General features: G+C 38.5%; 1 protein-coding gene and 1 long non-coding RNA gene across 12 annotated transcripts; one reads left to right on the plus strand and one right to left on the minus strand.

The window, feature by feature from the left end:
- Nucleotides 1-16,217: 16,217 nt before the first annotated feature.
- On the minus strand, nt 16,218-96,321 carry YES1 (YES proto-oncogene 1, Src family tyrosine kinase). Of its 11 annotated transcripts, none has more exons than XM_070629745.1 (13): nt 95,097-95,383; nt 81,905-82,124; nt 46,666-46,938; nt 44,388-44,487; nt 41,646-41,744; nt 40,242-40,345; nt 40,001-40,150; nt 38,449-38,604; nt 38,102-38,281; nt 25,658-25,734; nt 24,446-24,599; nt 20,223-20,354; nt 16,218-19,261 (listed from the first exon to the last, which is right to left on the minus strand). In XM_070629745.1, exons 2-13 carry the CDS (start codon nt 81,948-81,950, stop codon nt 19,053-19,055), a joined length of 1,680 nt encoding a protein of 559 aa, XP_070485846.1. In that variant the 5' UTR covers nt 81,951-82,124; nt 95,097-95,383; the 3' UTR covers nt 16,218-19,052. The 11 variants fall into 11 exon arrangements, with proteins under 11 accessions (XP_070485846.1, XP_070485843.1, XP_070485844.1 ...); XM_070629742.1 differs by having other exon boundaries at nt 81,957-82,124; nt 95,097-95,343; XM_070629743.1 differs by lacking the exon at nt 95,097-95,383 and adding an exon at nt 93,865-95,028 and having other exon boundaries at nt 81,957-82,124.
- A 29,447-nt stretch (nt 96,322-125,768) lies between these two features.
- On the plus strand, nt 125,769-127,595 carry LOC139084828 (uncharacterized). The gene is made up of 2 exons (XR_011542616.1): nt 125,769-125,866; nt 127,367-127,595. It is a non-coding gene; the product is annotated as an uncharacterized lncRNA (long non-coding RNA).
- Nucleotides 127,596-144,179: the final 16,584 nt, after the last annotated feature.

Below are 144,179 nucleotides of genomic sequence, written 5' to 3' on the forward strand. Positions count from 1 at the left end.
TATGTTTAGGATTTTTTTTTTTTTTAAGATTTTATTTTTCCTTTTTCTCCCCAAAGCCTCTCTGGTACATAGCTGTATATTTTTAGTTGTGGGTCCTTCTAATTGTGGCATATGGGATGCTGCCTCAGCATGGCCTGATGACCGTGCCATGTCTGGGCCCAGGATCCAAACCGGGAAGCCCTAGGCCACTGAAGCCTAGTGCGCGAACCTAACCACTGGGCTATGGGGCCGGCCTTAGGATTAATTTTTAAGTTAATCCTATTCTACAGTTGATGGATCCTTTCAACCAATAGCGATATATTTCTCTGGAAAGTTTTCTCCACTGTTTCTTTGATTGGTTCTTCCACTTCGTTCCTTTGTTTTCTTCATCTGGAACCTGTATTGGATTGATATTGAACCACTGAATCCATCATCCATATGGGTTAACTTTTTAAAGAAACTTTCTGACTCCTTGTTCTTTGTGCTAAGTTCTGGGCATATCCTTTGGCTTAATATTCCAGCTCACTGATTTGATTTCCAACTGTCTTCCTTCTTTCCTTCACCCAAATTGTTTAATTGTTCCTTGGTGTTATTTTAAATTTCCAAGCTTTCTTTTCATAGTACCATCACCCCTTTTAAAAAATGGATCCTGGGGCCGGCTGGTGACATAATGGTTAAGTTCACATGCTCCGCTTCCCCCGCCCAGGGTTTGCTGGTTCAGAACCCAGGCATGAGCCTACACACTGCTTATCAAGCTATGCTGTGGCAGCATCTCACATACAAAATAGAGGAAGATGGGCACTGATGTTAGCTCAGCAACAATCTTGTCAAGCAAAAAGAGGAGGATTGGCAGCAGGTGTTAGCTCAGGGCCAATCTTCCTCACCAAAAAATAAAAATAAGAAATTGATGCCATATCTTCTCAAAACAAAGTTTTCATTTGTTTCCTCCATTAGGTTTGGTTCCTTAAGTGTTAGTTCTTGGTTGTTGCTTTTAATTTTTTCCCTTCATAGTGCTGGTTATCTTCACATTAGTGTTCATATGTCTGTTCATATTTCTGCTCCTGTTTATTGTTGAGAATCACATTTTGTCTTTCTGTGAAGTCAGATCTTGAAAACCTGTATCTGGTGATTGTGGAGGAGGGGGTGGGACATGTGGCTGCTCAGGTACTGACGCAGTTTTTCTTCCAGGTGGGTGGCTTGCGTCCCTTCTGAGCTTTCATTTTAGAGTGATGTTCAGAGCGGGATCCTAGGGAGAAACGTCGGAATAAACTGCTCCATTTTCTGTTTTCCTTGTGGTGATCAGGATTCACTTTAGGAGCTGCTGTGCTTTCATCACCAGCCCCCAGATTCCCTCTTGGGATCTCCCAAGGCAAACTGTGAACTTTGTCTGGAAAATTGTTTGTACTGTTATCAGCTTATTATACAGGGACAGGCCGTTCCAAATGCTGCCCCTTAATTAATGACCCTAAAAGAATTGCTGTAATTAATATCCCTGTTACTTCTAGGAAAAATAAAGTAACATGGATGGGATTTATACTCCCATCTTATACAGCTGGAAAACCAGCTAAAACATTTGGAAGAAAGGACTTCAGACTCTGGACCACAGGGAGAGGACAGTGATCTTGGCAAGAAGAGAAACAGACAAAGCGCCCTACAGTTGCTGCAGCTTACCGTCTGGAGGCTGTTTGTAGGCTACAGTGCAAAGGGGGGACCCAAACAGAGACCAGCAGTCTTGCTGAGTTGAGGAGAAAAATATTAGCGTTTGTATTTATATTAGAGGAGGCCAATGTGGCTATAATTTGAGAGGCAGAGAACAGAAGGATCCCTTCTAGTCTTTGGCTGAGTACTGAGATGCATATGAATGCAAGGAAATGACTCAAGTTTGAGAAAAAGCCACCAGAAAGGAATAGGCAAAAAATTATGGGCACTTGCACAGGGTTTGGAACAGTACCTGTTCCTGTCTGCCAGAGAGAAAAGATTTGGTAATATATAGAGCACGGAGTGGAATCCTCAGCAAAGTATTGCCTTATTAGTGGAGATAAATTCTCCTAAGACTAAAGATTGTTTTGGACCTAACAGAGCTTGAATACAGACCTTGGGAGGATTCAACTGATTCCAAGTAAACAATAGACAAAATAATACATGGAGGTTGCATGGGGCTTAGAATAGTTCCTGTCCCCACCAGCCAGAGTAGGAAGTGTGGATGAAATCAAAATTCAACATTATTTAAAAGAATGCAAAAAAAAAAAAATCCCAGCAATTCTAAACTGTAATTTACGGTGTTTAACATCCAATCAAAATTATCAGGCACATATAAAAGCAGAAACATAGCCCACAAACAGGAGAAAGGCCAGTTAATAGAAACAGACCCCACACTGCTAACATCCAGATAAGGACCTTCAAGAGAGTAAAATTTAAGCATAATGAAGAGAGGTATGAAAGATATGAAAGGTATGAAAAAAAGAAAAAATGAAAGCTAGAATTTCTTTTTTTTTTTAGCTTCTGCTTTTTATTTATTCATTTTATTTTTCTTCTTCTTCTGCCCAAAGCTCCCCAGTACATAGTTGTATATTCTAGCTGTAGGTCCTTCTAGTTGTGCCATGTGGGATGCCGCCTCAGCATGGCCTGATGAGCGGTGCCATGTCTGCCCCCAGGATCTGAAGCAGCAAAACCCTGGGCTGCTGAAGTGGAGCGCACAAACTTAACCACTTGGCCATGGGGCCACCACAAAAGCTAGAATTTCTGAGATAAAAAATATATACTCTATGGGATTAAAAGCAGAATAGACACTACAAAGGAAGAGATTAGTGAATATGAAGACAGAGCAAAAGAAACTACCCAAAATGAAGCACAGAGAAGGATTAAACAGAAAAAGAAAAGAACAGAGCATCAGTGACCTGTGAGGCAATATTAATGGCCTAATACACCTGCAGTTGGAGTTCCAGAAGTGAATGGGAAAAACAAGTTGAAAAATAATGGCCCCAAATTTTCCAGCTCTGTTGAAACTATAAACCCATTGAATCCAGAAACTCAAAGAACCCCAAGTAGAATAACCTTTAAGAAAGCCAAACAAAGGCATGTGATAAATTGCTGAAAACCAAGAATAAAGAGACTATTTTAAATGTTCAGGAAAAACGACCCTTTACATATAAAGGAACAAAGTTGAGGACAACAGAAAACTTTTTGTCAGGAATAATGCGAGTTAGAAGAGAGCAAGAGACTTCTGTAAAGTACTGCAGAAAAAAACTTGTCAACCTAGAATTCTTAACTGAGCTAAAACATATTTCAAAAAAGAAGTCAGGTAGATACTTTTTAAATGCAGTGCTATCAGATCTGTGCAACAAGAAATATTAAAGGAAGCTCTTCAAGGAGAAGGAAAATGATACCAGGTGGAAATTTGGATCTACCCAAAGGAATATTACCAAAGATAAAGGGAGACACTTAATAATAATAAAGGGATCAATTTATCATGAGACACAACAATCCTAGATGTATGTGCATCTAATAAGAGCTCCACAATACACAAGACAAAAAAAGATAGAACTAAAAGGAAAAATAGAAAAATCTATGGTTATAGTTGAGGATTCCAACATTCCTCTCTCGGTAATTGATAGAAAAAGTAGACAGAAAAGCAATAAGAATGTAGAAGATTAGGCAATACTATCAATTCACCTGACAGAATTGACGTTTATAGAACACTCCAGCCAACAAAAGCAGGATGCATATTATTTTCGAATAGTCATAGAACATTCATCAAGGTAGAATATTCTGGGCCATAAAACAGAATTTTAATATAGTTAATACATTTATGATTAAAATTACACAAAGTATGTCCACTGACCAAAACAGAAGTAAACTATAATTAGTAAGAGAAGGTTATCTGGAAAATCCACAACTATTTAACAATTAAACAGCACAAAGATAAATAACTTGTGGATCAAAAAAGAACTCAGAAGGGAAATTAGAAAATATTTTGAACTGAATTATGATAAGAAACGACATATCAAAATATGTGGGATACAGTTAAAGGAGTATTTAAAGGGAAATTTATTGCATTAAATGCTCATATTAGTAAAGAAGAAAAGTCACAAATCAATGATCTAAGCTTCTATCTTAAAAAAACTAGAAAAGAAGAGTAAATATACCCCAAAATAACACAGCAAGTAAAATCCAGAAGGATTGAATTAGTACAGATAAGGTAAAAAAAAATCAGGGGCTGGCCCTGTGGCCGAGCGGTTAAAGTTCTGCATGCTCTGCTTTGGCAGCCTGGGTTCACAGGTTCGAATCCTGGGTGCGGATCTGCTTCATTCGTCAGCCATGTGGTGGAGGCATCCCATATACAGAGCAGAGGAAGATTAGCCCCGATTTTGGCTCTATGTTGGCTCGGGGCTAATCTTCCTCAAGCGGAAAACATAAAGAGGAGGATTGGCAATGGATGTTAGCTCAGGGCAAATCCTCCTTGCTCACACAAAAATTAAAAAAAAAAATCAGTGAAATAGAACACATGCATGTGCATGTGTACACACACACACACACACACAAACACAAATAGAGCAAATCAACAAAACCAAAAGCTAGTTCTTTGATAAAATTGCTAAAATTGATAAACCGCTAGCCAGACTAATGAGAAAAAATGAGAGAAGACACAAACACTATGGATGGGAATGTAAATTGGTGCAGCCACTGTGGAAAACAGTATGAGGTTCCCCAAAAAACTAAAAGTAAAACTCCCATATGATCCAGCAATTCCACTTCTGGGTATTTATCTGAAGAAAGTAAAAACACTAACTCAAAAAGATATATGCACTTCTATGTTCATTGCAGCATTATTTACGATAGAAAAGATATGGAAACAACCTAAGTATCCACTGACAGGTGAATGGATAAAGAAAATGTGGCGTGTATATATATTATTCAGCCATAATATTATTACTCAGCCATAATGAAGGAAATCTTGCCATTTGCGACAACATGGATGGACCTTGAGGGCATTATGCTAAGTGAAATAAGTCAGACAGAGAAAGACAATTACTACATGATTTCATTTATATGTGGAATCTAAGAAAATGGAGCTCATTGATAAAGAGAACAGATTGGTGGTTGCCAGGGCCAGGGGGTGGGTGAAACGTGTGGAGGAGGTCAAAAGGTACAAACTTCCTGTTACAAAATAAACAAATCATGAGCATGTAACATACAGCATAGTGACTATAGTTAATAAAACTGTATTGCATATTTGAAAGTTGCTGAGAGAGTAAATCTTAAAAGTTCTCATCACAAGAAAAATTCTGTAACTATGTATGGTGACAGATGTTAACTAGACTAATTGTGGTTATTATTTTGCAGTATATACAAATATCGAATCATTGTATTGTACACCTGAAATATATGTCAATTATATCTCAATAAGGAAAGAATAGAGGGGCTGGCCTGGTGGCGCAGTGGTTAAGTTTGCACGTTCTGCTTCAGCGGCCTGGGGTTTGCCGGTTCGGATCCTGGGTGCAGACATGGCACTGCTTGGCAAGCCATGCTGTGGTAGGCATCCCACATATAAAGTAGAGGAAGATGGGCACAGATGTTAGTTCAGGGCCAGTCTTCCTCAGCAAAAGAGGAGGATTGGCAGCAGATGTTAGCTCAGGGCTAATCTTCCTCAAAAAAACCAAAAACCAAAAAAAGAATGGATAACTTAAATAGTCCTCTATCTATTAAGAAATTTAACAATTTAAAGTGAAAAACCTCCCCTCAAAGAAAATTCCAGGCCATCTCAGCTTCACTGCTTACCAAACATTTAAGAAACCATAGCAATTCTATGTAAATTCCTCCAGGAAATATAAGATGAGGGGCCACTTCTCAGCTTTTTAAAAAAGAGGTTGGCATTACCCTGATACTAAAGCAAAGATATTGAAGAAAACTGCAGACCAATATCCCTCATGAACATAGACAGAAAAATCCTTTTAAAAAGTAGCAAATCTGACACCAGCAGTGTATATGAAGGACAATACATCATGACTGAGTGGAATTTATCCCAATATTTCAAGGTTCGTTTAACATTAAAAAAAAAATCAATCAATGCAATTCTTCCTAATAATGGACTAAAAAAGAGAAAATATATGATCATTTTTATAGAGGCTGAAAAGGCATTTGACAAATTCAACACTGATTCATGATTAAAAAAAAAAACTCTTAGCAAAGTAGCAATAGAAAACATTCCCTCAGGAGAGAGGTGTCAAGATGGCAGCGTAGGCAGACTCTGAACTCACCTCCTCCCATGGACACAACAAATTTTCAACTACTCTGGGAACACTTACCCCTGAGAGAGAACTGAAAACTGGATAAAAAGAATCCCTGGAACAAGGGACAGTCCTGACTGAGGTGGGAGAGGCAGAAATTCCTTTCTGGAGAGAAAAAGTCACCTTACTAAGATGTAGTGCATCACAGCTAGCCAGGAGCAATCCTAAGGTACACAGCCTTCCCTGGAGGAGTGGGGAACCTGAGTTGCGGTGTGTTACTGCTATAAGTATCCTTTGGACTCAGCACAACTGGTTTTGCTGGCTATTAACTACGGGGAATACCCCAGAAAAGACATTGGACATAACGGGGAAAAAAGCCAGCTCTTAAAGGCCCTACCCACAAATTCACCCGTTTTTGGAAAGCAACCTGAAATCACCAGAAATAAAGGTGCACAGTCCTTTGGTGAAAAGAGAATCATCTGATAGGCTCCAGGTGCATCTCAGTGAGAGGTGAGACCTCTCCAGGGACTGAGACATTGACGGTAGCCATTATTGTGACCTAGTACATGCATGCTGACACAGATGCTAGAAGATGCCATTGGAGTTCTTACGCTGGCCTGTTAGCCCAGGGTCTGCCTCACCCCCTAGAGCACCCATTTAATCCAGCTCAGCAAGGGCAGACAGCCCACCCTAGGAACTGGTCCCACCCAAAGCAAGCCCTCAGGCAACTTGTGGGCCTGCATAGGCTGGGTGCCTGGATCCTCTGCAGCCAGGCGAGTGGGCCGCCTTTGTGGGGAAGGGCATGCATAAGGAGCTGGTGGAGTGTGTGGGGCATTGGTGGAATGTGTGGGGCCTCTGCAGTGGAGCAACTCAGTCCACTTCAGGGGGTCAGGGTGCACACATGGGGCAGGACTGTGTTGACAGTGTGTGTGGCCCTGTGGGTGGCAGGGCTCTTCAGCTGCAGAAGACGTATGTTTCTCAAACAGCCACATAGGCCATTGGCCCCACCTTCCAAAGCCTGAAAGAATTGGGTGCTCCTGTGTCTGGGGCCAGCCCCACTCAGCTGCAATCCTGAAGGGAGCTGAAAAGAGCCTTGCAGGCTGGAGCCCTACAGCAATTGTAAGCCCCTGAGCCTGGCAACCAGCCACACTGGAGGCCTACTCACTTGACAGAAAAACTGAAACAGGAATGTGCTATTAGACCTTGCAGCCAACTATGCTGGGGCTTCCCACACCTGATAAAGTGACTGACTGAAGGGTCTATTGCAGACACACACAACTGAGCATTACAACCAGCCAGTCAGTGGGACAGCCTAGCCTCCCTCGCACCAGCAGCAAGAGCAACCCTGCCACAACAGAAGGACACATGTAGCCCATACAAGGGACACTCTTGCAATGTTTGTAACTGGTGACAAGGGAAGCACACTGCTGGGCCTCATAAGGTATCTCTTACATAAGGCCACCTCTCCAAGATCAGGAGACATAGCTGACCCACCTAATACAGAGATTAAGGACAGAGAAAGAGGCAAAATGAGGAGGCAAAAGAATAGGTTCCAAGTAAGGGAATGGGGGGGCCGGCCTGGTGGCGCAGCGGTTAAGTTCGCACGTTCCGCTTCTCGGCGGCCCGGGGTTCGCTGGTTCGGATCCCGGGTGCGGACATGGCACTGCTTGGCAAGCCATGCTGTGGTAGGCGTCCCACGTATAGACTGGAGGAAGATGGGCACAGATGTTAGCTCAGAGCCAGGCTTCCTCGGCAGGAAGAGGAGGACTGGCAGTAGTTAGCTGAGGGCTAATCTTCCTTAAAAAAAAAAAAAAAACAAAAAACAAAACAAAACAAAAAAACCAAGTAAGGGAACGGGGCAAAACCCCAGAAAAAGAAGTAAGTGAAACAGAAGTAAACAATCTACCTGACAAAGAGTTCAAACAAGAAGTCATAAGGATGCTCACTGATATTGGGAGAAGAATGGATGAACTCAGTGAGAACTTCAACAAAGAGTTGGAAAATATAAAAAAGAACCAATTGGAAATGAAGAATACAATACTGAAAATTAAAATTCACTAGAGGGACTCAATAGCAGAGTAGATGATATTGAATAATGGGTCAACGAGTTGGACAAAAGACTCGGGGAAATCACCCAAGCTGAACAGAAAAAAGAAAAAAACATTAAAAAGAATGAGAACAGTCTAAGGGACCTCTGGGACAACAACATCAAGCATACTAACACTTGTATTATAGGTGTCCCAGAAAGAGAAGAGAAAGACAAGGGGGACGAAAATCTATTTGAAGAAATAATAGCTGAAAACTTTCCTAACCTAAGGAAGGAAACAGACATCCAGCTACAGGAAGCACAGAGAGCACCAAACAAGATAAACCCAATGAGGCCTACACCAAGATACATAATAATTAAAATGTCAAGAATTAAAGATAAAGAGAGAATCCTAAAAGCCACAAGAGAAAGGCAACAAGTGACATACATAAGGCTACCATAAGGCTATCAGCTGACTTCTGAGCAGAAACTTTACAGGCTAGAAGGGAGTGGCATGATAAATTTAAAATGCTGAAAGGAAAAAAACCTACAGCCAAGAATATCTACCCAGCATGCGTATCATTCAGAATGGAAGGAGAGGTAAAGAGTTTTTCAGACAAGCAAAAATTAAAGGAGTTTATCACCAAGAAACCAGTTTTACAAGAAATGCTAAAGGGACTTACTTATTAAAAACAATAAAATCACTAGTAAAGGCAAAAATACAGTAAAGGTAGCAGATCAACCACCTATGAAGATAATATGAAGGTCAAAGACAAAAGTACTAAAATTAACTATTTCCATGATAAGAGGGTAACAGATACACTCCACACAAAGAGGTTAGATATGATATCAAAAATATAAAATGTAGGAGGAAGGGAGTGAAACAGTAGAGCTTTTAGAGAGAGGTCAAACTAAAGACACCATTGACTCAATATAGATTTCTATTACATAGGTTTTTATAAATGAACCTCAGGGTAATCACAAACCAGAAACTTACAATAAATACATAAAAAAATTAAGAGAAAGGAAGCCAAACATAATACTAAAGAAAGCCGTCAAATCAAAAAGGAAGAGAGCAAGAGAAGAAGAAAGGAACAGAGGCAAACTACTAAAAGACCCAGAAAAAAAGTAACAAAATGGCGATAATTACATACTTATCAATAGCTACTTTAAATGTCAATGGACTAAATGCTCCAATCAAAAGGCATAGGGTGGCCAACTGGATGAAAAAACAAGACCCATATATATGCTGCATACAAGAGACACACTTCAAACCTAAAGACACTCACAGACTGAAAGTGAAGGGATGGAAAAAGATACTCCATGTAAATCACAATGAAAATAAAGCTGGGTAGGTATACTAATATCAGACAAAACGGACTTTAAAACAAAAACTGTAACAAGAGACAAAGAAGGGCATGACATAATGATAAAGGGAACAGTCCAACATGAAAATATAACACTTGTAAATATCTACGCACCCAATATAGGAGCACCTAAATATATAAAGCAATTATTAACAGACATAAAAGGAGAAATATGCAGTAACACAATAATAGTAGGGGACTTGAACACTCCACTTACACCAATGGATAGATCATCCAAACAGAAGATCAATAAGGAAACACTGGCCTTAAATGACACATTAGATCAGATGGACTTAGTAGATATATGCAGAACATTCCATACAAAAACCGCACATGGAACATTCTCCAGGATCGATCACATATTAGGCCACAAAACAAGTCTCAGTAAATTTACAAAATAATACCAAGCATTTTTTCTGACCACAAATGTATGAAAATAGAAATAACCACAGGAAGAAAATCAGAAAAGCCACAGATGAGGTTAAACAAAATGCTACTGAACAATGATTGGATCAATGGAGAAATCAAAAAATACCTGGAGACAAATGAAAATGAAAATATGACATGCCAAAATTGATGGGATACAGCAAAAGTGGTTCTAAGAGGGAAGTTTATAGCAATACACGCCTACCTCAATAAATAAGAAAAATCTGAAGTAAACAATTGAACAGTGCACCTAAAGGAACTGGAAAAAGACGAACAAATAAAGCCCAAAATCAGTGGAAGGAAGGAAATAATAAAAATTAGAGCAGAAATAAATGAAATAGAGATTCAAAAACAATAGGAAAAAAATCAGTGAAGCCAAGAGCTGGTTCTTTGAAAAGGTAAACAAAATTGACAAACCTTTAGCTAGACTCACCAAGAAAAACAGAGAGAAGGCTCAAATAAATAAAATCACAAATCAAAGAGGAGAAATTACAGTGGATGCCTCAGAAATACAAAAGATTATAAGAGAATACTATGAAAAGCTATATGCCAGAAATTGGATAATCTGGAAGAAATGGATAAATTCTTAGAATCATACAACCTTCCAAAACTGAATCAAGAAGAAATAGAGAATATGAATAGACCAATCACCAGGAAGGAGATGGAAACAGTAGTCAAATACCTCCCCAAAAATAAAAGTCAGGACCCATTGGCTTCCCTGGTAAGTTCTACCAAACATTCAAAGAAGACTTAATATCTGTCCTTCTCAAACTCTTCCAAAAAATTGAAGAGGAGGGGAAGTTTCCTAACTCATTCTACAAAGCCAACATTATCCTGATACCAAAAACAGACAAGGACAACACAAAAAAAGAAAATTACATGCCAATACCACTGATGAACATCGAACCAACAATCCTCAACAAAATACTAGCAAATCAAATACAATACATTAAAAAGATCATACACCATGATTAAGTGGGATTTATTTATTCCAGGGATGCAGGGAGATGGTTCAACATCTGATTTTAAGACTTTCTATAAAACTACACTAATCCAGTCAATGTGATATTGGCATAAAGATAGACATGTAGATCACTGACACAGAAGACTCTTGAAATAGACCCACACATATATAGTCAACTGATTTTTGAAAAAGGTGCCAAGAAAATTCAATGGATAAAAGAAAGTCTTTTCAACAAATGGTGCTGGTACAATTGGATATTCATATGAAGAAACAAGCAAAACCACCACTCTTGGCCCTTACCTTATATCATACACAAAACCCATCTTGAAGTGGAACATAGAACTAAAAGTTAAGAGCTAAAATTCTAAAACTTCTAGAGAAAACATTGAAGAGAATCTTTGTGAACTTGGATAAGGAAAATTTTCTTAGAAACAAAAAGCATGAATCATAAAAGGAAAAAAAATGACAAATTAATCTTCATCAAGATTAGAAATGTTTTCAATAGACACCATTAAGGAAACAAAAAAGCAAGCTACAGGTTGGGAGAAAAATATTTGCAAAACATACATCTGATAAAGTACTTGCATCCAGCATACTGAATTACAATTCAATAAGAAGACAAACAACTTGATACGAAAAAGTGAGTAAAAGATTTTAATAGACAGTCCACCAGAGAAGATATATGAATTTGAAATAAGCTTATGAGAAGACTTTTAACATTAGGGAAATGCACAGTAAAACCTCAGTGAGATACTACCACCACCACCAGAATAGCTACAATTAAAGTAACTGACAATACCAAATCTTGGCAAGGATGTGAAGCAGCTGGAGCTCTCAGATATTGCAGGTGGAAGTATAAAATGGTACAGCTTCTTTGGAAAATAGGTTGACAGTTTCTTAGAAAGTTAAATATACTTGGACCATAGAACTCAGTACTCCTACTCCTAGGTAATCTTCCAAGAGAATTTAAAGCCTGTGTTCACACTAAAAACTTGTACTTGAATGTTCATAGCAGCTTTTTTCTTGATAGCCCCAAACTGGAAACTCAAACGTCCATCAACTGATAAATGGACAAAACCAAATTGTGGTACACCCATACAATAGAATATTTCTGAGCCATAAAAAGACGACTCTCAAAAGCATTGTGCTAAGTGAAGGACACTACACACAAGTGACTACATACTGTATGATTCCGTTTATATGAAATTCTAGAAATGTAAAACTGTAGTGACAGAAAGCACTCAGTGGTTCCCAGAGTCAGGAGTGAATGGAGGGAACTTTTTGGAATGATGGGAAAAGTACCACATCATGATTTTGGTAGTGGTTTCATGACTGCATACATTTGTCAAAACTCATCTAATGGTACCCTTAAAATGGTGAATTTTATGGTATGTAAATTATACCTCAATAAAACAAAAAATGTTGCTTTGAGGCTCCCTTCTCCTCTTTATATTTGTTGATTTTGAGTTTGAATTCTCTGGAATTGCACTTAAAACTCTCAAGAATTGCACTTAAAAGTCTCAAGAATTGCACTTAAAACTCTTCTATTTGCTTTGGACTGGGTTTCTTGTGGTTCCAGGAGTTCCTCAAAATTTCTGCTGGACTTATGCCACCCTTTCTAATTTTCTAGCGGTGGTAAGGATTATAGAAACAAACAACCCAGATCTTTGATCCCTTCAGGGGGCTTGGGATAGGAGACATGGAAGCATGCATTTAGTTTGCTAATTCCAAGGAATATCCTCTCAGTGTTTTAGGGGACCAAAGCTTTCCTTGAATATATTGCAATTATAAGTCAGTAAAAGGAATTTGATAGCCTTTAAAGGACACACCGCAATAATTGAATTTTCTATTAGGATCACTGTCACTCCTTTTGGCCAATTGCAAAGTTTTGCTTTTTGTCTCATCCCTATTTCCACTTAGGCTGGAGGCAATGTTTTTTACTTTGGACTCTCAAAGTCCTCCAGCTTGCTCATGTGAATATGACCTTTAAGATGTAAGTGAAGCTGAAATGAATCTCTGCTCCCACTATGTGGGAAATCTAGCGTTCGTCCCAGTATCTCTGGAAGAACATAGTGGACTTATTTTTCTTCCACTCACCCGATTCAGTTTCTGTGTTTGAATTCTTTTATTTCCTCACTGCATTTAAACTCTTAGGTGGCAAATCCACCCCTCCCCATTTTTGTACCTTGTCAACAACCCTTCTGGACATTATCCTAATCCCTTTACTTCCCTAAATGCCATGAACACAATGCTGTTACCAGATTTGAAGGAAGGTTTGTAGTTAACAGGAGAGCTGAGCAAGCATCTTACAACTGAATATTGACTTTTTGTTTTTGAGGAAGATTAGCCCTGAACTAACTGCTGCCAATCCTCCTCTTTTTGCCGAGGAAGACTGGCCCTGAGCTAACATCCATGCCCATCTTCCTCTACTTTATATGTGGGATGCCTACCACAGCATGGCTTGCCAAGTGGTGCCATGTCCGCACCTGGGATCCAAACCGGTGAACCTTGGGCCACCAAAGCGGAACGTGTAAACTTAACCCCTGTGCCACTGGGCCAACCCCTGACATCTGTTTCTCAAAGGTCTTCGGGCCATTCCTGCTAGGGGAATTTTCACACATTGTTTAACTTAGTTTCCATTGTTTCACAAATTTTCTGGATACCTCCTTTTCCTTCCATTTCCTCTTTTTCTTAGGTCAGCACTCCCACCCCCTCATTCCTATTTTTTAATTCAATTCATGAATTGATGCATGTTTGTGAATTGGGGTGTTACAACTAGTGATTCTGTTTAATGGAGTTTTATCACATGGTTTACTAATTTTTGAAAAATAGAAATTTAATTGAAAAACTCAAGATTCCAGTTTTGAAACTGGAGTTTTGAATATTCTAAGATTTGATATGTTCTGATATGAAAACAACCTAAGTGTCCATCAGCAAACGAATGGATAAAGAAAATGTAGTATATGTGCAGTGGAATATTACTCAACCATAAAAAGCAGCAAACCTTACCATTTGTGACAATATGGATGGCCCTTGAGGGCAGTATGCTGAGTGAAGTAAGGCAGAGAAAGACAAATATAGTATGATCTCACTTATATGTGCAATAAAAAAAGACCACCAACCAAGCTCATAGATACAGAGAAAGAACAGATTGGTGTTTGCCAGAGGTGTGTGTGTATGGGGGCAAATGGGTAGTCAAAAGGTACAAATTTCCAGTTATAAAATAAACAAATCATGGGGATGTAATGTACAGCATAGTGACTATAGTTAATAACACTTTATTGTTTATTTGCAAGTTGCTGAGAGAATAGATCTTAAAAGTTCTCATCACAAGAAAAAAAATTCTGTAACTATGTATGGTGATGGATGTTAACTAGACTTACTGTTGTGGTCATTTTGCAATATATACAAATACCAAATCATTATACTGTACACCTGAAACTAACATAATGTTGTATGTCAATTATACCTCAATTAAAAAGAATTTGGTATCTCTCCACAGTTAATAAGGTCTTACGGTAATTTTACATTTGATACAATATTATATGTTGCTACCATACCAAAAATGTTACTGTTTTTATATAAACTGTCACTCTGATGTAATAATGTAAGAGTTTCCTATTTTCTACTGATACAGCTATCAATAGTATGACGAGTATCGGTGAGGATCCTAACTGGAAACAGATGGCATACTCAAATTAAGATAAATCAAGAATATTTACAAAGGAGCGGGCAGGATAGGGGAACCACAGTAACCAAAGTTATAAGCACCCCCATGACCGAAAAGATAAGGGATGGGAACTGTTATCAATCCCCAAAAGGAGAGAAGAGTCCATATTGAAAGGAGCTTTTGGTTGAAGGACATAGCCAGCCCAACCTCACAGGGAGGGTAGCAGGGAAATAAATACCTTGACCTTTCTTTCAGGTTTCCTCCAGTCTTCTGCTAGAGCTCCTCATTGGCTTAACTCAACAGGAATCCAGAGGGCGAGGGAACACAGTGACGAGTACCGGTTGGCCTTCTAGCAGAGTGTGGATATGGAGGGGCAAAAGGATGATACTGGGCATGTGTTGCTTATTTTAATCAGAAGTATTCCTTTCTGTATCGACAATTTGAATGTTAATTAATTAGGACTCTGGCTGCTGGTGACAAAAACTCAACTTGATGTCATTTAAACAAAAAAAGGAGAAACTGGAAGGGCAGGGATTTTAGGGAAATTTAGCTGATTTTAGGGAAATAAATGCTGTTGGGGCACACACAGTCTTCCTCATCTCTGCATGTTGGTTTCTTTTGTAACAAAGTGGGGACCTGGTCTCCAGGAGCACTGGGGTGGCATCTTTAGCACAGTATAATTAGACAAGAGATGACAGTCATTTTCCAACTCCATAAAGAAAAGTCTTGGAGAAGAACTTTACTAAGAGATGTAAATGAATATTTGCATAAATGGAATGGGAATACTGATTTGAAAGATGTTAATTCTTACCAAATTAACTTATAAGCATAATGTAATCCTAACCAAAATCTCACTTGAACTTTTGGGAATATGAAAAATAAAGTCTAAACTTCATCAAGAATTTGCCAGAATACTAAGATTAAAAAAAAGGGGAGAGGGAATAGCAAAAGCAACTTGCTTCTTAATTATTAAAATGCATCAAGTGATTAATAATTACAAGTTTTATGTTGATAGAAGAATGGCAAGTTAATTGGGACAAAACAGATGTGTGTGGATATGTGCATAATAAAGGAAAGAACCCAAACCAATGGGTGGGAATGGATTAACCAATGAATGGTTCTGGGAAAATTAACTATAGAGGAAAAAAAATCATGCTAGACTCTTAAGTCACATTTTATACCCAAATAACTCCAAATGACTTAAAGAGAAATACAAAAGAGAAAAGCATAAAATATAACAGATGAGATGAATATTTAATCTTGGGATGCAAACGACTTTTTAAGCATAAAAAAGATTGAGAACATACAAATATACAACTTAAATGTCAAAAACTTACAGGCAAAATTAAAAGGCAAACAGCAAACTAGTGAAACATTCTTAAACTGAGGAACTATTACCATATTGTATAGAAATATTTAATAAATGTTTACTAAATAATGTTTGATTAAATGTTACTTTTCTGAAATCATTGGGAAAAACAAAGCTAATAATTTTAGATAATATAATAGTAAAAGGTAATACTATTACCTTATTGAAAATAATGCTTTTGATTGGCCATTCATAATTTAGTATAACTTTATTTTCATTATACTTATAATAGAAGTGTAAAACACACACAGAAATAAAGCTCACATATTTTTCATTTTTAGAAAATTAAATCCCTTATGGACAAAAGTGGTCATTTCATTTGATATCCTCCACACAGATTCTCTGTGAATAGCTTCACTCAAATCACTTAGGTTTCTCTGTACAATACATTAACTTGTAGTTGCTGGTATAATTAAAAAAAACCCAAAACTGTAAAAATGTCACTCACCTGACATGGAAAATTAACCACATAGAATGAGTTCATTAATGTTCTGAATTTAATAAAGAATTGATTTAACTCTGCTCAAGAGGTATAACTGAACACCTTTTTCCAATGGAAGAACAAATTCAGAACTTTGCTTTAAATACCAATTTTTTTAAAACTGATGAGAAAATATGAATAGTAGCTAAAAAGATAAATGGGTGCATTCAATGAGAATTTTTATTTCAATCCACAAAACAATATTATAATACTTTATAAAAATATTAAATTTTAGGCTACCATTATTCATTAAAAAAGTATTTGTGCTAGAAGGTTGTTTTTGCAACTTTCTTTTTTGGTAAGGGTTAAGTTCCACATTACAATATTGAAGATGAAAAGCTGTTGGAAAAAATCTTGAAATGTACAAAGTTGTTTATTTTTCTTGGCAATTTAAAAAACATAACCATTTAATCTGAATACCTATTAAGTTAGTGTTTTACTTCCTTAGTATACCATTGATATTATAAGGAAGTGCTCCATTCAGTTAAAACCTAATGAATAGCATAAACTTTTCCTGGCTTATTTTTCTGAACAGGATTAGTACATGAACATATAATTTTGTTATTCTTTTTTAAATGCTTAGAAAAATTCTAATGTCGCAGTTCACATGAAACCCTTTAACTCTGCTGTCTCAGGCTGTGCGTGAGGGTGAATGGCGACGCGGGCAGAGGCAGGCCCTCTGGAAGAGGGACTCAGCACTGAGCAGGCTACGCCAACACGAGGAGCCACCGCAGCTTTCAGTAACAGAGCTGCTGCCAACTTGCAGGACGTTCATCTGTCACATTTTAAAATGGCTTGAATTTCAACATAGCTACCATGGCATAGAATTTTAAACTTAATGATTAAATTAAGTAAGTGATGGTAGTTAAAAATTATGATTCTAAAATATGGGGACCTGGAATACTGCTTTATTTAAAGTGTGACTATAACGAGAAAATTTTAAAACATAACTACTAGACTTTTATTTTGTCCGATTCAGTTCTTTTGCTAGATACTTACACCAGTAATGTTGTTATTCAAATGCATATTTTGGGATTTCTTTTTGAGTTAGTCATAAAAATTAGTCTTATTTTGTATGTTTCACTTATGTACTTAAAATGGGCAAGAACTGCCCCCCCGCCCTTCACACTGTTGTTATCCTGAATGTTTTCCTCCCCAAATCAGCTAAATTCTAAAAGGGAAAAAATGGTCACCATTAAGTATTATTTAAAAAGTGAATGTAGATTTAAATACAGATTCAAAAACTGGAGTTTTAAAAATGTTTTGCATAAAAGTTGTATCACTGGAATTAGTGGGAAGACTTAACTTAGCTATTTTGAGACTATAACACTCACTTAGTGTTTATGTTAAGAAAGACTAGTTTTATAGTCATACCTTATAACTCTTAAAATCTCAGAAAATAGATAAGTGAGGAGCTTTGAGTGCCAGCAAAGCCATTTTGTCACTCCATAATAGCAACGTTAAACATAACACTCCATCCCTCTATCTGTAAAACTTTCACATTTTTTCTCATATTTCTTTTAAATACATTTTTCTCTCTGTTAGTCTATTTTCAGTAAGCAAAAGTGCATTCAAGTCCCTGATCTAGTGATATTTTATATTTGTGGCACCCATCACCATAAGTACATATTAGCAATATCTCACAGTACCAGTCTATTTTTAAAAAGGACTGTTTAAATGCTGTGTCTTATTTTTTCATGCTGTCTAAACATTAAAAGATTCTCCCTTGGATTGGATAGCACAATTTTAATTATATACTGTGTTTAAAAAAAAAAATCAATGCAACCTTAAAAAAGATTAACTCACTTTCTAGTCACCTTCATTATTCTAAACTGAGCTTTTCAGAAAATGATTAAAGTGAAAAATTTCTTCTTCTACTTTCTAGTTCCATGAGTTTGAGTATTAACACAGAGATTATACTTTCAAATTCCACTGCTATCATCCAACATTTAGTCAAGTTTTACATGCTGTTTATATTCCTTTTCTGCTGCTAAGAACCTGGCCCATTCCCATGCAATAGGAGGCAGACATTAAGATTGCATATTAACTGGGCAACATAGAAAAAACTTGAGAATAATGAATGCAAGAAATTTTTAAAAACTGGAATGGAATTGTTTGGTCCCATGAAGTTCCTTGATTTTAGATTTTATTATGGTATATCTGTTTTTATCTCCCAAGTTTTGTCTTTGATAAAGAATTTTCTCTTAATTCTGAGTTTGGGGAATAAAGGAAAGGAAGTGACTTATAAACAGTAGCCTTGTTGCTCTTCATTGTCATGCTGTCTCTCACACTGTCATCAATATCTTGGCTATACTTTCTTTGGACCCTGAAATAAGCTGGAAAATTCATCATTGGTACATTAGAGTTTAACACTTGGAAAAAAAAAAAGTGGTTTTGTGCAACCATATCTGGAATTCCAGTTTACCATTAAAAAACATGCAGAGTGAAGATTTTCTTCTTTTGATTCCTGGATGTAAATGAGGAAGTCTACACAAGTTCTTTACATTTTGGCAGATTTGTGCATATAAAATAGGCTATTTGGATTATAAATTTTCTCCTGGCTGGTACTGTGGCTCTGTAGCAGTGAAGTAGTCTTCCAAGAAGGACTGGATATATTCAAATGTTGGTCTTTCATCAGGGTCCTTCTTCCAACAAAGATTCATCAAATCATGTAGGGATTCTGGACAGCCCTGAGGGCAAGGCATCCTATACCCTCGTTCCACCTGTTCCAGCACCTCACGGTTTACCATACCTAACACGCAGGATTCAAACAATAAAAAACAATGATGCCAAACACCATGAGCAAAACAGAACAAATCTCCTAGGCACTAACTGATTCAAAGTAGACTAAGTTTATTTAGTGATTCTTTCAACAAAGAAATAAATTTTAAATGTCAAAGTATACCAACAAGAGCTTAGAAAATGCTAGCCTGTTTCAACATGTCTAATTTTTTTCATTCCACCTAAAATCTTGCTTTTAACACTAATACCTTCAAAAGCCAACCTCGTTTGCTTAATGAGAATTTAGGGTGCTACTTTGAGGTACTGATACTTCCGATGTTAACAGTTAATAATGACGAAAGTTGGGCTAATGAGGAATAGTGGGAAGATAGTTTCTGAAAGAACTTTTAAATAGGAATTCAGAAGAAAGAGTCTAGTCCTGATTTTGCCAAATGTACTACGTATGTAAATTTGTATCAAATCACTTCTGTGAAATAGTGACCTTTTCTAATGTCACCTGTTTGACTTTCTTCAAGTTATTACACACTTCCTGTCTTGCATTCCTTTGTAATCCTCCCCGCCCCCATCAGCAGCTCACTTGTGTTATCACAGGGCAGCATACACCCTCAATTACTTGGGGGCAGGAGTGCAGGTAGGAGGGGTGTGGGGAAGATGACCCAGGATATGTAAGTGTGCTTATTCTCTGAGAGAATAATAGAGATAAAAGGCCCCTTTGGAAAATGCCCTAAGGGAGAACAGTGAGGTGAATGTGGGGCACATTTCATGTGCTTGCCTATCCATCCAATGTCAAAATAAAGAGAGGGAGGGAGAGAGAGAAAGAGATAGGGAGGGGGAGAGAGAGAGAGAGAAGGGAGAGAGGGAAGAAAAGAGAGACAAGAAAAAAAGGCCACCTTCCCCTCTTATGTTTTTGCTCCTAATAAACTCTAAAGTCACTGATGGGATAACCAAGAGCTCATGAAATGCAAGCTTACCTGGATATGGCACTCTGCCTTTTGTTACCAATTCTGTCTGAAGAATTCCAAATGACCATACATCAGACTTTATTGTAAATCGACCATATAGTGCAGCCTCAGGGGCTGTCCATTTGATTGGAAATTTTGCACCTAAAACAGTATTGACAATCTTGCTTGAGTAAATTTTTAAAAATCTATTTGTCTACACACGGAAATCAAAATATGATGTACACCTGTAACTTATATAATGTTATAAACCAATGTTACCTCAATTTAAAAAAAAGGTACTTAAATATGCACGAGGCACACTGCAAACAGGACACTAAATCATTAGCTAGTATCATGAGTCACGTCTGCAGAAGGCCAGCCAAATCGACCCCAATAAGCACATTTAATTAGCCAATTCAGAACCTAGCCACAAAAATAAACTATTACAAGCAAATCTAATATTTTTTCTTTAATATTTATGGTATAATTTGCTTGTAATAAAAACTTCCTACATTTTTATTTTCATGAGTTTTGAAATTGTGTATACCTATCTACCACATCCAGAATCAGATATAGAACAGGTCCATCATCATGGAAAGTTCATAAATGTTTCTTTCCAGTTTCCAATCCTTCTCTGCAGCACCACCCCCTGAGGAAACCACTTTCTAATTTATATTACCATGGATTATTCTCCTTATTTTGAGGTTTCATACAAATAAAATGATAGATTATGAGTAACTACAGTTTGAATCTGATTTCTTTTACTCAATCTAATGCCTTTTTATGTGTGTGTGTGAGGAAGACTGTCACTGAGCTAACATCACTGCCAGTGTTTTTCTATTTTATGTGGGATGCCATCACAGCGTGGCTTGACAAGCAGTGCTAGGTCCACACCCAGCATCTGAACCAGTGAACCCAGGCCTGCTGGAGCAGTGTGTGTGAACTTAACCACTATGCCACCAGGCCAGCCCCTCTAATGCTTTTTTATTTGCTGGTATTATGAATTTCTTTTTAAAGATTCCCTTTATCAGACCAAGGAAGTATGCTCTTATTCCTAAATTAATGTTTTTCTTATAAACACATGTTGAATATTATCAAATGTTTTCTTTTTACTGAGATGATCATATACTTTTCTCCTCTATATTGTTAATGCAGCAAATTAATTTTCAAATGTAAAATCAGTTTTTCATTATTGAGAACTCTCATTTGATCATGAGGTATTATATTTTTTGTGTATCACTGGATACAATTTGCTAAAATTTTGTTAAGAAATTTTGCATGTATGGTGATGAGAAATTATTCTGTTATTTTACTTTTTATAATATTCTCATCTGCTTTCCATGTCAGATTATATTGGCCTTATAAAATTAGTTGGAAATTATTCCAATCAGCTGAATTTTCTAAGAGTCTGTATGAAATGTTTATTTTTTTATAAAGGCTTAATAAAATTCACCAGTGAAGCAAAAAATCCCCAAAATCTATTTGTGTAAATACGGCATAAGCAGGGCTAATCTTTTGTCACCATCATCAGTATCAAATTCTTCAAAAGTACAAGATACATGGGAAAATTTTCTTTAAAATTTAAAATCTGTATTAAAACAAATCACATTTCTTCCTGATAACATATTCAATAACATAAGAAAGATAAACGTTGGTGGAGACATAAACCATTCAAGAAAATAGAGGTAGAAACTCTAATAAGAATCAACCAAAAATGTGGATTACAGGACCTATAACTTGTAAGTCAGTCTAGCACCTAGTAGGTATAGCTAACTTGGTTGACGAGGGCATATTCTGTTGGGTTCTAATGTCTACTGGTTTTTGACCATAATCTCTTTGCTATTTTATCATATCTTTCTGGAAAATTTTACTGTACTATCATTTTTAGAAGCCTATATTAATGTACTCAGATATTTAATGTATGCGTTTTATGTACAAGGTATTATGCTAATCGTTATGGGGGACATAAAAACAGCCTTTGTGAAGCTTATATACTTATAGTGGAAATAAGATTATAGGTGTCTTATATACTTGAAGTTATTTATATATGTATGTATATAGTGTCATAAAATAGTTCTTTAGATGTTCAAACAGAAGATCAGTTTTCACTAGCACAATCACAAAAAGTTTCATTAATAAAGTGCCAGCTAAGTTAAGCCTTAAAGAATGGTTAGAATTTTTATAAAGATTATAGAATAGGAAGATATTCTACCTGGAGAGAACTGCACACAGGTATGGAAGTTGAAAAGAAAGCACTGTGTTGAGGGCAGTTTCTCAACCTGGCACTACTGGCATTTTGGGCTGGAGAATTCTTTATTTCGTGCAGGGGCTAGTGTATGTTGTAGGATGTTTAGCAGTATGCCTGGCCTCTACCCACTAGAGGCCAGTAGCAGCCTCCTAGCCGTAACAACCAAAAATGTCTCAAGACATTGCAAATGTCCCCTGGGAGTACGCTATCAGCCCTGGTTGAGAACCTGTGGTTTAAGGCAACAGTTCCCAGTGGTTTGTGTACCAATGTGGTCACTGACAAAAAGAAGTCATACTCTAATGAAAAAAAGATCACATATCAATTCACAAAGCTAAAATTATTAATTTATAGTTATGTCTTCTGAGATTATGTCCTTCCGACTTGTGTAGTGTTTAAATGCTCTTTCTTTTATGAAATGATGGTAATAGTATATAGCTGAAAAAAATTTCTTTTTGGTTATCTACTCAATAAACCTTCACTAACCTTCACATTGGATTTACTAGATTGTATTGAAATACCTTGTCTACAGTTCAGTCTCAGACATTAGTTAGTGAGCTCCTTGACAGCAGAGATCATGCCCTCTTACAGCTGTGCCCTCGCACCTCGCACACAGAGGGACTCAAATGTCTGTTAAAGGTAAGCTGGGGCTAGAGAGTTGTAGAAGACGCTGAATGCCAAGGAATCTATTTTGTAGGTGTGGAGGGTCACTGAAGGTTCCATGCAGGATGGACAACCTATGTGGTGATTTCTATGGGACCTTACTCAATCTGCTTGTCAGAGTTACACTTTTTCTTCAAGGTCCTGTTCACAAGTCATCGCCTCTGTAAAGTCTTTCCTGTTCTTTTTGCTTTCCTATAGTATCTTCCATATATTCTTTTGACATTAATTACACAATAGCTTGCTTTATAGTTGTTTATATGTCATCTACCTTGCCCATTAAAATATAAGCTCTAATATTTACTGAGCATCTACTATGTTAATGTCAGGCACTATACATCTATTACTTCATTAAAGTTTCACAACAATCTTGAAAAGTATATAACACCATCTAGTCTTTTTTTTTTCTTTTAAAGATTTTATTTTTCCTTTTTCTCCCAAAGCCCCCCAGGTACATAGTTGTGTATTTTTAGTTGTGGGTCCTTCTAGTTGTGGCATGTGGGATGCTGCCTCAGCATGGCTTGATGAGTGGTGCCATGTCTGTGCCTAGAATTTGAACAGGCGAAACCCTGGGCTGCTGAAGCAGAGTGCGCAAACTTAACCACTTGGCCACGGGGCTGGCCCACCATCTAGTCTTTATAAGTGAGGAGACTGAGGCTTAGTTAAAAAGGTTAGATAACCTGGTTGAAATTTCTCACCTAATAAGAGATGAAAATGAGATTCAAACACCCATACTCCTTCCACATGCATACATTATATATGTGTTCATGAAGTGTGTATTGAATGAGAGTTTAAAGAGAAAGATGCCAAAGAGAAGAATCAACCTGTTAAGTTCTGCATGCTCCCTTCTCTTACTCTTTATAGTGTCAATCTTCCAAATGTTTTTACCATAATTTTATATATTATAAAGAATTACTGTAAATCTGGTGTAGAAATGATTTCCAAAGCCTTTATAAAATTGTACGCTATTTCTTAATATATTAGCTTCGAATATACCTTTTCTGATCCTTAGTGTAGTTAAAATCTGGATGGTTCTGAAGTTTCTTACAAAAGGAATTTTAAAATGTTTATTTGTTGGCATGCCAAAAGAAGTATAAAGAGGAGCATACTGCTTGCTATATTTATAATGCAAAGAACACCCAGTTAAGTTCTTCCTTGGGAGAAATAATTATCAGAAAGCCATAGTATCATGTAATGTATGTAATTTTATGAATAAAATCAGTGTTTCTATGACTTCTGAGCAAAACCTGGAGGTATTATTATTCTGTAAAACCCTGTATATTCAAAAGAATGGTGAGAAAATCCATTGAACATTAGGTTAAAAGCATTTATTAAAAAGTCATTTTACCTTGTCTTGCCGTATATTCATTGTCTTCAATTAACCTTGCTAAACCAAAATCTGCTATTTTGCACACAAGATTTTCTCCTACAAGAATATTAGCAGCCCGAAGATCTCGGTGAATATAGTTCATCCTTTCAATATATGCCATACCATCAGCAATCTTGGAAAGACAAAGGGAAGGAGGGAGAGGACAATTTTGGTTAATGCTAAGTCAGATGACTGAAAAATCATCTCTCGAAAGGAGATGATGGTAATGGCAAAATCTAGCAGATAATAGGAAAAATAGAAAATAATGTAATGGAGGAGGAGGAGAGGGAGGGAGGGAGAGAGGCAAGGAAGGAGAAAGAGGGGAGGGGGAGGGGATGAGAGGGAGGAGAAGGAAAAGAAGGAGAAAAAACAACAGAGATGTATGTGGTCCATAAAGCCTAAAACATTTATCTGGCTTTTTACAAAAACAGTTTTCTGACCCCTACCATAGAGTATCTAAGAGCCTTGAACTCAAGAGCATGGACTAGGCTTGGCACATGCTAAGAGCATGGACTTGGTTTGGCATATGCTAAAGTCTCACATGTACAGTTTGTTGGTATAAAATTTCTCTAAACTGCCAGATTCCATGGACATCTGGAAGCTCACTGAGAGAGGAGTCTTAAAACCATCATGTCAACCAAAGCCAATTAAAGGCCCCTTGAACACCTACAACATATCTGAATAGAAACTTTTAATAGTTTTCACTTGTACTTAAAAACAAATTTCAGAAGAGCAAAAATGTCCCATTATAAACTATATATTGCCATCTTAATTCTTGTTTTGAACTACATTACACACAAAATTCAGCATATACTTTAGATTTCCAATATTTTCTTTGGAATAGCAATCATTCATTGTCTTAAAATTTATCTGTTGAAATATAAATACATATAGATTGTATATTTGTGGATGCATATGCTTCTGAAAGGCCACATGATACAGGACAGCACTGTAGGGGGCATCGCATGCGTGGTTCTAATACTAATAAGTGATATGAATTTTAGATACCTCTGGTCCTCAGATACTACATTATCTGTAACATAAGATACAGACTGAATTATCACTTATGTTCCTTCCAGCTCTAAAATTCCATGACTTTACCACATAAACAAGAGGATTCTACTAAGATTATTTTACATTTTTAATGTACACTTTCAATTCAAATTGATACATGTATAGATACACAAGTACCTGAGCAGCCATATCAACCAGTTGTGGGAGCTTCAAATACTTTCCATCTCCCTCCTTCAGGAAATCTAATAAGCTCCCTATAAGAGACAGCAAGACATTCATGGAAAGTAAGCACATCTTAAATCAGGACTGAAACAAACATTCCCCCACCTCTAAACAAATCACCACATCACAATACAAAACTTCAGCTTTTCATTCTTTAATATTTTTTGCAGTTTTGGAATTTCTGAATAATTATTTTTAAGATTCTAGAAGAGGGTCCTAAACTGAAATTTTATCAACTTCTCCTAATAACGTATGAAAAAAGACAAAATGCAACATCTCACCAGATTATAGTCATTCCTTCCTTGGTTTGATACAGAGCAGCAGTCTCAATTTTGATTCAAAAAGGAGTACCAGATACTTATATGTATTTTTTTAAGTCAATCAGAATCAAGAGCTCAGACAACTGGGACTATACTGGGGGTACTTAAAACTAAATCTAGGTGGCTGAGTTGACGTGGAAATGTTAGTCCAACCAACTTCTCTCAATTTTAGCAGAAGATGCCATGGAACAGCAAAGTACTATGAAAATAACAGCAGAGAGAAAGGCTAGAAGGAAAAGTCTAGGTGCTATTCTTCTATTACTGGTTATAAGCTTACCATATACCTGAATTTAATCAAGACAAAATATCACACAAACCCAAATTAAGGGATATTTTATAAAACAACTGTACCATTCTCTTCAAAAATAACAATGTCATGAACGAAAAGAAAAGCTGAGGGGCTGCTCCAGATTAAAGGAGACCAAAGAGAAATGCAACTAACAGTTGCATTTTAGATAGTGGATTAGGGGGAAAACTACTATAATTAAGGACACATCATTGGGACAACAGGTGAAATGTGAATATGGACTGATATTAACTAACAGAATTGTATCCATATTACATTTCCTAATTTGATCATTGTAGTGTGGTTATGTAAGACACTGTTCTTGAGACAAACACAAGTATTTAGAAGTAAAAGGAACATATCTGAAATATACTCTCAAATGGTTCAGAGAAAACCCCTTATAGTTTATATATTGATAGCTACATCTAGTTAACAGTTGGCAAATCTGGCTGAAACATATTCAGGAATTCTTTATATTATTTTTGCAACTTTTCTATAAGTTTAAAAATATTTCAAAACAGTGACGTCAGCAACATGGCAGAGTGAGCAGTTTTCTTTGTGTCTCCCTCTTCAAAACTACAATTAATTGGACATTCATCGGTCAACAAAAGATATCCACACAGCATCTCAGGATGTCTGAGAGACCTGTGCTGCTATACATTGAAAGGTGGACGGACTTCTCCCTGGGAGGAGGTGAAGATAGGTGAAAACTCTCTGACCCCCGGAGAGCCTTGTACCTGCAATCAACTTTCTTCCAGTGGACACACTCATAGCATCGCCACACACCAAGGGTGGGCGTGTGTGCACAGTGGCAGAGCGATGGTGGAAACAGGTGACTACAGCCCTACCTAAGCCCAGTGGGAAAATCCAAGGTCCCACAGCAGGCGAAGGGAAAGCCTCTACTTGGCACTAGCATAGAGGCCCCACCAAGCACTCAGAACAGGACAGGAGCATCCCGGGTGGAGTGGCAGCCCGCCAGCTACCTCTGACTCACAGACATTGGCAGTGTCCCAGAGGGGGCAAGGGTCACACAGTGAGTCCGTGTGAGTGTGTGGGGGCAGGGTGGAGCCCCAGTGGCCCTGCTCCATGGTCCAGGGGGAAATCCATGGTCCCACAGCAGCCACAGGGAAAGCGTCTGCACAGCGTTAGTGGAGATGCCCTGCCTGGCAATCACAAGGCTGGAAGGCCCTGAGGCAGAAGTAACGCAGCTGGGTGAGCTAACCCCAGACTGCAGTAGATACCCATAGCTCTGCTGTGGCCCATAGTGGACAAGTGAGATCTTGCAGGCCCTGATGGTGACACAGCTGCAAATCTAGGTGAACCTGCTCCGAGCCGCTGTGAAAGTGCATAACACCACTGCAGACCCTAAGGAGGGAGTGTGTCTAGGTGGTCTGCAACAGTAGGCACCAGCAACCTGAGGCCCCCTTGCAATTGTCCCCACAGCTGGCGAGAGACCCCACAGGGCCACTGTGACTACAAGGAGGGGCCCAGGTCTGGTCAGCAACAGCTGACAGGGATCCTGGTCGGTGCAGTCTAAACAGCTGCTCCCCCCTACAAACACCAGTAGAAACAAGTGGAAGCAGTGACTAAAGTCTATCTCTATGTGGAGGCACAAATCCACGCCATCAAGCAGTATGAAAAAATATATTAAATCTCCAGAACAGAAGGAAAATGACAAGTACCCCTAAACAATCCCAAAGACAATGAAATCTATAACCTAAATGACAATGAATTCAAAACAGCCATCATTAAAAAACTCAATGAGTTAAAAGAGAATACAGATAGACAACTCAACGAGTTCAGGAACTATGTCACAAAAGAGCTTGATACTATAAAGAAGAACCAATCAGAAATATTGGAGATGAAGAACACAATGGAGGAGATTAAGAAAAATCTGGACTCTCTGAAGAGTAGGGTCGATAATATGGAGGACAGAATTAGCAATTTGGAGGACAGGAATATAGAAATGCTGCAGACAGAGGAGGAGAGAGAACTAAGACTAAAAAGAAATGATGAAACTCCGAGAATTATCCGACTCAATTAGGAAATGCAACATAAGGATTATAGGTATCCCAGAGGGAGAAAAGAAGAAGAAGGGGGCAGAAAGCCTGTTCAAAGAAATAATGGCTGAGAACTGCCCAAACCTGGGGAGAGAGATGGAACTCCATGTGACAGAAGCCAATAGATCTCCAAACTTTATCAATGTAAAAACACCAACCCCAAGGCATATAGTAGTGAAGCTTGCAAAAGCCAATGACAAGGAGAAAATACTAAGGGCAGAAAGGCAGAAGGAAATAACCTACAAAGGAACCCCCATAAGGCTGTCAGCAGATTTCTCAGCAGATACCTTACAGGCTAGAAGAGAGTGGAATGATATCTTCAACACTCTGAAGGACAAAAACTTGCAGCCAGGAATACTCTATCCAGCAAAAATGTCCTTCAAATATGATGGAGAAACAAAAACTTTCCCAGATAAACAAAAGTTAAGGGAGTTCATTGCCACAAGAACTGTTCAGGAGGACCCTCATACCTAAAAAACCAAAAAAAGGAAAGGGGTTACAAAACCCAGAGCAAAGGAGATAAATAGAAAGACAAAATCAGAAAGTTGCAGCCCTCCATCATAACAAGCTAGCAAAAGTTAAGTATAACATTAAAGATAAAAGGAAGGAAACACCAAGAATAAATATAAGCTTCACATTTTAACCACAAACTCACAACACAAGAAGGAAGAGAAAAAAAAAAAAATCTGACAATAACAACCTAGAAGGGGAAGAGGAAAGGGATGGAACGTCTTAATCTAAGGAAATAAAAGGCTATCAGAAAATGGACTATCTCATCTATGAGATGTTTCATACAAACCACATGGTAACCACTAAACAAATAACAAAAATAAAGACACAAATTACAAATAAGAAGAAAGCCAATATAGAAATCTATCTACCTGAATTAGTAGTCCAAAAATGACTGGACGAGAAACAAAGGAAATGCAAGAGAACCAGAAAACAAGTGACAAAATGTCAGTGGTGGGCCCCCACATTTCAGTAATCACTCTAAATGTAAATGGATTGAACTCTCCAATCAAAAGACACAGAGTAGCAGGATGGATTAAGAACAAGACCCAACAATATGCTGCCTCCAGGAAACACACTTCAGCCCCAAAGACAAACATAGACTCAGATGAAGGGATGGAAGATGTTACTCTAAACTAATTTTGAACATAAGAAGGCCATACTTATATCAGACAAAGTAGACTTCAAAGCAAAACAGATAAAGAAAGACAAACAGGGGCAGTTTATAATGATAAAAGGGACACTCCACCAAGATGACATAACATAAATATATACACACTCAGCACAGGAGCACCAAATTTGTAAAGCAACTATTAACAAAACTAAAAGGAGACATCAACAACAATACAATAATAGTAGGGGACCTCAACACCCCATTAACACCAATAGATAGATCATCCAGACAGAAAGTCAACAAGGAAATTATAGAATTAAATGAAAAATTAGACCAGATGGACTTAATAGATATATATATATATAGAACACTCCATCCAAAAATAGCAGGTTACACATTCTTCTCAAGTACGCATGGAACATTCTCAAGGATAGACCATATCTTGGGAAACAAAGCAAGCCTCAATAAATTCAAGAGGGTTGAAATAATATCAAGCATCTTTTCTGATCATAATGCTATGAAACTAGAAATCAACTACAAGAATAAAGCTGGGAAAGGGGCAAAAATGTGGAGACTAAACAACATGCTACTGAACAGACAATGGATTATTGAAGAAATTAAAGAGGAAATCAAATATTATCTGGAGACAAATGAAAATGAAAACATGCCATACAAACTCATTTGGGACGCAGCAAAAGCGGTCCTAAGAGGGAAATTCATTGCAATACAGGCTCACCTCAATAAACAAGAAAAATCTCAGATAAGCAATCTCAAATGACACCTAACAGAATTAGAAAAAGAAGAACAAACAAAGCCCAAAGTCAGTAGAAGGAGGGAAATAATAAAAGTTAGAGCAGAAATAAACGCTATTGAAACAAAAATGACAGTAGAAAGGATCAAGGAAACAAAGAGTTGGTTCTTCGAAAAAATAAACAAAATTGACAAACCCTTAGCCAGACTCATTAAGAAAAAAGGGAGAAGACTCAAGTAAATAAAATTAGAAATGACAGAGGAGAAATCACAATGGATACCACAGAAATACAAAGGCTCATAAGAGAATACTATGAAAAACTATATGCCAACAAATTGGACAACCTAGAAGAAATGGACAAATTCTTAGACTCTTACAACCTCCTAAAACTGAAGCAGGAAGAAATAGAGAATCTGAATAGACCAATCACAAGTAAATAAATTGAAACAGTAATCAAAAACCTCCCCAAAAATAAAAGTCCAGGACCAGATGGCTTCTCTGGAGAATTCTACCATACATTCAAAGAAGATTCAATACCTATTCTTCTCAAACTACTCCAGAAAATTGAGGAAGAGGGAGCACTCCCTAAAACATTCTATGAAGCCAACATCACCCTGATCCCAAAACCTGACAAGGACAACACAAAGAAGGAAAACTATAGGCCAATATCACTGATCCTAAAGAAAATTTTGGCAAACCGAATACAGCAATACGTTAAAAAGATTATACACCATGATTAAGTGGGATTTACACCAGGGACACAGGGATGGTTCAACATCTGCAAGTCAATCAACGTGATACAGTACATTAACAAAATGAGAAACAAAAACCACATGATCATCTCAATAGATGCAGAGAAAGCATTTGACAAGATCCAACATCCATTTATGATAAAAACTCTCAATAAAATGGGTATAGAAGGAAAGACCTCAACATAATAAAAGCCATATATGACAAACCCACAGCCAACATCATACACTGAAAGCTATCCCTCTGAGAACAGCAACAACACAAAGGTGCCCACTCTCACCACTCTTATTCAATGTAGTACTGGTGGTTTTGGCCAGAGCAATTTGGCAGGAAAAAGAAATAAAAGGAATCCAAATAGGCAATGAAGAAGTGAAACTCTTGTTGTTTGCAGACGACATGATCTTATATATAGAAAACCCCAAAGAATCCACTGGAAAACTATTAGAAATAATCAACAGCTACAGCAAAGTTGCAGGGTATAAAATCAACATACATAAATCAGTAGCATTTCTATACTCTAACAATGAACTAACAGAAAAAGAACTCAAGAACTCAATCCCATTCACAATCGCAACAAAAAGAATAAAATACCTTGGGGTAAATTTAACCAAGGAAGTGAAAGACCTATACAACGAAAACTACAAGACTTTCCTGAAAGAAATTGATGATGACATAAAGAGATGGAAAGACATTCCATGCACATGGATTGGAAGAATAAACATGGTTAAAATGTCCATACTACCTAAAGCAATCTACGGATTCAATGCTATCCCAATGACATTCTTTACAGAAACAGAACAAAGAATCCTAAAATTCATGTGGGGCAACAAAAGACCCCGAATTGCTAAAGCAATCCTGAGAAAGAAGAACAAAGCTGGAAGGATCACAATCCCTGACTTCAAAGCATACTAGAAAGCTACAGTAATCAAAACAGCATGGTACTGGCACAAAAACAGGTGCACAGATCAATGGAACAGAATTGAAATCCCAGAAATAAAACCACACATCTATGGACAACTAATCTTCAACAAAGGAGCTGAGGGCCTACAATGGAGAAAAGAAAGTCTCTTCAACAAATGGTGCTGGGAAAACTGGAAAGCCACATGTAAAAGAATGAAAATTGACCATTCTTTTTCACCATTCACAAAAATAAACTCAAAATGGATCAAAGACCTAAAGATTAGACTTGAAACAATAAGTCTTCTAGAAGAGAATATAGGCAGCACACTCTTTGACATCACTATCAAAAGGATCTTTTCGGACACCATAACTCCTCAGACAAGGGAAACAACAGAAAGAATAAACAAATTGGACTTCATCAGACTAAAGAGTTTCTTCAAGGCAAGGGAAAACAGGATTGAAACAAAAAAACAACCCACTAGTTGGGAAAAAATATTCACAAGTTATTTATCCGACAAAGGGTTAATCTCCATAATATATAAAGAACTCACACAGCTCAACAACAAAAAATCAAACCACCTGATCAAAAAATGGGCAGGGGACATGAACAGACATTTCTCCAAAGAAGATATACAGATGGCCAATAGACACATGAAAAGACGCTCATCATCACTAATCATCAGGGAAATGCAAATCAAAACTACTCTAAGATATCACCTTACACCTGTTAGAATGGCAAAAATATCCAAAACCAAGAGTGACAAATGTTGGAGAGGCTGTGGAGAAAAGGGAACCCTCTCATACACTGTTGGTGGGAATGCAAACTGGTGCAGCCACTATGGAAAACAGTACGGAGATTCCTCAAAAAGTTAAGAATACAAATACCTTATTGACCCAGCCATCCCACTACTGGGTATCTATCCTAAGAACCTGAAATCAGCAATTCCCAAAGATCCATGCACCCCTATGTTCATCGCAGCATTATTTACAATAGCCAAGATGTGGAAGCAACCTAAGTGCCCATCAACTGATGACTGGTTTAAGAAGATATGGTATATATATACAATGGAATACTACTCAGCCATAAAAAAGGATAAAATCGTCCCATTCACAACAACATGGATGGACCTTGAGAGTATTATGCTAAGTGAAATAAACCAGATAGAGAAAGATGAACTCTGTTATGACTGCACTCATAGGTGGAAGTTAAACATAGAGACAAAGAGAATTGATTGGTGGTTACCAGGGGAAAGGGGATGTGGGGGGAGGGCACAAAGGATGAAGGGGTGCACCTACAACATGACTAACAATAATGTACAACTGAAATTTCACAAGGTTGTAAACTATCATAATCTTAATAAAAAGCTTAAAAATAAATAAATAAATAAAACTTGAGTTCCTCAGTCTCACTAAAAAAAGAAAAAAAGAAGTCATAGCATGTCAGAGAAGGGCCATGAGCAGCACAGGCTGCTCGGGAAGGGCAGCTGTAGCTTGGGGTCCCCTCACCTCACAGCCGGCTCCCCACACCAGACCCTGTCCCTGTGTGAGGAAAGCTTTCCTCCACAGACTGCTCGCCAGAGCGGGCTGGGGCACTGTGACCTTCAGTCCCATGCAGGACAAGCTGTAGTCTCCAAGCCTGAGGGTTTCTTTGTGTTGCCAGACTTCATCTTTGGTGACTGACTTCTTGTTTATATGAAGAAAAACAAGCCTTGGGCCTTCTGGTTAGGCAAATTGTAAAGACATATCCAACGTCAAATAAAAAGGTTTAAAACAGTAAAAAAAAAAAAAAAGAAAAAGAAAAAAAATTCAAAATAAAAGTAAAATCAAAACAAAATAAACAAAGCCCTTTCCATGTTGACAGGATTGTGAAGCAAGGGAGAGCTGCGACTTAGTCTCATTCATAGAGATTCAAAGTCAGAGAACATCTATACTTCTTTTGATCAGTCTATTCCAGGGGGAACATGTTACTGTGTGTGTCCATTTATCTGCCCATTCATTCCTGTATTTGCTGAGCATCTACTACATGTGAAGCATTGTAAAACATATAGAAGATACAAAGATATATAAGTCATGGTCCCTGGCCATGAAAAGATCTTGATCTAGTATAAAAGTATAGTATACAGATCTAGAAATTACAGAAGCAATACTTGCAAACAAATAAATATTGTACAATACATGTTATAAAAGTTATTGTAAAAACTACAGTGGAGGCACAATGGATATGGTTGACTCTATGGAGAAGTCAGAAAAGTCTTCACAGAGGAGATGCATCTTAAAGGAAGAAATGGAGGCAGACAGGGAATTCCAGGAAGATGGAGTAACAAGTACAAAGGCAGGAATGCATGAAACAGCACAGTAAGTTCAGGGAACTGAAAATAGTCCTTCCTCTGCAAGAACACAGGGCTCAAAGATGGGAACTGATGAGTGTTGAGGCTGAAGAAGGAAAGAGTCAGAGCATAGAAGACAATGCATGAACGGACTTCATATGAAGTTTTATGATGAGAAGCAATATGATCAGATTTATGTTGAAAAAGCAATTATTCCAATAGTAGTATGAAGAATAAAACTGGGCCAAAACTATACCAAAGGAATAAGTTTAAATTTCCTGCAACAGTCTAGGAAAGAGAAACTATTACATTAAAATCTAGCAATGACAGTGGGAATGGTGAGAAGGCAAAAATTTCCAGAGGGATTTGGTAAATGGGATCAACAGTACTCAATGGACTATTATTACATAAGGGGGTAGGGAAGTGAAGACTGCTGAGCCCCAACCCCAAGGTTTGCCTTTCTAAGGAGTTTCCAGGTAATGCTAATGCTGCTGCCATCCAAAGCCCTAGAGACTTGCACATGAGCAAAAGAAGGCAGGCACGAGAATATTCTCTGTGGCACGGTCTGTAACAGTGACAAACTAAAAGGTCACTGGGAAAGGAATGAATAAACAATGGTACATTCACATAGAATCTCATTCAACAGTTACAAGCATATGAATTAGATCTTCCCTTATTCCCTTATGAATAAATCTCAAGAACGTAATGCTGAATGAAAATAAAGCTAGTTAGATTTATGTATATTAAAAACATACAAATACTCTTAATAGGTAAATATATTAGCAAAAGTATACCAACATGAAAAACACAGATGGGAAAGTTAAGCACCAACTTCAAAACTGAGGTTACCTCTGAAGGGAAGTGGGCCCAACAGAGCATGAAAGGAGGGCTGAAAGGAGAATGGGCTCAAAGAGGGGTAAAAACAAGAATTCAATTAGATCTTTAACGTTTTGTTTCCTTAGCAGAAAGATCTGAAGCAAATATGGCAAAATGTAAACATGAGTTAAATTCAGATGGCAGAGACGGGTGTTGTGGTACTCTTCGTATGTTTAAAATATTACATAATTTTAAAAATACTCTATGAAAACTGTTGACATTAAATACATTTCAATAGCTTTAAGAAAAGAGCAAATGGCTGGTTAAGGAAGTGGAGACAGGGAGTATTACCTGTTCTTAAAAAATCTTGGCTGTGAAGGTAAGGAAAAAGGTAGAGCAGTAGGTGAAAAGCAGATGATGGGACCAAGGGAGGGTTTTCTTTTTAAATGCAAGGAAGGATCAAGAATGCAGTAAAGGAACTGTCCTTAAACAGAGGAAGGGACACTTCTTTTTCTTAGCCTGCAAGACAGACTGATGTCATATAAATACTCTACATGACAACGCAGCATATACAGAAAGGAGCAGAAGATAGTTCTTTGTTTCAGGATTGAGAAGCTAGATAAGGTGCCATGATCATTACACTAAGTAGAACATCATTCAGGGAAACAACAGATAATTGTTAAAACGGTGCAAAAGCTTCAGAGCATAGAAATCCAGGATTGGAATTTGTGTCATTTTGACAATTCCTTTTCTCTGATCTTTAACCAATCACAACAAATTTCACCCCCCTCTCCCACCAATGTTTCTTATATCCATCTATCACAGAACATTTTGGACCATATCAGCAGTCCTTAACCTTGCCTGGTTCAGGATTGAGAATCTGATAAAAACCATTCACTCTCTTCCTGGAAAAACATGGATAAGTATGCAAAAATTTACACATAACTTCAGAGGAAGTTCATGGACTCTCTGAAGCTCATTATGACCCTGGCAGAGAGTAGGTACTCAATAAATACAGTGAAATCAATTCAAAGGAGTCTTTAGGTTTGTCTCATATACCTCTCTAGCCTTATTTCCAACTATTTACCTTCCATACTTTCTACTACCCATGACTTTGTTCCCCATTTCCTCTACAGAAATACCCATAGACTTCTCTTCACCCATCCATATCCTTCCTAATCTTAAAAGGCAGTTCAAGATTTGCCTTTTCTACTAATTTTTCTCAATTTATTCCAGTCTGTGTGATCTCTTCCTCAATTTCTATTATACTTCCTGAATGTATCAAACACCTAAAAATTCATTACGCTTTGGCCTATAGCTGTTTGTTTCTTTGTTTATAGTGAGCTGTTGTTTAATTTTATACTGAAAATTAACTCTTCAGAAGGTTAGGTCTTTTCTCCCTAAATTCAATCTAAGTTATTTGGGTGGGTTTATTTCTTGATAGATAGATAGATAGACAGATAGATAGATAGATAGAATAACTAGCAGAGTGCTTTGTCTATTAGAAGCATTCAATACATTTTGGTTGTTAATAATTTCTAGAGATGTCTGATTATACACATTTCAGAGAAGATAATGATGACTGACTGGGATATTAATGGAAGGCTTCTAACACTTCACTTAAGTATAATATGAAGGAGGTATAGTTGATGGACTGGTTAAGACATAGGGAAACCAAATTCTAGGTGAAGGAAATAACATGAACAAGATCATAGAAATAAGGGGCAACAAGAAGACCCATCTAGCCAGAAAAGTGTGTTTATGGAGGCACATGAAGCAAGGAGTTTGGACAGATTATAGAGGGCCAACTGCTGAGTAGCCGAATAGCAAGATGGGGGATTAAGAGTTTTAAAACTAGACAGGACTTCTGTGATTTTTTATTCTAAATCTCCCATCTAGAAATAATCCTAATCCAGCAATCTGACATCATCGACTTCTACCACGTTCCCTCAATTAATTCTTGAAATCAACATACAAAGCTAAATGGACAATTAACTTTACCTCCATTATATTCTTATGCTATCAGTATCTTGACTTAAACTTCCTTCCCATTGTCCGTCTTCTCCCTCCCCCTTCTAGTTCATCCAGTGTACTCTGAAATGGGATATCTGGCAGCTGTTTGTAGCAGAGATTCCTTCCAAAAAGTGCCACCTGCTTTGGGGCTTTAGGTATGTTTTAGCTATCAACTAATAGGCTATATAACTTCTTAGCTTTTGTTTTCTCAGTTCCTTTGGTGGGGGGGGGGGGAATTTCTTATAGCAAATGTATAGCTTGTAGTTGGCCCTGTCACCACTAGATGGAACTATATTGTTTGGCCAAGATGGACTACTGAAGAGGGATGACATCATCAGTGGCTTTAACCATGGATTAACGATTAGTGAGAAGTAAAAAAAAAAAAATGTAGGTAAAATTCAAGATGGGTAAACAGCAGGCCTGTCAGCATATTTGGCGACTTACTGGTTCCTCTTCTAAAGCATCGTTAGCAAAGGGAAAGAGTGAAGAGCAACAACCTTCCCTTCTCTTTATCCTGGCCTTAACCAACTGTGCTACTGAAGACTCCACTTGGGGTCTGGGATTTGGGAGAATGGAAAAACTTCAGTTGACAGTAGTAGAAAAAGAAGTTTCTAGAAGTCCTGACTATGGAGATTATGTTTATATTAAAATGAGGTAACATTAATTTCCTTAACTTTACCTGATTTCTTTGCTTTAGTACTAAAGATGTAGCTTTCTGATTGTATCATTTTACTTCAATTTGTATAAATACTTTTTTTCTTTTTCATGTTCCTAGTTATTCTATTTCCTTTAGTCACACCTACTTTCAAAGTAAATTCAGCCTGCCTAATATTTCTTTTAAACTTTGTAATATCCTTTGGAATAACTGCAGCTAATCATATTCCATTAAACACAGTGTCAGATTTTCTCTTTTCAAATGACTACATAAAAATCTTAAATTAGAAAACACTATATAATAAAAATCTATATGCATAAAAACAGATATTGTTAAAACAGAAGACTTGTTTAAATTTATCAACATGAATACCCTAAGAGATATTAATATACACATACCTTTTGACATAAATTCAGTGACAATGTAAATTGGCTCTTCAGAAACAACAGCATATAGTGGAACAAGTTTATCATGTCTCAATTTTTTCATTATCTGAGCCTCTTGAAGAAAAGCTTCTGGCATCATTGTACCTGGTTTTAGTGTTTTGATTGCTACTTTTGTGGTTCCATTCCATGTTCCTAGAGAAACAACACATTTAACTATTTTAATCTATATTTTAAGGGAATTTAGATCAAACTTCAATGAATAGCAATTACTTTAAATATTTAAACATATTTTATCATAAATTGTGGCATTTTAATCTATGGCTGAACAAGGACAAATAACAAAACTTCAGGCTTCTTACCCATCCATACTTCACCAAAACATCCTTGTCCCAGTTTAACCTCTAGTCGCAAAGATTCTCGAGGGATTTCCCAAGCATCTTTTGCTAGACCTTGAGTCTGGGGTTTCACAGTTGGACACACAGTTGTTAACTTATGGCATAAACCATCAGCATGTTCTAGATAAATGAATAAATTATACTGTAAAATTAATTATTTACAAAAATTAAGGTACAAATAGTGTTATCAATGTTTTTAAAAGTTTAAATTGTAGAAAAAAACAAAACAACGTTCTATCTCTGAGCACAAACACAAAAAGAGGGTTGTATATAAGAAGCAAAACATATTAGAAGTGAAACATTTTGTTAAATATATTTTAAAAGTTGTTATTTATTCAATACATATGTCCCAGTTATTGTGCTAGTTCAGCACTTTATAAATATTTCATATAAATGAGGCTTGGAAAACTTAAGCAACTTTCTCAAGGTCACTCAGTAAGTGATGGAGATGGGATTCAAACCCTAGGTCTGGCTGCCTCCACAGTTTTGCTTTTGATCACTGTGCTTTAATTCTTCCCAAACAGAATGCTATCATTGTTAATTCTAATAACCACTAATGTAAGAGGTATACTAAAAATCAAGGAAAAATTTCTACATTTAGGGGATGGATTTTAAATAAGGGGGACACAAAAACAAGGAAACCCAAATTCATAATGGCTTGACTTGTGAATTCTGCTTATCCAATTTTTCCCATTGTAAGTAAGACAAGTTCCCTCCCATCCTCAGTAAGTAACCACACAAACCAACATTCTAACAAGGGCAGTTACAACTGACGCCACTGCTTGGTAAGATGTTTGATCAATGTCAAGATTGGTGGTTGCCTTGAGGAAACTCAGCTAGCTGTCTTTGAAGAAGAAATTGCCAAGGGAACTTGCCCTCTCCTGGTATTAATCATTTAAAGATTTTCAGATGCATTCATGTATCAAATTGGCAATGAAAAATTTTGACACAGAAGACTCTAGTACTGAATACCTTTCAAAGGTCCTTGAAAGACAAGAATACCTATAGCTGCTATAGGTTAATTTTCCAGGAAAAGAAAAACGCATCTTCAGAACAAATTTCATTGATTTATACTTTAAGAAGTCTTATGTGGTCCAGCCCATGCAGAGGAAGGTAATCCAAAAGGACATCTGATACAGCTTTTTATTTTAAGCGTTTAGTTATATCTATCTAATAAGTATCCCTAAATAAAATATTTGCTTTTATGCTTTTTAAAATTTATTTTCACAATCTATCTTGGTATTTGGCTGTTATAAAATGGAACTCTGATATAAACACTATGCCAGTAAGATATAGACTCAAATGATGATAGTCTGATTTTAGCACATTATCCAAGAACCCAATTCAGGTAATAAGTATTACCTGTTCCTCTTTTTAAAACTAGAATTCAACAGACATCTACTGAGCACATACTGTGCTAATGTATTAGTAGCATGCTAATCCTTAAGAGACATAAAGACATGGATTCTTTCCTCATAAAATAGAACATGAGGAAATATGTGAAACATTCACATACCTGTGTAGTGTTTTACCAGTTTCTGCAGAGTATCAAATTGTGCTCTAGTTGTGATATAGTATCCACCGTTGTCAAGTTTCCTAATTTTGTAATGTTTCACATTGTCTCCCCTTACCTCATCCCAATCACGAATAGAGAGGGAGTAAGCACCTGGGGGGAAAACGAATACTTTTACTGTATCTTTCTCAAAATACTGCCCGAGGAAATTTTTATACTTATATTAACATAACAATATTCATACCTTTAGTAGTTTCACTTTCTCTTACTAAGAAAATACCTCGTTGATTCCCAGGATTCAGCAGTAATCTTTCAGCATCTTTTCTCCCCATTTTGCCAAAATACCATCTGGAAAAAAATGAACAGTGTTCTGAGTTAGAAAGGTGTAAGGGTCAGAAAAATTACACATAAGTATTAATAAGAATGGAGTGGGATAGGGAGGATGACAAAGAATAGCTATAGAATATAGCTTAAAAATATAGTAAAACACAATGAAAGATCTTTATTAAATACATATATTACTGTCAGAATATACTGTCATAGTATTTCCATGGAGTGACTACTCCACATGTTTCTTAAACTCCACCCAGCATTCACAGGAACAGTAAATGGAGAAGGAAAGGCAACAATGACAGACAGAGCCTTTCAGTCAGTGACAGATAGGAATATTAAGACTATATAGTAGGAGGAACAAAAGTGGTTCTCCAGCAAATGAAATCATCTGTATTCAGTAACAAGCAAGTAAACCATATGCAAATTATCAGGAACTCTAAATTAGTGTCGGCTTGATTTAATAGAGTTTTGTGAATAAAAATTACAGTTCTACTGTGAAGGAGTTCACAGAATAGTGGAGAAGAAAGACAAAAGAACAAAACAGAAAGTAATGAGGTGCCAAAGCAGAACAGAGCGTTATGGAGACGAATTCATCATTCACAAAAGCAAACAAACATTAACAGAGCACCTACTATGTGCAAGGCACTGTGTTAAGTGTTGTGATAGGAAAATGAAGTAGCACTTACAGATCCCAGATAAACTTGGATTGACCTAAAAATAGTATGTCACTGAAGGTGAATTTTAACTTTTTAAAAGTTGCAAGAATTGTAAGAAGTCCCACAGACCCTCCACCCAGGTTTCCCAACTGCTAACATTTTGCTGTCATATTTGCTCTCTTTCCCTCTCTCTGTGAGTTTTTCTGAATTGATTAAGAGTAAGTTGCAAACATGCTGAATCATTACCCCTAAATACTTCAGGGTGTCTTCCTAAAAGACAAGGATACTCTCCTACGTAAACACAGAGCAAGCACGTAAGTCAAAAAATTAACCCTGATATACTACTACTGACTGAGGGTAAATTTTTGAAGTGAGAGTCTTCAGATTATAAGAGTTAATATAATTTTTTTAAGTGAAAAAATAAAGGATAGAGACTAGATATAATGCAGTATTAACACAGATTCATTTATAATCCTACTCTAAGTGAATACTATGGCATTAATTATTAATTTTTAAGTAACATCTCCTATTAATATGATACATTAGCTGTATTAAGACTGGTATGTAATTGTGTGTGTGTAAAGTTGTGGCTAAACAGAATGTACATTAAAACATTTTTAAAATCAAAATAATTAATAAAATATGAAGTAGTGCCATACTCTTCTGCTTGAATGGAGTCTGCAGGGGCTACATAATTGCTAGGGATATAGCCATTCTTTCCTGTAGCAATTGATCTTGCTTCCCACCAGTCTCCTTCCCTGTAACACAGAAAACAGCAATTATCACAAGGTAGGCCATTGCTCAAGACGCCATCTACTGCAGTGCTGTCTTCTAGCTAAGCAGACAAGAAGTATTACTGCCATTTTTAATTTCTGCATTCATCTGATCAAGAATTAAATTTAAAGAATAATATTAAAAAACAGGTTACATGAATTAAGGGAATAAAGCTAACATAAAAGCACAATTGCCTATTGCTGCTCCAAACCAAAAAAACCAATCACTTTAATTTTAGTTCTAAGATCTCTTTTTTACATAACTCTTTCAACCTAAGACAATAAACTATACTGAATAAAACAATTCAGAGGTAAATCTTTTAATTTACTCAGTTTCAACTGAATGTTTTCTTTTTTAAAAGCTTTACTGAGATATTTGCATGCCATAAAATTCCCCCATTTAAGATGTACAATTTAGTGGGTTTTAATATATTCACAGAGTTGTGCAACCATTACCACAATCAACTGTATAAGATTTTCAGCATCCCGAAAAGAAAGCCGGTACCCATTAACAGTCACTCCCCCTCCTCTCCCACCCTATCACTGTAAACCACTAAGCTACTTTGCTTCTATGGATATGCCTATTGTGGGCATTTCATAAAAATGGAATCATACGATACGTGGTCTTTTTGACTGGCTTCTTTCACTTAGCATAATTTTTGCAAGGTTCATTTATGTCATAGCATGTGTTAGTAGTTCATTCTTTGTTTTATTGCCAAACACTTTTCTTTTTAACAGTGCATAAAATTATAACATTCCTTTTTAGTCATTTTAGGAAAAAAAATCAGAATGCCCTAGAACTCCTGTAGCCAAAATATTAGCAACAGGCAATAACAATAAAAAATTTAATTCCTGGAATAAAGTATATTTATAAAAATGTTATCCATAAATATCGAAGTAAGATTAAAACCAATTCAAAATACGAGAACTATACGTAGTTTGGAATACATAAGCCTTGACTTTTCCAGAATTAATGTGAAAGGAGAGAATATTATTAGTCTCTAATGAGGAAGATATATATAGATTCCACTAAAGATTAAATGCATGTTTTGCTTTATCAGAAATAAATATGGAAAATATTTTGTCTCAAGTGAAATTTTAAAAATGCTTAAGGTGAATTTGCTGTCTAGAAAATGAAATGGAAAATCCTCTGGTAATTCAAATATTTACAAACTCATATACTTGTAGTTTCCTAGTATATATTAAGTACTTTCATATCCACAAATTGAAAACTTTGCATTTGATCCTGCTAGCCATTCATTGAGTCATTCAAACATTTACTGAATATCTTTTAAGTGACAGACTTTACAATAGGGTGTGCTGGAAACAGAGGTAAAAAGACAGTCCTTACCCTCAAGGAACTCAGACTAGGGCAGGATTTCTCAACCTCAGCACTACTGACACTTTGGGCTGGATAATTCTTTGTTATAGGGGACTTCCTGTGCTTTGTAGGATGTTCAGCAATATCCCTGGCCTCTAGCCACTAGAAGACAGTAGCAGCCTGACTATAACAACCACAAATGTCTCCAGACAAAGGTCCCCTGGGTGACTGTGCCCTAGATTGAGAGCCACTGGTCTAAAAGAATAAGTGATAAATTACAATTCAAAATTGCGATGGCAGCTATGGTTGAGGTTTGCACAGAGTGCTATGTGAGCATGTAACAGAGATACCTAATCTAGCAGGAGGTAGGAACCGGGCCTGGTGGAAGAGGAAGAATGTCAGGAAAGTATTTCTTAAGAAAGGACTTAGTAATATACATTTTGAAGGATGAGTAGGGTTGGCCAGATAAAGGAAAAAACTTGCCACACTCCAGAAAAAAGAAATCATATGTGTGAAGGCATGGAGAGGGTGAGAAATCCCAGTGTAGTCAGAAAATTGCAAGTAATTCACTATGGCTAGGCAGTGGAGAGAGAAGGGGAAGAAGCTCAATGAATGACAACTACTACTACTGCTGTTTTCTTTTATGTTGACGGCTATTGAAGGATTTTAAAGCAGACACGATCATATTTTACGTTATGGAATAATAACCAGTAGCAAATGGGAAGAGGAAGGAAGAAAATATGACTGGAAGCAAACAGACTATAAATACATATTTTGAGAAGTTATAAAGTGGTTGCTATGCCTGCTAATGGAATTATGGGAGCTATTTTCCATAACAAGCATTGAATTTTCTATTTCTATGGTGGGCCGCTAAATGACAAAAAGTCTAAGAGTCATATACGGAAAAAAAACAACTTAATTTGGTCAGCTTGGAACTGCAGAGGTTCCTTACCTAGTCTTTTTCCTTTAAGAGAAAGAGATAAGATGTTTAAATCATCTGATTCTCTTTATAAAGATTTTTTCGTAAGTAATATACTTTCTTGAAAATACTCCCTCAATCTTCATTCTTAAATCTCTACTGTTTATGGCAGAGCCACAGCGGCACAATTTGTAGAAGTAATAACTTCTGGCTACAGCAGTAGTATTATGCCACGTGTCTAAGGAAACCAAATGCCTTGTCCAACCCAGTGGGCAGAGACCCATGCCCGCTCCCCTCATCTCTGAATCCTCAACTAGCTCAGTGGTTTCAGTGTAAAGACTAGGTTTCTGTTGGTATTTCTCCCTCACAAAATATTCACAACACTTACGTATTGTTGATTATTTGAAATCTTTCACCCTTCTTAAATGAAAGGTCTTCTGTAGTTCTAGCTTCATAATCATATAAGGCCACAAATATAGTAACGCCACCTGTTGGAGGAAAAAAAGACCAAGGTAAATTACATGGGTAAATTAACAAAAGAGAAATAAAAAATATTGCCAGCAAACAAGCTTAAGCATAGTGTTTTCCCTAGTCTCCAGAATCTACTTTTAAAAGTTGGAGATTTGGGCAGCTGGAGTTTTCAAGTTAAGAGGATGCTCTCAAGACCTTCCATGAAACTACTGTACTCTACAAAATCTAAAATTCTATAGATTAATTTTGATTCATAGTAGCAATATCTCTGGCTCGAAAAGACGGTCAAAGTTCACATCAATTCTTTGGCAGAAAAAGCATTAATGAGTACTATAAACTACTGGCACTGATCGTTTCAATTTCTTATAAACAATGGGTGAACATTTCCATCCTTAAAATTAATTATCAAGAGTAATAACTAGTGTTTTAGTAGATTATTATATTTATGTATTATATTTAACACAAAGATTAAAACGGCACATTTTTCTTAGAAATTAAATTTTATGGCTGATATGAATTATAAATTCCAAAGATAACTATGTCATATATAGCATTGTGTGCAAATGCTTAAGAGATTAGCACACTTAAACAGCCAAATTATTATCTGCAAACAAAAGAAAAAACAGAACAGATTATCTCATTTATCTGGCTTCTCCCCTGAGTTCCAGTCATATACTACCTACCTGCTTTTCATCTCTACTTCTGCTTTAGCTAACTAAAGTGTGTCTTTAAGTATCAACATTTACTTTAATCATTTTGGAGTACCATCTTAACCAAAGATATAATCCTGAAAATAATTTAAACCTTTGCTGATGACTGAGAAATTCCATCATGGTCATCTATTGCTGAAGTATTTAGTTAGGGGGTTGGAATTAAGATTGTAATTTTTTTTTTTTTTTTAGGAAGATTAGCCCTGAGCTAACATCTGCTGCCAATCCTCCTCTTTTTGCTGAGGAAGACTGGCCCTGAGCTAACATCTGTGCCCTTCTTCCTCTACTTTATATGTGGGACCCCTACCACAGCATGGCTTGCCAAGCAGTGCCATGTCCGCATCTGGGATCCAAACTGGTGAACGCTGGGCCACCCAAGTGGAATGTGCACATTTAACCACTGCGCCACCAGGCCGGCCCCATGTAATTGACTCTTTGATGTCCATAACTGCCCAAAAGAACAGTCGAATAGAATTAGCGTATGATTTCTCTGGCCACTATCATTGGTCTGGAGGGAAGCAGACTGGAGGACAAATTTACAGTCCATGCTAGTAGAAGAGATTCCTCTTTTCCTCCACTGGTTGTTAGCACAGATACACGTTGCTCAATTTGATGCTGGCAGCTGTTTTGCTAAGCCTAAGGATAAACTGGACACTCCAAGGGCTGCAGGAGAGAGATCAAAGAAACGTGAGCCCTTGATGACATCAAGGAACTGCAGTAGCAAGGAATCCTGGAGCTCACCCTACCTCTTTAAGCCAGCTGTGTTTTGTTACCCAAGGGAAAAGCATCCTGATATGGGACCATTCACAAAAGAATCCTCTTTTTTAAAGTTTCTGACTACTTTTTGAGAGCACTTCTGGCTCCCTGACAGGTTGTCAGCTGTCATTTCTTGTTGCTCTCTGAAGGCATATCATAATGTAATAAATGGAGTTCTGGAACAGGACATTAAATCTGGGCTCTCTTGCTTTGTTAGCTGCGACTCTGAAAGAAAAAGTCATTTAAACTCTGAGCCTCAGGATTTTTCTTTTGCTATGGATCTAAGAGAAAAACTGCATCATCATCATGACATTGTCATTTAATCAACATTTATTAAGTAACTACTGTAATACTTTAATAGTGGATACTACTTTACAATCCCAAGAAGTTGTAACATTCTTGAGGAAGGGAGGAGTATACGTTTTTAGTCTTTATATCCCCAGTGCCTGCCACACAGTATGTATTCAATAATTATTTGAAAACTGAATTAATGAAATAATTAATGGTGTAACTCAGTACATAATCACCATGTTAACACCAGATTTCTCAGAACAATATCCATGTATACAATAAGACTTTAATTTTCATGTTAGAGACTTTAATTTTCACATAAACTTATTTTAAAAGTCCCCTAGTAAGTTATTTTTCTTACAGCAAGCAAACGTTATGTATGTAATGCCCAAGGTCACATTCTCAAATCGACAACAGAATTGTCCATTCAAATCTCACCTGTTAAACCAGCAGGATATGAACTTGGCACCACTGAGAATGAGGAAGACGCTCCCCCAAAAGGTGTCACCCCTGAGGATCCTCCAAATGGCGTCACGGAAAGATTGCTAAAATTAACAGATGTTCCCTTTGCTGAAGATGATGGTGCCACTGCAGTGTGTTCTGCTCCATAATGGCTGACACTTGTACTGACAGGTTCTGGAGTGTTTTCCGGTCGGTATTTAATGGCTGGACTTTTGTTCTCTTTACTTTTAATGCAGCCCATTATCAAATCTACAAAGGTGATAAGGCAAATATTTTGAGAAGCAGTTAACAAAAAGGATACTTCAAAAAGATTCAATTGAAAAGTTGACTTTAAATAAGGTATTTTTCTCCACCAAAAAAGTAACATTAACAACACCAAAAAAACCTAGACAGTTAAAAATGAAGTCTCTTCCTGGCTTCTTTCTTACTAGTGGAGTGATTTCACGTATGTTACTTAACTTCTCTGCACCTCAGTTACTTGAAAATGGAGAATGATAATATCACCTACTTCATAAGGTTTTCTATGAGGATCAATTTAAGTTTATTACAAGTTCTAGACAATATCTGGCACATTGTAGGTACTAGTAAATACTGGTTATATTCTTTCTATCTACACCAGTACTGTGTAATAGAAATATAACCTGAGCCACATAGATAATGTTAAATTTTCTAGTAGCCACATTAAAAAATAAAAATAAACAGGTAAAATTAATTTTAATAATATATTTTGGGGCCGGCCCCATGGCCACGTAAAGTTCACATCCTCTGCTTCGGCGGCCCAGGGTTTCACTGGTTCGGAACCTCTGCGGGGACATGGTACCGCTCATCAAGCCATGCTGAGGCAGCATCCCACATGCCACAACTAGAAGGACCCACAACGAAAAATACACAGCTATGTACTGGGGGGCTTTGGGGAGAAAAAGGAAAAATAAAATCTTTAAAAATATATATATATTTTTTATTTAACTCAATACATCTAAAATGTAATTATTTCAACACATCATCAATATAAAAATTTTTAATGAGTTGTTTTATTTATTTTTTTTGTACTAAGCCTTAGAAATGTGATGTGTACGTTAAACTTCCCGTACATCTCAATTTGGACCAGGCACAGTCCAAGTGCACAATAACTGCATGTGCTAGTGGCTATCATATAGGACAGTGTGGCTCTTTATCTTTTCCCTTCCTCATCAACACACACCCTTCAATGCTTGCCAAATTTGACCCCAATTTATCTTTCCAACTTTATCTCCTACTATTTCCTCATACTTATGCACACAAGAAAAATAAATGCCTGTTCTCCCAATACATATGCCCTCTGCCTTCTCATTTTTGTGGAGATTTTTCCTCCTAAAAGGGTCTCTGTTCATAATACTCTCCTCACAGCCCTACCAGGTAAAGTTTATCCATTCACTGATGGTCATCCCAGATGTTACTTTTCCATTCAGGCTTTCCCCATAGTTGGTAAAATACCTTTTACCTTAAAACCTCCAATGCACTTTTGGGGAGATTTCTGTGTGAGACTCTCACCTTCTTCCATTTTCTATCTTGTTTTTCTGCTTACTGGCCTAATTCCCACCCTACCCCCAAAGTACTGGTAATACATTTCTTAAGAGCAAGAGGTACTCATCTCTTACACACTTTACAGCCTGCCAACACGACTTACATAGAGTAGGTTTACCAATATTACAAAATCTGCATTATTTTATTTACTTTCTGCAGAAGCACTAATGGAGGTTTCATTAATTCACTTACTTTTAAAAGGTCATTCTCATTTTACAGTTTTTTCCTTTTTATATGGCATTTAAAAGGAAGTAAGTGAGTGATGAGTGCCTCATAAATTTGCAAGACTGAACATTTACAACCTCAGCTTTATATAAACTTTAAATGTAGCTATAAATATTAAAATAGAAACAGAGTCAGAAATCTCAGAGTTGGGAGGTTTTCACATCACCGTCTTAAATGGGTATATTCTAACAAAATGACAATTAAATACAAACCTCAAAACATGACTGGGATTGGAAATTTAAATATCTACTGAAAACACCATGAGAGAATTATAAGCTAAGTAAAGGCAATTGCTTCTAAAAGTGTTAGAAGTACATAAAGGTAAGTCATTTTTAAAGAATAATGTAGGGGCCGGCCCGGTGGCGCAGCAGTTAAGTGCGCACGTTCTGCTTCGGTGGCCCGGGGTTCGCCAGTTGGATCCTGGGTGTGGACATAGCACCGCTTGACAAAAGCCATGCTGTGGTAGGCGGCCCACATATAAAGTAGAGGAAGATAGGCATGGATGTTAGCTCAGGGCCAGTCTTCCTCAGCAAAAAGAGGAGGACTGGCAGCAGATGTTAGCTCAGGGCTGAGCTTCCTCAAAAAAAAAAGAATGTAAAAGTAGAAAACTTAAAGGAAAAGACTAATAGATATATGATTATTTAACTTCCATATAGGGGGCAGAGGTGGAGACAAAAAGTCATAAATGAAGCTAAAGATATGCAAAATAGGGAAAATATCCTTGTACTTGCTCATGCTTTTACTCACTTTCTCAACACACACATAAATGTACACATATAAAAACTGGTTCACATTCTTTGTTTTTTTTTTTTTTTTTTTTGGAGGAAGATTAGCCCTCAGCTAACTACTGCCAGTCCTCCTCTTTTTGCTGAGGAAGCCTGGCTCTGAGCTAACATCCATGCCCATCTTCCTCTAGTTTATATGTGGGACGCCTACCACAGCATGGCTGCCAAGCAGTGCCATGTCCGCACCCGGGATCCGAACCAGCGAACCCCGGGCCTCCGAGAAGCAGAACGTGCGAACTTAACCGCTGCACCACCGGGCTGGCCCCTGGTTCACATTCTTAATATAGACAACACTTACACAAGGAAAAAAAAAGCCCCTCAGAAAAATAGGAAAGCCTAACAAGAGGCAATTCACAAATGAAACATGAAAGGCCAATTAGCATATGAAGATATGACCAACCTTCCCAGTCTTCTAATAAATGCAAATTTTAAAAGGTACCTTTTTTGCTTATCAGATTGGCAAATGTTGACTCAATACTCAAGTTGAAGGGTGAATTTTAACCAACAATCAATATATATCTACCAAAAACATTAAATTGCAAAACTATTTAAAAATCCATACAAAGAATTTTTTAAATCACCTATACCAAAGTCTAAATATACATATAGTATTTTTGTGAGGAAGACCGGCCCTGAGCTAACATCTGTTGCCAATCTTCCTCTATTTTGTATGTGGGACGCTGCCACACCATGGCTTGACGCGCGGTGTGCAGGTCCGCACCCAGGATCTGAACCCGTGAACCACAGGCCACCAAGTTGGAGTGTGCGAACTTAACCACTACACCACCACGCCAGCCCCTCAAAGTCTAAATATTAAGAAAACATTATTAACAATTATATAAATTAGACCTTGAAAGAACAGCAGTTATATGATAGAGACAAAAATTATAGACGCCAGTAACTTTGCTAATTTATTTTAAATTTGATAACAGGCCAGTAGAAATATGTGAATTCATAAGAGAGGTTACTATAACTACTCACCCACCCCCATTTCCATCCTCAGCTTCCTTAATTCCTCATTTTGACCTTTTTCTTCACCCAAGATCCTTGCTTAGATCTTTTCTCCCTGCAAGACATCACTTCTAATTTAATTCTTCTTCCTTCAAAAGCCACACCTTTTTCCCCCTCACCCTACCAGTTTTCCATTACTACTGTCTTCCAGCTTCTTTTTCTTAATCCAGAGTCTTTGTCCAACAAATCACATCCACCCACTGACCCTTTCCCATGGCTCCAGGAGAGAGCAACATTTCAGTCCAGCTCCCCTAGCGCCCCAGTATCAACACACAGGAGCCATCATTGCTGCCCATCTCCTTCAGAGACATCATTATAAATGCAGGATGAGATTTAAGTTTTTAAGTAAACTTCAGATGCAATATTAGTTAAACAGATTGTTATGGGTTGTCTGAGAAACATAACATCATCTAAAACATTTACTATATGGGAAAGCCTCTTTCAAGTTCCAAGCTACTAACTTACAGATATATATTTATTAACAACACATATTTTTTAGACACTATAAAGGGAGCTGGGGATGGCAAGAAATGGTCCCCTTTCTTTAAAAAAGGCCACAAGTAAGTGTAGGAAACACAGCATTGTAAAATATGAAAAATGCTACAGTGAAAAAAATGCCAGAGTGGAGGTATGTACAAAGCACCATGGGAACACAACAGAAGTTATGAGCTCTGCCTTGAGCGCTTGGGAAAGAAAATTTTGCAAAATTGGTGGCATCTAAGCTAGGTCTTGAAGAGTTGGAGATTTAGGGAAGAGGAAATTGGATATTCCAAGAAGAACGAAAAGTGTGCAGAATGGCTCAGATGCTTGAAAAAGCATGGTGTATTTGGGGCAAGAAAACTTCTCTGTGGCAGGAGTATAAGGGGGTGTTTTTGAGAATGGTAGGATAGATGGCCAGAGGTAAAGGAGAATTTATACAGAAACAGGATTATTTGGTATGTAATAACTTTTAGACTTTATCCAGGGGGTACTGGGGAGTTAAGATTTTTTAAAAGTTGAATAGCAGAAGATATGTGTTTTAGAATAATTATAGGATATGTATGAATTACAGACAGGAAAGAAAGAAATAATAGCGGCAATTAGTCAAGTTATAAAACTACTGCAATGACCCCATGTGAGAAAGGACAAAACCAGGAACACTGTGGGGCCAAAGATGAGGGAAAAAATGAGAGGTATATACTAAGTAGAGTAATCAAGTTTAGACGATCAGTTGGATGTGGGTAGAGGAGATATGAAGAAAAAGGAGTCATTTATTCACTCCCCAGTATTTACTGAACATTTTAAAAGTAGTTACTATATTCGAGTTAAGGGCTGGATGACTCCAAAGTTTCTAGTTTGAACTGAGTGGAAAGTAATGCCATAAGTGGGGCAGAGAAGAGAAACAGGTTTTTCTGGACCCATGTGTTCAGTTTCAGATGTTAGTTCTAGGTGCCTGTGGGGCATCATGTTGAGAAGTTTAACAGGGATTAATAATAAGTCCGCTCAGAAAAGGCAGAAACCAGAGAAAGATTACACAAAAATATTTTCACAGTTTAACCACACCTTTTAGAGATAATACTCACGCAAGGTACAGATTTGGAGGGCTGTGAAGAATTAATACAATGTTGCAGGACAGCTACACATAAGGGATAGACAGGTAAAGAAATTAGGAAGCAGCAACTAGAGTTGAGAGCACTTCCATAACTAAATACTTATTTTTATATATAATTTAAAATATAAAAATAAATATTTGTTCTATAAATAAAAACATGGTTGGAAAAGACAATCATCGACTTCAGGATGGTGGATGGGTTGGGGAAGAGTTTCAACTATATCTGTGACTTTTTTTTTTCTTAAAAGAAATATGACACAAACAGAAAAATGTTAATATGTTAAATATGGGCACTAGATATAATTCTTTTTGCTTATTTGAAGTATTTTATAATTTAATACATTTTTAATAAGAAGTAGAATAGTATAGTGGGAATAACGAGACGGACTTTCAGGAAGAAAATGGCTAACAATGCTCAAGACCAAAATGAAGTCAAGTGACATTTAAACTGATTTTAAAAGGCTAGCTGATTAGTAATCAGGAGCTCAATGATGACTTTAGCAAGAGCATTTCTCAGCATCACAAAAATAAAAGCTAGATTGCAGAAAAGGGAATAATAAATTAATGACTAGACCATGAAAATATGGAGAATTTTTGGAATACAACATTTTCATAAATTGGGAACATACACTTTTTATCAAGACATTTTCTATCATTTCTTTGACTGGTTCACTGATTCTCTCCTTCAGTCTTAGTGTAATCTAATACAGCAGACACTCAGTTACTCAAAAGCCATTCTCCCTTGCTTTGATAAAAGAACTGGAAATGGCACTGCTTGGCAAGCCATGCTGTGGTAGGCATCCCACATATAACGTGGAGGAAGATGGGCACGGATGTTAGCTCAGGGCCAGTCTTCCTCAGCAAAAAAAGGAAAATTGGCAGCAGTTAGCTCAGGGCTAATCTTCCTCAAAAAAAAAAATAAAAAGAACCCTAATTTTGTTTACCCTCCTCCCATTTGCCAAGTCTTTATCTGTCCAGCCTGAGGTAGTAAATAATGACTGATAATAAGCCATTCATATGGTCTTATTCCTTTTGTCAATTAACTGTGTGTAAGCCAAGAGCATGGGCTTCTAGGAAGTTTCCTCACTTATAAAAAAGGAATATAAGACAAAAATATTCCATTTTCCTTCTCTACATGCTATCCATCTCTGTTGCCTAAAGCCAGACTATAAAGCACTCATCTGAAGGGACACCAACATACTGAGAAAGGTAGGGCAGAAAGATGAAAGGAACCTGGGTCTTTGACGATGTTGCTCTGGTATTAATTATATAATCCTGTAACAACTCTAAAACACACTTTAGCTCCAGAAATCTTATATATAAAGCAACAAATATCTACTGTATAAGCCAGTTTTAGTTCAGGTCTCTGTTATTTGCAGCTGAAAGGATTTTAAATAATAAACTACTCAAATCACACAACAATGTTTAATATATTAAACCCATTTTCAGCATATCAGGATTCAATAGCTTAACAAAAATAGATCCAAAATTTCCCCCAAAGTCTTTACGGAAATCTGAGAAATCCTTAAAATCGTAAAACTCATAGCCTATAAAGGTAAAATCAAAATTTTAAGCAAACTATTTCATACTGATATTTGGTTGAGCATAATGTACATGAATATCTGTTAAAAAGCAAGGCTTTAACTCTTAACTTGAATATTACTGCTACTTTAACACTTTATGAGAAATATGAACTTATTTAAAGTTAAAATTATGGAACCTTCTTCTCTTAGACATTGTCAGAAATTCTTTCCTAAAACATTCTTTTTAAAAAAATCAACTTGGAAGGTATAATTTACATAAAATAAAATGCACCCATTTAAAGTCTACATTCTATGAGTTTTGGCAAATGTCTATAACTGCACAATCAATACTACAGTCACAATACAGAACATTTCCATCACCCCCAATGGGTTCTGTTGTACCCTTTTCCCACCAATCCCCAACCCCAGCACTAGGCAACCAGTGATCTGTTTTCTCTAACTAAAGATTTATCTTTTCTAGTGTTTCACATAAACAGAATCATACTACATGTAGTTCTTTTGTGTCTGGCTTTTTTTTTGCTAAGTATTGTGTATCTGAGAAATTTCCATGTTATTGCATACATAGGTAGTTCATTAATTTTTATTGCTAAGTAGAATTCCATCTACAGATATATAATAGGTTGTTCATCTATTCACTTGTTGATGGGTATTTGAGTTATTCAATTTGGAGCTATTATAAATAAAGCAGCTATAAACATTCCTGTACAAGTTGTTGGGTGGGTAGATGTGTCTCCCCTTGTCATAAATATCTAGGAATGGAGGAAATGCTTGGTTATATAGAGTTAAGTATGCCTTTAGATAAGAAGCTGCTAAAGTGTTTTCATAGTGACTATACCACTTTGCATCCCCATTATCAATGAATGTGCATTCCAGTTGCTCCGCCCCCTCTTGACAACACCTCTAAGTCTTTCTTTGCCCTCTCAGAAACTTACCATATGTTTACTTAGGTTTGGATATGATCCAAATATTCTGTACAGCTCTTTTTCATTTTATTCTATCTAAATAGCTTTAACAATTAAAATGTATTGACGTCAAAAGGTAGCTGACAATATAAAATGTATATGGCTGAGTCAATGTCATTTAAATTTGACACACATTTAAAACATGAGTATTATCAAAATCACTAGAACTGCAAATTAGCCATTGATTTCTAGTTCACTGATAGAAAAATAATGGTCAGGACCTAAGGTAACTGCCAAACATTTTTACTATCATTTAATTTGCCAAAAGCTAACAAGAGCACTTCAACCTAAGCCTGTCCTCTAAAGTCCAACGTTATTTCTATACTTAGATTAGATTCAATGGCAATCTAGGTAAGACTGCATAGTTACTAAAATACCATGATGATTCTCTCATATCTACAATGCTTCAATGTCAGCTTCTTACTCTTTTAAAATCCCATTAAAAAAGTTAAGGTTGGGCTGGCCCAGTGGCAAAGTTCAAATGTTCTGCTTCTCAGCGGCCTGGGGTTCGCCAGTTCAGATCCCGGGTGTGGATATGGCACTGCTTGGCAAATGCCATGCTGTAGTAGGCATCCCATGTATAAACTAGAGGAAGATGAGCATGGATGTTAGCTCAGGGCCAGTCTTCCTCAGCAAAAAGAGGAGGACTGGCAGTAGTTAGCTCAGGGCTAACCTTCCTCAAAAAAATAGTTAAGGCATAAATATATAAAATTCACCCTTATTAGTATACAGGTCTGTGAGTTTTGACAAATGCATAGTTGTGTAACCACCACCTCACGGAAGATAAAGAACAATTCCATCACCCCCTAAGATGCCTCCATGCACTTTTGTAGTCAACCTCTCTCCACAGCCCCAGGCAACTACTGATCTGTTTTCTGTTCTTATAGTTCCAACTTTTTCAGATACCATATAGTATATAGCTTTTTGATTCTGGTTTTTTTCACCTAGGATAATGCATCTGAGATCCACCCATGTTTCTGTAGGAATCAGTTCATTCCTTTTTATTGCTGAGCAATATTCCACTGTATGCATATACTGTATTTTGCTTATTCATTCCCTAGCTAAGGGACATTTGGGTTGTTTCAGTTTTTGAAAATCACAAATAGAGTCACAATGAACACAAACACATGTGACATAGGTTTGTTGGGGAACATAAGTTTTCAATTCACTTGAGTAAATACTTGGGAGTGGAACTGCTGGGTTGTATGGGAAGCATAACTTCCTAAGAAACTAAGACTTTTCCAAAGTGGCTTTAACATTTTGCATTCTCACCGTCAAAATGAGTGTTCCAGTTTTTTCACATCTTTATCAACACTTATTATCAGGGGTTTTTTTAGGTGTGTAGTGCTATTGTTGTGGTTTTGATTTACATTTCCCTAATGACTAAGCACCTGATATTAAGCATCTTTTTACATGCTGACTTGCTACCCATATCTACTTTGGAGAAGTATCTGTTCAAATCAATTTTTTAATTGGGTTGACTTCTATTATATTCTGGAAACAAGAATATTTACTATAGTACTATTCTTTATATATTCTGGAATCAAGTTGTCAGATACACGTATTGTAATATTTTTGCCTAGTCTACAGGTCGCCTTTGCATTTTTATAATAGTAACCCTGGACATGATGTTTAATTTTGATGAAGTTCAATTAAGAACTTTAAATTTTATGGTTTGTGCTCTATGTATCCTATTTGAGAATTCTTCACCAGAGGAGTTTCTCCAATGTTTTCATCTATAAGTTTTAGCTCCTTACATCAGGCCTACTGAGCCATATGAAGCGAATTTTTGCACGTGCTGTGAAGTCAAGCCTGAGGTTCAATATTTTAAAACTGGATATACAGTTCTTCAACTACCATTTGTTGAAAAGACTATCCATTTCCCATTGAATTATGTTGGTACGTTTGTCAAAAACCAATTAATAATATATGTGTGGGCCTATTTCTATCCTCTCTATTAGTTCCATTATTTATGTCTATGTTTACGTCAATTATCACACCGTCTTCATTACTACAGCTTTACAGTAAGTCTTGAAATTAGATAGGCTAAGTCCTCCAGTTTTTTCATCTTTTTCAGAATTGCTCTGGATACTCTACAGCAGGGGTCAACAACTTTTTTCTGTAAAGGGCCAGAGAGTAAACATTTTAAGCTTGAGGACCAATGGTCTCTGTCACAACTACTTGACTCTGCCATTTTAGTGCAAAAGCAGCCATAGACAATACACAAATACATAAGTGTGGCAGTGTTGCAATTAAACTATTTCCAAAAACAGGCACTGGGCCAGATTTGGCTTGCAAATTTCAGTTTGCCAAACCTCACAAATTTTAGAACCAAATTTACAAAATTGGTTCTACAAAAATGCCTGCTGGGATTTTGATGGGATGATAATGAATCTACGGATCAAACTGCAGAGCATTAACATCTTAAAAATATTGATCTCCTGATCCATGGATGTAGTGCTCCATTTATTTTGGACTTAAAAAATTTCCCTCAGTAATGTTTTGTAGTTTTCAGTGTATAGGTCTTATCTAATTTTTGTTAAATTTATCTCAGCATTTTTTTCCGTGGTTCACCACCACAGCATGACTGACAAGTGGTACAGGTCCACACCTGGGATCCAAACTCTGTGAACCCAGGCCACTGAAGTTGAGTGTGCCAAACTTAACCACTATGCCATGGGGCCAGCCCCTTTATGTTTTTTCTTTTTTGATAGTACTATATGGTACTGCTTTATTTCTACTTCTAATTGTTCATTACTTATATAAATAATATATATTGATAATTATATATATATATTACTATACACACAGACACACTTGGTACTTATATATTGACCTTGTATCTTGTGACTTCGCTAAATTCACCTTAGTTCTAGTAGCTTTTTGGGTAGGTTCTGTAGGATTTTCTACATTTCAGATCATGTGTACAAATAAAGTTTTACTCTTTTCTTTCCAAGGTGTATGCCTTTTTCCCCCTTGCCTTACTGCACTGGCTAGCACCTCTAGTACAGTGCTGAACAGACTATTTGAGAGAACATCTCTACCTCATTCCTGATCTTAAGGGGAAAAGCATTCAGTCTACTGCCATTAAATGTATTAGCTACAAAACTTTTTGTAGCTGATCTTCATCAGGCTGAGGAATGTTCTACTTTAATTCTTTGTTAGCTGAGAGTTTTTATTGTAAATGAGTGTTAAATTTTGTCAAATACTTTTCCATATCTACTTTGATGATTGCACAGGTTTTCCCCTTTATTCAAGTGATATGGTGAAACACACTAAGTGATTTGTGAATGTTAACCCCACTTTGGCACCTCTGCATCTTGGAATAAAACTCATTTGGTCATGGTGTACTATCCTTTTTATATATTCCTGAAAACTACTATTTTGTTCAATATTTTTATGTCTATGGTCAAGAGGCATATTGCTCTTTAGTTTTCTTCTAACTTCTCTGTCTGCTTTTGGTATCAGGGTAATGCTGGCCTCATGAAATGAGTTGGGAAATGTTCCTTTCCTCTATTATTTTAAAGAGTTTAAAATTCGTATTACTTCTTCCTTAACGTTTGAAAGAATTCACCAGTGAAGCTTTCTGGGCCTGGAGTTTTCAATTACAAATTTAATATCTTTAACATACAAAGCTACTCATATTCTCAATTTTTCTTGTGTTACTTTGGTAACTTATATCTTTCAAGATTTGCCAAATTCATCCAAGTTGTTAAGTTTATATTAGCACAAAGTTGTTCATAATATTCCTTTCTTAATCTAGGGCAGCACCATGGCCCTTTGGGGGTTACTAATAAAAGTCCTGAGTGATCAACGACTTTTCCCTCTAGCTAATAAAAACTCAAATGTCTCGCTAGTTTCACTCTATGCGTGTACATTCCAGAATTCAGCAGAAAAAAATCAGAGAGACTCCTATGCAGACTTTTAGCATTATTTTTCTACACAGCGCCCTTCTGCTGGAACTTTGCCCTGAAATTCCAGTTGCCTCAGCCTCCAAGAATTCTGATCTCTGTCTCCTCAACTTGTTGAGACTCCTGTCCTTTGCCCAATATCCCTGTCCCTGCTCTGCAATTCAGACTGTGCCTCCAGGCAGAAGCTGGGATGATTAGGTGACTGTACAGCTCACCTTGTTTGTTTCCCATCTTTCAGGGATCACAGCCCTGCACTGTTGTCCAATGTCTGAAGCCAGTTGTTACATATATTTTGTCCAGATTTTCAGTTTTTCATTTTCTGGGGGGTAGTGGGGATGGTAAATCCATCATGGCATCTTAAAAATTAATCCCTAGAAAAACATTTCATTCCTTGGTTTTAATATCATTAAAGTGCAGAGAGCATTAATTTCTAAATAAATTTATATTTCAGTTTATATAATAAAGGATTTATTCCTTAATAATAATCACTTTCAAATACATTAACATTTTAAGTGTTTTACTGTGATCGGTTAAAGTACTCTGTGGCATTTTTCTTTAATTTCAAAGAAGAAAAATAATTTTTAAAGTATCATTTCCTTATGTACCCTTTTGGTAAGGCTAAAATTTAGACTCAGCTTAATGTTAGTTAGCCTCTTTAAGACACAAGAAAGGGTTTTATTCTAAAGCTAAAAATGGTAATAGAGAAGAGGCAAGAATATCATAAAAATCAGAAACTACAGAACAATCTGATCATACAGATTAATCCCCAAAGGCTGGTGTTTAAGTTTGAATGCAGGTGTTGATACTAGGTAATTACTGCTTTATTGTTATGAGCTTACTGCTCCCCCATCATCATGTGTATTCAGCATCTTTATTTCCATACTCCTGATGCTTTAACCAACTACTTCACTCTCTACTGGAACAGCTGTTCCCTACGTCATAACTTCTACTTACTTGTAATTTTGACTCATTTGTGGTCTATTCCAGGTTCCCTCAATCTCCCACGGCCACTGCCTGGTTTGCCTATTTCTGAGTTTGCATTGGCATGAACAAGAAAGAGTAAAAAGCAAAAGAATATAAATTGCTATCTAATTGCCCTCACCTGATGACCAGTTACAGTTTGGCCATCGACTATAGGCCTAGAAGGTATCATGACTGTCTGTTTAGCACAGGCTTTTGCTTTAATAGCTAGTGTGATAGACATTTTTGCAAAATGTACTAAAAGTGAAAACCTTTCAAAATGAAACAAATTTCTGTGTTAGATTTTTCTTTAATGGAGATAAAGTCAGAGATCTAGATGATTAATGTTTAATGCTAATCTAACCCAATAAGTCATCTGTCATTACCAGAGGGTAGAGTCTAGTTAATACATGCGAAGTTTTAGCTTGATTCCACATCACACTTGAACTATTTTCTCATCTTCCCTGGATAATGGGCAAGAGCAGGTAGCGTGGAACTAAAAAACATCAATAGATTTTGCTGATGGGGCAAGTTCTCAGGAGCAGAGAAGTAAAATGGCCCCCTTCCTATTTCTTATAAGGTTATCTTGTCATCCCCCAAAAGAATGTAACTCATTATACTTGAAAACCAGGGCCATTACATTTGCCTTTTATTTCAAAATTTTGTAGGAAATAAAGGACTAAAAAAGTAGTGACAACAACAAGAAATGCTACCAGGTATATAAGACGGTCAGGCATTCTCCTCTTTTCAAATCTCTGCCCTTACATAATCCCGTCCGTTTCAACTTTGCTGCCTCTTTTCTTTCCACATATCCGACTTATTTTAGCGAAATTTATTCCAACTTTCCTATGCTTCTCATACTCACTTAAAATATAATCTGAATTTTCTTGATTTCTGACCATGCTTATTACTTCCACTACATTAAAACTGCCCATTAAGGTTCCAATTAACTCCACACTGCTAAATCCAATAGTCAATTTTCAGTCCTCATCTTACTTGACCCGTCAGCCATATTCAACTCAAGGGATCACTCCCTTTCCTTACAATGCTTTTTCCACTTGGTTTCTAGGACACACGCTCTTAGTGTGTTTGCCCTCTCTCCACTTCTTTTTGGCTACTCCTTCTCAGTCTCCTCTGCTGGTTCCTCCTCATCTCTCTCACATCTAAACACAGAGTGCTGCAAGAACGCCTTCTCCACCTACACTCATTCTGCTGGTGATAGCACCCAGGTGTATAGCCTATCGTTAAATACCAGGTATACATTGATGATTACCAGATCTCTATCTTTACGGACTTCTGGTGGTCTCACTTGAACTCCAGATTAGTTTTTTAAATATCTACTCAATATCCCCACTTGGATATCTAAAAGCATCTCAAATTGAACATTTCTAAGACTCCTAGGCTTCCTGCACAAACCAGCTCCTGCAATCTTCCCTATCTCAGTAAATGTTAATGCCATTCTTCCAGTTGTTCAGGCCAAAAACTTTGAAGTTTTCCTTATCATCTCTTTATTTCACATCTTACATCCAATTCCTCAACAAATCCCTTGGTTCTATTTTCAAAATAAATCCAAAATCTGAAAACTTCTCTCCACCTCCACTGCTGCCCGAGTCCAAGTCAAACCATCTCTAATTCAACAATATTGAATTATTACAACATCCTAAATGGTCTCCCTGTACTTGCTTTTGCACCCATTACAGTCTTTTCTCAAAGTATCAGAGTTATCCTCTTAAAACACAAATCATTTCACATCACTCCTCTGCCATAATTCATCCAAGACTTCCCACTGCACTTATAGTAAAAGCCAAAGTTCTGACAATAGCCTTCAAGATCCTACTACATACCTCCATTACTTTTCTAACTTCACTTCCTACTACTGTAACCTTATTTGCCCCGGTTCTGCCACATGGCCTTCTTGCTTTCCTTCAAACAGACCAAGCACACTCCCATCTCAGGCCAGTGCACTTTCTTCTCTCTGCCTGGAAAGCTCTTCTGCCAGATACCTACACATGGCTCATCCCCTCAGCTTCTTGAGGTCTCTGTGCTATTATCACCTTCTCAATGAGACCATGTTTGACCACCCTCTATAAAGCAGCAATATAACATTCCCTAGAGCACTGCGTATTCCCTTTTAACTTGCTTTTCTTCTCTTGACAGCATTTAGCACAGCATAAAGAAGCATAAGGTTTGAGAGTGCAGACTTTTGTTTATTGGTTGTACAGCTTAGTGTTTAAGGGCACAGACTTTAGAGACAGAGTATCTGTGTTTAAAGTCTGAGTCCTGGGCTGCCCCAATGGCATAGTGGTTAAGTTTACATGCTCTGTTTTGGCAGCATGCGATTCACAGGTTCAGATCCTGGGCACGGACCTACACTACTCGTCAAGCTATGCTGTGGCGGCGACCCACATACAAAATAGAGGAAGACTGGCAACAGATATTAGCTCAGGGCCAGTTTTCCTCACCTAAATAAATAAAGTCTGAGTCCTCCACTTTAGCTGTGTGAGCTTCAGTCAGTTTCCTCATCTGTAAAATGGGGATTATAAAAGTAAGATTTATAGAGTAAGGGTTAAATGAGTTAATATATTTAGTGCACCCAAAACAGTGCCCAGCATATATTAATCACTAATATTTACTACCACAGTGATGATTTTGATGATGATAGCTCTCCTTTACAGAACGTTAAGAATGAGCAAATTTTTAAAAAAATTTTTATTGAAGTATAACACATATGCAGAAAAGGAAACAAACATATCTCTCAATGAATTAGCACAAACCAGACACCAACGTAACTCATCACCCAGATCAAGAAACATCTACTGTCAGTAACCAATCTAGTGGAAATACACCTTGCAGTAGATTGCCAGGTCAGAGTACACACTGCTAAACAGTTTTCCAGGTGGCTGTACCAGTTTATACTCCAATCAGCAGAGTATGAGAGTTACCACTGCTTCCCATCTTTACCAGTACTTGGCATTTTCCATCTTTTAAAAGTTCTTTCTTCTGCTGGATGTGTATTTCATTGTGTATGCACATGTGTATCTCATGGTGATTTTAATTTTATGTTCCTAATTACTAATGAAGAGAGCACTTATATATACTTTTATTGGCCATTCTCTTTTGTGAATTTTGTTCAAGACACTTGTGTTCACTTCTCTATAGGGTTGCCTGTCTATTTCTTACTGATCTATAAGGCATTCTCTATATTTTCTAAATATCAGAGGAGTGGAATATTTATCCCTTTCACTCCTATATTCCTAGAAAAGAGCCTGGAATATAATAAGCGTCAATAAATATTTTGTAAAGGAATGAAGGCCTGCTTTGTTTTTCTTCAGATCCTAATCATCTCCATTTCTACAACTTTGCTTCACGATCTGGCAATTCATGGTGATTCTCAACCTCTAATTCATCCCAAGGAGGTGCTAACATGTTGACTGCCTAATCTTTGTAAAGTAGAACTGTCTATAACAGTCTCCAGTGTTATAGAAATCTTTCAAGGGCTTCCTTCTACCTACAGAATAAAATCCCAACTCCTTAACCTGGTATTCCAGGTTAACTTCCCAATTTACTTTCCCAATCACCTATTAACCTTCCAAAACACAGACCTGGGGTTGAGGAAGACAAAAAAAGCCAATTACCTGTTAACTACACGAATCAGGGGGCAGAAACTGTTTTTAGGCAGAGATAGCAGGATGTTCAAAAGCCCACAGATGAGAGAACAAAGTGGACTTTTAAAACCATAAATAGTTTGATGTTGAAGTACAATATAAAAGAATAAGCAGGTGAAGATGAGGCCAGTACAGACAGCAACAGGAACAGTGCCTGTGCCACAAAGATCTTACATTTTCTTTTACTTAACACAAATTGCTTTAGATATATGGGCAATCATTTAATTTTTGTTCAAAGAATAAATCACTGAATTGCAACTTGATTCTGACTAATTCTATCCAACAACCTGCCTAACATTTGTTTCCTCACAAAGGGCCAAGCACAGCAAGAGTTTAGAAATACTTGTGGGAGTTTCAACTATTTCCTAACTTATCAATTCCATAAGTCAGATAAAAGTTTTTCAACTTTCTATCAGGTGATCATATATCAGAATTACCTATAGTGTATTAGAACCTGCTTTGTAACAGTTTGTTCAGCAAAGCTGGAATAAATCTGAAATAACTTTTTAATGCAGCTGGCTCAATCACTAGCAGTAACACTTTACATTGTACAGTGTGTTAAAGTATTTTGTTTTAATAATATTTTACACTTTGACAGTGCTTTGTTTCTAAAGTACTTTTTTATTACTTAATTTGATCCCATAATAATCCTAACATGTTACCAGGAAAAGAGTAGGGATAATGTCCACATCTTATGTTTAAAGAATCTGAAGGCTGGGGAGGTTAAGTCAGTTGCTCAAGGAGATGGGCTAAAAGTGAGCACAACTAGGGAACTGGGTCTTCTGCTTTCTGCGCTGTATTCTTTCTACTACCCACACAGCCTCTCAGGAAGCCTTGTGTATACCATTTTCTGTTCTTTGATAAATTATTAAATATTAGCCCTTTAGAAAATACCGCAAACATGCTAACATTATTGGCAGTTGGTTTCACTCCTCCACCTACAACACAAATCTAACTAAAAACAGCATCCCGCCCCTCTCTACCATGACCGAGTTGCCCTGTTATTAGTAATAGTGACTAAAATTCTCAGATGATTTAACATACTTTTGAACACTTAAAGAAACATTTAAATGAACATTATTTCTATAAACGAACTCTAGTAAGCTAACCAACTGTGACATTATTTACTGTGTCCAGCAGGGGGTTAAAAGCTCTAGTTTGGCATTTTGCCCAGATGGCTCCAATCTACAACTAAGTTTTAAATCTTCAAGAAATTCTAGAGAAATAAATTTATAGACTTAAATTCATAATATATGAAATGTTCTAGTTCCACAGGTAACAACACTCTACAGTCCATAAACATAGCCAATGATCTTTCTCTGACTTTCATTTTTAAATCCCCTTCCTTTAGTTTACAGCACAAAAGATAGGCAGGACCATAAAAGAATAGAAAACATAGACAGAGAGGAGGAAACAGCAGACTACAAAGGGCGTGCACTCTGTCTTGTAAAAGCAAACAAAGAACTTAATTTTCCAAGAGTCAAAGGAGAATAGAAAATGTGAGCAATGGAAAACTGAGCCTGCAGTGCTCGCTGATAGCAATTTTCTACCATCCTTTTTTTTTTTTTTGCATTTTAGATATACAAACAATAGACCTTAAAGAAAAAGTACGCCAACTCATTCTGAATTCCTGGTGGTTCCTCATGGTTTTTTCAACGAAATCTGGCATAGGATAAGCTGTGAGAAGGACCTAATGTAAGGCACACATAAAGAGTTGTAAAGAATACCTAAAATATACTGTTAGGAATTAAGTAATAAAAATCACTTACAAATTAATGTAAAGCCCCAAGATTTTAAAAAGCTTATTAAATTCAACATAGAACAGATCTGAATTATAAAGATCCTAGGCAAAAGTTAACTATCTTTGGCCCCTTTAGGCAATTATTAGAAACAGTTTGCTAGTAGAAAGGCGCTTCTAAAATATTTGTTTAGGCATCATTCCCTCTGCAAATTCAGTCAACTCTTGAAAAAATAAGTTGATTTTATACCTATCTCAAGAGTTTTCATCCTCTCAAATTTTCACACCTTATCTACTGTTCTTTGTCAAGATTTTGACCTGCAAATTACAGTAAACAGATACTACTTTCAAGTCCTTATGTCATTTAAATGCTCCTCAGACACCATATGGATTCTTCTTTAGTTGGAGTTTTAAACCTTAAAAACACACTATGCAACTATGTCTATAATAATGTATATATAGCTTATCTGGTTTTTTTAAACCTCTTTAAAACTAAAGAGCATAAGATATTAGATATACAAACATTTTTTGAACATCAGTTTATAAAATTAACCCGAGCTCTTTCATTTTCCCCAAATTCTTGTGCTACTTACTTTATTTCCACCATGTTTTTGCTGTAACAATATTTAGAGTTTCAACGTACGTTTTAGTCAACAGATTCAAAACTTCAAAGTTTAACTGGTATATAAATCATATACACAACTGTAAACATAAATTAATGCAGCAGATCTGGGGAGAGAGAGCTTTTGGCAATAGAAGCGACAACCAAGGAATGGTCAGGTGTGTTTCAAAAACAAAATAAGTCACATGATGGGGAGGCAGGGTCGGAGACGTGTTTAGAGAATCAAGGAAAGAAGTAAATCAGTTCACTGTTACAGCTCTCAGAAACTAGAAACCTTTCTGACTTTGGATACCTTTGGTGCTGGTCTTGTATTTTGTTAAACTACCAGCCTTTTCTCAGGAACTAGAGACGCAGTATGCTCGCCTCTCATATTCAAGCTAGTATTTCTAGTAACAGGCGTAAGAAAGAAGTTTTCAAAAATAAGTTTTGGGGGCCGGCCTTGTGGTCGAGTGGTTAAGTTTGCACACTCTGCTTCAGCAGCCCAGAGTTTGGATCATGGATGCAGACCTACACACAGCTCATCAAGCCATGCTGTGGCGGCATCCCACATAGAGGAACTAGAATGGCTTACAACTAGGACATACAACTATGTACTGGGGCTTCTGGGAGAAAAAAAAGAGAAGATTTGCAACAGATGTTAGTTCAGGGCCAATCTTCCTCGCCAAAGAAAAGCATACCTTAAGGAGAAAAAGAAAAAGTTTTGGGGGCTGGCCCTGTGGCACAGTGGTTAAGTTCCACACATTCCACTTTGACAGCCAGGGTTCAGATCCTGGGCACAGACCTATACTACTTGTCAGCTATGCTGTGGCTGCAACCCACATACAAAATAGAGGAAGACTGGCACATACGTTAGATCAAGGCAAATCTTCCTCAGCAAAAAAATAAATAATAAGTTTTCACTGGTATCCAAGAATTTAATTGTAATTTGTGCAGATTATGTATGTTTAAAACCACTTTCTTTTTTCCAGTTATAAAAAACTTTATTTTGAAATAATTTTAGATGTACAGAAGTTATAATCACTTTCTTTTAAAACACTGACCTTTTTAGCTTATTCTGCTACCTACTATCCCTTCTCAAGCAAGACTTTATATACTTTTTTCAACAAGGACTATTCAGAAAGCAATTTTTCAATTTATCTTTTTTATTGAGCAAGATGTTATATTACTACATGAAGTAAATAGTTTATTTTGGTTTTGTTAGAGTTTAATACAAAGTTTTAAAATGTTTGGTTCAAAATTTTAATTGCCCAATATGTTAAAAGATATTTTAATTTTAATTTTTAACTTTCATTAAGAAAATTCTGCCCTGTCAGCAATAAATAAAAAAGTTATGGCTTGGGCATACACTGGGTCCTTAATAAATGTTTATTATTCAGTTTTCTTAGCTTTTGTTTCATTCAAAATCAATGCCAATATAATTCCCTAGATATTTACATGGTAAAAGCATGTGTGAAGTACCTTTAAATTGCCTTTAAATAGGCCTGTTTTTCCTTCTAAAAATAAAAGTCCACAGAATAATGGTAATTTAATTACAATTTAAACACAGTAGAATGGCAAAGACAAGCAATGAATTTCTAGTACTTTGTTGGAAGAGAACATGATTTTACTTTTTAAATTACTGGAAAAAGTCTCTCAGATCTTCTAAAATATCAAAACTTATTAGACACCTACAAGCATTTTCTTCCAGAAATATAAAGGGTGAAGATAAAAGATTAGTTTTCGATTTGTCAAAATATCCCCTCTCCATAGGAGGCTCGCTTAGCTGGTGTAGCTGTCTACTGGGCATCCACCAAAACATCTTCCAGGACTCTCAAATTTACCACGTGCAAAATGAGACCTGTCATCTTTCCCATCAAAGTCCACTTTTCCTTCTCCATCACCCCTGTCTCAGTGAATGGTAACACACCCATCTATTCTCCTGCTTTACTCAAAAACCCGAGGGTCATTCTTAACTCATACTCCTCCCATGCACCATATATCCAGTCACCAAGACCTGGCTGTAACTAGCCTGTAATCTCCAAAATTCTTCCACTTCTCCCCCAACTAATTACTACTTCTGTTGGCTACTAATCATTTACTGTCGGGATTATTGCAAAACCTCCCTTAATTGATCTCCATGACTCCAGTGTTAACAGTTTCTCCAGTCTTTTCTGGCTAAAGTGTGAAGAATGTATTTTCTAAAAAGTAAATCTGATTAGGAGGCTTCATTGGCACAGCCCCCTCTTGCTTTCTATATAAAGTCCAAACTTCTTAGTATGAAATAGAAGGCAGTGCAAGATTTGCTTTATTTACCTCTTGGCTCATCTCTTTCCATTCATCACTTTGCATTCTATGTTTCCCGCATACTGAATTTCTTTTAAATCATCAAATGCACCATGTTCTTTTCATAAACGTTTGGCACATCCTACCTCCTCCCTTATGCTTGGTTTATGACTACTCAACCTTCAGGTCTGACCCTAAACCTTCAAGGAATCTTCCCCAACCTCTCATGCGCTCTTATAGTACATTTTATCCCCCCTCCCAATCTCCCCACGCCCAACACAGCATTTACCACACTGAATTGTCACTGCCTGTTTGTTTCTATCCTCCTCTGAACTGTAACCTTTGGGAGAGCAAAGTTTTTGTCTATGTTGTAGCCTGGCCTACTGTCTAACCCACAGCTGATGTCCAATAAATATTTTTAGAGTGAATGGAATAAGAAGTGACTGACATTAGACCTACATTTCAACCCTGGTTCTGTCACTTATTAGCTACTGTGATGTGATCAAATTACTTAATAGCTCTTAACCACAAGTTTCCTCTTTTTTTGGGAGGGGGAAGGGGAATAATAATACCTATCTTGCAAGGTTATGAGAATTAACTGATATTGTATATAGAGTAGGCAGCACATACCCTAACAAGCGCAAGTATTTGCTTTGGTTAAGACTTCTGGCTGGACCGGCTCCGTGGCCAAGTGGTTAAGTTCGCGTACTCCACTGTGGCAGCCCAGGGTTTGGATCCTGGGTGCAGACATGGCACCGCTCATAAGGCCACGTTGAGGCGGCATCCCACATCCCACAACTAGAAGGACCTGCAACTAGGATATACAACTATGTATGGTGGGGTTTGGGGAGATAAAGCAGAAAAAAAAAAAAAAAAAGACTCTTCTGACTAAGGAGAGAATCTGACTAGAGAGTATCTTAAGCAAAAAGGGGAATTTGTATAAAGGTTACAGGAGCGTGTCATGGAAGTCAACATCATTAGAAAAAACTAGAACTAGGAACCCAAGTCACAGAAAGTTAGTTTGTTCATTTTCTCTCTTTTTCCTGGTCTTTCTCTCTGTGCCCCCCTCCCCTTCTTCCCCATCTCCTCCCCTCATGACCTCTTTATCCATACCTCTCTCCTCCATCCCCTTCACATGTTTGTCTCAGTCTCTCTCCATCTTTCACCTCTGCTACTCTGTTCATCTGACTTATTCTTCTCTCCTTTGGCAGAACGGCTTCTTCAGCTCTTTACTTCACATGGTATAACATGGCTGCCAATAATTCCAGAACCATTATCTTCATTTTAGAGGCAGATAGAGGGATTCTAAGTATCCACTCCATATTCCTAAAGGACTCTCATCAGCTGCCTGTCTCTAAGTCAGTCCTCTCCAGCGAAGAGGTGGGATCACTGCTGGAACACGGCAGATAGCACTTTAACCAGGAAATGGTGAGGACAGCCTTAGGCAATGAGGGAGCCTGGGCAATCAAAACACTTGGGGCTTACTACTCCATCCATTAAATAAAAGCTATTAATGTTTTAAGAGAATTATTTGACTTAAGTGAATTAGCTATAATAAGGATATATTAGTAATTTGTCAAGTGTTAAGTTACACTTTGATTTTAAATTTTATATGAACGGAAAACATGATATCGACATAAAACATGTAAAAAGGATCTCTATTTTTTACTTTCTGAGCTTCTGATCTCAATAGCTAATGATGCAAAAGAGACTACAAAGGTAATCTTTTTTTTTAATAAAGGAAAAAGATTTAAGGATACTCTAGGAAAGTTTTAAATTACACAGCATACTTTAGCTAGAGACCCAAAGAGAAAGTTGGGAAAAGATCTCAAAAACACTTTACAAAACTTACACTAGCACACTCTACATGCCTTCCTCATACCTTTTCCAAACTGAACAGAAAAAGAAACCCTCAGTGGAGAAAACACGTGGGAAAAACCATCACAACCTTTTACACCTCTCTAGCAATAAACATGGATGTAATGCTATAACAAAATTGAATCTGAAAGTTCAATTTAGTGGAATTGGAAAACTGAGGATAAAATAGTGAGAAGTGAGTGAGTTAATGTATCTGCTCTCCAGCCTCCACACAGATTTTTCTAAGCTTCTATATGTATCAACTGAAATTAATATTTATAATATACAATTAAAGCAAGTGATAAAATGGCAGTGTTAAGCCCTCAGATATCAATAATCACTCTAAATGTAAATGGATTGAATTCTCCAATCAAAAGACACGGAGTGGCTGGACAGATTAAAAAACAAGACCCAACAATATGCTGCCTCCAGGAAACAGATCACAGCTCTAAAGACAAAGACAGGCTCAGAGTGAAAGGATGGAAGACAATACTCCAAGCTAATGCGAAACAAAAGAAAGCAGATGTTGCCATACTTCAGTCAAACAAAGTAGACTTAAAGATAAAAAAGGCAATGAGAGATAAAGGGGGGCAGTATATTAATAAACAGGACACTCCACTAAGAGGACATAACACTTATAAATACACAGGCACTTAACACAGGAGCACCAAAGTACATAAAGCAACTATTAACAGACCTAATAGGAGAAGTTAACAGCAACACAATAATAATAGGGAACCTCAACACCCCACTTACATGAATGGATAAATCATCCAGACAGAAAGTCAACATGGAAACAGAGGAATTAAATGAAAATCTAGACCACATGGACTTGAGAGAGAGAGAGATACAGAAAACTCTATCCAAAACCAGCAGAATACAGAGTCTTCAAGTGCACATGGAACATTCTCAAAGATAGACCACATGTTGGGAAACAAAGCAAGCCTCAATAAATTTAAGAAGATTGAAATCATATCAAGCATCTTTTCCAACCATAATGCTACAAAACTAGAAATCTACTACAAGAAAAAAGCTGGGAAATTAACAAATATGTGGAGACTAAACAACACGCTAGTGAACACCTTAATAAACAAGAAAAATCTCAAATAAGCCATCAAACTACACCTAACAGAACGACAAAAAGAAGAACAAAGCCTTAAGTCAGCAGAAGGAGGGAAATAATAAAAATTAGAGCAGAAATAAATGAAATAGAAACCAAGAAACAGTAGAAAGGATCAATGAAACTAAGAGCTGGATCTTTGAGAAGATAAACAAAATCGACAAACCCTTAGCTAGACTAAGAAAAGAGAGAGAAGGCTCACATAAATTAAATTATAAATGAAAGATGAGCAATTACAACAGATAGCACAGAAATACAAAGGATTATAAGAGAATACTATGAAACACTACATGCTAACAAATTGGATAACCTAGAAGAAATGGATAAATTCTCCAAAACTGAATCAAGAAGAAATATCGAATTTGAATAGACCAATCACAAGTAAAGATATCAAAACAGTAACCAAAAACCTCCCAGGGGCTGGCCTCGTGGTGCAGCAGTTAGTTTGTGCACTCCACTTCAGCGGCCTGGAGTTTGCCAGTTCAGATCCTGGGTGCGGACCTATGCACCACTTATCAAGCCATGCAGTGGCAGGTGTCCTACATATAAAACAGGAGAAAATGGGCACAGATGTTAGCTCAGGACCAATCTTCCTTAGCAAACAGAGGAAGACAAGTGGCAGGTGTTAGCTCAGGGCTAATCTTCCTCAAAAAAAAAAAACCTCCCCAAAAATAAAAGTCCAGGACCAGATGGCTTCTCTGGAGAATTCTACCAAACAGTCAAGGAATATTTAATAGCTATCCTTCTCAAACTATTCAAAAAAATTGAAGAAGATGGAACACTTCCCAACTCATTCTACGAGACCAACATCACCCTGATCCCAAAGCCAGGCAAGGACAACACAAAGAAGGAAAATTACAGGTCAATATCGCTGATGAACATAGATGCAAAAATCCTCAACAAGATATTGGCAAACCGAATACAGCAATACATTAAAAGGATCATACATCATGATCAAGTGGGATTTATATCAGTGAAGCAGGGATGGTTCAACATCCACAAATCAATCAATGTGATACACCACATTAACAAAATGAGGAATAAAAACCACAGGATTATCTCAATAGATACAGAGAAAGCATTTGACAAGATCCAACATCTATTTATGATAAAAACTCTCAATAAAATGGGTATTGAAGGAAAGCACCTCAACATAATAAAGGCCATATATGACAAACCCACAGCCAACATCCTACTCAACGGGGAAAAACTGACAGTCATCCCGAAAACAGGAACAAGACAAGGGTGCCCACTCTCACCACTCTTATTCAACATAGTACTGGAGGTTTTGGCGAGAAAAATTAGGCAAGAAAAAGAAACAAAAGGCATCCAAATTGGCAAGGAAGAAGTGAAACTCTCGCTGTTTGCAGATGACATGATTCTATATATAGAAAACCCTAAAGAATCCACTGGAAAACTAACAGAAATAATCAACTGCAGCAAAGTTGCAGGGCACAAAATCAACTTACAAAAATCAGCTGCATTTCTATACTCTAATAACAAACCAATAGAGAACTCAAGAAAACAATCCCCTTTACAATTGCAACAAAAAGAATAAAATATCTAGGAATAAATATAACCAAGGAGGTGAAAGACCTATACAATGAAAACTGTAAGACATTATTGAAAGCAATCGATGATGACATAAAGAAATGGAATGATATTCCATGCACATGGAAGGGAAGAATAAACATAGTTAAAATGTCCATACTACCTAAAGCAATCTACAGATTCAATGCAATCCTAAGCAGAATCCCAATGACATTCTTCACAGAAACAGAACAAAGAATCCTAAAATTCATATGGAGCAACAACAGACCCCGAATAACTAAAGTAATCCTGAGAAAAAAGAACAAAGTTGGAGGCATCACAATCCCTGACTTCAAAATATACTACAAAGCTACAGTAATCCAAACCGCATGGTACTGGTACAAAAATAGACACATGGATCAGTGGAACAGAATTGAAAGCCCAGAAATAAAACCATACATCTGTGGACAGCTAATCTTCGACCAAGGAGCCAAGAACATACAATGGAGAAAGGAAACTCTCTTCAATACATGGTGGTGGGGGCCAGTCCCCTGGCTGAGTGCTTAAGTTCACGCAGTCCACTTGCACAGTCCTGGGTGCAGACCTACACACCACTCATCAAGCTATGCTGTGCTGGTGTCCCACAGAGAGGAGCTAGAATGACCTACAACTAGGATATACAACTATGTACTGGGGTTTGGGGAGGGGAAAAAAGAAAAAAAAGAGGAAGATTTGCAACAGATGTTAGCTCATGGCCAATCTTCCTCACCAAAAAGCATACTTTAAATAAATAAATAAATAAATAAACGGTGGTGGTGAGAAAACTGGACAGCCATATGCAAAAGAATGAAAGTAGACCATTATCTTTCACCATACACAAAAATTAACTCAAAACAGATTAAAGACTTGAAGGTAACATCCAAAACCATAAAAATCCTAGAAGAAAATATAAGCAGTACATTCTCTGAATTGGTCTTAGAAGCATCTTTTTGAAGACCATATCTACTCAGGCAAGGGAAACAAAAGAAAAAAATAAACAAATAGAACTTCATCAGACTAAAGAACTTCTGCAAGGCAAAGTAAACCAGGAACAAAATGAAAAAAAAAAAACCCAATCAACTGGGAGAAAATATTCGCAAATCATATATCCAACAAGGGCTAATCTCCAAAATATATAAAGAACTCATTCAACTCAACATCAAAAAATCAAAACCTGATCAAAAAATGGGCAGAGGATATGAACAGACTTTTTTCCAAAGAAGATATACAGATTGCCAATAGGCACATGAAAAGAAGTTTGATATCACTAATTATTAGGGAAATGAAAATCAAAATTACAAAGAGATATCAGATATCACCTCACACCCATCAGAATGGCTATAATTACCAAGACAAAAAATAACAAATGTTGGAGAGGATGTGGAGAAAAGGGTACCCTTATACACTGCTGGTAGGAATGCAAACTCGTGCATCCACTATGAAAAACAGTATGGAGATTTCTCAGTAAATTAAAAACAGAAATACCATATGACCCAGCTATTCCACCACTGGGTACTTATCCAAAGAACTTGAAATCAACAATTCAAATAGACTTATGCATCTCTTTGTTCACTGCAGCATTATTCACAATAGGCAAGACGTGGAAGCAACCCAAGTGTCCATCGAGAGATGAATGGATAAAGATGATGTGGTGTATATACATGTACAATGGACTACTACTCAGACATAAAAAAGGACAAAATCGGCCCATTTGCAACAATATAGATGGACCTTGAGGGTATTATGTTAAGCAAAATAAGCCAGACAAAGACAAACGCTGTATGATTTCACTCTTATGTGGAAGATAAACACATGGACAAAGAGAACAGATTAGTGGCTACCAGAGGGGAACAGGGTTGGGGGATGGGCATAAGGGGTAAAGGGGCACGTATATATGGTGACTGACAAATAATATTGTACAAGTGAAATTTCACAATGTTATAAACTATTACGACCTCAGTAGAATTTTAGAAAGTCATCATTAATAAATCCTCATTATCATGAATTATGTATTTGTGAATTAGCCTGCTTGCTAAGATTTAGCTGTAACCCCCAAATCAATGCTCGTGACGCTTCCGTGGTATTTGCAGACACGTGCCGAGCTGTGCCAGATCCACACATTCCCAATTTTGGTCAAACAAAGCTCTTATACTGTAAACAAGTGTCCTTTCCACAGTCTATTAGTGCCTTTTTTTTTTTCATTTTTATGCTTTTCGTTGGTGATGTCACTGTTTAAAATGGTCTCCAGGTGTTAGTGATGAAATGTTGTCTAGTGTTTCCAAGCCAAGAAGGCTGTGGCGTGCCTTACAGAGAAAATGTATGTTAGATAAGCTTCATTTAGGCATGAGATATAGTGCTGTTTGTGAGTTCAATGTTAATGAATCAACAATATAGTAATGGTGTCTTTAAACAGAAGCACACACAGAACAAGATTATGTATTGATCAGTTGATGAAAATGTTGTAACCAGAGGATCACAAAAACCTAACCTTGTATTTCCCCTAGGAGCGATGGTTTAGTATCCACTAATTCAAGATTCATGGTGGCTTTCTAGACTATAACTACTGCAAATAATGAGAAATGACTGTATATGAATATCTCAATGGGAAAGATTTCGAGTCAAAAGTTCTGCTTTTTGAAAGCTGTGATACTCTCAAATTTCCCTCTAATAATGGATTTTAAAAGAAAAAATCTAAAATGCTGTACTTTTTTTTTTTTAAGATTTTTTTATTTTTTCCTTTTTCTCCCCAAACCCCCCCCCCCGCCCCGGTACATGGTTGTATATTCTTCGTTGTGGGTCATTCTAGTTGTGGCATGTGGGACGCTGCCTCAGCGTGGTTTGATGAGCAGTGCCACGTCCGCGCCCAGGATTCAAACCAACGAAACACTGGGCCGCCTGCAGCGGAGCGTGCGAACTTAACCACTCGGCCACGGGGCCAGCCCCTAAAATGCTGTACTTTTAAAAATGTTTTTAAAAGTATAGCTTTTTGTTCCATTTTAAAATTCTATCTTTAAATTAATTAAAGCCCCCTGACAATTCTATACCACTTTTGCATTTTTAAGTGAATTAAAAGTCTAATGAATTGTTACTTTATATTGTTTTGCCCCAAAGTGGAAAGTACTGAATTTGCTAACCATGTATTTAGATATCAATCACTAAAACAAAAGTCAATAATGTGAGCAAATTGAGAACAGGCAGTTACGACAGATATTTTTTGTATGTCTAATATTGCGCACATTCACTACATTTCAAAACGTTTTGATGAATAAATGAATGAGTAAAGGAAGCAAGTAAACACAAGGTAATACACCAAGAAGTAGTCTGATTAAGCATGTAGGATAAATTAATGAATTTAATTATAATCTAGTAAAAAAATACATTTCTTTTAATTAGATGACAACAATAACTACAAAAACAACAGCTAACACTTACAGAACAGTTACTGTTATAGCCACTGTGCTTAGCACTTGAAATGGATCTCATTTAATTCTCAAAACACCCTAAGAAAATAAATACTGTTACTCTTCTTATTTACAAATGCAGAACCTGATAACAGAGGGAGGTAACTTGTCCAAGGTCATAGAGCAAGACCTCAGAGCTCCAGTGGTTTACCACTGTGTCAAACTGAACATCTTTAAAAGCTCCAAGTTGTATAAATGTGTCTCTATTTTCAATTTTTCCACAGTATCTGCATTATATTAGCCTGAGGTATTTATTAAAAATGAAGATTCCTGGCTCTCAGTCCAGGTTTATTGAATTAGAATTTCTGGAGGCAGAACTGAGGAGCCTACATTTTAAGAGATCCCAGGTGATGAGTACTCACTGTGATGTTGAAAGCCATCACTTTTAAGTATATGATCAATACTTATTCCTTTATTCCCATGCTTGAAGTACACCTATTTACTACAACCCAGAAACTGTCTTGCCTTCTCTGTCTTCTCTATGTCTCTGTTCAAGTTATCAGCTCCCTCTGAAATGTCCATTTTATTTATCCTTCAAAACCTACTCAAATCCCACCCGGACCAGGCCTTTCCTGAATGTGCGTTTCTATCTACTCTTGATCTGCCATTGAACTTTAAACCTCCAATACAATATTTCTCTCAAGTTGTCTAAAGAAGTTGTATACTTAATTGATAAACAGGAGAGGGCAGACTTTCCTTTCTGGCTCCTAAAAAGCTTAATTAACATGGGGCAAGTTACATGCTACCTGCTTGGAGTAGCTGTAAATCTTTTTTTTAAAGTTTGTTGGAATTGAATTAAAGATCCTGTTTGCCATCAATGTTTAAGACTTGACTCAAAAGATAAATATTACTCAACAAATTAATATTTGAATCTGGCTTCTTTAACGGAAGGGAGTGGAGATATAAAGACTGTAAAATATAATAAAAAATTACCAGAGTAAAAATAAACCTAATCCATAGTAACATATATCAGATTAATTTACTAGTTATCTACATCTCCTTTAAGCTGTGAAGACTTGGTAATTGCTTATGACTTCAACAACTGCTCTAGCCTCAAAATGTCAGTACGGTGGGTGACAAGAAAACAGCAGCTACATGAGAAATGCAAAATGCATGCTGACCATTTCCAGACATTTCTGACACCATCTTAACAATTCAGGGGGGCAACAACAATTGCTAATGTTTTCTGCATTACTTATTTAGTAATTGCTATTACTTCCACTTAGAAATACGTAGGAACCTTAGAGAACTTGAATAAGTGAAAATTTATGGGAAGACAGGATTTGGTACATATCAAATTTTTATAGAGTTGAGCTCCAAGGAGTGTTATCTATGTCATAAAATCAAACATATCTACATACTGTATTTTCTGAAGAACTTCATCCATTTACATTTTGAATCTCCAAAGAGTATGAATTTGCCTGCTTTGGCTTTTGGAGTAAAAGATTAATGTGTAAATAGTGTGAACAGCTTCATTCTAGTCCAATGAAGCAGTCACATTAAAAGGAGATGAAGTTTTTCAGGTTCTCTTGGGTATTTTTGCTGAGGAAGATTGGCCCTGAGCTAACATCCATGCCCATCTTTCTCTATTTTATATGTGGGACGCCCCCACAGCATGGCTTGGTAAGTGGTGCATAGGTCTGCCTGGGATCTGAACTGACAAACTCCGGGCTGCCGAAGTGGAGTGCCCAAACTTAACCACTGCACCACAGGGCTGGCCCCACGAAGGTTTTAATTGGAAAAAAAAAAAAAAATGGAAGTTTTCTTTCTTTCTACCTTCATATTACAAGAGGAGCCTTTGACTCTGGGCTATAAATGATCACTTATACTCAGTCTCTAGTTCCTTAGCATGATGTAAGAATTAAAGCCAGAACCTCGGTACAATATTTCTGAATTGTTCCTTACTTCTGTGTTATACTATTTCAATTCTGAAATCATTTTTTAAAACATGTTATATTGTGTATATATGTCCACATTTAAAAAGTCATTAAAAAATTAACATATTTGATTTTTAAGGTTTATCATATAAAGGAGTGGAAGTTTCCAACTAGAGCCACAAATATTCTGTGGAAAACTGTATTAGAATTCAACAGTTGAAGACTTTTTATAATCCCGATACTATTTTGTGCTCTTAGCAGAATATAACAGCAGTATTGGCAGTATTTGTTTGCTCAGAGCAATTATACAAAAAAGTTTGTTGAACTGAATTGTATCAACATTTGTTGCATTACTATGGCCCACACTTTATAATATTATTTGTTTGGGAAATAGATATTTAAAACTCCATGAAGCAATTTATCTATACATGCAGAAATTACTTGTGACTGGAAACAATTTTCTTAGGTTGTTTTATTGAGTACTGACAACAGAATATATGATACAAAACCTAAAGAAATGGTACACAAGAGTGTTTTTTCAAGTTTCCCGAAATAAGATAAACATGTAAAGCTTTTCATTATCCAATACTCTTGTGTCAACAAGGAAACACAAACTGAAATTATAAAATAAAAATAACTTTCTAACTTATCTACGTATCTCTCATATATATCTAACATATCTACATATCTTTCTAACATAGCTACAGCTATTCAGAGCTATACAGAGCTACTGTATTCAGAGCAAAATTCACAGCCTACAAACCTATTACTAAAAAGGAATACAAACAAATGAATTAAATATGCAGAACCAAACTAAAATGGACCACTTATGTCAAAAGAGGTGCATAAAGGAAACTTAACCTAACCTTACAGGAATCTACAGCTTTTCTCAGAAATTGGTAGAGGACACCAGCCAATCCCCAAATGTCAAATCTGTTCAAGCCATATCTGAATTTCCTTGTTCCCCTAACACAGCTACCCTGATCCAGATAGGGAAGAAGACCACTGGGCAACCAATCAGCTGAAAACGCCAAATAACTCCCAAATTTACCCGTAAAAATCCCTCAGGCTGTGAGCAACTCATGCTCCCGTGGCTTTGCATTTCCCGGCTTGCAGGTCAAAAGCCTTGCAATAAACTCATCTTTCTGCTTTGTTTTATTCAACATGCAGATTGCTTTTTGACAAGTATTTAAAATTTAGGAAAAAACAAAAACCAAAGAAACCCAAAAAGAGGATTTTTAGTTGTAAATCATACTGAGATTTTTTTCTGTTGTTTCTAATTCATTAATTTTTCTTTTAATTTTTCTTTCATTATAATTGAAGAAATTCCCATATGATTTACAAATAAAAAATCAATGAAACAGATAAATCACTAGATTTAATCTTAAGAAACGAAAAGGGAGAGTACACAGTATTAGGTGTGAGAAGAGTGCTTGAGTCACAGAGGATTTAAGAAAACTATATATGGGAGCTGTGTATAACTCTCTGCTAACAAAGTTTTAACAACTAGATGAAAAGGATGAGTATACTTTGGCGAATGGAAATTACTAAAGTTAACTCAGTTAAAAGATAGAAGACCTAAATAAATCAATAAGCATGAAAATAGTTTAAACATTGTCAAAAGAATTCATCAAAAAAGCATAAGTATTATATATTTCATAGTAAATTATATGACACTTGTCAAGAATAAATTAGTCCTATGCTCTTCAATCTCTTCCAAAGCATACAGGAAAATCTTTCCTTCTTACTTTTTGCCGTCAGCCAAATCCCGACTGAGTTGCTTCGGGGTCTCTATGGAGTCAAGAAGTTGTGGAAACAAGGGAAACATCTAGTGAAGAAGTTCTGAGTCAGGTAAATCTCTCTTCCGACCCTCAAGAAGCCTCTCTTGGATACTAGCAAACACCAGCATTATCCAGTCACTAGCAAATTACAGAGTTTTTCTGGGGAAGTAACTGCACTAAAAATCCCTAATACAGGGGCTGGCCCCGAGGCTGAGTGGTTACGGCCGTGCGCTCCGCTTGGGCGGCTCAGGGTTTCGCTGGTTCAGATCCTGGGCATGGACATGGCACCACTCATCAAGCCATGCTGAGGTAGCATCCCACATGCCACAAGTAGAAGGACCTACAACTAAAAAAATATACAACTATGTACCAGGGGGTTTGGGGGAGAAACAAGGAAAAAATAAATCTTGAAAAAAATTAAAAAATCCCTAATACATGATGATCACCAAGGACCACCAGCAGCATCCTCTCCTTGCCCACCACCAGATATCTGATCACTGACTATAATATTGCAGGGGTTTTTTTAGATTTAGAGAATTTTTATTGAGAGTCTAGGATAGTCTTAAAAATGCAGTGCAAATAATAAAATAATGAGAAACTTTCAGCTTTTTAATCTCAAAATATATCTAATTTGTCTTATCCTAAGAGAGCAGTCCAGGCCACTTGCCTTTTAGGAACTGCAATTTTCCTGGTTGTAATATTGTTTCTATAGACATTCTGGGCTATCAAGAGACCTCTTTTCCAACCATTACCTAGTTTACTCAAAAATTCTATATTCATTCACTCAAAAAATATTTGAGGGGCCAGCCCAGTGGCAAAGCAGTTAAGTGTGCATGGTCCGCTTCTGGCGGCCCAGGGTTCGCTGGTTCGAATCCTGGGTGCGGACATGGCACCGCTTAACAAGCCATGCTGTGGCAGGCATCCCACATACAAAGTAGAGGAAGAAGGGCATGGATGTTAGCTCAGGGCCAGCCTTCCTCAGCAAAATGAGGAGGATTGGCAGCAGATGTTAGTTCAGGGTTAATCCTCAAAAGAAAAAATTTTTGAGAGCCTAACAAATGGAAATAGAGCAGTAAACAAAACAAAGTCCCAGACCTTGTGCAGTCTGCACTCTTACTGGGAATAGTAAGATAATGTGAGGCACTTACCATATGCCAAGCACTATTCTAAGTACTCTCGCACATATTAATCCATTTAATCCTTACAACAACCTTATGAGGTAAGGGCTACTTTTACTCTTCCTTTACAGATGAGGAAACTGAGGCATAGAGATTATATAACTTGTCCAAGATCACAAACACCCCCAGGCAGCCTGGCTCTAGAGCAGCGCTATGCAACAGATATGTAATATGAGCCACATATCTAACTTTAAATTTTCTAGTAGCCACATTTAAAAAAGGTAAAAAATAAACAAGTGACATTAATTTCAATAATATCTTATTTAAGCTAATAAATCCAAAATATTATCATTTCAATATGTGATCAATATAAAAAGTTGAATTATTTTACATTTTTTAAATCATACTAAGTCTTCAAAGTCTAGTGTATATTTTACACTTACAGTACATCTCAATTTAGACTAGCCACATTTTAAGTACTCAACTGCCTTATGTGGCCAGGAGCTACTGTGACACTGTGGTTAAAAATACATATTTGGTCTTTGTCCCTATTCCTAGCACAGAGCTCCTAAAACCCTTGCAATTATAAAATATAGAGAGAAATAAGTAGTTTTTTAATATACTAAAAACAGCCAGTTGTAAAATATAATTCAAAAACAAATCATTCAAAACCATACACATTTGATAAAAGGAACCAGAACTCCTTAAATAAGTGGCAGATTCCAAAGCTAGAGGCAAGGTAAATACAAGATCAGCCTGTGACATGTTACACCAAAAAAATAAGTAGTACTCAAAAAATGACGGGGATATATCAAAAGTACACAGGAACCATCTTGAAGAGACTCTTGCTGGCCAAAAATAGTATAAATTCGAGCGCCAATATTAAGAGTGACATAAACGGATTATAACCTGTCGACAAAAAAAGAATCCAAAGTCATTCTGATAATAAATGAGGGAGAAAGGAAGGTTTTCTCTTACAGAATCTCAACTAATAAACATAGAAGGAATTATAGAGTTGGAAAAGTATTATTTTACAACCATCATTGCAATAATCAATTCAGGCAAGACTCATTGATGGAGGCTAAAACTATTTCCCACATATTACTTATTAATTAAAAAGAGAAAAATGCTAACTTTACAGCGGAGAAACCTGACAGATATCACTTTACCTAAGCAGAGTTAATACTGCCGATAATGGGACAGACTAACGCAGTGTGCCTCCTAACGGGCTGTACCAGGAAGGACACAACATCCCTCATGTACTATTCTTGCCGTAAATTGATAATCTGAATTTAATCATGAGGAAACATCAGACAAATCCTCATTGAGGTACGCCATACAAAAGAAGCAGTCTGATTTTTCAAAAATATTAACATCATGAAAGACAAAGGCAGAAGAACTGTTCATATTAAAGGAGACTAAACAGACAAGACAACTAAATGCAGTAGATTGGATTCTGGATTTTTGTTACAAAGGACACCATTAGGACAATTGGGAAAAAATCGATTATGGACTGCTGCATTAGTTTCTTAAGAACTCCTGTTTAAAAAAAAAAACAAAACGGTTTAACACAACAGAAATTTATTCTCTCACAGTTCTGGAGGCCAGAAGTCCAAAACCAAGGTGTCAGCAGGGCCATGCTCACTCTCAATCTCTGAAGAGAATCCTTCTTTGCCTCCTCCTAGCTTCTGATTGTGGCTGGCAATCCTTGGGGTTCCTTGGCTCGCAACTGCATCACTTCCATCTCTGCCTCTGTTGTCACACGGCATTCTCCTTGGGTGTTTCTATCTGCAAGTGGCATGTTCCTCTTCTTCTAAGGATACCAGTCACATTGGATTAGGTGAGTTAAGGCCCACCTTAACTCGGTATGACTTCATCTTAACTTGATTACATCTGCAAAGAACCTATTTCCAAATAACATCACATTCACAGGCACTGGGGTTAGGACTTAAAACAGCTTCTGGGGGAAAACAATCCAACCCACGAGAACTACATATTAGATAACTGCATTACAGTGATGTTAAACTTCCTGAATTCGATAATTGTACTATGGTTATGTGAGAAAATGTCTTTGGTTTTAAGAAATACACACTGAAGTATTTAAGGGTAATGAGACATGATGTTTGCAGCTAACTTTCAAGTGGTGGTGGAAGGGGGAATACCCACATACATATACACAAGGAGGGACTAATAAGAGCAAATGTGGTTAAATGTGAACTGGTAAATGTGAGTAAGGGGGATCTAGGAGCTTTTTGCACTCTTGTAATTCTTTCTATTCTTGCAACTTTTCTGTAACTCTGAAATTATTTCCAAATAAGTTTTTTTTAAACCACGGATGAAATAATACCTACGAGAAACAAGAAAAAATGTTCAGAGTCTCTATTAAGAAGAAAAGCTCTGTGGGCTATAAAGAACCTCAATAAACAGAAACATATCACTTATTTTTAAATGGTAAGATCCATTATTATAAAGATGTCCATTCTTCCTAAATAAAGTAATTAACATTGTCTAAATCATAATCACAATGAAGTTCTTATGGAAAAATAAATACATAACAACAGCCAAGAAATTTTCAAAAAAGAAAAATGAAGAGATTTGTCCTTTTAGTAATCACAACCTCACAGTTAAGAGTATAGTCTCTGGAGTTAGAGTTGGTTACAGTCCTAGCTTGTAACTCGAATAAATTAATTTCTCAAAGCCTACTTTTTCATCTGTAAAAATAAAGATATTAACAATACCTAACTCAGCGCTCATTCTGGCAGTATACTAAAATTGGGACAATACAGAGAAGTTTTAGCATGGTCAAGGATGCAAGGATGACAAATTCATGACGCGTTCCATATATTACCAAAAAAAAGAAAATGTTTTCATTAAATAAAATGACTACATGTCAGAACATTGAAGCCAGATTTTCAAAAGAAAAAGAACACCTAACTCATAGGGTTTTGTGAGAAATGAATTAGTTAAAATATATTAAAGCATTTATCGCTGTGACTGGCACGCAGGCAATACTCAATACACACTAGCGGCTGCTCTTGCTCCTGTTATCACGGTCATGATTATCATCACCAAGCTATGTGGTTTTGGCATAGGAATAAACAATCCAGAAGAGAAAGGGCACCCAGAAACAGGCCTGAGAGTAAAAGAATTTCTAAATGCTAAAGGTAGCATTTTGTATCAGAAGAAAAAGGATAGATTTAATAAATAGCACTAATGAGCTTTATCATCTGAAAAAAAAAGAACTGAATTCTTATGTCACAACATCTATAAATATAAATTCCAGGGTAAAAAGCTAAATTATTTGTGATATAAAACAAAACAAAAACGTATAAATAGAATTTTAAAAATGATTGTCAGCTGTGGAAAGTATTCTTAAAACACAAAATCCAGAGGTTATAAAAGGAAAAATTTTTAAGATAAAAGGAAAATATTAGACGGGATAAAGACAAGCAGATATGGAAAAAATGTTTGCAACATAAAGACAAAGGATTAACACCCATACTATATGAAGAATCCCTAAAAATCTATAAGGAAAAGACAACCCAATAGTACAACTGGCAAAGGTTATGAGCAAGTAGTTCACCACACGGAAAAATGCACAATAGACTTCAATTGAAAAAGCAAATTAAAATAACTTTAAGGTATCTTTAGTCACATAATAACTAAAAATAAAACAATGTTCCTAGATGTTATGGGATAAATAAGCATGCTTCTATATTCCAGTTCAATCTTCCTCAAATAAAAAAAAAAAAATGTGGAAATACATAAAAAGAGCTTTGAACTTGCTAATATCCCTAGCTCCGAATACCATCAAAAAGAAAAAGCAATGTCTACTGTGCCATTAGAAGACTTTATCAGGACCTGGCCTGGTGGCGCAGCAGTTAAGTTTGCACATTCTGCTTCAGTGGCCCGGGTGTGGACATGGCATCGTAAGTCATGCTGTGGTAGGCGTCCCACATTAAAAAAAAAAAAAAGCAGAGGAAGATGGGCACAGATGTTAGCTCAGGGCCAGTCTTCCTCAGCAAAAAGAGGAGGATTGGCAGCAGATGTTAGCTCAGGGCTAATCTTCCTCAAAAAAAAAATAAATAAAGACAATCGCAAAAAGGAAAAATAAAACAGACAAAAAATGAAAAAGTAGAAAAGGAATCAGATTCTTACTGTCAGAAGGAAACTAAGCTTATTGGGTCCAACCACTCACCCACAGGAAAAACATCACTGACAGACTATCTAGCTTTCGCATTTAATCAAACTCCAAAGATAGGTGGTTCAGGGATTCAATAGAGCACTGCTGGACAACCGTTAAAAATTACTTCTTCATAACCTTCCAATTGTTATAAATGGCAACTGTTTAATAAGCTGTTAGAGAATGTTGTCCGGACACAAGGCCACGTTCAGCATCTGTATTTATTAAAATTCAGCTTTGAAGGCATCATTTATTCAATTCTCTTTTTTTGAGATGTCTGTCCCCTGATTTTTCTACAACTAGTGGGGCCCTGGGAATATCAGAAATGTCTTTCAGAATCTTCAGACACAATTCTTCTGGACCTAGAAGCCTGAAATCAGGTGAAACTAGAGGCCCTTTTACTATCTATCATCTACTTTCTTACTCTTTTTTTCTAGCTTTTCTAACTTAAAGAGCATCCCGTTGTTACAGAAGTTAGGAGATTAAAAAGAGGATATGCTAGGTGTTCCCTGTGACCTATTATTTCAACTTTCCTAAGTTGTGGATCTGTGGCTTCCTTCTTACATCTGGCTGTGAATTTAGCTCTAAGAATCGTCTGTGTTATCATTGGTTTTTCTTTCTTCTAAGTACTGATCATTCTAAAAATCCTATTCATCCTCTGACAATATCCTAAGAGATTCCTAACTCTCTCTTTTACTTGGCCTTTTTTATGAGTTCCTCCTTCTGACTTAGTAAGTTCTATTCATCAAAAAAAAAAAAAAAAGAAAATTCAAAAACAAAAACTAAGCCCCAGTAAGAGTGGCTCTGGGGGTGTAGTGGGGAAGGGGAGGTGTGAGGTGAGATGTGGGGAAGGGGGAAGGCTTTAGCTCCACCGTAATTTCCACCCGCCATATCCCCACCATATCCTTGATATGGCTAATTACTGTCTTTCCTCAATCATTAAAAGTGCTATGCAAATGCAGATACAATCCTTATTCTACTCCGACCCTCTCCCCTACGAGAGCACTTCCCAAGCTTTTCATATAAAAAAGTTTGGGGCATTTTTAGACTTTTCATTCCTTTAGGTGGTATATTGCCCCTAGAATCTTAAAACCATAGACTCTTAGTTTTCTAACATTTCTTAAAGTCTAGGGCATACATTTCCTTAAAGTCCAGAATTACCTTTCTTATTACTTTTAATATATGGTCCCTATCTCCAAAGGCTCTTTCTAGAATTTGCACATCACTAACTTTTTTCTGTTGGTCCTAATTAAGTTCAAAATAGCAAACACCTTTACAGCTTCCTTTACCACCTAAAGCATGAAATTAAATTTTTCCAGATGCTTTGCTTATAAAAAACAAATTTCCAAAAGGTGTTGGGATATTTACATTTTCCATCACAACTTGTTTGCTTCTATATTAACTGCTGCCTGAATTAAGAAGATACCATCTATACTACAACTAGAAAGACCCACAACTACAATATACAACTATATACTGGGTGGATTGGGGGAGAAAAAGCAGAAAGAAAGAAAAATAAAAGACTGGCAACAGTTGTTAGCTCAGGTGCCAATCTTTAAAAAAAAAAAATAAGAAGAAGATACCATCTATGTCCACACCTTTCAAATAAATATTCTAACCATGTTTATACAACCAAATAGTGTATTTCCATATAGGTGTCTAACTTGTTTAACTACTAGATTACTTCCTGCCCCTTTGTGTGTCAGAGACAGCTACCTTTCCACCAAAAATTCACTCTCCCTTTCTATGGTGTGAAATTCTCACCGAAGGGTAGCTGCCCTGCCAAGGACTATTTTTCCCAGCTCTACTCAAAACCAGATACATGCATATGACTCACTTACATCAATGTAATGTACGGGTAACCGACTGTGCCAGAGTTTTTAAGAAGCATGGTTGCTAGAAATATATTCAGAGACTAAGATATATAGAAAAGGAACCCCCTTATTGTAAATGGGTAACTACCCTTATGGATAGTTAAGCACCTTTCCTATTACTGTTTAACATTCACAAGTCACTGCCAAATCAAACCTCAGTTTCTCCATAAGACTCAAGTAGAATGTTTATTTGAATTCATCCCAAGCATTAATGCCAGTAATTTAGCACCAGGCCTGCCACTCCAAGAAGTCTTGAGTAAAAAACATCTGTGGTTACTGTATGAGTTTTAGTGAGGAGCTAGCTATTTGCTGACATTTCTTTCTCCCAAGCTCATGGCAGGCAAACATTGCCAGCTATTGCTGCACTTTCCTACATTTAAAAATATCCAGGGGCCGGCCCGGTGGCATAGTGGTTAAGTTTGCACCCTCCACTTCGGCAGCCCAGTGTTCACAGACCCAGATCCCAGGTATGGACCTAGCACCACTTATCAAGCCAAGCTGTGGAGGCATCCCACATAAAATAGAGGAATATTGGCAGAGATGTTAGCTCAGCGACAACCTTCCTCAAGCACAAAGAGGAAGACTGGCAACAGATGTTAGCTCAGGACAAATCTTCCTCATCAAAAAAATAAATAAATAAAATTTTTTTAAACATTTAATAAGTGCCTACTTATTAAACTCCAACTTCTTGGAGTTCCAGATGCTTGGGATAAGTTCTATAACCAAAACAAAGATCCCTACCCTCATGGAGCTTACATTCTAGCGGCAGCCATTCCAATCATTCAAAATTGGCACAACAGTTTAAAACCTATCTGCCAACACTTATGTAGACTTAATAAACACGGGCAACGACGGAACTGGTGGAGCAATGTGTGAAGGAGCTGCACTGTAGATACTCTATGTGGGATAATAATGCTACAAAATGAAACTAGTATTTCCACTAGAAGACAACGCTCCCGCTTATTAGAGAGGATAAAGGGTACATTCTTAGATACAAAAGAAATAAAAGGAAGCCAAAGAAGAAAAGGCCTGTAAGGTGGTGAAGGAAATCACTGTCAATGGAACTTGACACAGTGGCAAAAGAGTAGCAAACAAAATTTCCATTTGGAGCTTTAGATGAGACTTCATCCAGAGAGTGAGGAACTCATGTAACAATAAGATTTACAGGAATAAGCCAGTATGGAAGAATCCCACTGTTTCCTCCAGAAGGAAGTGAAGCTTTGAATGGTTGGTGAGTCTGTATGAAAGTGTAGGAAACTGCCATCCCACTGAGAGGCAAATGCTGCTCTCTTTCTTCAGCACGTGTCTGAAATGTCATGGAAGACCATCTAGACAATGCAGACCTTCCATCTGTTTCTACTAACTCATCTAGGAATAAGTGATAGAATTAGTAGAAACGAAGGCAATATTGTACAGTAGAAGTTTGATCTAGCTTTTGAGTCAGAAGACAGATTTGAGCACAAACTATACACACACACACACACACACACAAAGAGACAGAGAGGGCCTGATTATACATATAGACTATATACACACTTTACAAACCCAAACTTACAAAAGGACAGCATTTGCTACAGTTTAGTTAGTGTAATAACCCATCTTTTTCAGCTCATATAATACCTGACCTTGACACCTATTATGAAATATGCACCACAAAGTACTTCCATTAGAAAGAAAAGAGAGTGGTTGGGAATTCTCAGCCCCAAGACAAATGTAGTTTAAGGGAGAAGGAAAAAGATAAGAAAATTCCCCTTTCCATCATTGCTCCTTATCCCTAAGGAAGTTGTCTTATAGGGAACAGGACTGCTGTCAGTTAGCCTTATATTCAAATTTAGTTCCACCCAATCACTAGTCATGCGACCTTAGCAAATTACATATTCTTTCTGATCCTCAGTTTCTTTATATGTAATAAATACCTACCACATTCACGATTTTTCTGGGTATTTTGGAAAGGTATTTCAAAGATTTAAGTTAAATGTGATAATGCACATGGATGTAAAGCATAGCATCTGTTACAGAACAAGATTCCTTCCTTCCTTCCTCAACGCCCAAGAAGAGTAAATGAGTAGGAAACAGAAAAAAAGGATGCAAATGGAAAAATTATGAACCCCACATTACATCCACTCCTCCTTTTCCCAAGCCCTCTTTTACTTTCCTCATTTTTGCTCATCATCCCCAATCTTTTAAAGTTTTCCCATTCCTCACACTCTCTTGTGGGGTTAGAGTAGGAGGTACACTTCACAGTGCCTAGCAAGCAGGTGGGAGAACCTCGGGAAGCTTCTGTACTTAAATTCAGCTTAACAGCAAGGCCTCACTGGGAAAGTCCTGGCATCCGAATATGGAACTCAGAGTGGTTTTTAAATAGTGAGGACCTGGGAAGGTGGAGAGGGAGGGCGACTGGCAAGGCAATGGGTTCATCTACTGTGTAATCAGAACATTTACTCAGCCAAATATTTCATTTGTTCAAAGAGTTCAGCAGGTTAAAACAAAAACAAAAACAAAACCCACAAAACTTAATTTAGAACACATTTACCACTGAAACATTTGTTAGGTTTTTACAGGTAAACTCTAACCAGAAAGGCTGACCTCACAGAAAAGACTTTTTCTGGGAAAAGATTCTGATTTTCAAAGAACTTACAAACTTTGGGAACACAATCTACTTATAATCTTAGTTTCTTTCTTTTTTTCCCCAAAATCTATTTTGCAAACCTTAAAAAGCTAACCATTTTCAATTTTCCATGCTTTATTTTGATCTGAATATTAAAGAAAACTATCCAAAACAATTACTCTGACCTTTTGTCAATTAAAAAAATTAAATATGTTTTAATGTTGGTGAGTATTTTCCTGATACAATGTGGCAAAGCTGTCATCCCAATAGTCATGATTACCTGTAAACTGACATCACAACTATCTGCTTCAATGAATAAGTCATTATTTTTCTGCATTACATTACTGTAAAATAAATCTGAAATGCTTTTTTAAACTTTGCTTTCAAATGTGTCTTCTTATAGTAAAATTTCTACACAGGTGTTGCAGAGCCTGTGAACGTGAGTCACAAATATCTATAATGAACTAACATATAGAAAAACAGTAAATCAAGTTTTCCTGCCTAGAGAAGTGAATCAGTTTACTTGAGGCTAAATCTATCTAGTGCAAAGGGATTTATTAGAGTTTCAAAGGTATCACACAATAATACCATCAAAAACATAGAAGTATTGTAATGGATTACCATACTAAAAACATCTCAAATTCATAAGAGCTTCATATTCATAGCCAGGTCCACCCAACTGTGAATTCCTAGACGGCAGCAGTCATGCTGCAATCATTTTTATAACATCAAAACTTGCACAGTGTTTGTCATACGGCGGGTTTAATCAATGTCCACTAATGAATGGAGTAACACTGCATTTGCTTGAGAAAGTCCAGGACCAAGCCCACAGGTCAGTTTTCTACTATAAGCTTTACTCACCTGCTATCTAATTTTATTTCAAATTGTAGACTCTGAAACATTTCCTTAAAACTTTATCAGTGTAAAAATTTCAACTGTGGTAAAACTACACATTTATATAAGGCTGAAAGGATATGAGAAGCCATCTAGTCTAACTACCTCCTGCTTCAAATAGTGAAACTGAGGCCTAGGGAGTTGACTGAGTTGACCAAAGCCACACAGCTCTTCACTGTCAGGAGTGGAATTCATATCCAGATGGTCTTCTCTCTTTTAGTCCTCTCCTTATTACAACATATTGCCTTCTCTGCTCCTTTTCAAATGCCTGACTGCTATTACTTCAAAAGTGTTCTTATCTGGAACATACTAACTGCATCAGAACAAAAGTTAGAAATCAATAAACTTGCCGCAGAACAATTATAAGTATTAACTTATGCAGCAAAGGCCACCAACTTTCTCCACCCCACCCCAATTTCTACTTAATGCTAAGAAACTGAAAGTTACATTTAAAAATTAAAGAAGTAACTAACATTCATAATTAATTTACAAAAACCAAGTCTACATATTGCTAGGAATAGAGGCTGAAACCGACAATCTTTAAGTTCCAGTGGTCAGTTCTTTCCTCCTAGTGCTTCGTATCTCCACCCCGACCTCCAATAACCCAGCAGAAATATCCCACAGAACTGTGCATTTTTTAACTCACATTATGTCCTTGGAGGATAAGAACATTAAGTCATAATTTTAATATTGATGGTCACTACTAAGGTGATAGGATACCTAATGTCCTGCTAAGTAGGTGCCACTGTGACAATGTGTACTGATTAACGTTCAAGCACATAATCTTCTGAACCTCTTCCTTCCTTCTGGTTATACAAGTTTGAGTGCTGCTTCTCTCAATACTCTCTATCCCCTATCCCAAATTACCCAAACCCTGAACCACCAAGTTCCAAAGCCAGGATTAGCAAAAGGAATTGTCTCTGTAGATTTTCCGACAGTAGTGGTAAAGGAGAAGACAAGATGCTGCTGCTCTTTGCTTGGCATGTTTATAAACTGAGCAACACTTCAAGAAGCAGCAAAATTTACCTATGGCATCTTCCAGTCTGGGGCTTGCCATATACAGCTGACGTTGCATCTGCGTTTGTTGATGTCCATCTTCTCACACTCCAATAAGAAAGAACAACAGGAAAAAGAATCTAGGGTTCTTACTTGCAAAACTCAGGGAGCCACAGAGATATGTCATGTCTAGCTAGATCTAGAGATAATCTCTCTTGAAGGTGTTCCACTTCCTGGGAGAAAGTAGGAAGCCCAAAGAACCTGCAAATAAACTCTCCTGCCACCCTGCAAACAACAGGAACAGCAGCAGCACTTCTGAGAGACACAGCTCACAGCAGCACGGAGTATACGGCACATGCTTCCGGGAACCTGCAGTCATATACATATAATTAAACAAGGGAAACTGAAAGACACTGCTATCCCAGGTTGAGGGAGGGAACTGAGGCACAGAGAGGCTTATAACTCAGTCGGGTACATTATCCTGTAGTCTGAAATTACCAGATCCTCTCTCTCTTTCCTGGAGAGAACTTCAAGATCTTAAAAGAGTAACACCAAGTAAACCCAATCCAGACCAGGATCTGTTACCACCAAGTCTGCTAGTTCCAAGACAACAGTAGTGCTGCTGCAGCCAACGATTCCTTGGCATACAGACACGTTAAAATGGTACTGGCAGCAGCACCAGCTCTTCTCTTTCACCCTCCGCTGTTACTATAGCTCCTATTGCTAAATCTGCCTCTGAGTTTAGACAGGAGCTGGATGGTTCATAATCACCCAGCAGCTGCAGCTGAGCAATACTCAGCCTAATTGTGGCGCTGGAGCAGCTGAGAGGAAGAAAAGAGATAATATATACCCTACCGTAGCCACACACAAACTGCCGCACACACTACCAACAAGATACCAAGATACTTGAATAGGAACAGATGATTTCCTTTAAAGAAATGCAGTTGCACCTCGCTGGAGGAACTTGTATTTGTATCACAGACGTGTTTAAATGTGAACTGAAGGTGACCTAAGCCATGAGGAGTTCTGAACAATGGAAGATCTTAACTAAAACTTCCTGTAAATATTCACACAACAAAGCCAGAGCCACAAACCTCACCTTATAACATGACTGAAAGTTCCTGTGATGTGAGAATTTGGCAGAGATGCGATCTCTTCTTCAACCCTACATTACAACAATGCAGAGCGACAACATCAACAACTGAAACAGCAAGCCATTATATAAAGCAAGTAAAGTAGCACAGTGCAATGAGTCTCAGCATTTTTGAAACTCCAACACCATGCTGTCATTTGCTTTCTTTTGAAACAAAACATACTCTTCCTTTAGGTGCCATATGGCACATCGTCATAAGGCTTAAGCAAAGGAAAACTTATTGTATGGTAAGAATTTCATGACATCCTTAAGAATATCAAGACTAAGGCTGAAATTACTGATCTAAAGAATTACTGTTCCAGAATGTAAAACTGGATTAAAGACTTATTACCTTGATGCCATAGTTAAGTTTTGAGTTTTAACTGTCATGTTACATAATTTTCTGAAAAATAGGGTATATTTTATACTTGATGAGAGAACAGTATCCATTAGTTTAACATATTTTACTTACCTATTTGTCACAAAATACAAGTCTAAAAGGATTTTTAAAGTTATTGAAACCTGAAGTCTTCCCTCAAAATATCAACATAATTAACATATATTATTCATATGTTAAAGTAGTTATATACACTAGCTGGTATGACAATTATGATTTATTAAGTCTAATCCTGTTTGCAAAGGACAGCCCTGGCAGTGTTCTAAAGTCAGTTACCACATGTTAAGTTCTTTATCTAAAACACTTTATAAAGTACATTATAAACAGGCCTCTTTAAAAAAAGAGAAAAAAAGTTTTATGTAAACTAAAACACAGATACAGAAAAGCACACAGAACAAATACACGACAACGAATTATACTAAGGCCAACACCCTTCCAACCACCACCAGGTTAAAAGAACTTTGCCACAACTTCAGAAGCAGGGTCTCAATCACAACTTCCTCCCTCCTCCCATATCTTTACTTTTATATAAATTATTTCCTTGCAGGATTTTTTTTTAATATAATTTTATCATCCAAGTTTGCATTCCTAGACACCAGAGCTTAGTACTGCTCTTTTAAAATTTTTGATATTAGGCTTTCTTTTTTTTTTTTTTTACTATAATGACAACAGGAACTAATAAATGATCCCTACACTCACTAGATTAAGAACTAAATACATTTACAAAGAAAAATTACTCACATTAAAAAATTATTTACTGCCTAACAAGATGCAAATTTGAACTTTGTATAAACAAGTCTTACACCACCCACTGGTAATATTTCACTTATACTGGGTCATTGCTATTTTTTTAGAATATTTATTCTTTTAACATTACATGGAGATTTATTTGCATAGACATTGATATTTCAGCTTAAGAAATTCCTGAATTAAAAAAAGAAAACTTAAACCATGTATTAATATTACACTTTAGCCATAAGTCAAATTCCACCTATCCCAGGAAGATAGGTCAAAGCTGTAATTTCACTTTCGGTTGAACAGAAAGGAGTCAATTTTGTGGTTTATGAAGTCAGCAAAAACATACTGCAAAACTAAAGCTATTATAACATTATGGTGGTTACAGCCGACTACATATTTTAAGAGTCCTTTTATGTTTTCTCCTGGAAATATGGCTTTGAACAGTCTTGTATTCAGATTCAGATCAAAGGCAGTTGTTTTTTTCAAATTTAGGACCCTATGAATTGTCAACCAGCATTCAAAATCTCCACTAAGGTTTAGCTAACGTCCAAAAATCAAAATACAATTCCCTTTTCTTAAATCTAACTATGACAGGAGTCTCATATATTAGCAAAAACAAAAAATACCTATATGGCTTAGTGAAATAAAACTTTCTTACAAAATAATATGTGAAAATCATATATGATGCATACAAGATCCTTGACTTCTAATACAAGACACTTCTTCCTTACCTGCCCATTCAAAATGCTTCCTGTCCACTGTGTGCCAAACATTGCGCTAGTTAAGGTATCAGATTTTGCCTTAAATGCATACAGTCACATGTACACATTTAGTGATATTTTCCTTAGTGTGTAGTTTAACTAGACATTTAACAGGATGGTTTAAACACACTTAGAATTATCAGGATACCTTTGGCACTGTAATCCTATAGTTACAATGCACGAGTATACCACAATCATATGCGTGTATATGTGAAATCATCTATGTGAAAACACACACCAGAGGAACATATATGTACGTAATAAAGGGAATGAACGTAAAGCTGTGATTCCACTAGACTTCTCACTCCTTCACTTTAATAATTTATAAATTGTTAGACCGTATGTTATTCCGTATCTGTTTCAATTAATTACAGAGAAAATAATTCAACCAAATCCGAACTAGGTTGTGTCCCGCTCACAAGAAAACAAAAATTAAATCAGTCCCTACATCGGACTCGATTTTCGAAGAGCTTCTTAAACGTTGCCCCATGCCCAGTAAAGCCGAAGCTGGAAGCAATTATCAAGAAGAAAAACACACTTTAAAACAAAATTTTCTGTAACACATGCGGACAGAGAACCGAACCAAATGGGAGGCGGGGTGAAATAATACTGTAAAAGTGGATGCTGAATGGCATTTTTCCCAACCCCCAACCCAAAACAAAGGAAAACTTTAACATGTTGCGGTTTTCAATCAAACCAAGCGAAGCGAGAGGCTCCCCCACTCGCCCCCACACCCCCGCGCGCGCTCTCCCGGCACAGTTGCCGCTCGGCGTCAACCAGGACACAGACCCCCCCCAAACTCGGGGCCAGCGAGGGGCCGCTGCCCTCGCCCCTAACTTCGGCCGGGCCAGCCAAAATGAACCTCGCCTCCACCTCGCCGGGTGGCCCACACGACCTTAAAGAAGCGGGTGGGGGTGTCCCAAAGCTCCCACGACCTTAGGTCGGACCCGGGCGGGACCGGGCAGGACTGGACGGGGCGGAGACCGAGTCAGGGGGCGAGCAGGTAGCGCCGGGAAGGAGACACGCCCGCCGGGCGAGCCGGGCGCGGGGGGAGAAGTTTCTCCCCAACTTCCCGACTCCGAGCCGCCGGGGCCGGGAGTGGCGGCGCCTCCGAGCGCGGGAGGGCGGGCGGGCGCCGGGGCCTAGTGCAGCCCGGGCCGGGGTCGGCCGCGTCCGCGCGCGAGGCCCCGCCGGGTCCTTACCTGCCCTCCAGCCGCGCTCGCACGAGCCCCTCGGGCGGCGGCGGGGAGGGGTGGCGGGGAGGGGGCGGCGGGCGGAGGCGAGGCCCGCGGGCCCTCTCCCTCCTCCACCTCCACGTCCCGGGCGCCTGGCAGCAGCGACGACGGCACGGCGGGCCCCGAACTCGCTACTTCAGGAGGAGGGAATTCCCGGGCTCCCCCACCCCTCGGCCTCGCTCTCCACCTCTCTCCGCGCGGCGCCCGCCCCTTCGCCCGGCTCCGCCCCTCCGCTCCCCGGCGGGGGCGGGCGCGGGGGCGGAGCGGGGGCTGCGGCTACCTGCGCGCCGCCCGCCCGCTCACCGGAACTCGCGCCGCGCCCGCCCCCGGCTCGAGCGCCCCCCGCCTTCCGGCGCCGGCGCGCGCCTCCGAGGGCTGCGGGCCGTCCCGCCGCGAGCTCCGTCGCCTCCGAGTCCGAGTCACTTATCCCGGCCCAACATGGCGGCGGGGTCTGGGGCGGCTTCCCGAGGCGGCGCCGGCTGAGGGGGCGTGAGGAGGAGGCGCTTCTCCCCGCAGAGAGCAGGCCCGCGGCGCCCCTCCGCACGCGCGGACCCTGGGCCGCTGACTCGGCTGCCGCGGAGGTGGAGTCGGGGTCGCGGATGTCGCCCTCGCTCTGTCCCGCCGAGGGCTCGGGGCTTTGTCTTTGGGGGGAGAGGACAGGGTTGAGTGTTTTGGGTTGGCTGAGTGCGTCTCAGGACCATGCTGGCGCACCCTTTGTCGTCGATGGTGAAATCTTAGCCCAGCCGCGAGAGCCGGGGGGCGTTCCTAACGCCCTCCTCACCGTCCGGATCGCCGTCCCCACTCTCGCGTCTGGCCTCCTTCCGAGTCAGGGATCCTGTCCCAGCCCGAGGAGCTTCCTGTTGACTGTAGGTCGAACCAGCCTTGCCGGGAGGGGGATCCGAAGCCGAGTGCTTTTGGCGACTCTCCCAGTCCTGGTGGCTTTGGCTGCTCTTGGGACAGCGTATTCTGATATGATCCTGGCCCCGTCCCAGGGAGGGAACTGGGATGGGTGTTATCCTGTTTGACAGCTGTGGAAACTGAGGCTGCGACCCTCTAGCAAGTGGAGCAGCCACAACTAGAATCCCTGCCTATCTGAATCCAAGCACCTTTCCTGTTCGCCTTGTGGCCAGTCGCTGGAGGAGGGAGAGGATCCCCAAGGAACTGGGATGGAGATGAGGGTTGGGCTCGGAATGGGCTGAACGTTGAGGCTGTTTGCTGAAATCACTTCTGCCCTGTCAGACTCTTAGATTAACTTCCTCTCTGTGTTTCCTCTTTGGTGGGGTTATCAGAACTTAATGTGGAACTGTTGGTTTCCTTTGTCTGTGGTTTCTAATTCAAGCATCTTCGACAAATATGAAATAGCACAATCATGTGTCAGTATTCTGGTATTCTAGGAACTCAGGATAAGTTTGAATTTTGAAACATGATTTTCTTCAGCTCACTAAGTGAACCAAAGGTAGGCATAGGCATTCACGTGAACAGAAGGTACACATAGCATGGAACGGTGCTTTCTTGGATTTACTCAAACTTCATTTGCCATTGATTGTCTTGGGCATTAAAATCTTAATGTAGATTTATATTCAGCTTTTTTTTTTTAAACTAGAAAACAAAGTCCTTGAGCTGCTTCTTTTCTAAACTTCTAAATAAAATGGAGATGGTATTTTTGTTGTCCTAAGGCTCAAAAAAAATCAGTTCTAAAATACTAGTTTACCCCAGTTCAAGGGGTGAAGTGGCTTTGAAGATGTTCTGTATGAACCTCTAAAGGTGGGAGAGGGTGTCAGAAAGCTCTCCTACATGTTATAGGTTATGTTGTTGTTGAATTTTCTTCTCTTCACCCTCATTTTGGTTCTTTTTATTACCTCAGTCCGTGTTTTCTTTTTTGAAATATTCGTTGTACAATGCCGAGTTTCCATCTTTAAATAACCTGGAGACTTTTAATCTTAGACTCACTTATTTCCAGGGATATTTAAAACATCGAAAAGCAGAACAAAAAACCAAAAAACAAAAGGAAGACAGACTCTCTGAAGTGTCCTTGAGTTTGGCATAATAGAAGTTGCTTTTAAGTGAAAACCTGTTCATTTGCAAAATGGACAAAGGAAGCAGCTGCCCCCCTGTCCTTCCACACAGCATAGAGTTCTGTCGTATGTGTTAGGGAGTGATAAGTGGCCTAAGTCTTGGAATGCCTGGGAGAGTCTGCTGGACGAAAAAGCTAAGAGAAAGCTTGAAACAAACAAAACGAATGAAATATGTTAAGTCCCTACAAAAGCGAAATGAAGTTTACTAAGGCTGACAATTATTTGACTGACTGAAAATTAAGAGATTTGGGGTTAGCTGGGACATGCTCTCTCTCACCCTGGAACGTGTGATTTTGCCAGGAAATGTTTGTGTTTAGGGTAAACCTCTCCTACCCGCTGTCAGTAATCCGCTGCTGCAGCTGCCTCGGTCACTGAGGCTGTGATGGTGGTTTTCTCTTCCTGGTGACTAGAAAGCCTGCAGTCCTCCACAGGGTGCGTCCTCTGGTCTCTCCTCTCTAATAATCGTCCCCACTTACCACGCCCTCAAAATGCCTTCCACTGGACTTGTGCTAACCACTCACCACCTTAGCCTTGCCTCCTCACCTGCCCCTCCTCCTAGGACCAATTAGGACCCCTCTCAGCAAAGATTTGGAAAATCAGGCAAAAGGAAAATATTCACCCTCGAATGTTAGGCTCATTGTGCCAAGCTTAGTGGAGAGGTGCGATAATGCATCAGTTTCACAGTGCTCTTGCTTCCTTCATTGCCTCAAGGACTGGTGCTTGTATATTACAATTTTTATTTCCCCTCAATCGGGCAACATCTGTGTGAGAGAACCAGTTCATCGGATGTGTAAGGACACATCCTACAATGAATAGGTGTAACAAATGGCATTCTTACATGAGCATCAGCAAATCCAGCCCATTATTTTGCTCTGTTTTGTTGCTCTCTCCAGCTTCTAACTTCTTGGCTACCTGGTCCACAATCTTAGAATTCCATCCTGTGCCTGGTGTGCCTCTCCAGCTCCAAGACTATTTTTTGGAAGTCTAGTCTTTGCTGTTGGAATCTGCTTTGAGGTCATCTCTTGGTTTATTTCTCTGACCTCAGTTCTTTCTACTTCTCCCACAGTTTTGTCCCAGGCCTGTTACATCTTGCAGTCTCTAGTTTCAGCTCTGGCTCCTCCTGGTACCCATTCTGCCAGTGCCTAGTTAGGGACCTTACCTATAACTTCAAACTTTCATACTCTCAACTTGGTTTCTTGCTCTGTCCTGCGACAGCACTTTCTAAGCTGGATGGCGCTTGGCATCTTTTTACTTGCCACCCGCCTGGCAGAATATAGCATGCAGTGGACGCCATTTGAGGATGTCTGTTTAACCCAAGTTCCTCTTCTCTGAGAACCAGTCCTCTACCAATAGCTAGAGTGTAGCCCTGTGATCTGAGTACCGCTACTCCCAGGCTCCAGCTTGGAATTTTGAGGGAGTGACACAAAGGTGACTCAGAGATTATTCATGGTGGCTGTGGTGGAGTTGAGAGTCCAGTGGCAGAAGATGAGTGTCCAGGAGTAGGAGAGTGCAGTAGCAGTAGGCAACAAGTGTCCCGTGCTGATGGTGCCTGCATCCTAAGTAGACCGTCCCTATGGCATGACCTGGACTCTGCCCTGCCTTCCTTAGTTCCTACCTGAGCCTGCTCCACCTTCTTGTCCATTCTCTGTACTTTCAAAATTAAATTCTCTTTCTGCTTAAGTAGAGACCTTCTCTGTTCTTTGCAAATAAGAAACACTGCTTAGTCTCTGCTGCTTACTTGTACTGCTGATGGTAAACTCAAGTGCTATGAGGGCAGCATCTCCTGCCTCGTGTACATGGTGGGGGTTGGCATCGGGTGAGAGAGCTGGTTTTCAGAGAAAGGATAAAGCAGATACACAGTGAGAAGCAGGGATGAGATTCTAGGACCCCAACACTGACTCTAGTTGCCCTGAGCCACATGGAAGACCCCAGTCCTAGAATAGAGCCGGAAGTTAGTCCCTCCTCCTGCCTGCCCAGCGCAGTCATGCTTTTAGATCACAACGTAGCACACACTCTTTTTCCCAGCGTGCTAACTCCATCCTCAAAATCCTTCTCAACACAATGATTCAGGCAGCAAACACCTGAACCTGGTGTTAGATGTTGAAACCCGTTTGATATATCTCTCCCCTACAGGCTTGTAATTTCCTCCCAAGATCGATATTTGTAATTCCTGTGGCCATTACCAAGTGTTGGCCTTTACTTTTCTGATACATTAGTCTGATGTGTGCTTATAATATGTCAGTGTCTCTGACATTGAGTTTAAACATGACTAAAATTGCTACCAGATTGCTACTTCCTGGAAATCTTTACAAATGGGTTATGAAAAGTAGAACATAACTTTGCTTGAAGGCAAGAAGTTAAACTTAGAATGTTTACCTACATCCGACTTTAGAAAAGAAACTATAAATCAGGCATGCTCTTATCTCTTAAGTTACCTGACACCAGATCATGAAATATAAAGGGTTGGTATTAGGGAACTTTATATTATTAGATATTTTGCAAGCTAACATTGTGGTTGGGGTTTTAAAGAATGTTTTTAGAATAAATCTATGGTTTTGAAACCCTGTTTTAAGATCCTTTTCAATGCTAAACTTTCTTTTTCTATTTTCGGTAGTATAGATCATTATTTTTCACATTTGTGTCTGAGCAAATTAAAATATGACCCGATCTTATTATGTGATATAAACCATAATTTGTGAACTTTAGCAAAGTGTATTTATGCTTCTTTGACTTAGATGAATGGGGCTTTTGAGTACTTGAAATAGCTACTTAATTTTTCTTCTTTCTAAGGGAATAATACCCAACAAATATTTAACATAAGATCTATGCTTTGACAAAATGCTTTAGGTCATGTGAGTGAATTAATGAGCCTGGCAATACAGATACTAGAACTGATAACAACAACAATGGCTATCTTTTCTTGAGCCCTCACCATAAGCCAGGTGCTTTACCTGCTTCATCCACTGAATCCCCATAATCCCCCTGGAGGTTGGTAGTATTATCCTCGTTTACAGCTTGGATTCCTCAGGCTTGGAAAGGTTATGTAACACACAACTAATAAGACTAAATGTTCCAAAACCTTTTCTGCTGAAAGTCATTGTGATTACAGAAAAGAAATTATTTTTAAATGTTATTTCTTTTTTGTAGTTATTGCTGAGGAAGATTCGCCCTGAGCTAATATCCATGCCAGTCTTCCTCTATTTTTTACTATGTGGGCCATCAGCACAGCATGGCTGCTAACAGAGGAGTGTAGGTCCATGCTCAGGAACCAAACCCAGGCTGCCAAAGCAGAGTGTGCTTAACTTAACCGCTAGGCCACCAGAGCTAACCCTAAATGTTATTTCAATGGCCATTTAAAACAGCATTTATTTCTCCTAGTTCTGGAATAATTAAAATTGGCAAATTGTCTTTATAATTAAGAGTGTATAAAAAAGAAATGTGGAATGCTAAGAATTCATAGAAAATTTTTCTTTCTTTTTACCTTTCTTTCTTCCTTCCTTCCTTTCTTTTTTTTCTTTCTTTCTTTTTTCAGGAAGATTAGCCCTGAGCTAACATCTGCCGCCAAACCTCCTCTTTTTGCTGAGGAAGACTGGCCTTGAGCTAACATCCATGCCCATCTTCCTCTACTTTATATGTGGGACGTGTAACACAGCATGGCTTGCCAAATGGTGCCATGTCTGCACCCGGGATCCAAACTGGCAAACCTGGGCTGCCAAAGTGGAACATGCAAACTTAACCACTGCGCCACCGGGCCAACCCCTAGAAAATTTTTTATTTTATAGTTTTAGATGTGTAAGAAAGGGTTGGGAGCAAACCTAAAAAGATGTATAAGACTAGCCTAAAAACAATGAATTCAATTTAGAAAAACAGCACGTATTAAATATAACTTTCTGGTGCTTAGTATTTGGCATCTATTAAGTCTATCTTCAAATGACACCTCCTCCAAACGTGGTCTCAGACAAGGAACCAAATATCTGAGAAATGACTCTATGTATAGCATAAATAATTACCTTACCAAATACTAAATATCTAAGTTAAGTCAATGTTAAGGTTTAAATTTTAATCTGCCAAGGCTAGATAATTGAAGGTAAGCCTTCCATGGTAACCATAACTCAGTGGTTAGATTCAGTAAACAGTTAATAATAACCCAACACTAGGTAAGGTTTAATATTTTAAAAATCAGCTTATTCCTTCATAAAACATTTATAGAATATCTCCTGATAAGTTCTGTATATTTTAGTTGATATTAAAAGAAATCTTAAGACTTAATTAACTTGGAGAAATGGAAATTAATGGCAGGAGACTTTCTTTGTATTGAAATCCAAGGAACATAAATATCAATAGGTTTTCAAAGATTTTATTGGGAGTTTTTTTTTAGAGAAAAAGGAATTAATAGCCCACCAAATTTAGTGTTAAAATACATAGTTTTCTTTTGGAAAACTTCATTAGAGACTTAAAAAAATCCAATTTGTCTTTTAAAAAATTTTTTGTTTTAACTAAAAGAAATAGCCACTATTTTTTGAAAAAAATATATCTTTTAGGGGTCAGCCGGGTGGCACAGTGGTTAAGTTGTTGAGTTCGCACGTTCTGCTTCCGTAGCCTGGGGTTTGCCGGTTCAGATCCCGGATGCAGACATACAAACTGCTTATCAAGGCATGCCATGGCAGGCATCCCACATGTAAAACAGAGGAAGATGGGCACGGATGTTAGCTCAGGGCCAATCTTCCTCAGCAAAAAGAGGAGGATTGGTGGCAGATGTTAGCTCAGGGCTAATCTTCCTCAAAAAAAAAAAGTCTTTTAGCTTTATTGTCATCACCATAATTTTCATTTATTTATACTGGACTAATCTACAATCATTTCAAATTATTTGAGCCCTGAGTTCTGGTAATTAATTTGGATGGGCTTATGTCCTTCTGAACACGTGAAACCATGTTTACTAAAGAATCAACAACCATGCACTGAAGAATCAAAGAGTACAGAATGACTCACACTTTGAGGATGCTATTTAAATAATCTAAATATGACTAACTTTAAAGTAGAGATTTTTCTTTGGAGACCTGATAATTTGGGCATTAAATAGAAAATTGGCACTCATGCTCATTTTACACAAAATTAATTCCAACAAGTTAAAATAGAAGCAAAGCCAGAGACCAAGGAATGGATGTTTTGAAAACCAAGGACTGGAAAATTTGGTTTATATGATGGTGAGGCACTTTTAAAATTTATTTGAACTCCTGTTCAGGAAAATATTTAGATTCTCCTTAGACCTCTTAAGGACCAATTGTCCAGTTGTGGATTTTATTTGAAAAACTTGAAACAGAAAAAAAAATTCCTCCTCTTGTAAAAGGTTCCAGGTCTCACATGTTCTCTGTAAAAATCACTCATTTCCTTTGAGATGATGAGCTATACATTCAAAGAACAAAGCATTTCCTGAGTCTGTTTAGAGTGCATAGGATCCGTTCCTGAGTGTTTCTCATGCACCCTCAAGAACCTGGTAGATTTTTTTTTTAAAAAACCAAAGAATACAGAAATTTATATAAAATCTTGAGATGGTTAACAGCGCAGAATTATGCAAAGTCTTAGCAAGTGTTTGATAAATTTGGTCACTTAGACAAATATATTTATTAAACTTTACTTACCTTAAGATAATCAGTTTGAAAATCCACATAAAGCTATGAGAGTGGAAAGATCTTTGGACTTGGAGTAAATATTACTTCCGGTCCTATGGGTAGTGGGTATGGGGTTTCTTTTTGGTGACAATATTCTGGAATTAGATAGTGGTAATGGTTGCACAACTTTGTGAATATACTAAAATCCACTGAATTAATTGTATACTTTAGAGGGTAAATTTTATGGCATGTAAATGATGTCTCGATTAAAAGAAAATCTGGTTCCGGAATTTTGTGCCCTTATGTAGCAATGTAATCTTTTATTCCCCAGCTTTACTGAGATAGAATTGACATGTAGCATTGTGTAAGTTTAAGGTATACAACATGATGATTTGATACACGTATAAATTGTGAAGATTATCACAATAAGGTTAGCACATCCATCACTGTTTATGCTACACAGAACAGATCAAAGGAATAAATACAAAGCACATAAATATAAGGAAACCAAGACTATTGTGTGATTTCCAATGGAAAGAGTAGGATACTGGAACAACTGACTACCCATTTGGAAAAAGAAATATTTCTCTTGAAGATTTTGTGCAAATTTGCCATTCATATTTCTAATTGTGTGAATTGTCTTTTACCAACTTTGCATGTAGGTGTGATTGATTATCTTTTCTTCATAAATATATATGTCTTCTTTATATTTTAAAAATCTGAATTCTTTATTTTTCATAAACAATGGCAACATTTCCCCAAAGTTTTCATGTGCCATTTAACTTTCTTTTCTTTTAATACAGAGAAATTGAAAATATCTTAGTCAATTTATCAATCTCTTTGCTTTCTTTTAAATTAGCATTCTTAAAATTTCCTTTCCAATCCTAAAATTTTTTACATATTTTTCTAGTATTTTTTTGATTTTCTTTCACATTAAAAGAATTTAATACATTTGAATATGTTTGATGTTGTAAGATATGAAGCAGTGATCTAATTTTCTGTTTTTTCCAAATGGATAGTCAGGTTTCCCAGCATTCTACTCTTTCCATTGGAAATTACATTTATTTCCATTTTTTGCCTAACTGCTCTGACTAGGACTTCCAGTACCATGTTGAATAGGAATTGTGAGAGTGGGCACTTTTGTCTCATTCCTGATTCTAGAGAGAAAGCTTGCAGCTTTTCAGCATTGAGTATGATGTTAGCTGTGGGTTTGTCATTTATGGCCTTTATTCTGTTGAGGTGTGTTCCTTCTGTACTCAGTTTGGTTTGAGAGCTTTTACATGGAAGGGTGTTGAATTCTATCAAATGCTTTCTCTGCATCTGTTGAGAGGATCATCTAATTTTTATCCTTCATTCTATTAAGGTTGTTATCATGTTTTCTAGCTATATAATCTTGTTTCCCAAGTTCTTAACACTTCAGTTTTCTCCACTGTAAAGTGAGGGAATTTTATTAGATCAATGTTTTTCACACTGTGGGCTGCCATTCCTCAGGGAGTGGCAAAGTCAATAGTGGATGGCAACCAGCGTCTTTGAAAGAGTGAAACAAGGAAACATGAGAGTGCACTGCATATAATGGTTTTTTTTTTTGCTAAACTCTTGTTTCCCTTATACATGTGTCCATACTAAATCATGACGTAAAATATTTTTTTTTCACTGTGGGTTACCATAAAAAAGTTTAAAACCCACAATATTAGCTGATTTGTAATGTCCCTCCTTCCATAAAATTCTGTCAATTTACAGTATTCAATTTGGCAGTAGCAAAATCTCCATTTGATCTTGTAATACTTGCAGGTAACATTCTTTGAATACTTAGTGTGTGTCGGAGGCTGTTCTGAACTCTATATATTAACTCAATTGTCATTGCAAACTGAAGTAGTACAATTATATAATCCTTCCCATTTTATAGGCAAAGAAAATGAGGCAAAGAGAAGTTAATAACTAAGACAAAAGCGTATAACTAGAAGTGATAGAGCTGGAAATTGAATCCAAATAGTTTAATTTTAGAGCCAGCTCCCTTAACTACCATATCATTCTATCTAGAATTCTGGCAATAAATTTTTTAAAGTTTTAAATTGACCTACAACCTTGTAGTCCTCCTCCATTTAATATTATAAAATTATGTATTTTTGGTGGTGAATATTTGTTAAAAAGAAAGTTTCCTTGGTATTAAATAACCCACATTTGAGAAAGCATTGAAAGGGGTGAGGGAGGTCTCTTCAGACCATCAACTATCTTCCCAGGGCCCTCTGTAGATCTCAAGGTTTTGACTGAATAGCAGAAACTTTACACTTAAAAAAAAAAAGATCTCTGTGCAATAAAGAATCTTCCCTTAAGAAAAAATAAAAACTCCTATAATTCCTTTGTTTCATTCTATTAGTGTAAAGATTTCTTCAACTTTACTTCCTTGCATTTGGCCACACAAATGTCTAGTGTTTTCCCTCAGATCAGAATTGCTCGAATTAGCTTCCAAGGAAGGCAAATGATAGTAAGATACATGAGAAATGAGAAACAGAATTCAGATGCATGGCTGAAGTCAGTGCAATGAAAACAACAAGTGCCACATTCTCTGTCTCCCTATCTTTTTTCTTTTTGATGCTGTGTTCTGTGCACACACACAATCACTCTTCTATTAGTTCAACAAACACAAAAATTATTTTGACATGGTCCCTGCTTCTCAAGGCGCTTCCAGTCTCTTGGCAATAAAAACTGGAAACTATCATTTGTCAAGTGTTTGTCCTTTAATAGGCATTTGCCCTGATTTATACGCTAACTCATTTAAATTAGTCTTCACCACAATCTGTGAGGTTATTCCCCTTTTCTAAAACTGAAACTCAGTTAAAATAATTTGGTATTAAAAGATCCAGATTGAGTTAAGCCCCAGATTCTCTGAGCCAAGCCTGGTAGTTTTTCCTGCTAAATGGCTTTGAAATGTTGCTGTCTCCCCAAACGCACCCTCATACACAGTGTACACGTGTTTAATGTGTTTTCTGTTGTGGCGATTATTTGAAATAAATGTAATATATCTACCCAAATGTTTCCATTCTTTAGCTTCCATCTGCCCTGGGATGTATATTTTACTATTAAAGAATATTTAGAAGATTTAGTTTACCCACAGGGACTTTTAATCTTTTACCTTTGTTCAGCTCAAATCTTGAATATTTCCTTTTTATTTACAGTCACGTATATATTTTTCACATTTCCTTTTTAATGCTTCACTGTAAATTGTTAAATTTAAATCCTACTGCGAATGCCTAATGGACCAAGAACAATTTAGCTATTCAGATAGAATTTTGCAAATTCATCGTGGAACTTAAGGAGGAAAGGAGACCCTGGCTGAGCTGTTTTTTTTAAAACTATAATCCTATCCTTGGAGCAATGCTTGAGATAATGATCCCCACAAAGAATGTAAGTGATGTAAAGAAAAAGCATTTGTACGAAATAAAATGAGGGGTGAACTTCTAACCTGTAGGAGCTATTTTGGAAAAATCAGATTATAAACTTCTTCAAGGCATAGGAAGGACACATTTAACAGAGATTTTAGCCAAGTAGGAATAATGCAGAATCAGGGTGAAGAGTTTAGTGTGATTAGCTACATGCAAGTTTTCTGGCCATTTATTTTCTGAGGCAGGTACTGTTTACTTCACAATTACTGAGTGCCAGGGAAATTACTAGTACTTTACAGCATCATAACTCATTGAACCCCTCAAAATAATCCTATAAATTTAGATATTAATGAAGTTAAAAATCTCCTGAGAGTCAGAAATATTCTTTTGTGATGAATATCTTTTCAATTTATACCAAATAAAAAGATAGAGAATAAAATTCTAATTTATGAATTTTCAAGATGAGGAAACTGAGACTTCGCAAGACTAATGTGCCCAAGCCTGTGCAGTTAGAGCTGGTGGCATCAGAATTTTAGTCTGAGTCTGATTCATAATCACTTCTCACCACTGCTTCCAAATTAAAAAGATGCTCCCAGCCCTGCCCTTTTTCTTAGAGAGCCCAGTTCCTTAACCACATTCCAATAAATTTCAACTGCAAATTGTATATGGCTTAGGCATTTTTCAAAAGCTAGAATTTATTATTATTTTTTTAAATATATATTTTTTATTTTTCCTTTTTTCTCCCCAAAGCCCCCTGGTACATTGTTGTATATTTTTAGTTGTGGGTCCTTCTAGATGTGGCACGGGGAATGCTGCCTCAGCATGGCCTGATGAGCAGTGCCATCTTGGCACCCAGGATCCGAACTGATGAAACCCTGGGCCGCCAAAGCGGAGCGCGAACTCAACCACTAGGCCATGGGGCCGGCCCCGAAAATCATTATTGTTACTCAAGAAATGCTTACTGTACTTAATGAAAGAACTATAAGAATATATCCTGCTTTTAGAAGCTTAACAACTAAAATATTATATGCAAAGAGGCATAATAGCTCATAGTTGACACATGCTAATGAAGAGCATAAAAAATAAAATCTTTGGGAATTTAGAGTAGAGGAAGATCTTAGGCTGAGGCAGTTGAAAAGGGCTTTGAAAAGGTAGTGGGACATAGTCGGGAAAGACAGTTCCATAAAGGCATTCCTCTAAGGGAAGATGATGGCTTAGGCAGCACTTCAAAGCCCCAAATGTGCATGACGATGGATGGAGTGCTAACGAAGCCAGAAATGGAGGGTTTGGGCGGGAGATAAAGGTGCCTGAGACTCAACACTTACAACTCTTGAATTTGAGCATGAATTTTTCCATCAAATGTCTCCAACTCTCATTCTTCTGAACTTTTCAAGGGTGAGGCCTTTATCTTATCTACCCTGATATCTTCAGTACTTGACACAATACTTTCAGTGGCTGACACAGAAAAGACATTCTGCAAATATTTGTTGAATGAATGAATGAGTCTCAGATTAAGTGAATACTCAAGGTCAAACAACTAGAAAGTGAGAGAGTTATGACTAGAGGAATCCATTTGTTTTACCCGATTCAGACATGAATTGTGAAATGTTACAGAATCATTATTTTTCCAATCTCCTTTGCTTTTTGGAAATTTTCTTGGGTGGACCTTAAGAAGCTTGTATTAGTCAAGGTTCTCCAGAGAAATGGAACCAATAGGATGTGTGCGTGTGTGTGTACCTATTGAGAGAGACAGAGAGAGAGATTGATTGACGACTTATAAGGAGTTGTCTCATGCAATTATGGAGGCTGATGAGTCCTGAAATCTGCAGGGTAAGTCAGCAAACTGGAGACCCAGAAAAGCCAATGGTGAAGTTCCAGTCTGAGTCTGAAGGCCTGACAAGGAGGAAGAACCCATGTTTTCAGGTCTAGTTTGAAGACAGGAAAAACCCAATGTCCAGTTTGAAGTCAGTCAAGCAGCAGGGTCTCCCTTACTTGGGGGAGGGTCACCCTTTTTGTTCTATTCAGGCCTTCAACTGATTGGATTAAGCCCACCCACATTAGAGAGGGCAATGTGCTTTACCCAGTCTACCCATTGAAATGTTAATCTCATGGAGAAACGTCCTCACAGACACACCCAGAATAATGTTTGACCAAATATCTTGGCAGCCTATGGCCTAGGCTTTTTTTTTTGATTTGCATTTCCCCGATGATTAGTGATGTTGAGCATCTTCACATGTGCCTATGGGCCATCTGTATATTTTCTTTGGAAAAATGTTCATATCCTCTGCCCATTTTTTGATTGGGTTGTTTTTTTTTTTGTAGTTCATTTGTGTGAGTTCTTTTTTTTCCAATTTTATTTATTTATTTTTTTAAATTGCGGTAACATTGGGTTATAACATTATATAGCTTTTGGATGTACATCATAATATATTTGGAATTCTGTGTAGATTGCATCATATTCACCACCCAAAAACTAATTATAGTCCATCCTCTCACATGTGAGCCTAATCACTCCTTTTGCCCTCCCCCCTCCCCCATGGTAACCACCAATCCATTCTCCGATGCTATGTGTTTGTTTGTTGTTGTTTTTATCTTCTACTTTGAGTGAGATCATACGGTATTTGACTTTCTCCCTCTGACGTATTTCGCTCAGCATAATACCCTCAAGGTCCATCCATGTTGTCACAAATGGCCAGATTTCATCATTTCTTATGACTGAGTAGTATTCCATTGTGTATGAATACCACATCTTCTTTATCCATTTGTCCCTTGATGGGCACTAGGTTGCTTCCAAGTCTTGGCTATTGTATATAATGCTGCAATGAACATAGAGGTGCGGGTATCTTTATGCTTTTGCGTTTTCAAGTTCTTTGGATAAATACCCAGCAGTGGGATACCTGGATCATATGGTAGATCTATTCTTAATTTTCTGAGGAATCTCCATACTGCTTTCCATAGTGGCTGTACCAGTTTGCACTCCCACCAGCCGTGTATGAGGGTTTGCATCTCTCCACATCCTCTCCAACATTTGTTGTTTCCTGTCTTGTTAATTATAGCCATTCTGAACCGAGTGAGGTGATACCTCATTGTAGTTTTGATTTGCATTTCCCTGATAGCTAATTATATTGAGCATCTTTTCATAGGCCCAGGCATGTTGATGCATAAAATTAGCCATCACAAAGCTTTATCATTCACAAGTAATGTGGTCACTTGAATAGCCCAGATCTATTCCACTGAAACGTCACGGTCTATATATTTAGCTCTAAATGTGCATGTACACAAGTCCCTTTGGTTGAGGTAGTACAGTATGGTGGTGAGGAGCGCCTCTGTTTGGGTTCGAATTCCAGCTACCACGTGTGTGACCTTGACAAGTTACTTCTCTTAGTGTCAGTTTCTCTATCCATAAATTGGGAATAGTAATTGATCGTCCACCGGAGAGCTGTTGTTATGAGAATTAAATGAAACAAGAGCATAAAGCACTTAGCACAGCGCGTGGCTTATCATAGGCACTCAGTAAGTGATGGCTACTATTTAATAAGAAATATTAATAAAAATTTAATGAATGTGGCATACCACTACTACTTCTTTGATTCTATCACCTATATATTCTTTTAAAATGTTGTTGTTTTTAATTTTAAACACTTCAGTGAAATAATAACACTCTTCCAGCGCAAGTACCATTCATTTATATTTCTGTCCTTAATTCCTAGTATAATGCCTGATACATAGTAAACACAGATAAAAATTTTAAGAATACTTAATATTGTATCAGGAAAAATATATGGTTTAGGATATTAGAATTCTGTAACCCTAAAAACATACAAATTTTGAGAATAATATTTCTTATGTACAAATGTTAACTTGAAATGAAGCATCTGGAGAAGTTATAATAGCAGAAGGCAGATTTTCATTTAATAGTTGTCAATTCTGTTGCCTTATTAACCTGCAATCTAAAACAGTTTCCATAAACAACTAAAGATGACATGAACTTTTAGTTGACTCAATCAATAAAGTATGTAATTTCTTTGCATCACAACATCTTTAAATCTCACATAATAATGGCTGGCCTGGTGGTGCAGTGGTTAAGTAAGCATGTTCTGCTTCGGTGACCCTGGGTTCACCGGTTTGGATCCTGGGTGTCAACATGGCACTGCTTGGCAAGCCATGCTGTGGTAGGCATCCCACATATAAAGTGGAGAAAGATGGGCACGGATGTTATTTCAGGGCCAGTCTTCCTCAGCGAAAAAGAGGATGATTGGCAGCAGAAGTTAGCTCAGGGCTAATCTTCCTCAAAAAAAAAAAAAAAAAAACAAACCTCAGATAATAATACCTTACATAGAATTATACATTCTACTTTTCAAATTATTTGAATATACTACCACATTTGATTTTTGCAACAATCTTGAAGAATGAGTAAGTGGATGTCATGACCCCAATTTTACAGGTAAGAAAACTGAGGAATGAAAGTCCAAACTAGTATGCCAAACACCAAACATCAAATTATGACTGAGCTAGAAACTTTTAGTGTGCTTTCTAATACCCCATCTTCATTAGAATAACTTCCAAATTCCTAAATAAAAAATATCAGCATGGTCTTCTGTTAAGAAGATTTTCCTTCAATATATGTGATTATTAGGCAGTATTTATTCCATGTTAAAATCTCTAAATTTTATATTAATAGGAATGCAAAGTGGACCTTCTATGTATCATAACACCAGGAGATAATAGTCACAGTAACTAATTTTATACTCTTGAGTATTATTTAAGGTAGTTTGGTTCATTAAATAATATCACAAACTCTAGATGATAGCTTTTCTTAAAGTTAGAGTCTTGGGTTTGATGCTGCATTTTTCTGTTACTATAACATATTTTCCATGTTGACAGGAAAGCGTTTACTCTATTGTCTTAAACACTCAAAAAATTTTTTTAAAAATAGAAGTGTGATATGCAGTGGAAATAAGAATAGTTTTTGTAATTTGTCATAGGATTCATATCCTTAACACCAATTTAAGACTCAAATCTTTTTTATTGAAGTTATAATTTTGACAAGATGATGCAATCCTTAGAATTACCCCAATCCTGCCATTCTGATGGTGGAATTACTCGGTATCATTGCCTAATTTTCTCCTGCTATTTCATCCCCTCAGTCTCCAAAGGAGAATAAATTCCAGTTGGTTTCCAAAAGCCTCCACTCAAATGGCTTTCTGGTAGTTTCGAGTGGCAGGATCAGGTCTTTCTCTTCTTTTATACCCCCTCTTACAGTACCAAGAACAACGCCGTGCATGTGGAAGGCGCTTAAACGTTCTAGACCAATGGAAATAGAAATGAAATGGGTTTGGAAGAGACCTGGGAAAGTCTAGGATAGAAGAATTGGAAGACTCTTTGTTAAAAGTGAAGATGAATAGATCCCTCAACACGGGGACATCAGAAGTGACAATCCTGTGTAGCAATGGGTGAGAAAAAGCAGAAAATAAGGGGAAAATAGAGCAGGCACAGAGGCAGTCCGAGGAAATAAAGGCAAGCTTTGACCATGAGACTAAAGACGAGGGGGAGTTAGGGGAGGGAATGACGTCATCGGAACAACAGTAGAGGAAGACAGTTTTGGCAGCAGCTTTTGAATAGACTTTGAAGAAAAAAAATTAGAGAGAGGGGAAAAAGGAAACGGGAAAGGGAAGCCTGCTCAGAACTCAGCACGACATTTGGAGTGGGTGGGAGCTTCCTGTCACAGCTTGATGTTTGGAACATCTGGTCGCCTCTTGTAATAACGAGACCTTAAAAGCTTGAGCTTTCTCAAGTGACCAGGTTAGAACACGTATGGATGCCACTGCCTAACAGTTATTGCTGGGAAGGAAGAAAAAAATACAGATGGAAAACAAACTCTTCTCTTACATGGAGGGCACTCTCACTAGTTTCCCAATGTAAGTGCTCATATTTGTAAATTGTATATGCGTGCCATGCTTTGGGAACTTATCGGTTTTACATTTAAATTAAAGTGTTGTAAATTCTCTTTTAATTCACTAGTCTCAACTAGGGAAATGTAGCTAACAGATTTACAAAGAAAACAGTTGTTTCCAAAGCTAACAATTTTTACTGCTCATGTTTCTGTTGCATTAATTTTTACAAGATTCCGTACCTCGCTTCAGTTACAGTATTGGCCAGCATTTTCCACAACACAATTGCGCCCTCTAGCGTTTCTTAGTATTTAATGATGCCCACTTTAGAGTTGTAAAAAGTGGCTCTTCCAAGGAGCAGGGAAACTAACGTTTGCCACTTTATTCTCCGAAGGCTGCCCGCTCTATTAGTCAGTGTAAGTGTGGCTCTGTTATGTTAACAAATAACCCTCCCAATCTCCGTGGCTTAAAAAATAAAGGTTATTTCTCACAGAAGGTCCAATGCAGGCTGGCCAGGCCTGTCTACAAGCAGCATCTGGAGGATCCAGGCTGCCTGCATCTTGTGATCTCTATCATCTTCTCACCTGCCAAAGTCACCAGGACAGGCAAATAGAAAGATGGAGGAGGCACACTGGCTTTTAACTGCTTCATTCTGGAAGCGACTCATGTTACTTCCTCCCGGCCAGGACTAGTCACGTGGCCCCAGCCCGATGGCAAGGGAACCTGGAAGAAGTGAACAAGCACATGCATGTTCTGGAGCACTAACTGCCTGTGTTAAGTCTTCCACAAGACCAGCTGGGAAGGAACATATCGGACATTCTAGCTTTATTATTTGGGGAAATATTTTTGATTTGAAATTTTCCAGTAGAAGAGTATTCAATCAAAATGAGAATAACAGCAATTTAATATTTATAATTCTTCATTTTTCATTATGACACTCAAAATAAAATATCCCATTTGTATAATGGCAGAAATGTAGGGACAAACTTTTGTATTAGAATTTCTGTTCTGATTGACTTTTTTATTTTTTTTTGGTGAGGAAGATTGGCCCCAAGCTAACATCTATTGCCTATCTTCCTCTTTTTGCTTGAGGAAGATTGTCATTGAGCTAACATCTGTGCCAATTTTCCTCTATTTTGTACGTGGGATGCTGCCACAGCATGGCTTGATGAGTGGTGCATAGGTCTGAACCTGGGAACCAAACCTGCGAACCCTGGGCTACCGAAGCAGAGTGTGCCACCAGACTGGCCCCTGATTGACTATTGTATTAAATAAAATATCCCTTATTTCCCTATTCTTTGAGAGAGCTATCAGCCTCCTCCTGCAATTATTCCTTAGATGTAAGTTTATAATTTTATTTTTAATTCCTTCTTTCCAACTTTAATTTGGATATGTTTGAAAGCTGTTCTTACTGATATTGCATTTTGGAGAAGTATATTGCATTTATTTATGAAATTTGCAAATTTTGTCTATTATTAGGGAAATATATTTAAAGAAACTTTATAGTTATCTATTAAGTATTGAGCTTAATGGCTCTTTTTTTGGATTTTTTTTTTATTGTCGTAAAATATACATAATATAAAATTTACCATTTTAGCTATGTTTAAGTGTATAGTTCAGAAGCATTAAGTACATTCACGTTGTTGGGCAATCATCGCCGCTATCTACCTTCAGAACTTTTCATCTTCCTGAACTAAAACTCTGCCCCCAATAAACACTAGGTCCCCACTCCCTCCTGCCTCCAGTCTCTAGTAACCATCATTCTATTTTCTGTCTGTGAATTTGACCATTTTGGTACCTCAGGGAAGTGAATCCTACAATATTTGTCCTTCTATGTCTGACTCATTCCCCTTAGTATAACGTTTTCAAGGTTCATCCATGTTGTGGTGTATATCAGAATTTCAGTCCTTTTATTAAAGGCTGAATAATATTCCAATGTATTTTTATACCACATTTTGTTTATCCATTCATAACGGCTCATCTTTGACCATATCATATTAATTTTGTTTAGTCAGTAAATCATTAATGCATATTTTGAGATTCTCTATAATCTATAGCACATCTTGATTAGAGAGACAGAAAAGTTTTCAACCCGCGGTTGTCTGTGTCCCCTTAGTCTATGTATCTGATGTATCTTGCTATTTCTACCTTTCAGTAGACCTTCCGGCAAAGCTCCGCTTTTCAAAGGAAGTTTTCTTCACTGCACCTAATGGTGCTCTGGAGCTAATCCACCGTAGTATTTGGCCTCCAGTACATGTTACATCATTAAGTTTTTCCCTTCTACCTTGATATTTAAGAGACTGACTTTTCGAAGTTATCTTAGTTGTGCAGATGCTATAGAGTGATGGGCACTTCATCATTAGCTTCACCACGTTTCCAAAGGTCTTTGTCTAATTCTATTATTATAATTCTATTGCTAAGAATATTATTAACTCTCATACAATAATAATAGCTACTGGGCACCATTCTACGTTTTTGAAACACACTGATACATGGTGATGCTAGTTTTTGAAATACAAAATACAGGAGGAAAAGCAGAGTAGAAAGAGGGAAGATGGTAAGTCGAGTTTTGCGCATGTTGGGTTTGAGGTGCCTGACAGAAGCAGGTGTCCAGCGGGAAATGTGAAGTCGCATCAGAACTCAGGAGCACCAACGGGGCTGGGGGTAGATTTAGAAATCAGTAATATGTAGGGAAGAGCTGAGGATGTGGAACAAATGAGACTTCTAAGGGAGGGAGAGAGTGCAGAGTGTCCACTAGCCCAGCGCCAGAGCTGAGCCTGAGAGGCGAGAGGAGCCAGCCAGGCAGGAAGGCCTGGAGGTGGGGAAATAGTGATGGCGTGGAGCCCGCACGGTCCCTGGTAACCCCTGCTTACTTTCTGCTTGCCCGCATCTGACCGTCTGGGTACCTCAGGTAAGCAGGATCACACATATTTACCTTTTCGGTCTGGCTTCTTAGGAGCAGTGGTTCTTACCCTGGCTGTGCAGCCAGGTCACTTGAGGAGCTTTGAAAAACTACGAACGTCTGGTCCCCAGAGCCAGAGATATGAGTCATAGGGTCAGAAGGAGGAGTCAAACACCCGCACTGAAGAACCCAAGTGAGAAGCCGGGCTGTGGAAGTGGAAGACCGAGGAGGACAGCTTCACCGAAGCTAAGGGGGCGAGGCCGCAGGGGAGGGGATGGCCAACAGGGAAAAAGGTGCCTCCCAGAGGTTTAGAAGGGAGGGGACTAAGGAGCAGCCCCTGGGGTTGGCACGCGAGGTGTTATCAGAAGCTTCGATGGAGCAGTTTCAGCAGAGGGATAAGGCAACAGTAATTGGTGGAGCAAGCGCCCTTGGACCCTGAGGGAAATTGGGATCAAAATTATGGCTAGAAGGGGGAAGGATTGATTCAAGAATGGGTGGAGAGGCGGCAAATGATGAGCTAGAGCGCATGGAAATGGAGGGCCTGGATGCCTGGTGGCTTGCACTTTCTAAGCGAAGCTGCAGGCACCCTCCGGCGGGGCCGCAGCACTAGGGTGAGAACACGGGCGTTGGAGCCAGACTCCGAGGCTCGACTCCGGCTCTGCCGTCTCCCCGCTGTGATCTCTGTGCCGCAGATTTCTCATCTGTAAAACGGGAATGTTAAACACTATTCTCTGCCCTGTAGGACAGGTGTGAAGGTGAAAGTGAGTTAGAATAGGTAATGTTCTGAGGGCAGCACCTGGCACGCAGCGGGAACTCCGGTTGGGGTACAGCCATGGGGGCGAGGGCTGGGCCGCCTCCCAAGGGAACGGAAAAGAGCCAAGCGGAGCTGCAAAGGGGTGCTGAGCAGTGTCGGCCCAGCCACGGCTGGAAACCGCTCGTTTGTAGCAGAACTAGTATCGTTACTGTTCGATTCCCTTGGCGGAATGCAGCTGCGGGAGGAAGCGAAGGGAGGGAAGCAGCGAGGGAGGGGATTGAGCCCCGGGGTCCAGAGCCGAGAGGGCGCCGCGACGGGGGAAGTGGGTCACCTCTGGCCCGCGCGCGGGGCCCATAACCCGGGAGGTCAGGGAGCTCCTGGGGTGTCTAACTCTGGCCAAGTCCAGGAGGCAGTTTAGAGGCTGTGTAGGAAGTGAAAATGCAGCAGGGGAGCAAGTTATGGTTCGAGAGAGAAATTCTACAGGACGAGCACGTTTGAGGGCTGCTGATTCAGTTCATTCCTCCCCATCAATCGTTTTTCAACTCATCCGGCGAGCCTGGTGGTTCTTCAAAGATGCTCAGGGACAATACTTTACAAATCAGAGCGGCTCCATTTTCTTTGTCTAGACCAGAGAGGCGGGAGGGTGTGCAGGGGCGGAAGAGTATCTGTGCTTTGTCAAATCTCTTTGGAAAAAAGGTGTTTCTGTTGTTGCTTGCTGGCTTGTTTGTTTTGGTTTGGAAACCACTGCCCTTTGGCGGAATGCATTTGGGATTGACAGAGTGGAGACGTGGACCTTGATCCTGCCTTCACCAAAGTTGCCGTATGGTTTGCGCCGGGTCACTCACCTTCTTTGGGCCTCAGTTTACTTAATTGTAAAGCGAGCGGGCTGCACTAGATGATCCTTTCTGCTCCGAGCCGCCTCCTTCGGGTTCGCCGAGGGCTGGGGTTCGGCAGCACCGCCGGGCAGCGCCTGTGGAGGTTTGCGGGCGCCACCTAGTGGTAGAAATGGATGGTGCTGTTACAGGGCTCGGCGAGACTGAAGAGGACCCAGGGACCCAGGCAGCTTTCCACATGGGCTTTCATTTAAGAGAGAAAAATCTCTCCAGGGACAGGAGGTCCTATCCAGGGCAAGGATGCTCTTTTGTTAGAATAAATTGAAAATGAGCTGGACATGGCACAGTAGACAAACCTCATCATGGCACCCAGAATAACTCATCGACACACGTGAATAATTTATGGCACGCTCATTCTGTTGGAGAGAGAAGGCCAATGACGTTCGCGAAAACTTATCTGGAATCTGCTTACTTCAATTCGATTTTTCTTTATTGTAACAGTGACCTTGAAAATGACTCCTCTTCACATTCAGGCCTGTCTCACCAGTCTCCCCATCCAGTTGTGAAACTGTGCTGTGTGTGTCAGGGCCCTTGTTGAGCTGAGATGAAGTCAGGGTCGCTCTACCAAGAGGCACAACAGTCTCTGTTGTCGCTGAAAGATTTTTTAAAATGAATGATCAGTAATATTGGAGAGCCTGGCGGACGATTCAGAAAGGTTATTGGAACAAAAGCTTCTGGGAATGACGTTGGATTATGAGTTTCCTACCCATGGGCAGAGAGGGCGTCGGCAAAAAAGGCTGTCAGGAAACAAACACGATAATATGAAAATAGAGCGGAATTTGGAGCGAGGTTTTCTGTCACTGTGCTAATCCTTGAACCCTCCAGGAACGAGATCCATGCCTCTAGTTTTGGACTGCACATACTCACTCACTAGCGTTAACCCCACTTTTTAAACATGTTTCCAGCAAAGCTTCAGACTAAGATTTTACCCTACAAAGAGCTAGCTTTAAGACTTGCTTGGAAGAGCTCCTGTTCCTTTATATTTATGGTCATTGTATTTCCTCTCTGAAGAAATTTGTGGATTAAAAGCTGTAGTGTCCAAAGGCCAGCCTGGTGGTGCAGTGGTTAAGTTCACATGTTCCCCTTCAGTGGCCTAGGTTTGCCGGTTAGGATCCCGGGTGCGGACAGGGCACCGCTTGGCAAGCCATGCTGTGGTAGTCGTCCCACATATAAAGTAGAGGACGATGGGCACGGATGTTAGCTCAGGGCCAGTCTTCCTCAGCAAAAAAAGGAGGATTCACAGCAGATGTTAGCTCAGGGCTAATCTTCCTCGAGAAAAAAAAAAAGCTATAGTATTCAAAATTTATTGTAGGCTGATATCAAACCAATCGCCTACTTTTATAATTCTATAGATCAGTCCTATAATCCTTCCTTACAACTCCTTGCCCCTCAGTCTCAGATCTAACTTCTCAGGCAAATACACCATGGGAATTGAAAACTCTCTACACCCATCCTTAAAAGTTTACAATGTTTATACTCATTCATATTTCCTTCCATCTCACAACCAAACCCCCCACTCATGTTCTGGATCCTACGACCTGTCATAAGGCAGGAGTCCCCTCTGCGCCAAACATCATCCTCTTCTACATTTCCCGCTTCTCCGCCTGTGCACACAGTCACGTGTAAGTGATTTGTATTTTTCAACAAAGAAGCAAACCTGAACCTATTCTCCACTTCTGTGTCTGTCTTGGGGCTCCGCTTCCTGTCCGAGCAGAGCAGGGTATGTTCTCTATCTCCATTCCCACGTCTCATGAGAACTCCTCAAATGATAGTAATAAGGCTTCCAGCTCAACCGCGCTCCTGAAACTCCGCTAAGGTAGCGCTGCCAGATCCAGTGGAGGCTCGTCCTTACCCTCTCTGTGGCATTTCACACCACTGCCCGCCTTCGCCTGTTAACTCTCTCCTCAGCTGGCTTCAGTGACACCACTCTCCCAGACTCTTCTCCTTCCTCTTCAGAAATTCCTTCTCAGCTTCTTAAGGCTCATGCATGTGTGTGTGTGTGATGCTTACCATTTACTGAGCCTCTGCTCAGTGCCAGGCGCTGTAATGGTTTGCATACATTGTCTCTTTTAATCCTCCGAATAACTTTATGAGGTGGGTGCATTTGATCCCCATTTTATACAGGATCCCAAGACTCAGGGAGGGTCAATAATTCCCTGAGTAACAGATTGAAACCCAGGGTCACCTGTGTTCAGAAGTTAAGCTCTTACCCTCTGATGTTCTGGTGCCTCCTTTTCAGACTTCTTCAAGTTTGACCCACCACAGGCTCTGTCCGTATTCTCTGACTTCCCCGGGGGAGTCTCATCCCCACCCTGGGATTCAATGGCTGTTTTTATGCTGATACATGGGAAGTCATGGTCTGCACTGTCTGTCGACATAGATAACTGCTCCAGGCATCTCTAAATCCATGTCCCGATAGCCACCCAATTGCAACTTGTTCAAAGTCTTTTTTTCTAATTGTGGAAGGAACACAACGTGAGATTTACCCTCAACAAATTTTTAAGTGTACGATATGTCAAAGTCTTATCAAAGCCTACAGCTACTGGAGGATGGGCACCTTACCAGCCCCACTTCATCCAGCTCTTCTGCTCACCCACGGCCCTCCGGCCACACCGACCTACTTTCTGTTCTTCAAGTGTGTCCAGCTCATTTCTGCTTCAAGGCCATTGCGTGAGCTGTTCTCTTTTACTGCTGTGCTCTCACCACGGCTTATTTCACAGTCGGCTCCTTCTGATACTTCGTGTCTCAGCGTAATTGCCAGCTCCTCAGAGCAATTTTTCTGACCATCCTATCTATAGAAATCTTCCTCTCTTCAGTTTTTCTTGATCACATAATCCTTTGTGTTTACAAAGGAACAACTTTAGAACACCAAAACAAGCCAAACAAAATCCTAGGGCCAAAGTTTTAGATTTTTCCTTATTCATTCATCTGAAAAGGTAAGTGGTGGTGGTGGTGGCAGGGATAGCCAGGACGACCTTAGTTAACCTCAAGAACATGTGATTTCTCCTGGTCCATATTTCTGGTTAGCCCAATTTGGCCTGCATTAACATACACATGCCTTTTAGTGCTGTGCATTGATTCAGAACCCTCAGATCTCTGGAACAAATTTGATGACCTCCTGAACCTCATTAGCTTGCTGAATAATTTTAGGAAATAATTTCAGGATGGGCACTAGAGTTGTCCAAGCTTCAACCACAGGAAGCCTGGTGTGGAAAGGCTGCTTTCCTAGGGACCATTTCTCCGGAACACTTGCCTGAACCACATGGAAACCATCTGGCCAACTGAATCGATTGTCATGAGCTTATAACACCATATATTTTCATGTAGATTTAAAGGGCTAGGTTTTTTAAAAAAAAAGTCAGCACTTTAGTAGTCAGCTCTTCTTTACTTATTTCAGTTTGAGGTAGATATTTTAGAACAAATTAAATGTGACCATTTTCCTTTTAAAATGTATTCTGCCCCTCAATATTGTTGCTTTTCAAAAGTGCATCTGACCATCCTTAACTCAAACAGTAAGAAAATGATGATAAAAAGGAAAAAGTAGACATTTTTTTCCAATCCCATGAGTAGCTTTCCATCCAAAGTGTTTTTGGCAGAGGTTTCCATTTTAAATAGTCACACATTTTAGGCAACCTGGAAGCAGCCTAGATTACCTGATATAATAACACTAATAACTATCAGTTATTAAGCACAGAACATATGCCCTGCTAAATGTATGTGCCTAAGCACTTTACATGCACTGTATTTCATTTAATCTCTACATTGTAAGTACAGTGTAGTTATCATTCTTGTTTTACAGAAAATGAAACTAAAGCCCAGAGGAAGTAAGTAGGTTGGCCAAGGCCTCCCAGGTGGTAAGTAGCAAGGGGGGATTGGAGCTAAGGTCTACCTGATGCCAGAATACATCCTCTGCATGCTCTTACCTAAGGTCAAACACAAACTTCTTAAGTTCTAGTCCTTTTAAAAACAACATACTATTCTGGAAGATTTGGCTTATAATGAGATGATTTGGGATAAGTTGTCAGGGATAACACAATTTTCATATTTAGATGACTATTACCCACGGCCAGGCCTATCCAAGACCTATTTAGAAACACAGCCTTTTTGTTCACTTTGGAGTCCTTCTATTCCTTTGGTTGTCCCTCTGCATTTGGTAGATTCCAGGGTACTTTTCAGCTTGAATTCAGAAAACTCATCAACATAAAAGTACCAATCAATTAAAACAAAATAGAATACAAAGCCCACCGAAAGAGTTCTCTAATAGCCAGAATTGTTTCAATTCTAATTTGTACTAGTCTGGACTCCTCAGTTATCATGACAGATAACCAACCAAATCAGCATACAGAAAAACGATGACTTAAGGCTCACGTAGGTGGGAAGGATTCTGGGCTGGCTCCCAGAATTAAAGGTATTGCTGCAGGAAGTAGGGGTTTGAGCCCTGGAACTGGGGTGCAATGCCACAAGGCCTCTCCTCATTGATGTCTGTCTTCCATCTCTGCTTGGTTCTGTCTTTAGATAGGCTCTCTCCACAGGACGAGAAAGGGGATCACCAGAAGCTTCAGTTGCACTTTCAGCTTAACAACCCCAGGGACAGATCCTGACGTGCCTCATGCAGACTCCTTCCCATCAGTGTGTGCAGGTGCAAAGGTTGGCCAGGCTTGTGGAACATGCCGTCCCTGGGGCCAGGGCTGGGGCTGAGCACAGTTACCTGACAAAGGAGAATGGAGCAAAATATGCTGGGCAGCCAAAAGCAAGAGTGACCTCAGCTCATTGTACGCCTATGTGTACACTCCATTACTAGCTAAATTGCTAATCAGATATAATTCCTTCAGAATGGAATCTAAGGATGGTCTACCTTTGTACCAGTCAGATGAGATTACACGATGCTACAATATAAACAACTCCAAGATCTCGGTGGCTCACAACATTAAAGATTTATTTCTCCTTCATGTTATATGTTGATGAGGTTCAGCTCTATGTCTCATTCTATTCTGTTTCACTGCCAACTGGATGTACCGCCATGTGTTTCTGACATGTGCCACCCAGAGTTAGGGTAATAATCCACAAGTTAAGGGCTTGGCTCTTCACAAGACTGTCCTTACTTCAGACCCTGGACACACTTCAGGGGTCCTGAGGTGACTTACACTTTTGACTGGCTATAAATTCAGGGTTTTTCACAACTCCCTCAGGTTTGATAATTTGTTAGAATGACTCACAGAACACAAAAAAGTGCCATACTTATGATTATAGCTCTCCTAAGAGTACACAGAGGGTGGGATCTGGGAGGGAATGCAAAGCCCTCCCCTTGTGGAGTCAGTTCTTATCACTCTCCAGGAAAGCTCCACAGAGCTTCAGTGTCCAGAGTTTTTATTGGGGTTTCATTCTGTAGTCATGATTGATTAAATCTTCCCTGTGTGATTTAACTCTATCTCCACACCTCCCCTGCTCCCCAGAGGTCAGGCTGGCCCAAAGTTCCAACCCTCTAATCACATGGCTGACCTTTCTGTTAACCACACCCCATCCTGAGGTTATCTAGGGACCCACCACAGCCACGGCATTAGCATAACAAAGACACCATTGTTACTCAGGAAATTTCAAGTGTTTTAGAAGCTCCTTGCCAGGAACCTTGAACAAAAACCAGACAAATTCTTTATTCACCACACTTTCATTCTAGGACTGAGGCTGAAAGAACACCTGTCTTCTGGGACAGCAAGAAAGAAAAAACAAAAGAGAGAAAGGACAACAGTGGAAACTCCTGTTGACTCTTGACGCTTTGGTTTGAAATTGGAGTAATTTACGTCTATCATGTTTCTTTGGCTCCCATAAGTCATGTGGCTGAGTCAGGCATCACTGAGGTGGGGAGATATTATCCTCCCAGAGTGAGGGGCAGCAAATATTTTGAACAGACAATACAATATAGCATAACTTCCTTTATGGAAAGGGAAATCTCTATCACTGAATTGAAATTTTGTTGGTTTGATAAATCTTTTCAAAACTCTGCAAGTTTTCTCAGGGTAGGAAAGCAGAACTTATACTAAGGGCCTACAATATGGCAATTGCTTTAAATATACTGTGTTATATAATTATACTGATTATATAAGGTGTATATTATTATAACCATTTTACCGATATAGTAACTGAGTCTCAAAGGTAACTTATGACATAATTATTGATTGTATCGGATGCAAATCCAGATCTGTTAGACTCTAAAACCTCTTTCTCAGAGCTTGTTAGATGAAGAATCTCAGGCCACCCCACCCCCCTCCACCTCCTGAGTCAGAATCTGCATTTTAACAAGGTTCCCAGGTGATTAGTATGCACATTAATATTTGGAATTAGATTAGATAGAGATTTCGGAAGCTATCTGAGTTTTTTTTACCCTTCCCTACACCCCAAACCTGTTAAAATAACCTAGGAAACAACATGTTTAGTTGCTAACACATCAATACTTCACAAACATGGTCTCATTTAAGCCTCATAACAACCCCATAGTGTCAGTACTATCATCCCCGCTTTACAGGTAAGGAAACTGTCTTGGGGAGACCAGAGTGCTAATGTAGGAATTGGAAAAGACAGAAATAATCCCTCTCAGGTGAAATTTATGTTCAAAATGGTATAAAATATTGTTCTTTTAACTTTCAACTAATATTTAATAATCAAATAAAGTTGATAATGGTGATGTGGATTAAGGCTGCCCCAGCTAGAGAAGTCCAAGGTGACCTGGCCTACATGCCAAACTATATGACCCAGTGGATTTTTATGGTATGAATTAGGGCTGCTCCAGGGAGAGAAGCCCAGGGCATCCTCACCTACATGCTGATCTATATGACCAGATTCGTATCGAAAGTTGTGGGACCACCCAATGGCCAGACCCCACCTGCACTGATACCATTTTAATTTTTTTACATGTTCTTTCCTTTGTCTTGTAAAGAGATGACTCACATACCTATGCCTTAGATTTAGCCTTACTCCCCACCCATGTTTGCAGCAGTAGCAGGGGCAGCAGCAGCTCTGCCTGCCCGTGGGTCCTGTCCCCACGCAGCAGCTCTGCCTGCCCATGGGTCCTGTCCCCACGGTATTCCACACTATTCTCTAAACAAAAGAGCATTACTGCCAGATCTTGAGAGTCCAAGAAATCTTTCTTTCGACTCCTCTGCTCACCGACCCCGCATCAGTGGTACTAATAAAGAATATAGTAGCTAATTATTTGTCGACTGCTCACAATTTGCTTAGCACTATACTAAGCGCTTTACATTATCTAAATATGTAAAAGTTATGTAAATGGAGTTTATTCTCTCTGACCATAACACGTAGAAAGACAAACATCAGGAAAGCATTTGGCTTGTTTTATCATAAACGAATGGCTTGAAAAAGGAATACCTGTTGATTAACAATTGTCAGCAAGACCATCTGACCGTCAGCCGGGGATTCTCAGTCTGTGTGGGTACCCTTCAAGGGACATTTGGAACCAAAGAGGGGTCCTTTCTGGCTGTCACAATGAGAGGGCAGGTACAACTGGCATTTAGTGTCTTGGGATCAGAGATTCCAAATTCTGCCAAGTATGGGATCCCAGCACAACCAAATATCATCCTTCCCCAACAGAGAATTTTGCCACAATTTTTGTATTTATAAAACAAGTTTCAACCTTGAAGAGAACAATACTACTTCTCGCTTCAGAGACTTCCACCGCAGCTCACACAGGAGAGACAGGGACAGACTCTCTCCTGGGAAGAGGAGAAACTAGTCTGATTCGAATATTCCCCGAAGCAGGTTTTACCAGGGGATGAAGTTACCGTGCCTAAATTCGGCAGCCCCTTCACTTGCTACTGTAGGGCAGGTTGGCCTGTGTTCCTGCCGGACCCACAGGCTAAGTGACAAAAGTCCCCTAGGAAGGGGGCCCAGGCCAGGGGAAAGTGACGGACCTTTACACGGTATTTTGTCATTTGCTCTGGCCTCATTGTTTTGGAGTGGCCCTTCCCTGCGCGGCAGACGTTCCACCCGCCCTTGGATTTGCAGGTGAAAGGCCAGTAGGTATGAGGAAAGCAGTCGGAAGCTCCTCTTCACCCTCTGGGCTAAGCCTTTCTCCAGTTCAGCTTTTATCAGAATTTATGTTCAGGGCTTGCTCAGCTGTCGACAAGGAGCCGCTGTCTTTCCTTCTCACTGCGCCTACTCATCATTCAGTCTGCAGAAAGGAGCTGGAGAGAGGGGGTCTGAAGAGAAGCGGGCCGGAGGGAGGGGGTCTGGAGAGCGGGGGGGCTGAAGGAGGGAGCTGGAGAGGGGCTGCTGAATCTTGAGCGTGTTCCGCGGCAGCAGTAACTGCCATCTATGGAGTGCTTACCCTTGTGCTGAGCACTTTATTTACATTATTTTCTTTCCTCCTCAAAACAACTCTGAGAGATGGGTATTATCCTTTCCAAAGACAGAGAAGCAGAAACTAGGAGACGTAACTTGTGCAGGTCTACTTGATTAGTAGAGTTGGAACTAAAATAGTTTTCTGAATGCCAGAGACTACGCATTAAACATTTTAAAAGACAGTGCAGTTTCTTCCACGTTTTGTGATGCAGATTTATCAACAAAGCACTGTTTTGTGAGTTTATGGGTAGATCAAAAGCTGTTTTTTGAGAAAAAATAATGTGGCTCTGGTAGCTTCCCTGAGAGAGTAGGATGTTCTGTCTCTGGCAGGAATATAAATCACGTTCCTAAATTTTCCCAACACTTTCAACCGTGCCATCTGCATGTCTGAGATCGAAAACATATGTATTTTCCTCCACTCAACAACACAGAAGACTGGCATTTTAGTCATTTGTCACTACAAATTGATTGCAGTTCAGCATTTGCCAGAAGTTTGCTCATAATAAGTGATGAGAGAGAGAGAGAGGGGAAGAATGTGAAAAAAGATTTGTGGGGATTATATTTATCTCTTCTTCCAGGGTCTCTAAATCGTTTGGCTGTATTATATCAGATGATCAGAAAATAATGTTCTTGACCATATACATATATGTATGTGTGTGTGATCATAGTTCCCTTAGAAATATTGTTATAAGAGGAATAAAACAAGACTGCTAAACTAATCTGGCATTTTGCTAATTTCTAGGGCTGCTTCAATTGAACTTGCAGGAATGACAGGTGTCCCTTTCTTTCCTCACTGTTTAGGGGCTGTCTCATAAAATTGGATGTTTGATGGATGAAGACTTCCTTTTCAGATAGAGAAGGCGGGTTCTTCAGTCAAGGTATACCAATATGGGGCTTTCCTCCTCATTAGAGTGATTATCCGCTCCATTATTCAATGTGCTCATATAAGCCTCCCTGTGAGAATTCCTGCTGGAGTCCGTTCACCTCAGTGGAGGGATGTATGTACCTTGCTCTTTCTGGAACAGAAACCTCTTACTAGACGTCTTTGCTTCATTGTTTTGGTTACCAGAAAACTCATGGCCGAATGAGTGCTCAATTGCACTGCTTAATTCATTCCAGAAGCTAAGTACACGTATTGTTCTTTAAAATATTACATTTAAAATTTTCATTATCACCTTGTGTTTTAATATTTTGTAAGTTATCTAAAACACCCCCTCACACTTTATCTTTTTGGCAATAGGCATAGAATTGCTCGACGGATTACTTGCTAACTGCCAATGGTGAAAATTCCTTTAGAAAATGAGAGATCTTTCACCCCCCACCACACTGATCGATTTAAAAATTACTAATAGTAGGATAATCAGACTTGGTGTGCCTCCTGATATATGCAATAGGATGTACATATTACTACTTGTCAAAGGGTTAACCCGAGTGTAATCAAATCTTCAGGTCTTACTTGCAGTTCCTGGAAATACAGGGGCTATAGAAACAAGTTAAACAACATCATAAAGAAACAAAGTAAGATTTAGAATGTGGGAGATTGTAAAATACAACTGACTAGGCTTCTTAAAAAACTAAATTTCATGAAAGTAATTGGGGAGCTGGAGTCTTTTCTGGATTAAGAGATGGGAGGATGTACAGAAACTAGATGAACAGTCATTACCAGTGGGCGTGTAAAATAGGGCAGACACTTTGGAAAACAGTTAAGAAGTGAAATGTAAATTTACTACGTGATCCAGTAATTCCACTCCTAGGTATCCACCCAAGAGAAAATATATACTGACACAAGGACTTGTATATGAATGTTCATAGCAACATTATTTACATTGGCCTCAAAATGGAAACAATCCAAATGTCCATCAACTGGTGAATGGATAAACAAAATGTCATCTGTCCATACAATGGAATATTGCTGAGCCATAAAAGGGAACAAATTATTATTGACATGTGCTACAACAGGGATGAACCTCAAAAACATTATGCTAAGTAAAAAGCCAGATGCAAGAGATCACATATTGTGTGATTCCACATTGATATGAAATGTCTCGAAAAGGCAAATCTATAGAGACGGTAAGTAGATTAGTGGTTGTTAGGGGCTGCGGGTCGAGAGATTTATTACAAATGGTCATGAGGGATCTTTTTGGGGTGAAAAAAATGTTCTAAAACTGGATTATGGTGATATTTACACAACCTTGTATATTGATTAAAAATCATTGATTCGTGCACTTAAAATGATTGAATTTTATAGTATGTAAATTACATGTCAATAAAACTGATTAAAAAAATATGGCAGAAGTGATGTTGTGTGAGCATACACGTCAAGAGGCCATGAAGCTTTCGCGTTCTCCCTCCTGAAACCTGCTCTGAAACTGTCGTAGGGGAGGACCGAGTGCCCAGCCAACAGCCAGCACCAACCACTGCACCTGGGACTGAGTCCATCTTGCCCTTCCAGCTCTGTTGACCTCCCAGGGGACTGCAGCAACAGGACTGAGCCCAGGTGAGCCCAGCAGAGGAAACGCCCAGCTGATCCATGAATCATGAGGCATAATCAATTGTTTTACAATACTAAAATTTATATGTAATCAAATAAAAATATATGTTGGTGAAGTGATATTGCAAAAGGTTAACAATTGTATTTAAATGGTGGATATATGATTATTGTGCTATTTCTATTTTCTGTGTGTTTGAAAAATTTAAAATGAAAAGTTAAAATAGGCACATATGAGAAATCATACCTGAAAGGGAAGTAGGCATTTGGGGTGGCTATAAATCCTTCCCTAAGTTTGTGTCTGCGCTTCCACCCACGTGATTTGTGGACATTTGAGATAGGTCTTGAGTGAGTAGCTGCTGAAGGAGGAACAGATAGGATTCTAATCAGAGGAAGGAGCAGATGCAGAGAGGTGGACACAGGGCAGGGCTTGGTTCATTTGGGGCTTACTCACTTATTTATTCAACAAAATTATTAACATCTACTGTGTGCTTGGCACTGATAAAGGTACTGGGATTCAGCAGTGAACAAATCTGACAAAATTCCTGCCCAATTGGAGCTTACGTTCTGGGGAGGGAAGACAAATAACAATAAATAAACAAATAAATAGTGTATATGGAATATCAGATAATCAGGAGTGGATCCAGGCTTTGTGAGGCCTGGAGCTTATACAAATTTGGAACATCCATTAAGAAAATAGAAACAAAATTATCTTTCTTGGTGAATTTCACAAAAGCACATGACCGTGTGAATATATTACTAGGGGAAGGGGCCCATACAAGTGAAGGGTTCTGATTCTGGTGTTTTTTGGTAAATCTGCTCAAGTGTTTTCATTTGGATTTCTACAGAAGAAGAAGCAGGATTTGAGTGTAAGTGGTTGATATGGGAAATAATTCCAGCAAATACTGTTGGGGATGGGAATGTGAGACAGAGAAGAAAAATAAGTCAATGAATATGGTTACTCCTACCTGGGGAACTAGGGAACACTGTGAAACATGAAGCTCAGTCTTACCTCACTTGAAGAGGAGACTAGGGTTTCTACTATCTCCTGTCAGTCACTGACTGAAGCTTGCTCCCAGGGCATTATTTCTGGGGTGCTTCTGGCCTGCAGTGGTGCAGAGTGGGTGCCAGCAGTTGGAAGATGAATGGGCATGCACTGAAGTGTTAAGAGGGAGAAGATGGGGCCTGCATCAAAGGCATCGCTACAGTCTACCACCTGCACCATTCTGATCCATTCGTGCCCTGCATCAGGTCCATGGCGTACTGTCATCAATTCTCCTAGACTGGCCAGATAAAATTCCTAAAAAATAGACTTACAACAGGATAGTTGGGAACTCATGCTACAGCTTCCTCCGCTGCAGTTGGTCCCCAAACTGTGACTAATATTTACCATCTCCCTCATCTGCGACGCATTCTAGATCCCCTCACCCTTGGCTCGTCGTTCTGCTGGTCTAGGGTGCTTGCCCAGTGGGATACTCAAACCCTTTCTTGGAGGGGTCTGAGCCCTTAATTGCTATATTCTTGCCAGGCATGTTTGCTGTGTGTGGAAATGACAAGCGGTGGCCTGATGAATCCCTAAGTTCCAGACATATTCTCCCCTGCCTCAATTATGTAGCAGCAATCTTGTTTCCTCATGATGTCTGGCTCAGTTACCACCACCAGTATGGTAACTTCACTCTGCTTTCTGATCTACTAGTGTGAGAATCCCCAAATGGTAGTTAGAGCTTTAGGTTCAGCGGAAGTCTGTTTTTTTTTTTAAATTGCAGTAACATTGGGTTATAACGTTATATAGCTTTCGGATGTACATCATAATATATTTTGAATTCTGTGTAGATTACATCATGTTCACCACCCAAAAACTAATTATAGTCCATCCGCTCACATGTGAGCCTCATCACCCCTTTTGTCCTCCCACGCTTCCCCCATGGTAACCACCAATCCATTCTCCGTTGCTACGTGCTTGTTTGTCGTGTTTTTATCTCTTTTTCTCTTGCTCTCTTCCCTTGTGGTTTGATGGCTATCTTTAGTAATGTGTTTGATTTCTTTTGTCTTACTTTTTTGCTTGCTTATTATGTTTCTGATTTGTGATTACCATGAGGATCCTATTTAATATTCTATGTATATAACAGTCTATATCGAGTTGATAGACTCTTTAGCTTGCCCTCTTTCTAAAAGCTCTACTTTTTCACTCCCCTCCTCCCACATTTTATGTTTTTCAAATTATATAGTCTCTTATTTAGTGTGTGTCCATCCATTACCCTCTTATCATTGATAGGCGATTTTAGTACATTTGTCTTTTAACCTTCATATCTTCTTCATAAGTAGTTGATCTGCTACTTTTACTATATTTTTACCTTTACAAGTGATTTTATTGCCTGTTTTTTTGTTTTTTTGATAATAATTAAATTTTTTAAAATCTTTATTTGTGGTCATTGCTTTCTCACTTAAATAAGTCCCTTCAGCATTTCTTGTAGAACTGGTTTCTTGGTGATAAACTCCTTTAATTTTTGCTTGTCTGGGAAGCTCTTTATCTCTCCTTCCATTCTGAATGACAGCCTTGATGGATAGAGTATTCTTGCCTGTAGGTTTTTTCCTTTTAGCACTTTAAATACCTCTTGCCATTATCTTCTCACCTGTAGGGTTTTGGCTGAGAAGTCCGCTGATAGCCTGTTGGGCTTCCCTTTATATGTCACTTGTGGCCTTTCTCTTGCTGCTTTTAGGATTCTCTCTTTGTCTTTAATTTTGGACATTTTAATTATAATATGTCTTGGCATGGGCCTCTTTGGGTTTATCTTGTTTGGAGCTCTCTGTGCTTCCTGAACTTGGATGTCTGTTTCCTTCCCCAGATTAGGAAAATTTTCATCCCTACTATTTCCTCAAATAAATTTTCTGCCCCTTTGTCTCTCTCTTGTCCTTCTGGGACACCTATAATCCGAATGTTAGCATGCTTTATATTGTCCCAGAGTTCCCTTAGACTGTTCTCATTCTGTTTAATTCTTTTTTCTGTTCAGCTTGGGTGATTTCCTCTAGTCTTTCATCCAGCTCGCTGATCTGTTCTTCTGCATCAGCGGAACTCTTGCCTGGTTCCTTAGTAGAAGTTCACCATCTCAGGGAACCAGGACCTTTGGTCAAGGAGAGCCTAAAATTGCAGGAACAGACACTACTCCACTCTTTGGTTCCAAGACCAGATAAAAGGAGTCTCTTTAAAACAAAGAAAACGGAGGCTTAGACCTCTATGAATGCCAGAAGAAAAGTGATCAATGCCAACACTGCTTGTAGAGAAAAGTGTGCAATTAGAGAATTTTATGCCTGGCTTGATTGTTTGGGAAGATTAGAGAAGATGTTATCATATGTACAAAAGCCTTGATAACATACTTGTATTGAAAGGAAATTACTTGGACATATAACCCAGTTCATTTAGATAAGTGAAAATTTAAAATTTAAGAATTGAGAGATCATGGCATAGAGGACTGGCAATGAACATTAAAACCAGTTAAAATCAGAGTTAGACTACAAAACCAAATGCAAACTTTATTTAAAACATTGAAGAACACCTAAATCAATGGAGAGATAGGTCACATTTAGGGACAGAAAAACCATGGATTTATCCAGCTTAATTACTGACTCTTTTGTTGTGGACACTTAATTTGTTTTCCTTTTTCTCCCTGTTACAAGTAAGACTTAAATGACTATTCTTGTACATTTTTTTATGCACGTGGGCCAGAGTTTCTCCATTAGATGTACCTTAAAGTAGAATTTCTGATTCAAAAGACATTCTTATTTTCAGTTTTACCCAATGTTCCTGAATCACTCTCCAAAGTGGTTGTATGAATTATACTCCCACCAGCAGAACATGAAAGTCCTTGTTGCTTCATATTCTTGCCGTAGTTAGGATTTCATCAGTGTTGAAATTTGCATGAGTCCTAACAGGCCAGGCACCATCGGTAGTTTTATTGGTTATTTGACACTCCCTTTCTGCCAATGCCTGTTCATATCTTCTGTTCGTATTTCTATTGGGTTATTTGTCTTTGTTTTTGATTTATAGGATTTCTTAATATGTTCTAGATACTAAACATTGGTAATTTATATGAATGACAGACATCTCCCGCAAGTCTACAATGTGTCTTTTGATTTTTTTTATGGGATCCTTTTGGGAGCTTGTTTTGTAGCATTTGAGCCTTGGATCACCCACTGGAGGTGTCTGGGTAGATAAAGACCTGGGAATTTTTAGCAGGATGATGAGTGATGTGCACAGATGTGGGTAGGCTCTTATGCCAGACTGCTGGAATTTAAATCCCGCTACCAGTTGTGTAATTTGGGCAAGTTATTAATCTTTCTGTGCCTAGTTTTTCTTATCTGTGAGGTGGGAATATTAATAGTACATGTCTCAGAGGGTTGTTGTAAGCATTAAATGAGTGTATTAGTTTTCTATTGCTGCATAACAAATTACCGCCAATCTAGCGGCTTAAAAATAACACAATTATTATCTGAAAGTCTCTGTGGGCTAGGAGTTGAGTTAGGAGAAATAGTTCTCCCTCCTGTGTCTCCTTTACTCTCACACTACTACCACACTCACAAGACTTCTGACACCAAAGCTGTGGGGGTTTTCCCCACCAAGCAATTCTGTGCAACACTAGCTAGGTGTCCTACAATTTAACTCAGTTCTGACACTATCTGCCTGAAGATAGCATCAGATCCCACACGTTAATGGCTCAGTCCTACTTGAGATGCCATTCGCAAGTTCAGGTTGTCACCTTTGCTTCTGAACTGACAAGCAGTAAATCAGAGGTTTCCATGACCTCTTCTTGGGGTTTGATTAATTTGCTAGAATGGTGCACAGAACTCAGGAAAACAGTTTCCATACTTTTTACCAGTTTATTATGAAAGGATTTGACAAAGCACACAGATGACTATCTAGATGGAAGAGACATAACAAATAAAAATGGAAAGTAATAGGATATATTGGAGTATATGAGGAAGCCATTTTGTGTAAACCTAATTCGGCCTGACTTTGTCTTTCCAAAAGGGCCTAACTGAGGCCGTTGAGCATGCATTGTATATCTGCTTTAGAGATTCCCTATGGCAAGAGCAAAAGCCCTTGAGATAAAGGTGCAACTTCCCTCCCCCTCCCAACGTTGGCATTCCCTTAAGGATTAAGCATCTTTCCTTAGGCTAGGAACTGATTGCAGCGCTCATCTGTGACCACCCAGCTCGAGACAATAGACTTGCCTCCTGCTACGCCCACCAAGATAGCAGTACCCACTACCTGCTGTGTCCATCAAGCACTGTGCTGACAGGGCCATCTTGTGACTATTGTGGGAGGGACATTTCAATCATATGTGAAACGTCCTGTATGGGGGTATATAACCACTCTGTATACCTCACTTCTTTGGTGCCCTTTCTTCCTTCGGGAAGAAAGGCCCTGGGCCATGGTCCTCAGATTTCAGCTCAGAATAAACTCACCCAAATTTTCATTTATAGATTGGTTATGGATTATTTTCGTCAACAAAACTGAATTATATTCCTACTCCAACAGCATATAAAAAAATAATTTTGGATAGAGAGAACAGACTCAATACAATGGTACACAATGCAGCTGCTAACAAAGCACACAGAGCTGCCCCTGCGGAGGCCACCTGATGGCCACTAGGCGCTGCCACAGGTGAGGGAAGCACAGCCAAGGCAAACATGGCCATGCACACGGACAGCAGCCACACGCCCACCTGCCTACACACGCACACGTCTGCAAGTGTACACACCCAATGACTCCGAGTGGCTCACCCAAATACACGTAGGGCAAGTTATGTGGGAAGGGGCATTGAGGTTCCATGCCCTCTCCAGGTGAGCCGCTCTCCCTGAACCTCCACATGTTCACCGACCTGGAAGCTCTCCGAACCCTGTGCTTTTGAGATTTTTATGGAAGCTTCATCACATAGGCATGGTCCATAATTAACTCCATTTCCAGCCCCTCTCCCCTCTCTAGAGAATGGACAGGCGGGGCTGAAAATTCCAAGCTTATAATCATGGTTTGGTCCTTCTGGTGACCAGCCCCTGTCCAGGAGCCCATCAACAGTCACCTCGTTAGAACCAAACACACTTCTATCATGCAGGAAATTCCAAGGGGTTTAGGAACTCTGTGTCAGGAACAGGGGTCAAAAACCAAATCCTAGAACAAAAGATGCCTCTAGTGCTCTTATAGCCTAGGAAATTACAAGGATTTTAGGAGGTCTGTGCCAGGAACTGGGGGCAGAGGCCAATATTTATATTTTCTATTATCTCACTTGAGTCCAGGCATATTTTTGCTGGTTTCTGTGCTCAGGGTCTCACAAGGCTGAAATCAAGGTTCTGGCCAGGATTTTGATCTCCCCTGGAGCTTGGGGTCTTCTAGGCTCATTGGTTGTTGGCAGAATTCAGTTCCCTGTGGTTGTAGGACAGAGGTCCCTGCTTTCTTGCTATTGGCTGACTGGGCACCCTTCTCATATCCTAGAGGCTTCCCCACTTTCCCTGCCATGTGGTCTTCTCCCTAGCATGGCAGTTTGCCCGTCTGAGGCCAGCAGGAGAATCTCTCTCATCCTCTGAATCTCTTCCTTCAGGAATGGCCTAGTGACTTTGTAGGGGAAGAAGATACATCTTCTACCAATCTGGGTCCTTCTGGCTGGGTTATGAATGAAATTCACATAAGACAGAGTAACAGGAGAAAATCAAACAAAGCTTTATAACATGTGTGCATGGGGGAGACCTAGGAAGACTGAGTAACTCAACAGAATGGTGGAGGCTCTCGTCTTAAATATCATCTTCTAAATACCATCAGCTAAAGACAAAAGAAGATGTTGGGGGTGGTGGTTTGGGGCTTCAAAAGGGAGGAAGGCAATTCACCTGGAAATGGAAAGCAAATGTTTGGTAAATAGAACTTTGATAAGAGTGGGTTTAACAAGGATCCTCCCATTCTACCAGCTCTCCAGAGTTATATATGATGATGGCCTGTCCTGGGGGCAGGCCTTTATTTTAAATCTCTTTTAGGCAGTTAAGAGGAAGGTCAAAGTATCTTTCAGTGTCTTTTGTTCTTTAAAATAATCAAGGCGAGTCAAAGAGACACATTTTGGGTGGCCAATTCTGATCCCCCACAGTTTTAATAGCTTATCTGATTAGGTCAGGCCCACCCAGGATAATTTTTCTTTTGATTAACTCAGAGTCAACTGATGAGGGACCTTAATTACATCTGCAAAATCCTTTCTGCCAGGTGATGTAATATGATCATGGGAGTGACTATCCCATCATAGTCACAAGTCACACCCACACTCAAGAGAAGGGGATTGTACAGAGCATGTACAACAAAGGGAGGAATCTTGGGGACATCTTAGAATTCTACCTATCATAATAATTTTTCTCACTGGCTAACCCACAACACGTTTTCTGTCTATTCTGTAAACACATTTATATTTAGAACTTGGGGAATTTCATATCAGACTTTCTTTTATCTATTACCTGACTCCTTTGGGAAAGGGCAGTCATGAACAGAAAGGAGGGCAAGAGTAACAGTATTTGGGAAAGACCCCCCAGAGAAGTCACAGAGGATCAGGATAAAGCCAAGGAGCTCTGTGCCTTCTTTTTGGGGTGGGACCAACAACTGCAGACAATGGCACTGCTTATGTCAGAAGTTTGGTTGCTCTTTTAATTATACATACGAATAACTTTTCATTATATCTCCTCATTCAAAGTTAAATATGTCTTCACTTCCTTTAGGGTCTTTGGCAAATCAGATTTCTGAGCTATTTATGAAAATTTGAATCAGTTATTTTTAATGATGACTTTAAGAAGGAAAAGAAATCATCATTCCTAGAATTTTTAATGGGAAATTAATTGCGGTATTCTTTTGGGGAAGCAAAAGTTATCCATAATGTCCCCATGATTACTGCTTGAAATGTGTACCTGAGCTAAAAAAAGACAGATGTGCTTATTCTTGTGTTTGCAATTCATGTACTTGAGGCATGGGGAGTGTTCAATTTATTTGTAATACCATAAATTATGCGTTAGATTAACATTTTTTGGTGACTCATTTTCTCACTTATTAATTTAATGAATACAATTTTTCACACTGGGACATAATATTGTGAGTAATACAGTGGTGGTAAGGATGAGGCAGGTCTATTCATCCTGGGTTAAATGAGTATATCTTCATTTTCATAACTTACAGCACCCCCCTTATACAGAGATTGAACTAAACGCCATGTCTTCTGTATTTGCCCAGAGAGCATATCAGGATGGTTTGATAAAGAGGAAACGTTTTGTGTTTGGCTGAAAGCAATTTAGAAAAAAAAAAATCTCGGGAAATTTTAGAGACTGAATTGGTTCCATGTTTCTAAGAATTTATAAATTTATAAATAGCTGTGGAAATGAAAAAATGGTTATAAAGATTATTTCTCAATATGAAAGAATATGAACTAGTGTCATCAAGAACTTAGAACCTAATTTTGCTGATATATATGGTGTCATAAAATTATGTTTTATCTTTCATTCTAAGTATCTGTAAGTATAGAACCAACTGTTAATAGCACACCTAGCTCACAGTGATACCATGAATCACTGGCCTTTATGGAAAATAAAACTCATCAATAGGGGCCGGCCCGTGGCCCAGTGGTTAAGTTTGCGCGCTCTGCTGCAGGCAGCCCAGTGTTTCGTCGGTTCGAATCCTGGGCGCGGACATGGCACCACTCATCGAGCCTCGCTGAGGCAGCGTCCTACATGCCACAACTGGAGGGACCCACAACTAAGAATATACAACTACATACCGGGGGGCTTTGGGGAGAAAAAGGAAAAAAATAAAATCTTAAAAAAAAAAACTCATCAATAAGCTTTAGAAGAAAGAAAACATGCTCAACACTGGATCCTGTGATATAATAATAGTGCCCAATAAGCATGTTGAAAATGCAGCTGTTTGCTAACATTCCGGCTTAAAAACAAATCATACAGGATCCATTTCTGGGGGATTAAACATAATTTGAATAGATTTCACCTCAACACATCAATCATATGCGGATACTTCCAGGAGGAATGACTTGAAAATTTTTGGAAGCCAAGTTAATTTATTCTCGTTCTTGGTAGCCACAGCTTTGTCAGGCTGCTGCTCACTGCTACCAGATCTTCCTTTATTTCTATGATTTGATATGTATATATTGAGAAGTGATTACCATCAGTCATCTCACATAGTTACAAAATTTTTTTTCTTGTGATGAGAACTTTTAAGATTTACTCTCTCGGCAGCTTTCAAATATACAATACAGCATTATTAACTATACTCACCATGCTGTACATTACATCTCCAGAACTCATTCATCTTATAACTGAAAGTTGGTGTCTTTTGACCACCTTCACCCATTTTGCCCACTCCCCACCCCTCCATCTCTGGCAACCACGAATCTGTTTCCTGTATCTTTAAAAAAAAAAGATTCTCCATATAAGTAAGATCATATGGTATTTGTCTTTCTGTCTGACTTTTGCACTTAGTATAATGCCCTCAAGATCCATCCGTGTTGTCGCAATGGCAGGATTTCCTTCTTATTTTATGTCTAAATAATATTCCTTTGTGTGTGTGGGTATGTGTGTGTGTGTATGTGTATACTACATTTTCTTCATCCATTCTTCCATTGATGGACATTTAGGTTGCTTCCATTTCTTGGCTACTGTAAATAATGCAGCAATGGACAAGGGGGTGCAGATATTTCTTAAGACAGTGATTTCGTTTCCTTTGGATATATATTCAGAAGTAAATTTGCTGGATCATATGATAGTCCTATTTTTAATTTTTTGAGGGACCTCCATACTGTTTTCCGTTGTGGCTGCACCAATTTACATTCCCACCAACAGTGCACAAGCGTGCCCTTTTCACCACATCTTCGCCAGCACTTGTTATCTCTTGTCTTTTTGATAATAGCCATTCTGACAGGTGTGAGGTGATATCTCGTTGTGGTTTTGATTTGTATTTCCCTGATGATTAATGATGTTGAGCATCTTTTCATGTACCTTTTGGCAAGTTGGATGTCTTCTCATTTTTAATAGAAGCAGGAAATCTGGGCTCTGTTTTGTATGAGATCTTCTAATTTTAAAATATTGGCTCAATTTTTCTAAAAAGTGCCATTTGGCCCAAAGGAAACCTGTGTGTGGCTCACTGGGGAGAGAGATCTGTGTGGGACACTGATATTGATGGGAAATAGAAAGAGGGTAGGCTCAGGTCTGCAGTGCTCCTCACCTACCTGGCCCCTTAGGGAAGCCTTTTCATCTTCTGACCCCCAGCTTCCATTTGTACAGGAGGGGATCAGCAGATCTGTGGTTCCTAGAGATGGGAGGCGGGGTGGGGGGAGGGAGAACTGAATGAAGATGGTCAAAAGGCACAAACTTCCTGTGAGAAGATAAATAAGTACTGGGAATGTAATGGACAACACTGCCCTATGGCACATTTGGAAGCTGTTAAGACAGTAGATTCTAAGAGCTGTCATCACAGGAAAAAAAGTTTTTTTCTTTTTCTTTTTTTTTGTATGTATGAGATGGTGGATGTTAACTAAACTTGCTGTGGTAATCATTTCACAATATAAGTCAGTCAAATCATTATGCTGTACACTTTAAACTTACACAGTGAGGTATGTCAGTTATATCTCAACAAAACTGGGGGAAAAAATCCATGATCTCTTAAGCACCCTCCTCTGTATTTTGCATTAGCTCATGCTGTTGGGTGTGTTTCTTGATGAATTTTCTCTCTAATACACGAAATTCATGAGTTACTTGATTTCTCGTTCATTTTTCTTGTGCCCATTATCTTTCCCATGTTGTTTTCAGAGCTTTGGACCAGTCGTAGCTTATTACTCTTTTGTTTGACATTTTAGGCCTTTCAAAGATTAATTTCCTAATTTATAGTCCAAGAAATAAAGTGTATGTAATATACACAAAGAGAATGAGCAGCATAATTATTTCCTCTCCTTCTCCCTTCTTTTTCATTTTGTGTGGAATTATCTCTTGGGCCATTGCAGAAAATGAAGCTAAAGTTATCAGATATTTACTGAATTTTAGCTTTTCGGGCAGTCTGGTTAATTCAGTTCCAAATTCGACTTCACTTTTAACTGTGTACAAATTCTAAAAATTCTAGCACTAGCTGTAGGAATTGCAGTTTTGCAAGTTAGCCTCCAGAATTTGATTTTTATTACAATTGATATCCTAGATTCCTGGAATTATTATTATTTTTAAAACTTTTTTTCTGCTTTTTCTCCCCAAATTCCCCCAGTACATAGTTGTATATACATATATTTTTTCAGTTGTGCGTCCTTCTAGTTGTGGCATGTGGGATGCCGCCTCAGCATGGTCTGATGAGCAGTGCCCATGTCCGTGCTCAGGATCCAAACCAGTGAAACCCTGGGCCACTGAAGCGGAGTGTGCGAACTTAACCACTCGGCCTCGGGGCCGACCCCCTGGAATTATTTTTGAACAATCTGGACTTGCTATCTAAAACCGTTATACCACTTTAAAAACAACACTCAGGTGTAAGAAAAACAATAAGAAACAGGCAGCCTCCTTGTACAATTTATTCAGCATCCCTAACCTTTTGTCAAGGTCTCTCTACTTTACATATTTGTTGTGCAAAGGTATCCTTAGCAACCGAGATCATTGGCTTGTCATATAAAAGGGATCCCAGACAGTTCCTCTAACATCTAAAGATTGAACTGCTTGACACTGGTTTGCTTTTCCTTCCTTATGATAACAAGCACACAGATGGCAGGACCTGACAGCAAAGGGGCAGGGCCATAGCATTTGAATAAAAAGCGGAATGAGCTTTAGGTCACATGCACGGTGGTCTCCCCTTCTCTGCACTCTCTCCTTATCTTTCAACAGAGTCTCTTCCAGCAAGGCTGCCCAACAAAAGAAATCTGCCATTTCATTAGGGCACCAGGGAAACAAAAATGCCCTGGAGCATTTGAAAAATTCAAGAAGAAAATAGTCATGTTGAGTCCCATCTGAAAGTGAAATGTATATTCATACAAACTATCATTATTGAGAAAAGAGTGATAATGAGCAAAGAATGATTAGCCCCGGGGATGATAATATTCGGGTGTACTTGAGAAGTAATAGCATGGAGGCTGTTTTCTAATTTTTATCCTGAAATTAGTCAAAGGGAGTCCCCTGCTTCTATGGTAGGTCTTTTTTCATAAAGTGCGTTGGGGAAATTTTCAGAAAGAGGCTATGATTTTTGAAATTCCTTTGAGATACTAAATACCCTTCCCTTTTTTTCCTGAAGGAAGCTGCAGCAAATGTCGCAATTTGAGGGCACAAAAGAAGCGCGGTCCCCCTGACCACCGGTGGCTTTGACGCTGGTAAACTCCCAACAGGCCAGAGCTCTCTACTAATTTTGTGAATAAGAAAGGTGGGAGAGGGAGATCAATGAGAAAAACAAGCCCTTCCTGTGCTGGCTCTCAGGTCTTGGTTCTCTTTAGCTCTTGTTTAACTATAGAAATTTTTTCAAGACTTGGTCGTTGACGTAGATCAGAGACCTCTCCACTGACGAGTTATTGAAGCTTTTTTTTACCTTTTCTTGGCTGACTGACCACAAAGTGAAACTTAGAATTCAGGCAATGCTTTGTGTTTCTGATCTACCACTTTCTTTTTTTAATATTTATGTTTTTTATTGAAGTCACTTTGGTTTATAACATTATATAAATTTCAGGTATACATTATTATACTTTGACTTCTGTATAGACTACATGGTGTTCACCTCCAAAAGTCTAGTTGCCATCGATCACCGTACACCTGTGCCCTTCAACCTCTTTCACCCTCCCCCACCCCTTCCCCTCTGTAACTGCCAACCTGTTCTTTGTATCTATGTGTTTGTTTGTTTATCTTCCACATATGAATGAAATCATATGGTATTTGTCTTTCTCCGTCTGACTTATTTTGCTTAACATAATACCCTCAAGGTCCATCTGTGTTGTCACAAATGGAAAGATTTCATCTTTTTAAATAGTGAGTAGTATCCCATTGTGTATATATACCACATCTTCTTTATTTATCTATCTGTTGATGGGCACTTAGGTTGTTTTCAGGTCTTAGTTATTGTGAATAATGCTGCAATGAGCATAGGGGTGTGTATATCTTTTTGAATTAGTGTTTTTATGTTCTTTGGATAAACACCCAGAAGTGGGATAGCTGAATTATATCGTAGTTCTATTTTTTTTTTTTGAGGAAGATTAGCCCTGAACTAACATCTGCTGCCAATCCTCCTCTTTTTGCTGAGGAAGACTGGCCCTGAGCTAACATCCGCGCCCATCTTCCTCTACTTTATATGTGGGATGCCTACCACAGCATGGCTTGCCAAGCAGTGCCATGTCTGCACCTGGGATCCGAACCAGCAAACCCCAGGCTGCTGAAGCGGAATGTTCGAACTTAACCGCTGTGCCAATGGGTCAGCCCCCAGGTATTTCTATTTTTAATTTTTTGAGGAATATCCATACTGTTTTCCATAGTGGCTGCATCAGTTTGCATTCCCACTAGCAGTGTATGAGGGTTCCCTTATCTCCACATCTTCTCCAGCACTCACTTCTTGTTTTTTTAGTTATAGCCATTCTGATGGGCATGAGGTGATATCTCACTGTGGTTTTGATTTGCATCTCCCTAATAATTAGTGATGTTGAACATTTTTTCATGTTCCTGTTGGCCATCTGTATATCTTCTTTGGAAAAATGTCTGTTCAGATCCTCTGCCCGTTTTTTAATTGGGTTGTTTGTTTTTTTGTTGTTGAGTTGTATGAGTTCTTTATATATTTTAACTATTAAACCCTTATCGGATATATGATTTGCAAACATCTTCTCCCAATGGTTAGGTTGTCTTGTCATTTTGTTGATGGTTTCCTTTGCTGTGCAGAACCTTTTTAGTTTAATGTAGTCCCATTTATTTTTTCTTTTGTTTCCTTGCCTGAGGAGATATGTCCAAAAAGATATTGTTAAGACCCATAACAAAGCATGTACTGCCTATATTTTCCTCCAGAAGTTTTATGGTTTTAGGTCTTACACTCAAGTCTTAATCCACTTTGAGTTAATTTTTGTGTATGATGTAAGATGGTTGACCTACCATTTTCTAAGTGGAATACGGAGGAACAGCTTGAAGAAGCTCACTCTGAACAAGGCCACCCGAGGTCACGGGGACCACTGCGTTCCTTCATGAAATGTAGAAGTAAAGAATCAGCCTGGGATGTGCAAGGGAACTTCTCAGACCTTTATCCGCCTGTGGAATTCAGATCTGGTTTCATAATCTTCCAGTTTCTGAAAACCCGAGGCGACTTTCAACATGAAGCATTTGGGCATAATCAAATAATTGTCGGCAATTTTCTGAAGGAGTCACGTGAACAGGGAGAGAGAGAGACCCTCCGATTGCAGCCGTGCTGCTCACATTCACGGTTTATGTTTTTAAAACTCAGACACGACTTGTCGGATTTCTTTCTCATTAATGAGCTCACCTTAAGGTACTAACTCAAGCAGTTCTATTATTTTCCTATATGAAATTCACTCTTTACGAGTTATGCTTAAGGTCTTTCTCAGGGGAAATCACCGCTTAGAGATGGGCGAACTTCTTTTATGTGGAATAGATGCACGCGCTACCAGAAGATAAAGTGGGTAAAGCAAAGAAGGTTGGCTGTCGACTTGGGATCTACCGTCCAATGAAGGCTCCTTCGGCTTGATCCCTCAACAATCAGCCCTTAAAGGGCTTGAGGATTTGCTTTCTTAACCTGTTATCTTGCCTTACAACGAAAGAACATGAGCCCAAGTGAACACACAGCACAAGGACAAGTGCTCTCAAGTTCAAGGTCAGAGTGTCATTAACACCCAACTAAATCTGGAAAGAAAGACCTGATTTTCTCTCTTTCTTAACTATGAGAGATGATTAAGTGCCTCCTTGGTTCAAAATACTAACTTTGGTAAATATATAAATGTTGTATTTTCCTGTTTCATGTTTGCGTTCTCTTTTCTGTCTCACTTAGGGATCTGTGAAATGGCCTACTTCAAATTGTTGCTATCAATTCCAGTTTTGCCTGCTTTTATTTAGACAGCAGCTGGAAAGAAAAAAAAGTGCAATTTAAATAATTGAGATATCTATTTAAAGTGAAAGATATGAAGACTGAGGTTCTTGCTCACCAATATAAATCGTTTCTGGTCTCAGCTGGCTTTATGATAGATGGTTCCTACTTGCTAGATGGATTGTAATCCGTGAATTAGAGGCTGTCCTGTAATAAGGTAGAAGTAGTTTCAGGACCACATCTTGGTCCCGATGGTCTTAAAAAGAGATCACCAACTCAGAAAAGCCAAGGGCTGTGCTTTTGGCAGCGAGAAAGTCTTTCACAAGGGCCACTAGGTGGCGCTGCGGCACCGTAAGTGCTGGGAGGCCGCGCGCCCTGGGCGCTTCCAGGGCTGGAAACCTTTCCGTGGAGAGAACTCTGATAGCGATGTGTGCGCCCGGGAGCCATTAGGTTAGCCCAAGCAGAGGTGGTCTTTATAGGTCACGTCTCGGGTCACCGAATTTTCTGGTAGGCTTTCGTTGAGGCTGTGATTCGTTCAGTCAACAAAATTGTTTGTCCAAAGCTTTTTTAAAAAAATTAAAAAGGAACTGTAAGGGCAAAATTGAGAATTTGTTGAGATTATAAGTAAAATTTTACTTTTCACATTAATTTATGTTTTCCATTGGATGATTAAAATTTTCCTGATACTGAAGACTTTTGACAGCTGAATGGAAAAGTACAGAACCGGTGGCTGGAGCGGCATCAGGTGGCAGAGCTCCACCGTGGGTTCTGAAGAAGGAGCTAGGAGGTGGCTGGGCCTGCAGTCTGAGAGAGAGGTTTGGACTGGAGATGGCTGAGGTCCCCTCTAACGGTCTGACTGTCTGATTTTAAGTAATTGAGAACTGTAGGAGCTCCTGAAAGCCATTTAATTTGATTCCCGTTTACTGGAAAGGCCTATGAGCATCCACAATATGGTCTGTATGTGAACAGTGTTCTTGTTCAATGTCAGAAGTGATGTTCGTTCCTGGAATTCCAAGATGCGAAGAGAAAACTTTGAAGTTTTAAAGAGATGATGGAGTTGTCTATTATGATATTATCTTAATGCTTTGTCTTTGCTATAAATGTTTTAGAAACCACTGGCCATTTGCTACATTTAAAATCACATTAGAAAATCAGACAGAAAAAGATAAATGCTGTATACTTTCACCCACATGTGGAATCCAAAAAATCGAACACAAAGAATAGAGAGTGAAATAGTGGTTTCCAGGGGCTGGGCGGGTGGGTGTGGGGGACAGGGGAAATGGGGAGATGGTGGTCAGAGGGTACAGACTTTCAGCTGTAAGATGAATAAGTTCTGGGGATCTAACGGACAGCATGGTGACTATAATTAAAAATGCTAGGGGCCGGCTCCGTGGTCGAGTGGTTAAGTTCCCGCGCTCTGCTGCGGTGGCCCAGGGTTTGGATCCTGGGCGCGGACATGGCACCGCTCGTCAGGCCACGTTGAGGCTGCGTCCCACATCCCACAACTAGAAGGACCTGCAACTAAGATATACAACTGTGTACAGGGGGGGTTTGGGGAGATAAAGCAGGAAAAAAAAAAAAAGATTGGCATCAGTTGTTAGCCCAGGTGCCCATCCTTAAAAAAAAAAAAAGATTGGCAACAGTTGTTAGCCCA

This window comes from Equus przewalskii, chromosome 7 (assembly GCF_037783145.1).
Source record: "Equus przewalskii isolate Varuska chromosome 7, EquPr2, whole genome shotgun sequence".
In the NCBI taxonomy this organism is placed as follows: domain Eukaryota; kingdom Metazoa; phylum Chordata; class Mammalia; order Perissodactyla; family Equidae; genus Equus; species Equus przewalskii.

Coding starts and splice junctions, on each gene's coding strand:
- YES1 (XM_070629742.1), bottom strand. CDS start 82,080: ATGCCGTGTGACAACAGAGGCAGAGATGGAAGTGATGCAGTTGCGAGC. Junction 41,745..44,387: donor TTTCAAATAATCAACAATAC/GTAAGTGTTGTG, acceptor TCTGTGTTACAG/GGAAGGAGACTGGTGGGAAG. Junction 20,355..24,445: donor TGAATATACGGCAAGACAAG/GTAAAATGACTT, acceptor ATACTGTTTTAG/GTGCAAAATTTCCAATCAAA.